Genomic DNA, 143,449 nt, shown 5'->3' with positions numbered 1-143,449 from the left:
GGCATGTGGTAGAATTGTTGAAACTCTTTCGGTTTAGGGTACCAGATAATTACCGACAATGGCTCGACGTTTAGTGAATAGAAAGGTTAGAGACTTCCGTCGTCGTGGGTTCACTAAGTGAATCATTCCAATTAGCGGTCGGATTCAAATTATTCGAATTACTACTATTCAAAGATGAGCTATCAGAAAGCAAATCTAAGTGGAACGGTCGAACTGCCTTTATCATGAGGAGATTTTGCTGGACTCCGGCTGGTCGTTGGGCTGACTAGTCGTTTGATCAAGCTGAGATACCTCGACTCTATAGGCTAAATACTCATGATTTGTTCGCCCCAATTTTTTTGATCAGCTTGGAAGTTCTAACCAAAATACCTTAGAGAGTTTAAGGGGTTCTGCCATGTAATTGGTGAGCTAGAATAATCTCACTATGCCACTTCATCTTGGACATTGGATGCCACAGCAATAAGGAGCGAAAGTTACTGGATATTCAAGATTCCAGTTTTTTTTACCATTATAAGAGAGAGTTTCTATTTCGTCCCTCAAAAAAGATTATGTCTATTCGACAAAAGCATCGAAAGATACATGGAAGACTAATTAAAAAACAACAAAATAATTTTTTTAGTAAGAAAATTTTGAGATTTAGACTCCAAAAATTAGTCATTGTTTGAGAACCGGGATTTTTTTTTAGTAGAATAAAAAAATCATTTTCAAAATATATTTTTATAAGTTTTTTAACAAAAGTATTTTCTTGCATGCATATTCGGTATATTATAGAATTACTCATTTACTTATGGATTTAATATATTAAAAATACAAAGAAAAATCCTGCGAGAGTAAAAATCATATTTTTTTTGAAAAAGGTACAGAGACTGAAGGTTTATTAGAACTTAAAATATCGAAATTTCTCATCTTTCCCCCTTATCTATAAATGAAAAGGAAGTGTTTCTTTCCTTTGTCAAACAACGGTAAAGTTACTTTGTATTACATGACCAGGGGCAAAGCACCGAAAGTCAGAAAAAGAAGAAAAAAAACCCACCCACCTACCCAAGGCTCTATAAAAAATATCTAATTACATATTTATATTGTAAAGTTCGAATTTGCATATTTGTCCCTTAATCAAATACCTTTTGCATATTTAACCCTGTCATCACTCTCCATCAAATGGTGTTATTAGACTTCCATCAAAGTGTGATTAAATTTATGAACGAGTATTTTTACCCTCACATAACCAGCTTTAAGAAATTAAAATTAATTAATTAAATTTATTCTTCTTGAAGCATGAAAACAGAATTTAAGCAATATTTATATGGTTTAACATCTAACCTATAAAAAAAAAAAAATAGGACAACAGGTTATTGCTGTAGACTAAGATGTGGCTCCCCTCCTCGCCGAGAGAGCCTGTTGGAGACCTTCTTAAACTTTGGATCTCCTTCTAGCTCCTTAGATCTTGAGATTTAGATTTTGTTGATGGTGGTTGGCTAGATGCAAGCTATGAATTATGATAAAGGGATTGAAAGATAGAATTTTTTATGGGATTGAAGCTCTCTTCTCTAGATCTCTTTCTCAAATCCTAATCCAAGGCTTAGGATTTCAAAGTGGTAGGATTTCCCTAGATATATCCAATAAAAGCTTTCAAAAAAGTCCCTAAAAAATATCTCCTGAACCTCTAACAAGGGTGAGGTGCCTATAGACAGAGAAAAGTAGGACGAAGTGTTTAGATGTGGGATTCTAGCTAGATTCTTCTAAAGTGTCAAGCAAGGGTTAGCTTCCTCTTTTAGCCATGGATTACTAACATGGATGGCCTAGATTACAGAGAGAAAGCACAAATCAAATGCTTGGCTACTTTTCAGAAAGGGAAGCGGCTAAACTAGTGAGTTGTAGACTGGGATATAAGGCTTTAAAGGTTCAACTAGCTAACTCCATAGCTCAAATTAAATAGGCTAAGGGTATGTTTGGTTACAAAGAAAATAGAAAAACTGAAACTTTTCCACGAAAATAGATAAGCTTTCTGGAAAATAGTTATATAAGGTTTTCAAAATTTATAAGTTTTCTAATGAAATAAGAAAATGGAAAACTAGATTTTCTAAGACAAATAAGTCTCCCAAGCATCATCAAGACATACCTTAAGGAACACTGATTTGGTTGAAATTTGAGAGATGGAAGAATGACTGTCGTGGTGAGAGCTAACTAATTCTAGTCCAAGTTTGATGCAGTTTGACTAAAGTCAAGATGGTCAAATAGGGCCCCAAATTAAGCCAAAAATGAAGAAAATATTAAAAAAAATGCAATTACAATTAAGAAAATAATAAAGTACAAAGCATCTTAATGAGCAAAATAAGAAGCAATTCAAGCATGAGCTAAGTGTGGTGGAAGTAGACCTGACCACGGTTCCGGAACCGTCGGTTCCGGTTCCACAAAAACCTATAACCTTAACTGGAACCGAAAATAGTCGGTTCGGTTCCAGTTGTAGAACCGCCGATTCCGGTTCTGGTTCTAGACGGTTCTGGTTCCGGTTATAAAATTTTGAAAAAAAATAGATTGTGTAATTAATTTGGAAAAAAAAATTAAATACAAATAGATTGTGTAATTAATAAAAAATGATAATTTGTACCTCATTTTATTATTTACTCATCAATAGAGGGGGGTCGGTAATTTGGATCCTAAGAATTTGGATTTGGAACATATATTTTCTTGCCTTTATTTGAGCGAGAGGAAGACATTTTTGACAATTAGATTAGGAAAAATGAAAATATAGGAAGGTTATGAAATGTGTAGAGAATTGGAATAGATTGAGTAATTGAGAGAGTGAAAAATTGAGAGAGAGATTTTGAAAGATTGAGTCATTAAGTGGTGTGGTGAAAAAATTAATTTGGAGAGATATATATAGTGTTGGGGATAATTTTTGTTTCCCAAAATGCCCCTCAAACTAGCCGTTTTTTAGTTGTAATGAGGGGTAAAATAGTCATTTCCCAAAATGCCCCTCAACCTAGCCGTTTTTTAGTTGTTAGGAGGGGTAAAATAGTCATTTTTCAGTTTGAACCGGAACCGAACTATTGGTTCCGGTTCCATCAAACCTGAAAGCTTAACCGAACCGTATTCCTCAAGGTTTCGGTTCGGTTAAGAACCGTAAGACACGGTTTCGGTTCCGGTCCGGTTCTTTCCGGTTCAGTTCCGGTCCGATTCTCCGGTTAGAACTGAACCGTGGTCAGGTCTAGGTGGAAGCACTTCTTTAATGCTTGGTTGTCTCACTTGAATCCTCAATTAATTGTTTTCAAGAGTATATGGATATATGTTTAAATTTCTCTGTTGAATATCACTTAATAGCACTCAATATTCATTTTCTTTTTTCTCCACTTTGTTTTGAAAGCATTTATACCTCATAAAGTTGTTGGAAAATAATCTCTAGTCACCGAAAGGACGAAAATAGCCGTTAGAGGAGTAAATTTCTATTCTACACTCAGAAAAACTAGCAGTTTGAATTGTTAGACACAGAGGAGTCGACTTGTGGTCTTCAGGGGTCAACTAGTGGAAAGCTCGGATTGACTCTTGTGCTGCTTGCGTCAACTCGAGAAATTGCTATTTTTCACAAATCCATAGTAGGTGCAGAAAAATGATAAATCTCGCCTCGAACCTGATCCGAGTATTTATAATTCTTCACGAATTCCTTCCCTGAGGCCAAAAAACTTTCATTTGTATACAAAAATAGCTTTACCTGACCTGATCGATCCAACTTGCCCCATCAAACTCTATTTATCTTGCCCTGTCTCAAGACTCTACCTACCCATGCCCTATCTCGAGACATGTATAGAATGGGTATGGGTAATGACCTACCCAAATGATACCCAATCTATTGCCATCCTTATGATATGATGCATCTGCTATTCTTTCTCATGCCTCATCTTTCCAACCAGCTCCATCAAACTCTATCTATCTTGCCTTGTCTCAAGACTCTACCTACCCCCGCCCTGTCCTAAGACATGTATGGAATGGGCACGAATAATGACCTACCCAAATGATATCCGATCTATTGCCATCCTTATGATATGGTGCATCTAACTATTCTTTCTTGTGTCTCATCTCTCCAACATGTATTGTACAATATATTATATTGTTACATATAGGATTTGGATCCTTTCCTCAATCAAGAATTTGGACTTGATACCGATGTCATCTATATAGTACTACACCAAAATTAATTTCAAAAATATGATACCCAATACTATATAATGAAGCTGGTGAAGCTTTGCTATTTTTTCTCGACCAAAAAGAAAGAAAGAAAGATAAAGATACCCAATGCCACTGGTCTAAGTTCGCATTCTTCATGTTAAGCAGCATTAATCAAGAATTAACTTATACTCTAATCTAAAAAATAGGATTGACATATTCAACCAAGATGTTATATAGGTTATATTAGGAGAAAACTCTTTTGATATTTATATAGGAGAAGGAATATATGAGAGAAAGCTATATGTTTTTTTCTTCTCAAGGTTAGCTCCTATGCCACACGTAAAGTCGAGTCTAGCGCCCGCGTATGTGGCCACTAGCCCACTTACCTTAAAGCTTAATTAGGACTTTAAAGGACATAATTTCTATAAAAGCAAGATAACTTGATTTTACATATCCAATGTGGAACTAAACAAAGGGGTATTTTAAAACTTTTGAAACATTCAAAAGGAAAGAGATAAAGTTCCACTTAAAATTTAAATCCTTTTTAAAACAGAAAATTTCTAAAAATTTCCAACAAAAATAAACCAAGTAGACAACATAAACCTAGGCTTTTATGTATAGGATATAAGGGAAAGAATCTAATATTTAATCATCATCATAATCCTCATCATCTATAGAGTTTTTACAAGTTGAAAAATATAAAAACCTCTCTAACTGAATTAATTTGATTGGAGGACCTCCAATGCAAAATAAAACTATTGATGGTAAAAGGATATTCTAATTATGCAAAATGCATTGAGCAAATACTCTAGCTTCAGGCAGCAGAAGAAAAAAAAAAATCTTAACGACAACTGCCAAAATCTATACAAAAATATAGAGCCATGATAAACCTTACATGATCCACTAGTGTCGTAGCTGATGCGACCTTAATAAAATCCAGTCATCTCGACTAGAAACAAACGGCTTTCACCATCATAATTTGCTAATTACAAAGGCCAAGAACAAAGAGTTTTCTGCTAGCCACAACCAAATAATCAGCAGAAGATATAGATACCAAATAGAAGAAGACTCATTACTACGATCCAACCTGCAGTCATTGTTTAATAGTTGGTACCATGCTAAAAGAATAGATTTTCCATGCTGCAGTCACTTGGGTTCAAAGAAGAAAAATACAAGTGAATTAAAAACATGCATCCGATAATATATATATGTACATGTTTCTATCTTGTCCCATATTTTCTGAACCATCATTTCCTCAAACTTGACATTGCATTTATTACACAACACCTAACATTATCTATTCATTACACCTCCATGATCTCGCAGACTCAAACCACGGTGGCCGGCTTTGACCGGCGCCGGCCGGCCAGCACCGGCGCCTCCACCACGTCCCCTCTCGTCCCGCAAATCGCCACCGCGTGCCGCATCCAGAATCCGCCCATCCTTCTAGCAACCACCTTCCTCTCTTCCGGCTCCTTCCGCCGCATGCGGTGGTCGTCGGCGGTGCTGCTCGCCGCGATGAGGCGGTCGAGCTCCCTCGTGATCCTCTCGAGCTCGTAGAGGTCGAGGAGAGAAGTTGACGTCCCTGGGCCTGGTTCCGGCGATCCCGAGACCGCGGCGAGTGCCTCGAGTTTGTAGCGGGAGGGGCGGGGGGAGCGGGCAGCGCCACCGCGCGGGATGACGAACTCGCGGCCGGCCCGGCCCTCGTTACCGGAGCCGTGCTGGTACCACGCCCGGGCCGCGGCCTTCACCAGCGCCAGCTCGTCCTCCTCCCCCGATGCCGTGCTCGCCATTCCCTTCCGCCAATCCATTGAGGGAGATGGGGAGTGAGAGAGAGTTTGTCATTCAACAGACGAGAGAAACTTTGAAGGAAGGAAGGAAGGAGGCGTAGTCGTGAAGAGAAGTGGGCATTTATTTGTAGGGCCTAATCAAGTTTAGAATTCTACGGAGGCTTGCTTCGAGGAAGTTTCATGAAGTCATATCACGTGCAGGATGCAATGGCACGATGCTTTTGGAAACTTAGCGTGTATGGAGGGGACTAATGTTGCGTTCCAAAGGAGGTGACGGAGAGGACATGATGTGGAGCCCGTCGTTGCTTGAGGGTGTCGTAGCGCTTGTCTGCGTCACGGAAGGTTGTTCTCGGAAATGAAATATTTGGTGGACCACGGCAGAATCCGTGGCTTGTCTCCTAACACAACTTTTAGGCCGTCTAAATCATCACAGCCTATGCATGCAACGGTGATTGGATTAGCGTGGAAGCCGCTGTATACACGGGTTAGTAAACATGGAATGGATTAAGATTTCAACGTTTTTTATTTGCAAGTTGCCCAAGAATTTGACAAAAACCATGAGTGTGTGGTAGATACCCATGCTTTGAGTTAAAAAGAGATCAACAAAAAAAATTCTTCATCAAAAATTAAATCACTTTAGGTAGTGTTTGGTGATTTAATTGGGATTGCCAACGCATTGTTGATTTTTATTCTAGGATAATCGGATCCTGATAATCTAAGATCACCACGTTTAGTATGCTATATTTTAGTAGTTAAAAATTTTCAGGTATTTATAAGTAACCTATCTGGTAGTCCATAAAAATCAAAGATCACTGACTACATAATACCAAAATTAGCCTTCATATATTCCATAAATATATTTATTAATTGTATAAAATATATTATAATAAAATATTAATATGTTAATTATTAATATATTCCATACAAATGTATCTATTTTTTTTATAAATTATTAATCCTAGAAAGATCTATTAATTGTTATTATAGAATTAATATGTTTATATGTACTTATAATATATTGTTTTGTAATACTTGTATTTATTTTGATTAGAAAAATAAGGTAAATAAAAGTAATATATTAAATAATTTCATTATGTATATATAAAGTGCAATAATATATTTCTACTATAATTTAAAATTATCATTGAATAATAATATGACAATAATATGATTAATAATATATTGAGGTATAATATATATCATAAATACAATATATATAATATCAATATAACATAAGATCACACATATATAATATTGATATAATATATTAATGGTATATTGATATACTTATTTCTTTTACTCGATTAAAGGGTATTTGTGTCCTCAATTTTCAGCCCAAGATCCTTGCTTTGGGGTGATCGTGGATTCTCGACGACGATATTCCATCACTAGGTTGGGTAGTGATTTGAGGAATGTGGTGATTTGGGATCACTGCTATGTAGGATCACCATGATGCAACTAAACACGAGGATCTCATCATCTCCATCCACATCACTCTTGATCTTGGGATGATCACTCCATACCAAATGCCTCTTTAGAGTTCAAACAAAAAACAAACTCGCACCCTCTCAGTTACATGTAGGTCCTAGCCCGTGTGAGTGATAGGGTGTGAAGTTGAGGGTTAAAAAATAGGGTGCCTTAGGCATTACTCAATGTATTACTACATGAATCCTTGGCATTGTCGGCACTTTTTAGGTCACTTGCAAACACTAAAATGCATCACAGAAAGATGCCTCAAAGCTTTAGAAAATGTCAAAGAAGCATCAGTAATGCAAGCATGGAAAGACAATTCCATGATGCTTTTGGTTTGGTCATTTTTTTTAGATAACAATGCTTTTAGGGTCACTAAAGGATGATGCTTTTAAAAAGTGTCACCTGGTGAAATGCCTAAACATGACTTCCTAAGATGGTTCGAAGCATCATACCTTGAAAGTTAATGACGCTTTGCTTTGTCACGCCGCAAGTTTACAGCACTTTTTTGCATCGCTAAATGAGGACGCTTATTTGCATTGTCAATTTATCTTTTGCCAACACTTTAAAGCATCGTTGTAATTAAAATATTGCAATGCTTTAAAGCATTGCCAACTTAAATATTTTTTTAAAAATAACAAAAAATAACAAAAATCTGTACATAATAACATAATTATGAAACCTCTCTCTCTCTCTCTTTCTCTCTCTCTCTCTCTCTCTCTCTCTTCTATATATATATATATATATATATATAACCAAACACATATATGACAAAAGTTGCATAATAACATATGTATCATATATAAAAATAACAAATATTTATATTATCAAATATGATTGAATGTCCATTACAACTCAAAAAACATAAAACACATAAAACTATACATATATAAAACAGCCCCAGAATTGAGAAAGCTAACTCCACAAGTACCACCGAAGAAAGATAGAGCATAGCAAAAATAAAAGAAAGCTCAAGATGACGCTTGAAGATTACGAATCGACACTTGAAAATCTCGAGTTAACACCAAAAAATGGCAAGTCGATCCCTCTGCACTGGACAACAGTAATGACTAGTTTTTCTATGAATTAGAACAGTTATTTTCATCTTACAATGACTCTATTAACTATCTAACAGCTAGAAAAGTATTCCAACTTTCTTCAAAGAATTTAAATATATGAAAACACCAAAAAAAAGAAGACCTCAAGCATTACAAAATCAAATATACTAAAGTCAAAAAGAAAGTAGAAAGAGAGAGCTATCCAAGATTAATAATCTTGATGGTAGAATGGATCGGAGATTTCTCCATTAACAAGAAGAAAAAGCTTCAACCTATTTTTGGCTCTACATGCATCCCCACCTTCTAGCTTCGCGATGTTCTCTTCATTTTGAAGCTATTAATTTAGATCTCAATGTCCTCATATATTTTTCTCATTATTACTTGTTAGGCCCTCTCAACTATTGATTCTTTTAGCTTTTAGGAGAAGCTTATTTTTTTATTACAAACGAAAATAGTGGAGAGAGAGTATGGTTTGTATGTGATTTTCCATCTGCATGAGTGGAAGAGAGAGAACGGGAGAGAGATAGAATTTTATTATCAAACTCTTCATGTCTTCTTGTTTTATTTATTGTAGAAAATGGCACAATAGCTTAAAGGAAAGATTCTTATTCAGGATGGCACTATAGCTTAAAGGAAAGATTCTTATTCAGGGCATCATGGATGCATCTATAACACCCCCGATCATTGTACATGCTGCTGTCCTCATAGTTTTAACATGGTCTGGCCAATGCAATAATTCCATGAAGACTTTTTTTAATATTCACAACTTAATGGAAAGATTCTTGATTAGAGGCATCCGGGTCGCAACAACAAGTTTGAGATTTGCTGCCTGGAGTTAGTTGCTGACATTGACCATCATAGAGCCCTCGATCACTGCAAGCCTTGCTGCAGTCATTGAAGTTTTCACATGGCCCAATGCAATAAGCAGGGTTATCATTCACAGCTCCAGCTGCAAACCATGAGAAGTTATAAGCAAGTAGTTTTTAACTATCTAAGCCATTTATGAACAATAAAAATGCATTTGCAAATTAAAAATGATCTGCTTTTTATTTCACTTTTTTTATATATTTAGACTACTCTTACTTTTTATCAAGAAACAACATAATATGAAAATTTTTGAAATATCAAAATTTTTGAATGCTTTTGTCCTTGGCCCCATGAACAACACCAGCGCTTCAATTCAAGAACAATACAAGCATTTATCATAAATCATGTCAATTCACTATAAAAATATGCATTCATTATAAACAACTAGCTGCAGATTTGACTCTATTTAAACATACATCTAGAGTGTTTGTACTAGGGGTAAGGGAAGCATTTGAAAATTTTATAACCATGCCATTAATGCAAAAAACAGAGGCATTGTTGCAATAAATCCTACGACACAAAGATGTTCACATGGACAGAAAGTAGAAACATAAAGTAGTTTCGTGGTTCAATAATGAAGACAATATTTGGAAGTTAAAATAAAAAAAGGGATAGAAATTTGGAAGTTAAAATAAAAAAAGAGAAAACTAGCGATAAGATTTTAGTATCATAGCCTCACAACCACAATGGGTGGTCACAAAGCGTTATATATTGACAATCAAAATTACTAATATTTAGCACATGTAGTTTATATTATCCATTAAAGAGAAGAAACTTTTGAATGGAGACAATAGAGAGGGACAGAGAAAGTTTCTTGAGTAATCATGGATAACTCGTGATAAATAATAATTTTCATGACTAAGTAGATAATTCTTAATTGATTCTCTTATCATCAAATATTTTGGAGAACTAGTTGATCAACAATTTGAATCATTTAATTTTTCTCAGAAAAGGCATTTGATTCATTTGATAGCTAGGAAAAAAACTAATAAATCACAAATTAGAATAATAAGAGCTGGCACAAGAAGGGGGAACAAAAATCATAGAATCCATGAGCTAGACAAGATACAAACATGATGCTATAAGGAAGATAATCAACAAAACTGGAAACAAGTGCTTTATGGCAGCAGGCATAACATTTCTGGCCCCCATTTATCAGCTGTCCTCTCTTGTTGTCTTGCTCTTTTTTATATTGTGACCAAGGACATAATAGAGACCTGAGTATATATAGCTCCAAAAATGCTTCAATATCATAGGAAAGTAAATATTCTGATTTTTTTTCGTAATACAATGGAAAATAGTAAATGCTTGGATGTGATAAGAAGTAAGTATTCAAAAGTTGGATATGGTACCAAAAATGCTTGAAGGATAAAGGGTTTAAAAAATTTCTGAATTTACTCATAATACAAAGGATATGGTACATGCTAATGATTGTAGATCTTTGAAATTTAATGCCCATGAAATGTAAATATGGTTTTAATTTATATGGGACCATATTTTTGCTTATATGTATGTGTTGTATTTTCTCCTTTCCTCTTATTTTCATTGTGATAAGCGGTAAGTCTTTAAAATTTCTTCATGATACATTGGGACATGGAACCAAAACTGTGTGGATGATATAAGAAAGTAAATCTTCTGAATTTACTCACAATACGGGGGGTATAGTACATTCTAATTGCTAGTAAATGCTTGAAATTTAATGCCCATAGAATGTAAATATGGTATTAATTTATGCAGGACCATTTTTTGATTACATGTGTTTGTTTTATTTTCTCCTTTCCTCTTAATTTCATGGGGATAAGCGGTAAGTCTTCAAAATCACTCATAATACAATGGGATATGGTACCAGAAGTGCTTGGATGATATAAGAAAGTAGATCTTCTAAATTTACTCATAATATGGGGGATATAGCACATACTAATAGTGTCACGCCCCAAACCCATCACTTGGGTTGGCCACATGACATGACCATATGAATTCTAGAGCGATGCTCTAGAGATTATCTTAGGCCTAACGTAAACAAATATCCAATAACTCAACCATTAATAACCAAAGAATTCAACTAAATAAATCCTCCATATTTAAATAGTCAAACTCATTCAACAACAAAATATTCAATTGTTCATTTGGCAACAGAAAATAGGATAATTAACTAAAAACTCTATTGCTCAAACTCTATGTCGACTTCCGAAACTAAGCATTCTCCAACTTTAGAAAAAAAGAAAAAAGATGATGTGTGTTTTAAGCCTAGTAAAAATCCTCCACGCATGCACACTAGCATGAATATGGAGAGCATCTCAGCTGATATCACAAACGCCATATTTCACACGTGTAGTATGAGGAGGGGGTCCTCCACCTGAAGATCGAGCAGCTTGAGGCTCGAGAACAAAGAGCACTGAAGCAGGCTCGAGATGCGGTGCAACTCTTCCAGGAGTCGGAAGAGTTCCGCGATTTGATGGAGGAGGAGGCTGTGAACGGATTCATCCGCGGCTTCGAGAACTTTCGGAGGCAAATGCAGTGGTTTTGCCCCCAGCTTGACCTCAAGGGCATTCGGCCAAGGATGGAAATCGGCGAAGATGAGGGCGAGCCCGAAAGCTCCGACGACGGGACCGGCAACATTCCCGTAATTCTCGAGGCTGAGCAGGAGCCTGTTGAGGCCGAGGCTGATGTGGCCGAGCAGACAGCGTGGGAGGTTCCCTCCAGGGAAGCCACTGGGGGTGCTCCCGAGATCACTGGTGAAGCCCCATCCGAGGCTCCTACGGATGGTCCTGAGACAGTTTCCGCTGAGGACCCCCACATGATTGTTGTGGATGACTCCGAGGTCGGTGCCGATGCGGCCGCTGCCCCTTAGGACTTAGCCTCCTTTTTCTTTTCTTTTTCCTTTTTCTTTTGTAAACGAGGTCGGCCTCTGCGGCCACTGTCTGGCTGGGTGAGTCGACCTCAATGTCACATTTTGTACTCTGCCCTCAGGCTTTTATTAATGGAAAAACTTTCTTTTTCATTCTTTATTGTGTGCTTCCACTTGTGCAATTGATAAGCTATTATCTTTGATTGTCTGTGTTGAGTTCCTGTTCAGCAAATTTCTCCAAGTCTTCAAGCTCGGCTAAGTCTTTAGGCTCAGCACTTAGAGAGATTATGTTAAGGCTCTAGGCCTAGACTCTAGAAGAACTCGATAAGTCCTCGAGTTCGGGCTCCGAAGAAGCCCTGTTAAGCCTTTAGGCTTAACTTCCGGGAGAAATTTTGCCAAGTCCTCGGGCTCGGCTTCCTGAAGAATCTTATTGAAACTTCGAGCTCGGGCTCGATGGCAGCACAGGCTGAGGTCGAGTCGCTGTTGGAGCTTGCATACTCCTTGACCTCGAACTTTGTCGAGGAGTGGTCAGGCGGAACTCGAGGTTGAATTCATGATCAGTGCGACCAGGTATCCCCGAGCTTAGCCGGGGCATCCTCAGGTTGAGTTCAGGGCCGTCGTCTTAAGTCGGTGTCCAAGTCGAGATAGGTCTTCGAGCTGAGTTGGAGGATCATGTGTGAGGCCGAGGGCGCTCGAGCCGATGGTTAACTCAGACGACGCATCCCGACCTTGGTCGGGGGATCACGCACAAGGTCGAGGGAGCGTGGGCTCGCAGTCAACCCTGAGATCGATCGGGGCTCGGCTTGCAGTCGATGTAGTAGCGCTCAACAGTGCTTCCCAAGGTCGAGGGGGCTTGGGCCTGCGGTCGACTCAGCGGGGCATCCCGACCTTAGTCGAGGGACCATGCACGAGGTCGAGGGAGCTCGGACTCGCTGTCGACCCCGCGAGGCTTCCCAAGGTCGAGGGAGCTTGGGCTCGCTGTCGACCCCGCGAGGCTTCCCAAGATCGAGGGAGCTTGGGCTCGCTGTCGACTCAACGGGGCATCCCGACCTTAGTCGAGGGACCATGCACGAGGTCGAGGAAGCTCGAGTTCGCTATCAACCCCGCGAGGCTTTCTGAGGTCGAGGGAGCTTGGGCTCGCTGTCGACTCAACGGGGCATCCCGACCTTAGTCGAGGGACCATGCATGAGGTCGAGGGAGCTCGGGCTTGCTGTCGACCCCGCGAGGCTTTCCGAGGTCGAGGGAGCTTGGGCTCGCTGTCAACTTAGCGGGGCATCCCGACTTTATTTGAGGTCTTTGATGGAGATCGAGATCGAGCTCAATATTAACGCGGCGAGGCATCCCAAACTTGGCTGGGGCATCCAAGCCCGGTCGGGCATCCGAGCTTGGTCGGGTATCCAGGTTCTACCCATTTTTTCTGGGGGGCATCCCACACTTTCAGGGTTTCGATGGGCAGCATTTGATCTGACGTTTGGGTTGGCGCCTCAGTTGATTGTTCCACTTGGCTCGGTGCTTCAGCCAATTGCTTTGCTTTGTGGGTTGCCATATAGCATTGCTTAGCTATCGACTGGTCCCCGCGAGCCTCTCCTATTCCTCGGTCGATGGGGAACCGCACGAGGAGTTGGTAGGTCGAGACCACAGCTCGGAGAGCGTTAAGCCCTGGTCGTCCAAGAATGGCGTTGTAGGCCGAGGGCAGGCGGACCACAAGGAAATCCGTCCTCACGGTGCTCTCTCGAGGGGCGAGCCCGATCGTGACCAATAGGTTGATCTCACCCTCTACTGGGATCGAGTCTCCGATGAATCCGACTAGCGGAGCATTCATTCTCCGGAGTTGGTCTTCCATTATCCCCATTTTTCGAAAAGCATCGTAATACAAAATATTTGCTGAGCTTCCATTATCAACCAGAACACGCTTTACATCAAATTTATTTATGACCATGGAGATGACCACAGCATCATCATGAGGAGTCTCAACTCCTTCTAAGTCCTCGTCCGAGAACGAGATTGCTTCAAAGGTGCAGGGATGCTTCAGAGGGGTTCTTCGCCCGGTTGGTTCCCCAGCCGAGCTTCCTTCAGCCGGACCCCTCTCGATAGTGTTGATGGTGCCGGCGATGGGCCTGTTATCGTTTGGGTTCTCAGGCAGTGCAGCGTTCTCTGCCGGCCTCCTTTCCTCACGTCGGTTCCGCACGAACCAGTTGAGTACTCCACGGCGTATGAGTGCTTCGATCTCGTCTTGGAGCTGGAAGCACTCCTCCATGTAGTGGCCGTGGTCCCGGTGGAAGCGGCAGTACTTCCTTAAGTAGCGCCGGGCTTCTGTCTTCTGCGTCGGGGGTGGAGGTCGGAGGTAGTCTCGTCCTTCTATCTTCATGAGGATCTCTGCCCGAGGTGCATTGAGGGAAGTGTAATTCTCGTACCTCCTCGAGGGCACCCGTGGCCGAGGTGGTGATCTCGGCCGAGGTGGCGCTCGCTGTCGAGGCGGACTCCTCAACCGAGGCAAGTTGTTATTTCGACGAGGAGACCGGCTTCTCGGACGGCCGTGCTCCTCGCAACGCCTTTTCTGCCTCTTCGAGGCCTGCTCGGTCGCACCTTGCCTGCAAGCTATAACCTCCTCAGCCTTCGCATACTTTCGAGCTCGAGCCAGCATCTCGGTGAAGTCGGCGGAAAAATTCTTCTCAATAGAGAAGAGGAACCTGTAGGATCGAACTCTAGTCTTTAGCGCTGACATAGCTATCGACTGATCGAGATCGCAAACCTCCCAGGTTGCTGCGGTGAAGGACTTTAGCTTTGAGGGACTCTCCCTCCTTTTGCTTGATGTCGAGGAGGGAGTCCGACGTTCGCCGCTGGCATCGGCTGGCCGCAAAGTTGATGGCGAACTGCTTGCCGAGCTGCTCGAAAGAGGATACAGTGCTCGGCTTTAGCCCGGAGAACTAAAGTCGAGCTATTTCTCAGAGAGTTGCTGGGAAGGCCTTGCAGAGCACAGCTTCCGAGGACCCTTGCAGTGCCATGAGGGCATGGTAGCTTTCCAAATGGTCGAGGGGGTCAGTAGTTCCATTATAGGGCTCCACTTGGGGCATCTTGAACCTTGGTGGGACCGGTTCATCCTCAATCTGGCGGGCGAAAGGTGACTTGGTGGTGAATTCAAAGTTACCCTCGCGCCTTACCCTCCGGCTGTGGAGCGCCTCAATCTAGCGCTCGAGATTCTCGACCTTCTTGTCGAGCTCCCTGCCCTGGGGGACCGCCACGGTAGTTTGCTATGGTGCGGGTTGACCCGGGGTTGACTCAGCCTCCGAAGGTTGCGGCCTTCCGTCTAGACTCCTCCCTAGCAGTTCTCTCCGGGGAGACGCTCGGGTTGAGCCTTGATAGCAGCACCGTTCTCTATTGTTGGCCCTCGAGGAGCCATGGGGATTCTGACCTTGGGGCACCGGTCCGTCTGGAGGGAGAACCGGCTGAGCCTGAACCTATGGTGGCGGCATAGGAAGAGCCTCCACACACTGCAAGCCTTAGCTACTGTGGCCAAAGCTTGAACTTGCTGTACCAAAATATTGAATTGCTTCGTTTGGACTTGGGAGACTGGGTCCGCCGGAGGTCTTGGTGGCGAATTTTGGACTGAGTGCCCAGGACTTAATGCGCGACGCCGGCAGGCGTTGGAAGCTCCTTTACTCCTTAGCTTCATGGCCGCGACTCGAGCCCTTCCTCTAGCACCAACTGTTGCTGGAAATTGGACCCGAGGGCGACCATTGGCTGAGAAGGAGGAGCTCCGGCAGGAGATGGCGGGTGGTGATACGTCGGCGGGCTGCGTCCTCCAGGGGACCTTCAAGAAATCGGTAGCCGGGGTTTCTGGCGTCGGCCCTCCAAAGCTTAAGTCAGAGGGGGCTTTTGTGGGGAAGGAGAGAGAGGTTGCATGCCAAAGTTCTCAAAGTCAGCCTCCCCATTCAAGGGGGAGATGTTCTCCTTTTATAGGAGGTACAAGGTTATCTGTGATGTGACTGGACGAATTGAATGAGTTACCGCCATGATGGAGCACGATCGTGTCAATTAATGCGCTGTCGTGGAGAGCCAGACTGAAGCCGATGTGTTGTTGTGGGTGACTAGACGTAGTTGAGTGAGTTAACTAGTTATCGTGGAGGGCTTAAGATTTTGAGCAGGCTGGAGATCCGTGGAGGGCATGCGCATTTACTGTTGAGTAAGCCGGAGATCTATGAAGACCATGCATATTAATTGTTGACAGCCGTTCAGACGGAGATCACAGGGTGGGGCCCTACAAAGCTTGGTTTCTGGTGGAGTGGAGGGGTTTGCCTTGTTCTCTGACTGGGTCTCCTTTAGGGTCAAAATTGATCGGGGTCTCCTTTAGGGTCAAAATTGATCGGGGTCGATTTGGCCGAGGTCTGCAACCTGGGTCTCCTTTAGGGTCAAAATTGATCGGGGTCTCCTTTAGGGTCAAAATTGATCGGGGTCTCCTTTAGGGTCAAAATTGATCGGGGTCGATTTGGCCGAGATCAGGGTTATCCATCACATATCTTGTTCTGTACCAGTTGGAATGGGAAAGTATGAGACTAATGTCAGCGATTCGGCTCCAATCTCAAATCCAGTTTGCATGGCTCCGGAACCTGATAATCAATTAGAGTCATCATTCCTTCCAAAATAAAAAAAATGGGGGCATCTCTGTCTCAATTTGGCACTGACTTTAGTGATCCAAAGAAATCATTGCACGTATAATTTAATATAATTTAACAAATATAAATATAATTTATGTAAAATATAAACTTAAAATATAAATATAATTTAATGAATAGTAAGGAAGTCAAATAATGATCATTGTTTTTGTTAAAATAACAATTGTTCCTTATATTCTATATAATCTTTAAGTAATTACAACTTTTTTATTGGCCACAAGATGCTCTGATCACAACATCCATGCCACCTCCCATATGCATCATATATATCCAATTGCATCCTCTTTTGAGATTCTTTTTTTTTTTTTTTGGTGGGTCCCAAGAAGATTTTCAATCCTCTTGATTTTCCTTTTTGCCTTTTTAAAACTCAACTAATGCATGCCACTTGTGGAATGTTAATGAGTAAAATATATTAGATCTACTAATACATCACATTAAACCATCAAATATTTTTTTTATTGCAAGAGACCCTTTCTATCCCCCAAATAAAATAAAAATTATGTAAGAAACATTATAAAATAGTTATATTGGTTCCAGTAGCAACAAATAATAGGCTCTTCATTCATATTGTATATATCCACAGTTTTTTATTTTTTTTAATGAATGACAATATCTGACGAGTATGGATGCATTCAATAAAATTAAAAAACAAAATATTTCGGAGTGCCAGAAACAATTTTTCATCTTTAACTCATAAGATACTATCGAATGACTTTTTTTTATAAAATATTATCAAGAGTGAGTGACTATATGAGCAGCCATCTAATTTACCATCTCATTAGCTTAATGAGAAATATGTTTGGCGTGAGATGACCCCTTCATTCCTCACGCCTTTCTTCTATTAAAAAACAAATGTACACCATCTTGAGCTCCTCCGCGTGAGGAATTTGGCCGTGGATCCAACGGTGCGGAGGAGCCTCCCATGGACGGCTGTTACGGTCTTACCAGCAGCGCTCTTCGTGACCTTAAAAAGTAATTTATATGAATAAAATGACACGAAAGACCAGCCTTTGGCACTCATCCCACTGAGAAGAAGACAAGGAGAAAGGAAAGAGAAACATAGGGTTCGCTTCGCTTCTTCCGTTCCTCGATCGACGAATCGAAACCCTAGAGAAAACCAAGGAAAAAAAAAACTTTCCTCGGCCAGAAGAAATCCTAGCTGCGGAGTAGGAGCGGTGACGGCGTCGATTTTGCTCGGTTGTTGAGCTCCTTCCACATTTTTTTCCCCCTGAATGGCGGATCCGAGCGGCGGTGGGGAGGGATCCTGGGCGGAGGCGGCCGGTGGCAATGCTGCGCCGTCGCTTGTGGCGTCGGGGACGTTCAAGGGGGAGATTAGGTCGGCGGGGGCGCCCCGGCGAAGAGCGCCGATCCGGGCGAGCTTGGATGCCGAGGAGTTCATAAATCTGCTGCATGGATCGGATCCGGTCAGGGTCGAGCTCAGTCGGCTCGAGAATGAAGTCAGAGGTGGGAATGTGGTCCGAACCGCGTGGATTTCGATTGTCTCGTCTTAGTTTCGTCGCCTCGGAGGCTCCGGAATAATTGGATATTTGATGCTTGATTTAATTTTTATTCAGATAAGGAGCGGGAATTGGGGGAGGTTCATGCGGAGATTAAGGCGCTGAAGTTGTCAGAGCGAGCCAGAGAGAGAGCGGTGGAAGAGGTAGTTCTCTTTATGACTCTCTCTATTGGTCATTCAAATGAACATATCCTTTACTTGATACTTTTTCCCTTGTTTTATCATTACCTCGTTTTTTACGGATGTTTCTTTTATTTTTTTGTTTATGCGAGTTTTATGTGAATTATGATTAGTTCAGGCCCTTTTCTCAGTTAGCATTGTCAAAGTTCCTTTTTCCTTCTTGCTATGTAGATTGTGTTCAATTTGGAAAGTTTTAAATTTTATGTTATCTTTTATAACATTTAATTTTATTGTCTAACATTTATCATGAAAATTTTCATTTGGATATGGTGGAACAAGTTGATATGCTTTCTGATCAGATTCCTCTATGGATATAGTTGAGGCAGTTCTTTACATATTTGTCTAGCTGTAAGAACTGGATATAATGCATGTTATTGTTACGTCTATGTAAATCAATGGCATTTTATTTAATCTCAACAATTCAGTAGGGAACTAGTCTCTGGAATCTCATGCTGTACTTATTGACTCCAAGAAGTAAGTATTAACTTGATACAATTTATTGAATTGGTATTGAACACTTCCTTTGGTTCATGTTTGTCTAATATTTCCCCTATTTCCCCCAAATTACCATTTTTTATGTAGTTTGCATCTCTTTTAGCAAACTTAGATTTGGTTCATTGTTATAAGCCTTGCTATAAGAAAAGTTGTAGAAAGCTGAGTTCTGCCTATTAATATTGGATGCGACTATGCTCCTTTTTTCCTGCCAGCTTACAGAGCAATTGGCAAAGGTGGAGGAGAAGCTCAAGTTAACGGAATCTCTTCTAGAAAACAAAGTACCTACAGGATATCTTATTTTCATTCCCACTATTTTTAGTTATCATGTGGAGACAGAGGTTGATGAAACACAGAATTCCACAGAATCTTGAAATCAAGAAGATAAATGATGAGAAGAAAGCATCCATGGCTGCCCAGTTTGCTGCAGAAGCTACTCTTAGAAGAGTTCATGCTGCTCAAAGGGATGATGACATACCGCCTCTTGAAGCCATTCTTGCACCTGTTGAGGCAGAATTAAAGCTTGCCCGCCAGGAGGTATTACGCACCACTGTCTTGTACCTCAAAGCATTCTATTCTCATCCCCCTGGTTATCTGAAGTTAAAATGATGCTGGAGTTCTCTATAGGAGATATCTTCTTAGAATCTTAGGTGCTCTTGGTTTTCTAGAAATATGTGGACCGTTCAAGAATTGCTTGCAAGTTCTTAAATGTTATGTTGAATACCGCTTTTCTTTTTCTCCTAACGTATATATTACTCTCTTTTTTTTTACTTCATTTTATTTGGACAACATTTCCAACCATAGTAGTGAAAGTTGACTTTCTAATAAGTGTCACCTTTGCCAAGCTGCGTAGTGAACGCTAGTACAGTGGCTTAATTGTTGTTTTTGTCTCCTTACTAGAAAATGTACACATGACCCATTTTTGTTTTATTGTTAATCGGATATAATATAAAATCTAAAACAATCTGTCTGTTAAAATAATGTCAAATGGCAAATATATGAAGACACTTTGGATTGCCCTGTTTTTGTATATGGCATTGTTCCAAAAGAGCAAACTACATATGGGGAAGGACTGCCAGAGCTTGTGCCCACACTTGTTGATATGCTCTTCGTGCATGGCCATGAAGTGATGTCAGAGTGTCTTGCCTTCTTTAGTAAATCATATGTAGCATTTAGAGGACTACTTTTAGCTAGCGATGTGACAGCTCTGATGTGCTTTTCCAGCGAACCAAAAGATGTCCTGTAATTGCCTATAATGGTTTTACTATTCCAGTCTGCGTTTTTACTGCTAATAAAAACTATATGACAGCACAATTCACTAGAGCTACTACTCTTTTGCAGATTGTGAAGATCCAGGATGACAACAGGGCATTGGATCGTCTCACCAAATCAAAGGAGGCAGCATTGCTAGAGGCAGAAAGGACTGTACAGATTGCTTTGGCAAAGGCTTCAATGGTGGATGATCTACAAAACAAGAACCAAGAGTTAATGAAACAGATTGAAATATGCCAGGTATCAGGGGAACTACATGTTATCTTCCATGTCATGAAAGGATGACTGAGCCCATTTATTATATAAAAGAAATGAATTTGGTGTTCTAGTGCCTATCTTTTTCATTTTTAGGAAGAAAACAAGATATTGGACAAATTACACCGTCAAAAGGTTGCAGAGGTCGAAAAGCTTAGCCAGACTGTTAGAGAGCTAGAAGAGGCTGTTCTTGCTGGAGGTGCAGCTGCAAATGCCGTGAGGAATTATCAGAGGAAAGTTCAGGAGATGAATGTGAGTCATTTTCCTTGTGTGCAGATTTTGGAATTTGACACAATTTTTTACATTACCATTTTAGTCCCCTGCCAGGATTCAAGAACCATTTGTAGTGCTCTTTCTTAATCACAACCTACTATTTTCTTCAATATGCATTATTTATGTAGGAAGAGAGGAAAACCCTTGACCGTGAACTTGCCCGTGCAAAAGTTACAGCAAATAGAGTTGCAGTCGTAGTAGCAAATGAATGGAAAGATGCTAATGACAAAGTCATGCCTGTTAGACAGTGGCTTGAAGAGAGAAGATTCATGCAAGTAAGCTGTAATGCTGCATTGTATCTCTCACTGATCCAATCATTTCAAATATATATCATTAGATATTTCTTTATGTGATTGTTATATCTCCTGGTTATATATTTGTACTATTTTCTTGAGGGAGGGCCTTAGTGCCACGATAAGGTTGGTCTACTGTGACTTGGGTGTCACCGGTTCGAGGCATGGAAACAACCTCTCTGCACATAGGAGCAAGGTTGTGTACATCTAAACCTCCCTAAACCTCGCAGTAGTCCTATCCTTGTGCACTGAGATGCCTTATGTTTTTAATATTTGTACTACTTTCTTGCAGCCCACCTGTGTACTTTTAGTGTGAATAAGCAAGTTATTCTACTTCAAAATGTTTTTTGCAGGGAGAAATGCAGCAGCTTCGAGATAAGCTTTCTATAGCAGAACGTACTGCAAGATCTGAAGCTCAATTAAAAGTAAAACTTGCTACCATACCTTCTGATTCTAATCAGATTTACCTAGTTAAGTTATATGGAAACAATTACATTGTTATCCTTTTGACTTCTCAGGAGAAGTTCCAGTTGCGCATCAAAGTATTAGAAGAGGGATTGAGAATGTCCTCTAGTTGTTCCAGCCACACAAATGTAGAAGGGAAGAGTGCAAGTAATGATCCTTCGCGTCGCCAGTCCCTTGCTGGAGCTGAGATTGTTTCCAAGTCAACTCCCAATGGCTTTCTGCCAAGGAGGTCACCGTCTTTTCAATTGAAATCCACTCTTTCTAGGAGCACCAGTACAGTGCTGAAACATGCAAAAGGAACATCAAAGTCATTTGATGGAGGCACTAGGTCCCTTGACCGGTGCAAAGTCCTTGCAAATGGAATAGGCCATTCACTGAATAGATCTTCCGATGGTATTAGAGACAGTGGAACAAATAACAGTTGGAAGGAGAATCCAGATGAGAAGTCTGTGGCATTAGCTAATGCTGACACAAATGATACGGTCTCTGGGTTGTTGTATGATATGTTGCAAAAGGAGGTAATCACCTTAAGGAAAGCATGCCATGAGAAAGATCAATGCCTGAAGGACAAGGATGATGCAGTTGAGGTACATACTCTTTTGGCATTTTAACTTTAAAGCATTAAGGCTTTTCAAAATCCACCTAACTTCTTGGTTCTTTTGTATTGATGTGAAGATGTTGGCAAAGAAAGTAGATACTTTGACCAAAGCAATGGAAGTGGAGGCTAAGAAAATGAGAAGGGAAGTTGCTGTCATGGAGAAAGAGGTTGCTGCTATACGGGCAGAGAAAGAGCAAGACAAGAGGGCTAAGCGGCTTGGTAGTTCCAAAGGTTCTGTAAATACATCACAGATGCTTCCTGGGAGGTATATCCAATAAGCAATTATAGTTTTTCCAGTATACTGTATTGATGTGATGCCTGTATCAAATTTTAAGATTTTGAAGCACCTTAGCTCGACCTATTTATAATGGAAAAGAGTTGGAGGCTGGCTTAATTTGGCTGCCCACCAGCCCTGAACCATTACTTTCTGTGTGCACCCTCCACAGGAGATGGAGGAGGAAAAAGAATAATGGGAAAACAGAGGAAAGAATAAGAAACAGGACACCTGTCCTCTGTACTTGCCCTTTTTGTCCGTTTCATGTGACCCATCTTGAAAAATAGGGAAAAAAACATGTGCATTACAGATGCAAGGCACTCTTTAAATGATGAAATTTTTCCCGGCTTTTATTGATGATCTTGCTGTGAGTTTTGTCATGACTGTTTTTTCATTTAATTGTCTCATCACATTGAAACTGATAATGTACAAACTTTCTGCTGTGTAACTTGCCCTGTATGTTTATTCTTGATCTAGCATTATGTATGATTGATCATTATTGCCACATGTTATACCTTTATGATTGTCATATATATGGTATGCTTAAGTTTTGACATCGAGGATCAGTCAACGATTTGACAGTAGCCTATAGTGGCAAATATTATTGTTATTGATCCAATATTTTGTATAATGATCATTATTGCCACTGTCTTCAGTCATCTTTAATCTTCTATTTGTCAACAAAATGGTTGGGGGGACATTGATGTGGTCAGGGAAGACATCAGATGTTGATGGCTACAAGCAGGAAGTTTCAGTTCGATAGGCTCATAATTGAAATCTATTTGTGTTGTTCTTAAGTTAGTAGGGGACCACAACTTAACAAGTATGGGCCCTTCTGTGGCAAATTTTAATAAGTGGGGGCCTGCCTGTTATAAGCGCATGGTGATGGGTGGTACTTTCCGGGTGTTGTCAGAGGCAACATCTCTTGCCAACTGCCCCCTCCATCTTGTTCTCTTGTCTTGCCTATGAGCCCTTATATTCTCCAAGTATGTTATCATTTGTCTTCTTCCTTATTTGGATAAAATCTACAAGTCTCTTTCTTTGGCCAATAGTTCCAATCAAGTACATGGAGGTTGTTTACTGTTTAAAAGAGGGGGAGGTTACTGCAATTTGGGATCATTTGGCAAAAAAAATATCCTATATTATTTTCATACAGAGTTAAAGTTTCTCTCATTTGATAATGTACTTTAGGAATTTCCTTGCAGGCTGTGAATTCAAACTGCCTTTCTGAATTTGAGAAAGGTCGAAATTTTGGTTTAGAATTAGATTTTGAACTTGAAAACTCAGATTTACTTGATCTTCAATCTCAAGCCGCCTTATAGTGGTGTTACATCATCCAGGAACAATACTAGGAGTATTGAATTTTCACTTCAAGATAGTGATCCACTTGGATTGGGATGAGAGGCTACAACAAGATACAGTAACATGGCGGTAATCTAGACTGCATCAATCATTGTATCATTTGTTTGGAGAAGTCAATGGATGATCAAGGTTTAATGATTTTTAGCCATATTGAAGAGAAGGGGAAAATGGTAATTCCGTCCTCATCACTTTTAGAAGAAATGAGGCCAAATTGAGTTTCCATGTCCTCCAATCATCACATGAAGAATTACAGGACTAATGTTGTTAGGAACAGGATTGAGTTGTAAATCATAGAGGGGATTAAAGTGGATTGATCATGGATATAATCATTGATCATAAGATTTTTTTTCAGATTCTTCAAAAATTTGAACATAAAAAAATGTAAAAGTTCAGAAATTAGTTAATTATAAAGTACATGCATGAAGAATAAAAAACCATTCATGTAACAAATCTAGTTTCACCATCATATACCCATATGTAAATGAGACAAGCATCATTTCTGGTTAATTTAGATATTTATATACAAGCTATCAATTCAGTTATCCTTTTAGGTAGAATATTTTTGGCAAAAAGGAACCAACTTTCAACAAATTGTTCTAAATATGAAAATTGTCTCAATCTTAATTCTGCAAATTCAAATTTTCCTTATGTGGTACTCTTTAGAAGCCAAAAGTCATAACAAGTGCTAATTTGATATGCTTGAAGTTATAAAGGATAAGTAAGTAATTCTAAAAGTCATAGTTCAATAAATTGTGTATAATGGACTTCTACGTGGTTTAATATATAAACAACATGATCGGTTGGATCTTGTGATCCAAGGCATTGCATGATGCATGATATAGCTCTAGATCTTATAATCCTAACCATTCCTCATCCAAGAATGAGATCCAAATCATTTACTGATTTGCAAAGTCGAGGAAAACAATCTACTGTTTCCTCAATTTGTGAACATCCCTTGCATGCTTCAAGCATTCCAGATTAGCTATGAGCAACTTTATGCAATGCAAACAGCTATAAATGGCAATTGGAGCATATGGACAGTCACATTAATATCAAAGGGAGAAGAAAGCAAGAATCATACTTGATAAATACTGGACAGTAAGGAGGGTGTTCTTAGTGGTGGCAAGTTTGAAAGGATTTCTTATGATCAACCATGCCTTTGAAATTTGAACGAATGAAATCAAAAAGTGAGAGGAGGGTCAAGTTGGATGTGATTGAAAAGTACACCATAAAAAAAGGTTTTCTTCAAGTTTAAGATTGCAATTAAACACTTCTCTTTTATCCGAGGTTATCTAAGTAAATCTGGAATGATATGAACTGCATAATCTTTGTTATGTTGCCTTCGAAAGATCATTATATAGATTTTTTTAAAAAAAATATAATACTATGAAGTAAAAGTGTTATTATTATTTTAAAAACATGCTGGATTCGTTGAAGGTATTTTCTTTCTAATTATAGACTTGATTTAAACCCTTGTCCTCTCTCTCTCTCTCTCTCTCTCTTTTTCTCACCTTTTTCTATCTGATTTGAAAAAAGATTTTAACTTCATAAAAATAAGAATGATAGGGCGAAAAGTAGCAGCTTTGCTTCTAGGATGCCAAAAAGAAGAGATACTTTGGACTCTTTTTATTGGAGTTATGATAGCACCGGTCTAAGACGTGGTTGTGTCAGCTAAATAAGAATACAATGCTATAGATGTCCTATTGATGCTTTACTTGCCAGTCAAATCAACCAAGTTGAGAAGGTAATTGAAAAATCAGATGCTGTATATTCAGCTTCTGATGGCTTTTGAAAGGAGATCTCTAAAGATCTAGAAGTAAGGATGATGATGGGAACAGGTTGGGTCAAACAAGCCTCAAGTCATACCTGACACATTTATGACCGAGTTGAAAATCATGTCTAACCCAATTATCTTATATGGACCCACCAACCATGTTATCCAATTATGGCTTCAACTATCAGTTTATATACACTAACAAATTGAACAAGAAGAGAATCAGAAAGAAGGATCTGGGATTCTGCATCTAAATAAATTGAGAGAGAATAAGGTAAAACGGAGAATAAAACATGTTACATCCTGAACACGTTATTTCTATGACTTTTATTTTCAGTGTCTTTTGTTTCTTTCTTGTAAAAATATAATGTACAGCCTTCTTACTCGCTACCAAGTCTTGGGTAGTGCATAGCACATTGCAATATCACCACTATCCTTGGGGGCAGGTTTGTGTTTGAGGGTCTGAGCAACCCATATTCACCTACAGGATCTTGGTGCCAAACCTGAACTCAACCCATTTACAATTGGGGTAGTCGCATTGAACCAAATTCAAGCTGATTGTAAAAGACTCTTCACCCAAATTCCTTTTGTTTTAGGCAGGTTCAGGCAGGTTTGTGGGTCTGGGTTAGAAATTGCCAATTCATATCCCACAAGCCGTTGCTGTGTTTTTTGGGTGATGAGGATCAAATCCAGCTAATCAAAAGATATTTCCTTATTTAGTTGGAATCATTTATGTGCGCCATGCAATGACTATCCTGGAACTGGTGATTAGCAGTCATAAGTAAAAAATTCACAGTCAAATGGTCTAATCTTATGGCACTTAAATGCTTGTTTCTTTATGTTGGAAACCCATGTTTATCATCTACCCGTTTAGTGTAGACTTGAAGAAAAGTCTAACCTTTTTTTTGTCCATTCATACTCTGATCTATAAACAGAATTTTACTTTATTGTAAATCAGATCTTCAGATATATTTCTGATTATTCTTCCTTTTTATGCTGTCTACTTCTCAATGCTTGGATTTTAGATAGTTGGGTAGAGAACTTTGATCCATTTAGTTGGTTAATTTTGACTTAGAAGGATTGAAGAGATTGCTAGTTGCGTGAGTCGGACTACTCATCTTTTCGTAAATCATATGCTTCTTTTGCTAAGAACAATTGACAATAATGGAAACCAAATGATTCTTTATCCCATTTTATTTCTTTATTGGGATCGGCTAGTTGTTGTATGCCCTTCTCAAAGAGCTTAGGTGAGAAGGTGTTGTAGATAAAGTTCTGATGGAACTGTTATCTAATATGTTTCTTTTTCCAATCAGTGTGGTTGGCTGATAATCTGATATCATGAGGAATATGGGGTTCCAACTGTTTTATGAGCACTCTCAACTCAGAAAAAGAGAGAGAAAACAACAGTTTCTGACCATCCTTTAGGATAAAAACGAGAAAGGCTGGAGATAACCTTTTTTGATAGACCTCTTTGTTTGACCACTCAGAGAAAAAGGGTGGACAAAATAGCAGATAGTGTGTATTTCAAAAAGGGAGGAATAGATACAATAATTTTTTACGTACAATTTTTTTCCTCTTTCTTGTTTGTAGTTGTCTAGAGGCATTTTTATAAGCTTGCTTAGGATCAAGGATTTGCACTTGTGATAGTGGATTTAATTGCTTCTATCATTTCAATCTACAGTTTGCGATTTATTACAGAAAAGTAGATCTAAGATCTTGTCAATGAGGATCAACTAACACAAACATAATATGTTTATTGTTGAGGAGATGTGCATCGAGTTCATCTATATGATGACGGACACAAGACATGAATAGAGGATCAGCAAAACAACAAGAAATGCTTGCATTAGCTCAAAATGGGAAAAGACAGCATCTAGGGCTTGAAGTAAGAATTCTATTAAAAATGATCCAACATAGAATTCTATTAAAAATGATCCAACGTCTTGATTAAATGCGAAGGAAGATTTGTACCAAGCACTAAGATTGAACAAACATTGGAAATTTCATTCATGAAGACAGTTTGATAAAGTCTGCTTTTAGCTTTTGAAGAGCCATTGATATAAAAATCCATGGGAGAGTCTTCATCAAATCTAGAAGTAGCATCTAGTTAGTGTATGCTGTGATTCTGATCTAGTTAGGATGAAAATCAGCTGAAATAAAATCATGACTTATGAAGAGAAGTTCATCTCAGGATGACTTTACAATGGCTGACCACCTTTATAGTTGTTGAACCCTTCAAGTCTAACCTCAATTTATGGCTACATGGGAAGGAGATTTATATTCGTGGAAGGAAACAAGGGATGATAATCTCTTCTGTAATTGGTCAGGACTGATATTAATTTATTTTGATGTTGGGTTCTCTCCATTAGATATTTCCAAGTTCAGTTTGATTAGGTGATGAGCCCCGCATGAGCCTTGTCTCATCAAATGTAATGCCATCAAACAAGCTGTTTGTTCGTTAGCAGCTCAATTTTTGTTCGAAACTCAGCATCAACTCGCTTGACTAATAAATGATCTGAGCTTGAGCTAGGATTTTAAGCTCAAAATATAAACAAGCTAGACATGAGCTGTCATATTTGGCTTAATTAAGTGCCACCATATATAAATGAAGAGCAAATAAGTATTATGAATTTTAATTTATTTTTATCAATAAAATATTTATATCTGTATTTTATGTATGACATGAATAGCTAGGCATATAATGGAATTTTATTGGCTGTTAGATAACGACTGAAACATTTATTAAGTTCAGCCATCAGGTGGAGATCTGGTGTCTGGGATATAAGGACCTTGGATCATAAACAAAGATCCAACACTAATCCTCGCCCTCCTGAAGTTTCAAACAAGGCCTCCCTCTTTGTTTTGCTTCGCCATCCCATTTACCCCATTCTCCTCCCTTATTAGTTTGTATTCACATCTTCACCCTTATAACATTCATAACTGGTTGTTGCAACTACCGCAATCTCCAAAATTTTCATTACTGCTGCAGTGTTCATATGTAAAGGCAACCCCTTGCTGTTCAATGTTTGCCACCATCCTCCCTCTCTCCCCTCCAGCATGCTATCACTCCCTTTTGCCATAATCTCTGAACCCTTCCCCTCCCCTTCTCAGGCCCTTTTATTAGTGCCTTTAGGTTGATGTAGTTCTCTGTGTTATCCAGTGCTTTACGTCCTCTTCGTATATGCATTTCAGATCAAGTAGAATATTGGAGTCACTTTTGTTCCTAACCTTTATCCCCATCTTGTCAAACTAATGTTATCAATTATTTTATCATGTCTCCTTGTTCTTCTTGCAGTTAAACCATTTATATTTCAACTTGCAAATCACAGAAAGTGTCGTGCTGCTGCAGTCAAAAGAAATCAATTGACAAAAAGAAGTCTTATAAAGTCCTAAATTCTGTAATGCTGTATATAGTAAAATAATTAGCAGATATTCTTCTCAAATCCTGATGACGACTTTCAATGGATACAATCCAAGATATCAAAATCAATTTCACCTTTTAAATTAGTTGCTATTTATACCCTTATAGATTTCTAAAAGAAATTTGTTATTTCGTGTACAGGAATGTGACACGTGGTGGGATGATGCGGAACCTTCAATGACAATGAACTCAAATTGAAAACAGCTCAGGATACTCGAAGAGATCCATTTCTCTCTGTTTCTTCTTTCTTGTTTCCTTTTACTTTGTTCTTCCTTCATTGATTTGACAGTCAAAATCAGCACAGATCACCCTGCGATCATCCAATTTGAGGATGTAAAAATCAGAGAGTCAGTCTGCATCTGATTTGACTTCTTGTAATTTAGTGGAAGTGATGCTGAAAGTTGGCTAACCTTATGGCAGTCTCTTTGATAGGGCGATGCTTATTGGGTTGTTGTATAGGTTGAAGGGCCTTCATTTTTTCCCTATCTATTTGTAATTTTAAGTGTGCTGGTTTCATTTTCTCACCCCAGTTGTGAATATTATCGTAATTCAGATGAGGATGCATGATATTCACTCTTGTCAGGTTCACGTTGATTTCAGCTTACACCTTTTGCTCCTTCGCTTTTATGTTCATTCAGAACTAGAAGCAGATCCAAGAAGAGTTCATTTAGGTTCTGAAAAGGCAGTGATGTTTCACTAAGATAATTATTGTTGATGTGGATGCAGTTTCTTGTCATTATGCTTGGAAATGCATTGATCACTCAATACAGGGTAATTTGGAAACCATACCATGACATGATCTTTATGGCTATCACCTGCATTCCTCAGATATCTCAACGGCTGATTTATCTCCTGTGCCGTTCATAGCTGCAGAGGCCATAGTTCCTGCCATGCAGAGATTTTGGAGATTCCAAAATCCATTTAAAAAGGCGAACTCTATCTTGTGATTATGAGATTTTGTAGACTTCTCAAGATCCACTTCCTTTTATTCTTCCATATAAGTTTCTTTGCATCTTTTCATTCACCAGATAACTGTCATATAGCGAATGCTCCTACAATTTATTCCAAATCCTTTCATTCTTTCGGACTATGCTCGCAGACTGCATTCAGATAATTGCCAATCAGATAGCTGTTTTCTAATGTGCCGTTTGTAGTGCATTTGACTGATTTTTTTTTGCTCTACCTGATGTAGCACAAGTGCAGGGAAAAAGGAGAAGGTGGAAGAACAAGGAAGGAAGAAGAGGTTATAGAGATGCAGAAAGAAGAGAAGGGGAGGATGAAGAAGTAGAAGAACAAGAAGGAGGTTAGGATTTTTTCATTCTATCATCAATTCTCTCATACATGAGGGGGGTGATTTTTATATAGACCTTACATCTTGATCAAATCAAGTAATCAATTGATCAAATCAATCAATTGACACTAATTAAATTTGGACCCTTACATCAATTAATTCCTTACCAAATTTGGTCTTGATCCAATTACATAAATTTAATTGATTAGTCTAATAATAAAACAACTGACCAAATTGACTTAATTAAGACAAAAGTAAATAATATAATAAAAGAAAATGATTCGGACTCAAATGGATTCAATCCGAGTCTGACTCAATTCAGGGGCTTAGGATCATCTAGATGAAAGGCTCTGATATTTCTATCACTATCCTTTTCCGATCTCCTATCATTTTTTTTTCATGAAACCCTATGGGGGTGTTGGACGTGAGACGGATGGCCGGTGTTGTAGCATAAAATCCTTGTCCCCGTTCTATTGTTTTTTCCCTTTTTTTTATTTTTTTCACTCTCATTTATTGCGCTTCCAAAAGGTACTCATTTCAGTAGCGCCATGGATGCTAGACAAAGTCCCAAATTGGAAGTACTTGAGAAATTGGTTAATAGATCGAAATAATCAGGTTCCGAACTGAGAAATGGTACATGCCCGAAAAAATTGTTCATCTGTGCTACTTTTTCTACTGATGCACTGCAGAGAACTCTCCAATTATTTAAAGCTCCCGTTCAGTGATTACTGCAGTTTTCATACGGGATTTGACCTCAGCCAAGCTATTCATTTGCTTCAAAGGGTTTTGCAAGAAAAAATCCACTTGGTTTTTGTCTTTCCCGGAAGCAACATGTTTTCGTCTTTGTCGGACAATTATAACCCCTTCATATGATCATTACAAAAATATTTAGTTTTATTATGCATGCAATTAGTAACAATATGTACGCTTATATGAAAAATGCGTGCATTTATTTGGGAGAAAAAAACATTTATTTGGTGGAACAATAAAATCGAAATCAAAGCATTTTCTGGGAAAAAAAAAAAGAGAGAAAAAGGCTGCACTGCAGGTGCCTGACTGTCATAAAGGTCTGAACAAGCAATGGAGAGTGGGGTTGGACTGCAATATTCAAATAAAAGGGATCCCTTTTTTTTCCTACAAAAATAAAAATAAAATAAAATTTTCAGAGAAAAGTCCACTCATATCCATCGCCCATGATCCATGTAAGGCACTCAGCATGATGCATGATGAAATATTGGCTCTTAATATTTCAGCCAATATAAAACAATATCTGTTCATGTTTCTACAGAAAATATTATACTATATAAATTGGTCCCCCAAATGAATCCCATAATCATGATCACCTAAGCAGCTCCTGTTTCACTCATTGGGATATATTAATGGTGATATCCCTAGCATCACTCGGCTAAGAGCGTTAATATTAAGGTGAACTAATCTATTGATCGAAAAGTCTTTGATTAGACACTGATTTGCCACAAACTTAAGCAATCTACACCTGAACTTTGGCAATTTCTTTTTGATCCAGTCATTCATGATTTCTGGACAAGGTTTGCTCTGAATAGCTTTTGATTCAATGGTGAGTTTCATGGCTATGTTTAGGTCATCATGAAGGGTATTTTATCATCTACAGATGCCTTTATAGCAGTGGGTAATGTAGTACCTTGAAGTGTATAGAATAATTAATCAGAGTTCAAATGGTTCTTCCATGCAATTATGGTGGAGCATAGAGCAATTAGTCTAGAGTGACGATTTAATCTGCAAAAATTTTCTAGCCCTTCTTCAATTAAATCATCACAGCATAGAACATTTTGACCAATACATGGCAAAATATCATCCCTCCATAATAAATTAAAAGAAAAAGTAACTTATCCAAGGTCTACTCTAAATTGGCTATGCTGCCTACTATTTGATTACCTTAACATTTAATGCAAAAGATTCTTGCTCTCCCTTTTCTAGCTTTTTCAGAATTCAATAAAGTTGAGCACGAAGCATTTTAATCTCCTAAGTCAACATTCCTAGATGCCATTATAATTATTAATTTTTATCTAAAACTTTTCCACCACCATGAATTCAACAACTAAACTCATATCTTCAAAAATGACCCAAAAAAACCATTTGCTGCATGCTGTAAGATATTCAAGTTAGCATAGAAATGCAAACTCCTAAGTCATAAGCAAGTCCAAACTCAGTCATCGTATGAAAGTTTTCATCCTAGTAGAGATCATATTGATTTGTAATAATATTAGACTACTAATAAGATATATAATTGATATTTTCACTTTTAATACATTAGCTCATGTAAATCTATATTTCTTAATGTATCAGCAGATAAAATATAAAAATATTGGCTATAATTTTATAATGAGTCTTTTCATGATATCAACTTATTTAATATTAAGTATTTGATTTAAATATTTTGTTTACATACCCTTTAAAATCAAATATTTTTTGTATTAAACCTTTCAAATTTTTCTAATTTTTGCAAGGATACCTGTCGTATTAGAATTTTGACTGATGGTGTTAATAAATAATTATGTTAAATGTAAAATAACTTTATTACCCTTTTACACTAATACTCTTAAAAATTTTACGCAAAAATATAGCTCTTTACAACATAGCTTAAATATTAAATATATTCAAATATATTAATATAAAAGGGTAATACTATCCTTTTATACTTAAAATGGTTTCTTTTTGACACCTTTAGTCAAAAATACAATGAAAGATATCACTATAAACACAAAATAATTTAAAGGATATTACGTAAATAGCGATTTTTGAAGGATAAATATGCAATCAACTGCATTTACAAGAATAAAATGTAAAAAATTATTTAATTAATAGTTAATTATAGTTAATTATTTATTATATTAGCCGAGATTTCTATATTTTTGTTCCTAAAATCTTGACCTTTGATCTTGCAACATTTTATCATCTCTTTTTATAGTAAATTATTGTGGTCTCTCCTTTAACTATATATTTCCATCTTGGCCATGTTTAACCAAGACATCTCTGCATAATAGGCATCACCTGGATTGTTGACATATTCAACCAAAAAAAAAGAAAAGGGAAGACATGCAAGTAGCTTTCTTCCCATTCTATCTCAAGTATTTAATAATTTTATATAAAAAAATATTTATATCCAAATCAGATGAATACTTATAAAAAACTAGTTATCTTAATACCACCATCCCCCAAGCACCCCCCCCCCCCCCGCGCCTTTACCACCTCCCAATAAATGGCAAAACTCTCAAAAGATGGTAAACGATCATCCCGCCAACCATATGGACCCCACCTATTAGACCCTGCACCATTGAGGGTGCAAAACTGAGTGTACCGGCACACGAGTGTCGCTAAGTATCCATATTAGAAAATTAGGAAGTCTGAAAAAAATTCAGACAAAAAGGTCAAGAGATCAGCCCATATCCTCTCCGCCAACCCGATTAGAGCCGTGTCTAAAGGCGCACGCGCAACCTCTCTCTCTCTCTCTCTCTCCGAGATATCTTCTTCTTATTGTAAGGAAAAAGTGGCCTCCAAAAAGGCAGCTTAATTGGGGGGCCATCTCGCCTTCTCCACTGCAGCCATCTCTCTCTCGTGTTCTCTTTTGCCTTCCTCTGGACTCGTCTCTGGTCCTTGGTCTCTTCTTCCTCCCCTTCTCTCTCTGTACGGCTTCATGCCCCACCGGTTCTGACCGCGAAAGAGAGTTCGGAATGCTTCAGAGCTCTCCGGAGTGGTTCTAGTTGATTTCGCCACGGATCTAGCTTCAATTCGATGTAGAAGGTGCGCAGTCCTAGTTCTCCGGTGGAAAGATAGGTTCTCGCGGCGGTTGGAGCGATCTGGAGTGCTGGATCTGGTGGAGTTCCAAGAAGAGATGGATCTGGTGGATTTGGTTTTGGTTGGTAAGAGGAGGGGGGAGTTGAGGTGGTAGGTTTGGTGTGTCTGAAGGGAGATTTGAAGTGATGGCTACTGTTCAGAAGTTGCCGGGTTCGAGTTCGAGCACGGCGAGCAGCTACGGTTCCTGCAGGGTGGATGATGAGCAGTTCCCTGCGGGGATGAGGGTTCTTGTGGTTGATGATGATGTGACTTGCTTGAGGATTTTGGAACACATGCTACAGAGGTGCCGGTACAATGGTGAGTATGTTCCTTGCCCTGTACTTTAGTGAGATCAGTTTTTAAGTTTTCGCTTAGAATGGCGGGAAGTGATGGCTTCTGCATGTTTTTGATGCATGGCGGATGTTATGAACTATCATAATTTAATGCAATAGACTGATTATCCTGCTGAAAAAAAATATGGCTTGATGACCTGATGTGATATTCTGATGATAATGTGCAGGCCATATGGATTAAATCTACCTCAAAGTGTTGAAATAAAATACATTAAACCATGAAGTAAAGCTAGAACTTTGAACACTACTTGCTGATGTTATTAGCTTGTTGCTACCAGTGTCTTTCACTTTTTGTACTCGGAGGACATTTGGTCACCCCACAATGCACAAGTCTGTCCATTTTTTCCCTAGGGATACACAAAGTCGAGGGTAAGTCCCAGAGACATGATCGTTTAAAATTGAGAATCATATCTGACAAACCCTTTGACCATTCCTTGTCATCTATCGAGTGTATTGGCCATCTTTCAAGAAACAAAAGGATCTGTTTAACTTTTCTCTAGGCATTTATAAACCAAGCAAAGATTAGTTGGGATCCACAATTTTGGTAGCATAACTCATGTAAGCTTAGGTAATTGTTAAAAATATCCATCAATCATCACATTGTACTATACTAAACTGAAATGGTTAAAGTCATGGGCAAAAAAGTTTAGAACGATGGAGGAGAATACTTATTATTCCTGATGGGGAAAATATTGGATACCTCGACTTCAGACCAGACCGACTTTGACCTTGGTATAACCGAGGTGTACAACGTCGGCCTCAGCTGAGGAGCCAACCAACTGATGAGAGCAACTTCGTCTCCAATCGACGAGTCAATCAACACGTGCTGACAAGGACGGACAGTTCTGTCAATCGGCTGTCGTGACAGCGACTGGCCGTTGTGGCAGCTCTGTAATTGATGCGCAGCGAGGACCGTATGCCGCCCACGCAGAGCGACATCTATGCTATAGATGTACACTTGACCACTAGTGCACGTCACATCATTCTAGGTAAACGACAAAACAGGCTACCCTATATGAAGAGGCAGTCCGGGAGACCTCAGGGATGACTTACATTATTATTCACAGAGAACTATACTCTGCTGAACTTTCTTCCTTCTATACTATTGTCCCTCTATTCTAACTTAGGCATCGGAGGGTCCCCTTCGGAAACTCTTCGGCAAGCGGACTTCTTGCAGGCCATCCCCGGAGAAAGCTAGTTCTAGCACACCTCGGCCACTTCATCCAACTAGGTTCCTGCCGACTTCGAGGTAATTTTGAGTTGCGCTCCAACCTCGGTCCGGATTTAGCAGCAACAATTTTATTTAAAAGTAGATTGTGATGCATAAGAGCTTGTAAATGGACAAACTAAAAATATAATTCTCTCACGCAGAAGAATGCTTAAAAGTTTAGAAGTTGATAGCCCTAGGGAGTGGAGAAGAGAAAAAAAAAATCATCTGGTTGATGAAAAGCTTGAGATGTTGACGTAAAAGTGTAATTCCATTCCCACTGAGTATGCAGATTTACATAGAACTTCCTCCAGAGATAGAATGAGCCAGAAAATGTTTAATTTGTACTTCATGAAGATCTAGAGATGATGAATTCTAACATTGGAAGATAATAGTTTGATGTGAAACCAAACAAGAAACCCAAGGTCTTAAAGCACTAGGCATGAACCACCTACAGCTTTTTTTAGACTTCATATTAGATTTTAAGGCTTGCTAAGGTGATAACTAGAGTTTACCTGGTTAGGCGGACCTAGGTAAGTGCTTGTAGCTTCTCATAATAGGCCATTAAAGTTTTCAGCCCCAGTGAACTCAGTCATAAGATTCTTAGATTTCCATGATTAGACCTTTTAGTATGCTGAATTCAGTGTATTTGCCTTATAGCACTCCAACTACTAGAAGGGGGCCTGTAGAATTTCCAAGTTCAATGAATTTGTTCACAAGCCTTTTATTCTCAAACAATGAGGCTGCTGAATTTTTTAGTATGAAGAATTTGTTCTGAAGCGTCTCAGTCTCCTACAAAGTGGTCTTTTGTATGTCTACATTGAGTGAATTTGGTTACTAGTTTCATATTCTACAATTGATGAACTTAAACATGTACATATTTGTTTCATTCCTCGGGCTTCTAAAGATCCTATATATGATGAACAAGGTTGAGTGCACTTACAACTCTCATACACTTGCAGTTAACAAGTAACCATAAGCTTAAACCTGAAGTCAGAAAGTCCTTGTTCTGTGGCTCAAACCCAATCATAAGCCACATGACCATGTTCATGCCCTATATATTATCAAACAGAAAAACATGTTCTCCAAGATATTAAGTATGAAATGAACTCAATCATTGGTGGGTAATATGTGACAGACAATAAAGGGACTACTAATGCCTAAACACTTAATGGCCTCCTTAACATTAATTAGCTCTTCGCTCCACATGTGGGTTAGAACCCGTTGCAAAGCTCGATTGGATTAATATTTACTGATAAAATAGCACATTCATTGAGGGCCTGCAGTACTTAATCTGGACTTCCTATACATTTTCCGACTTCTCTCCTTTATTGTACAAGTAATTTGAGGCACACTAAGCCAATGATAACCTGCTTAGCCTAACTTTGAAACTCATGTTAGATCATTTGGGGCTTATTCCTGAAAATCACATGCCCAATATATGAATTAGCCTAATGAGATTTTTTTGAGTTAACCAAAATTTGGTCATGCAAAATATTTCTTGTTAATCAATATTGACTGACTCACTTGTAATTTCATTAGTTGAATAGTCATAGTCTTTGCAAATAAGTCCTAAAATGTGCGCTGGTTGCTCTCCAGTCTTAGAAAGAAAATCTCTAAGCCCGTCAAAGATCCAAATTAATTCTACCAAGGGCTTTCATTCTCTTTCTCTGTTAGTCATTTTCCCCTCCTTTCTTCTGTCAATAGCTTCTCTTTCTCACCTTATCTTATATCCTACCCTTGTAATTTGTGCCCATTGCTATTGTACAATAGAAAGGGAACATTTTTGAATCAGATTAAAACCTTTTTTGTGCTAGAACCAGTAAAGAGGTCCATTTCCTTCTTTGAGGTTACATCAAGTGGCATTACAACCTTGTTGTCCCACTTCAAGAATGGTGAGTTGGACCTTATGCTGATGCAAAGTTGTGAGCCCTTGTAAGGGTGGCTCGGTGCACGAGGCTCCTGCCATTGTAGGATCTAAGGCGGGTCAGATGTATGCAACATTGCCTACATGTGGAGAGACTAATTCCGTGTTTTAAACCCATGACCTCCAGGGCACAATGGAGCAACCTTACCGTTGTGCTGAGTCTCACCTTCAACTATGAGCCCGTCATGAGAATGAATAAATATGGTAATGGCAATGGATGTCAAGGGAAGGTACAAGCTATTGGAGTTGTGTAATATGACCAAAAATTCAACTCTTGTTCATCCTTCGACGTCTACAGAAACCTCCAAGCCAAACATGGAGGATAAGTGTCTACTACAAATTAAAGGAGATAAAATCAAATTCTTCTCCTCCAAAAATTAGTGTAGTTGTTAGAGCATATGGTTAAAGGAACTAAGGAGTTTGAAAAAGCATCAAGTGATGAACAGAAGGTGCACATACTTTTGTGAGAGAACATCAATTTGTGACGGAAAGCAGATATTATTGTAATCTTCAATAGGAGAATCTTGAAACATTGTCCACAAATTAGTAATTCAGAAAGCCACATTTGAAGTAAGAGGTGTCAAAACTTGGTCTCTTTTCTGGATGGACAATGCAAAGATGAAGTGCTTTGTGATTTCAATTTGATGATGGAGGATTTAATTGTGCATTTGTGCTGTTTCATATCCATGATACATTGTGCCTGCAAACTTTTGGCATGATATATGTTGCATACCTATGCACCATCTGTGCCAAATTGTTTCATTATTTAGAAGAATATATACTAACACATGTCTGCTGAAATGCTTTTTGATATGGACTATGCATGGTGATAATTTGTCTTATCCTTGTAACCATCTTGAGCAATCTTGTTTCTATTCTAGATGGTTTTGAAACTACTCCACAATAATACCGTTATATATATATATATATATATATATATATATATATATATATATTCCATACATCAACATTATTATGCCAAATATATATTATGGTGTTGTTAATATGTGCCTATAATCAAATGTCCACTTAGTTGTTTTTTGTCAGTTTTAAGATTTTTGTTTTGTATTGAGCACAAATAATTGTTTGATGTTATTGAATATGACCCCACACTTTGGAACTATGAAATGCACATAATAAATAATAATCCAAAGAGCTATTAAAGATGATTTATGTGTCTAGTTCCGCCGACTAGTTAAAGACTAACTGTACATGTTTAACATATTTTTGTACACCATTGAGCAAATAAATTAGTTTAGGTTGAAAGAGAATTGATTAAAATAGTGTAGCTTAGTGCATTAGTTGCAAATTTCTTGGGGAAATTGAGGTCCACCAACTTGTTTGACTACCATTCTACATCTAGTCCTTGTTGACTTAGAACTTTATTCCAGGTCCTGGATTTTACATTAGTAGCTCTAAGCATTTGGTGAAACAAGTAGTTCACCAGAACCAGAGTCCATAACCTATCTATTCAGTAAAATATGTACCTTACAATATAGATTGGTAAAATTTGGTACCTATATCCTACTTAATGGCCCTTTTTTGAGCTACTCGTTTATTAATTATGCTTATTAGTAAGCATAAATAATGCTTTCCAATGTGTTGCTGCTGGATGCTATTTAAATGATTTCAGTCCAATAGTGAATCCTTCTATAATTTGCTAAGATTGCATAATGCTGGATTACTAGTGCATGGTTTAAAAACATAACCTTGTTTGTAGAAAGGGACCATGAATAAGTTATCTATTACTCTCCTTGGAAGCTAATTCATTTTATGCACAAAATACCTGCATATTTTTGTGCCTACATTGATCTATAAAGTACAATCTCATCATTGCTTCCACTTTGCACAAGGTTGCAATACAAGATTGTTTTAGGGGTTTTTTGCATGTATGCCCTCTAAAATATACAAAATTGTATGGATACCCTCGTAAAATTGCTATTTGCATGTATACCCTCATAAAATACTTATTTTGTATGTATACCCTTCTTTATATATATATATATATATATATATGCACCCATACCATCTAACGCCGCTAAAAAATAAATGATTTAAATTTGAAATGACTGAAATACCCTTATAGTAGATGCGTAAAAAAAATGTTATAAGGATACATATGTAAATAGCAACTTTGCAAAGGTGTTCATGCAATTACACATATTTAGGAGGGTATACATTTAAAAAAATCCATAAAAATGATCAAAATTCAGTAAAGATAATTCTGTTATTCTTAATAAAAAAAGATGACGAAAAAAGATTAATATTATCATGTCACATGATCTCATGTTAATATCAACTCTTATAGAATGAATCATATTGCTTTTACGAAATTCTTGCCTAAAAAAAAACAACTCAATAGTTACAAATCACTAAAAAATATTATAATAGTCTAAACATCTATAATGAATTTAAATTTGATATGCTTTAATCTTTTAAAAATAATGAAGAATATATAGGTGTCATAGATTTAATAATGATAATTATATCAAAATCAAATGGAGAATAGGATTACTAAAATGGTCACCTAATATTCCAACTTGACCGAGTCATGATCTTATAAAGAAAATTGACAATGTAGCTCAATCTTTTTTTGAGCTGTGGATCCAACTGAATCATAAGAAACTTAGCAAGTTCTAACCGAGTTTTGATCTTTATTTTAATAATTTTTTGAATGTATACGCTTCTAAATATGAGAAATTGCATGAATACCCTTGTAAAGTTGCTATTTGCGTATATACCATTATAACTTTTTTCTGCATATCTACTCATAAGGGTATATCAGTCATTTTAGTTTTAAGCTATTTATTTTTAACGACATTAGATGGTACGGGTATATATGCAAAAAAGAAAAAAAAGAAGGATATACAAGTAAATAGTAATTTTACGAGGCTATTCATACAATTTCATATATTTAGGAGGGTATATATGTAAAAATTTCTTTTTTTAGACAATGGCATTCCAATCTTATGTCAATTGCCTGTTGGTGATTTAACTTATTTTCTGAATTTATAATCAACTAATTTGATCATTTCTTAATTTCTTATGCAAGTCTATAGCTGCCTAGCATAGTGATGATAATTTTCAATGTCTTGCAGTTACAACTTGCTGTCAGGCTACAAAAGCTTTATCCCTTCTTAGAGAAAGGAAAGGTGGTTATGATGTGGTGATAAGTGATGTTCATATGCCTGACATGGATGGATATAAGCTACTTGAACTTGTTGGACTTGAAATGGATCTTCCTGTTATTAGTGAGTAATATTCTGTTTACTATTTTTTTGTAGTTTCTTTTCAATTAGGATATAACCTGCTAGATTTTCAATTTGCAGTGATGTCCGCTGATGGGAGAACTAGTGCTGTGATGAGAGGGATAAAGCATGGGGCATGTGATTATTTGATTAAGCCTGTACGCATAGAAGAGTTAAAGAACATATGGCAGCATGTTATTAGAAAGAAATGGAACGAAAATAGAGATCTTGAACATTCAGGTACCATGGAGGAATCTGATCGTTTTAGACGTGCTGTTGATGATACTGAGTATGCTTCATCAGTGAATGATGGAACAGATGGTACTTGGAAATCTCAGAAAAAGAAAAGAGATGCTAAAGAAGATGAAGATGATGGTGAACTGGACAACGAGGATCCTTCTGCATCAAAGAAGCCACGTGTGGTATGGTCAGTGGAGCTCCATCAGCAATTTGTCAGTGCTGTGAATCAACTTGGCATTGACAGTATGAACATTGATCACCATGGTTTTTTCTTTAGTTTACGATATAATTTAAATCATAAGACATCTTGCTGGAGTCTGAAAACCATCTTGTACATATATATAATCCATGCATGTGCAAACACACATATGTAACTGAACTTGGTTCTGTGATTATACATTGAAACGCATGCTTGCAAATATGTACTTCATGCATTATTGATGGATTTTTCTCAACTGTGCACAGAGGCTGTCCCTAAGAGAATTCTAGAATTGATGAATGTTCCTGGCCTGACTAGGGAAAATGTTGCAAGCCATTTGCAGGTCTGACTCTAACTTCAAATAAATTTTTTTTGGAAGTAGATGATTTTAATTGTCATAGGGAAGTTATTTCAAGCTTTGGTAAGTAAAACTAAAGGGTTTATGCTTATTGCATTTTTTTCCTGTTTACAATTTGGACTGTATAATGTTTCAATTCTGTCAGGTATCTCATTGACCTAGAGTTCTTTTTCCCTTTTTTTTAAAAACTCTGGTGTCTCAAATACTCATTTGTTCCCATCTGTCATGGCACAAATGAAGTTAGAATATTGTGATCACTGATCGGATTCTACAAAATCATGATATATATCGCTAAACAGGTTTGCCAAGAATGCTAGTTGGAAACGTACATCAGGTGATTAAGGGTATTACCTGTATTGTTCAGTAGGTTTTGGTATAAACTACTAATTCATTGCTTGCAAAAAAATATTCTAGAAGTTTTATTCTTATGCTTAGCTTTACCTGAAATGATTCTTGACCAATGTATCCTTTTATTGATCTGTAGTTCCATATTTTGGCAAAGTATCTGACTCCATTTAAAGTTTAATTTGGTAACTTGAGCCTAGAAACTAGCCTATAGACAGGGTTAACAATACCATAACGTGACTAGTACTGACTCTTTGACTAGTAAAATTGGTCTGTTAATGGGATCCCATAGGTCAACTTCCTTTAAACTTCATCTAGTTCCACAAGACAGATCTTATTTCATTTAAGTTGCTCTAGCTTTTTATATAATTTTAGTCGGATTGTCAAATACAATGTCGTTGTGAACATATAAATAATGTATAATATTGATAAAATCAAGATTTATAATCTTGCCACTGGATCCTGTATCATTAACTTATCAATATGGGATGGGTTGGTATGGTGTACTATTAGAGTTGGCACAGTAGTTGTACCATGTCTCGTTACAGCTCCATACCAAGCCCGTATACTGTAAATAATGTCAATGTGACAATTTAAGAATATTGGGTACTATAATGTAGCAACCATGAAATATGTTCAACAAATTGTGCCTTTCAAAGTAAATAATGTCTATTTGACAATTTAAAAATCCTAAGATTTTTATAAACCTATTGTCACATGAAGAAGAAAAACAGATTATACAGTAGTGATAATATGAGTGATGCACTATTGTACTTTGGTAACATTAAAAGATGATATAGTTACTTTTAATATACAATTTCATATTTGGCCAAAAATAAATTAAGCACGTGATTTGATGAATCTAGTAGCAAAAGCCAGTAGAATTATGATTACAAACATGGGATGTTTCTTGTGCATATGTGAGTTAAGAACAATGGCAACAGCTAAAAGTGGAAAATTATTATTTTAATAGCATAATGCTTGTGAAAAGGGACACAGGAAAAATAAAAAATATCTAATAGCTGTTATATCTCATAAAAAACTCGTTCATAACAAGAGAATGTTGTTCTGAAGCCTGAGTGATCACAGAATTTAAAGTACTCATCAATTATGAAGTAACTGCCAATGAAGCAAGAAATATCCTTCCAAGAGGGAGAATCATTGCTTGGAAGCTCGAAATGGAAAGCTTTCCTTAGCAGCACCTAGTACGCACCTAGTGGATCAAGTAACTTTGGCTATATGTTTTCAAAGGTATCAATTTGGTCAGTTCTATGTTGATTTTGTGCTTTTCATGCAAGCTTGGGTTAAGACTTGTATGAAAGAGGAAATCAAACAGAAAGTTTAAAGAAGCTAATTAATGATTTGCAATTTGATGTTCAACTTTCTGTTATAGTTTCCTTTTGCATCATTGAATAATTTTTCTGAATTTTAAGATATTTTTTGCTAAAACAGTTGTAGTATATTAGTTGATTCATCATGCCAATATTTGACTTTTCTTCTCCCATCCCATTTGTAAAAAACGTTGAGCAAATTCGTGCCATTAATTTCAAGGAGGACATTCTCCTTGCTAGGGGCCATTCTGATGCAGTCTTATGGTGGAATTTGATTGAAACATCAAGTTAGCCATAGTTGAAGGTACAGCTTTCAAAGTTAGTTTCTATGCCTTTAAATGTGTGATATTGCTTTCTAAGTGGTTGCCCTATGTGATTTGTCTGGAAGAGTTAAGTAGCAGACATGCTAATGAGGGGAACAGCCTGAGAGCAGATTCTCCAAAGGTGTCTATTAACTTAGTTCTATAGTGGGATAGAAAGAGGCAAGCTTTTTGTGATGGGAACTCATTTATCTTTGAAGCATGAATCATAGGCCTAACAACAAACATCATAACATGAGATAGAAGGAAGCAAGCTTTTTGTGAAGGGAACTCATTTATCTTTGAAGCATGAATTATGAGCGTAATGACAAAAATCATAACATAAGCTACTGTTTAAAACATATTCACATGAACATCAGATTACTTAATCATAAAACCCTCACTAGCCATTTGTTCATTTCATGGGTAATTCTCAAAAGATGACTTAGATGCTTTTACTTCATTATAAACTGCAAATACCAATATGGCATAGAATGCCTGTTCATACTCAATGATTTATATTTTCTGTTATTACTCTACTGAGCTTTATTCATTACAAAGATGCACCTCGTGCTTATAGGGTAAAGAAAAGATATTTATGCTATTCTTGAAAAATATGAACAAAATTTTCACCAGCAATTTGGTAAAAACGTGCAGAAATTCAGACTATACTTGAAGAGGTTAAGTGGGGTTGCTCAAAACCAGAGTGTGCTTCCTAATTCATTCTGTGGATCTGTAGAACCAAATGCCAAATTGGGCTCATTGGGCAGATTTGATTTCCAAGCTTTGGCTGCTTCAGGTCAAATTCCACCACAAACTCTAGCTGCTTTGCATGTCGAGCTCTTAGGCCGACCTTCAGGCAGCTTAGTGTTGCCAGCAGTTGATCAGCCAGTTCTTCTACATGCCTCGATGCGAGCACATAAGTGCATTCCTGTTGAACAAGGAGTGGCATTTGGTCAACCTCTATTGAAATGCCAATCCAGTACACAGAAGCAGCTCCCTCAGTCCAACATTGTTGTTGAAGACATGTCTTCTGGTTTTTCAGCTTGGTCTAGTAATCAATTCAGTGCAACAGGTACTGCTGGCAATCTTGGGGCAGTGAACAAAAGTCAGAGTGGTAACTTGCTGGTGCAGATGTTACAACAGCAACACCCATACCCTGTGCTGCCAGAATCTAATCATGCAATTAATGTACAACCTTCTTGTCTTATAGCTCCCTCGCAGTCATCAAATGGTTTCCAGATAGGGAACAGTCATGTTCCGATAAATCCGAACTCTACAGTGGATACTGCTCTGTCATCCACAAGCTTTCAGGTCAGGAGCAATGCTCTTCCTGTTAATCAAAATTCTAACTATACTAACAGCAGCACAGTCATGGATTACAACCTGATATCTTCTCAGTCACATAATGTACCATTGGATATGGAACAAGTCTCAAATGGAGACTTGAAGAATGTTGGTGTGCTAAATGGGTACTCAGTTCCAGGATCAGTTTCACCATCGGTGTCATCCTGCTCAATTCGTACAGAAAGCTGCACTGGTTGGCAGGTGCAGAACTCAATAGTAAATGTTGCTCCAGCAAGTAGATTGCCCACTCACTTGCCTAGCTTGTGCATTCAAGGATCTGACTCAAAAACGAGTGCATTGCCGGACCAAGGACGAGGGAGGAATCTTGGATTTGTGGGTAAGGGTACATGCATCCCCAGCCGGTTTGCTGTGGATGACAATGAATCTCCAACTAATGACCCGAGTCATTGGAATACGTGCATTGGTAATGAAAGGGTCAGAGTGAAGCAAGAGACTGTTTTGGATTTTGGAGATGGTTCTGGAGTCGAGAATTCTAAGTTACCACATTTCTCTTCGAATGATCTCATGGGTGTTCTGTCCAAGTAGGTAATTAAGTCCCACAAATCTGCTTTATTTCTTATTTTAAATAGGAAAACAAAATCATGCAGATTGTGTTTGCATTATTGGCTTATCCTTCTTATCAATACCTCAGATTTTTGTGTGATTAATAGATAAGGATTTTTCTATGTGTTCAAGATAAATTAAAGATTCATTGCTCATTAGTCTGTTGCAAAATTAGAAAGAGTTGATCTCTGGTAAATGACATATTGTGCTTATGTCTTGAAGGCATAGTATCAAATATGATTATTAGGCTAGCTATGCTACTCCATCAGGTCTTTTGCTTGCTAATAGCTTATTTCAGATATGGAGTTAATTTGTGCGCCAGGCACAAGCGACATAGGACTGCATTCCTGTGCATAAATCTTAGATCTTGAGGCTTGACTGATGACAGTTGAGCTCATAACGTGCCATGTGTCTTGTTGCCTGATCCTGTCGCTAGGCAAGTGCTGTTCTGTGCTTGATAAATATCATGTTTTGATTAAGATCAATTACTTTATAACAATATCAAAAAAAATTGCCTAAATAAGGAGAGAACTTATTAGGGAGAGAGAGCGGAAGGGGGGACTTACCTTGTCGGTGGCGGCCAACGTTGAAAGAGAGAGAGGCTCGAAGGAGCTAGGGTACGGTTGGAGCTTCGAGGGAAGTCATCGGAGTGGGGAAGGTTGGGGAGACTTTTATAGGCCGAACTGACCTGAATGGCCAAATCGTCCTAGGTTAGCATCGATTCATTTTGGTACTGGCCGAACCGCTTGGTTTGGGTCGGTTTAGTGTTCCCTGATTGCGGTTTAGTGTTCCCTGATTGCATGTGACAAATTCCTATAAATATTTTTTAAACAAATATGAATATAACTAATGTTTGATTCATATCCATATTATTCTTAGATAAATATAGATATACATACAGTTATACATTACTTACAGACATATATACGAGAATATGGATACATATGTAAACATGTATCTGCATTCATTAATATTAAGTAATAATGAACATTAAAAATTGTTAAACCTGTCCTTTCTCTTGGTTCACATGTCTTCATCATTCTTAAAGAAAGAGAGAAAAAGAAAATTGGTCTAGAAGAGAAAACAAAAGAGAAATCAATTTCAATAATTGAACATCACTTTAATATCCAATTTGGAATTGGACTTGAAGCTTCAGACTGGACTTCACTTAGATAAAAAAGGCCTAAAGTGGAGAGGTCTTGGAGACGGACGTCTTGGACATGAACCCATTGGTAATCTTGTTTTTGAATTTGTTTTAATCAAAGTTCGAAATATTGAGAATCCATTCCATATCGACCAAGGATGGTTAAGGCACACACCATATTGAGGATTGTACTAGCAAAGGGTATCAATGGGTGCCATACACCCTTGGTACAACCCTTTTTGGCTCCAAACTTTGGTTCTAAATTTTTTTAGTAATATTTTCTTATCTGACTTTATGTTTTTAATTGTATAAATTGGGAATATGAAGTTTCTAGCTTAAAAATGGTTTTAAACTGGTCAATCTAATGGGAAAACCCTTGCAGCAACCTGTCCCATCTTCCCCTTATTTCAACGTTCAAATAATTAAAAACAAGGGAAAAGCACACTTTAGCCCACTTCCGAAGTGGCACCTTGATATCGCTCAATTTGGGAGTGGTTTTAGATAGGTTTGGGAAAAACCATCAATCCATCCCTGAAGTGCTTGATCCACACATCATTAGAGTGGGTTGGGGGTAGTTTGTATCATTTTTGCTTGAACCAAGCCTCCTTGTATCATACCAAGCCTTCCTGTATTGAGCCAGAACCCCATGTATCCAAGAGGTCTCTATGGTACTCATTAATGGGTATGCACCGAACTGTTTGGGATGTCAAACCGGGGTATTAATTTAAATAAGTTGTTTGAATTACAATAGGGCTAATTTGTCTGATTTGACTTATTCTTGACTAAAAGTCAGTGCATGGCAAATATTTTATATGGATTGATTTCGGTCCATCAAAAGAACCAAGATTATGGACAATGTTTCATTTTGGCCTGAAACCCTGGTCCGTGAGGCATTAGATGGTTTGTTGCATCAGCTGGAATTTCTCGACAAGTAATCTCCTTCAAGAAGCAAGAATAATGGTGATGAGGTTGGCTGAAATCCTGATGCTGTGGGTGGATGTGGAGAGTGTGCAGGGGAGAAGAACTTTTATGAAGAAGACTGAAAAGGATGGTAGAGAGGTCAAGAAAAGAGTTGACAACAAAAGACAATATATTTAAATTGCCATATAAACTCAATAATGATTCTCAAAATCTTACATGATCTAATGACTTCTCTTGGAAGTTAGTAGTTTAGAAAGATCCTTGATAATGCTAACCCTAGGCTACTTTTGTTCTAGACTGCACATTTATTGAGAGGTATCTGTTATGACTAAAATACTATTAGGCTATAAAGCATGGAAATAGAAGAATGATATGAATATGGCATCGTCTGAATATGGTGATATGGCAGATTCTAAGAAAATGGGATATTATATGATTATATAGGTATATATATTTGTATATAATATATCCATATATGTTTGTGTATGTTTGATTGTGTATGAGATGGACTATGCTTATCTCAATAAAGAGAATCTACTCTCAATATTGGAGCGTCCAAATCGAAGATTCACACTATTGGGAACAATCTATACCATTAAAAATGCCTACAAACTAAAAATTATACATACATATATATATATATTATATATATACATTATATATATATACATATATATATATATATACATATATATATATATATACATATATATATATATACATATATATATATATATACATATATATATATATACATATATATATATACATATATATATACATATATATATATATATACATATATATATATATATATATCAAGGTCGGAGAAACTGGTACTGGGCACCGTACTGGTTCTCTGTTGGGATGACTTGGTATGGGCCATGCCGGGCTAGTACCGAGAGAGGGCACGACACTGGGAGAGAGGAAGAGAGAGAGAGAGAAAGCAGGGGAGGGAGGCCGGCGGAGGCCGCGGCAGGCGATGCCGCTGTTGTTCCTCTTTTTCGAACGAAACAGGGGTCTGGCCGTGGCTAAAATATTTTGCGATTTTTAAATGAAGTTAGCAAGAGATTTACCAACTTTTCTTAAAAATCGCAATTTTTTTTAATTTTGGAATTCTTAAGTGAAATCAATAAGCGATTTGCCGACTTCACTTAAAACTTTCAAAATTTTTTAGCCGCGGCCTGACCTTGTTTCGTTCGAAACAGAAGAACCGGCCGTGGCCTTGGCTGCTGCGGCCCCTCGCAGCCCTCCACCAGTGTTCGCCACCTCTCCTTCTCCCTCCCTCCCTTGGTTGCTCTCTCTTTCCTTCTTCTTCGGCTCCAACAAGCGTATCGTTTTTACAATCGGAACTGTATCAGTGAGCCACTGGGACGGCTCGGAATGGGTGGAACCGCCTGGTTCGGGATGGTTCCGCCGACCTTATATATGTATGTATATATACGTATGTACATACATACATATATACTAGCAATAGGACATGTGCAATGCATGTTTGTTAGAAGAAAGGAGGGAGGGAGGGGGAGAGAGAGAGAGAGTGATCGAGTTCAATATGTTTAGGAGTTGAATTTGATAGCCAATTTGTTTGAGGGTCGAATTAAAAAGAGAGATAGAGCCCAATTTATTTGAGAGTTAAAAAAGGTTATTAGGAAAGGTGAAGAAAGTATCTGTGGTAGTTGATGTTGAGAAAGTCAATTAGGTAAGTAACATATTCTTAAGATACATAAGAAGGGTATTCTTGGTAGAAAATTTGACAGTCATAATCTAGAGAGAATAATCCTTGATTTCGAAACTCGTATATATGTGTGCGTGCATGCACGTCTGTCTGTGTATGTGTACTTATGTATACATATATGCTACATACATACATATGTATTAATATGTATGTATATGTACATGTAAGTATGTATATGTGTGTGTATGTCTCCATTAAAAAGGTCAACATTCATTTAGAAAAATCTCTCCGTTGTACACCTCATTATCTAGGAAGTACTTTGAGTATTAGGGAAGTATTCAGATCCTTTTTTTAATATTATTAAAGTAAAAAGGATACTGAAGTACTAACACATATGCCTAGACATCCTTGACTAGTATTGGTATATGATCAAATACAAATACAGAATCCAATTTGAAGTATCCACGCCTCCTAGCTATTAGGTTAAATGCTTGCAGAAAATGGAATAATTCATCACTAAATTACGACTGTATATTCCAACCAATGTTTGTTCCCTAAAAGTGTTAGGATTTGGCCAGGGCCCAAGGACTATGAAATATCACTCATATGTCTTGAAGTGTTCTTTCTAATGAGTATAAATTGGCTGCAATGTAAAAAAGAAGCAAGGAGTTACAGCATCCATTAGCTTGCTGGTTTCTTGTTGACCACAGCAAATCCTGCCTGTTGGATATGATTGATCTTAGAATCTATACTACATCAAATGTTTTCTACAGATATATCACTAAGAGCACTAAGTGGATTCTTGAGATTGAGAAGAAAGGCATGCATTAATTCCCAGAACAACCCTAGAAATACAATTAGGTCCATTTCCATGTGTCAATGGGCAATAGTTGGAGTTTGGAACAAATTGGTGATATTAAATTCGAAATGAGGGAAAGGAATTTGGTGACCCTAATAAAGAGGGCTAATGCTTGCGCTTAAAATAAAGGTGAATATGGAATTCATAAAGTTGGTAAAGAATCCCTGAAATAACTGGTGGTCCTCTTGGAAAGACATGTAAGTCCATTTGAAACTTGCTGCAATACCTGGTATTATAATATGGAACTACAAGCTTTGAAAGAGAAGTTGACGCTTAAGCATTTGACTATGTATTGATTTGAGAGCCATATTTGCCTAGCCATTCAGAAGTTAGCAACATTAGGATGGCAAGGGAGACACTGATTTTGATAACTAGGAGGAGATTTTGTGATCAATCAATTCTACATGCAAGCTTACAATGCTCAGAACAGTTCTGAATGACTTGAAAGTTAGCTTGAAGTTCTATAAGGTACGATATTTTTGCCAAATTTAGCAGGATGAACCCACACATCAAGACCCATACAAAATCACCATATAAACTTCTGCTTATGTAGAAAATCAAAGGGAGAAGGAAGATGGTTTGAATTGTCAAGAAACCACTAGAACTCAAAATCTTAAGTGGATAGGGAAAAGGTCAGCAATGTAAATCATGCCTAACTCCCCATCCCCACCTTAACATGCAGCCCTCACCATGAATGTTGGGGCATAATTGAGTCAAGACAGAGAAAGATGGGCATAACAGACAACCAGGGAGAATTACATAAATAACCAAACTCAAGGGAATTCAAATCCATGACTTCCAGCAAAACCTGACCTCTGCCACCATTTTAATGAACGATTAGTTCCCAAAAGCTTAAACTGATAGGAAAAGGATCAACAATGTTTATAAGTCTTGACCGAAACAAAGAAAAAGAAAGTTCAAGGAGGCACATATTATCCCCTCGATTCCACCCAGAAAAAGGACTAGTAACTGACCAATTATATTATTGCTGCAAATTCTAGATATCCAGAGGAGGGAAATATGGAGATCAGGTAGAGAGGCATTTTGAAAGGAACCAAAGTAAATCATCTCGATTGTGGTCGAAAATGGTGGCATTAATTGATGGCAGATCCCACTGAAGATATGTAACTAATTGTCATAAGTTAAGGCTATGTCCAAGTTTTCCTAATTGTCGGTATAACTCCTATGCTGGTTTAGCTGGAGGAAATGTCATAACTATCCTTTGCTTGCAGTATTCACATGGGACCCGATTGCCTAATTTACTGCATGACTCCACTTGGGAGGCTACGAAGAAACCCCCAGGTGCTAATTTTATCAGGCTAACATTTTTAATGATGACTGCTGTTCTATATCTGAAACTGATAATCTTTAAGCAGGTTTATTCTGGCAGGGGTTTCGGTGTTACTCCATATTGTATTCCATATGTACTATAGCACATATTTGCTTGCATCATTTAAGGGCGTGTGTTATACTGATTCATGCTGATGTGTGTTATGTCATATCAGTCATTGTATCATATGATACATGGTTATAAAGGCCAACACGGGATGGCATCTGGATGAACTTCACATAGATGCAGTTGATGCTACCCAAGTTGAATATTTAATTCTTCTTTCTCTTGTCCTGTTGTTCATGTTTTCGATACCTATGTCTAGCACTCGTCTATTAGAAACCACAATGCAGCTTTAGTATATCCTAGTGATGGATTTGTTTAAAGTGGTCTCTCTATCCCATGAAAAGCCAGTAATGTAACCTTAATGCACAAGAGAAATGTTTCCACCAAGTCATTTAGCATCTCTGGTATCTTTTAGTGGTGCCATGTTTTTGTATTATTGGCACCATATTGTATGGTATGCATGCTTTATTGGTCCCTAACTGGCATGGGATAATATAAAATATTTTCTTAGTTCTCCAAAACCAAGCAGTATGCTGGAAGGACTCCTGTAGGGCCAGGACAATTTTTGGTGCATGTCTAATGCACAATTGATTTTACAGAAGATATCTTTGAAGTTGGTGCAACAGCCTAGGAAAGAGATTGGAATCTCTATCATGTAACTGAAGAGCAACTGCTCGAAACTTTCAAGTTTGCACATATGCATTACTAATGGTGCAGCACGATAAACATTTATGATAGGATGTAATGATCTGTTAAAACGTGAAATCATTGATGTATCAGGATGTTTACTGTATGTAGTACAGAGTCTAAAATATGGTATAATCCAAGCCATCCTGAAGTTTTCTACCAAGATCTGCTTAAATCTGTGTGCATAACATTTAAGCATGCAATTTTTGGTATAGTAGTCTGAGCATGATCATTTGCCACTTTATTGTGGTGAATGTGTATCCAACAATGTCGCCAATTATGTAATCTGAAGATCGTCGAGTAAAATGTTTTGAGCCATGCAAACAGACAAGCTTTTCTTGCTTCTGGGTGTTGAATTGATTGGTATTTTGCATGGCATGTGCTGCCCTTGGTTCTTAACTCGAAAGGATGTATTCATTTTTGGACATGTATATGCATGTTCCTGTGATTTTGAGCAAGGTTACCATGCTAGAATAATCTGACTGGATTGCTTTCTTTGCAGGGATGGGTTGGCAGGATGCTACCTGAAATCCTGAAGTCCTGAAGCTGCTTCATTATCCTCATCAACATTGAGGGTGCCCATCAAATTATATTATCTGTATATGAGTAATTATACGCTTTTATCCTAATGTTGTCTCTGAGATTGAATATAGCAATCTCTGCTACTTAATGCTCATAGGGAGGTAAATGCTCTATATGCTCCTGTGCTTCTTCCCAGGTCGTTGACAAGGAGATGGGCGTAAAGGAAAGTAATTTCTCTATTGTATGGTAGTTTTTAATGGCATTGTAGAATTCAGGTCACGTCTCTATAAATCGTTTAGATTGTTAGTTTGGTAGAATAATTTATGCCTGTATGGTATGCAAACTGATCCATTTCTATAGTGGAAATGAAGCGCAAACAAGCTGGACGACTTGCTGCTGTATAGTATGCGATCTGATCTATACCAGAAATCATAATTAGTTTGGTGGAAACATCGATCATCAAGCGATGCAAGCAGTTGATAACTTGTCTTAAAGCAGGAGAAATATCAGATTCCTGCAAGAATTAGTAAGATTGTTCGGTATGTTCCACTAAATTAGCTGACTCTGATTGCAGGTTGATTGTATCTAGGTTATCTTACCAGTGCTTGCTATTCTGTTTCTGCTTTTGCTATTCTGCTATCTTACCAATGCTTGCTGATTCCGCAAGACCGTAAAGACCGAAATTTCAGGTGGTCTTAAAAATAGTTTTGTATGAGTGCCTGTGAGGGTGGTTTGTTTTGTACTGCTCATTTTCTTATTTCTCTGAGTTCTTTTCTCTTACAAGCTCCCCCTTGCTCTTGCCCTCTCTCCATTCTGTCATCTTGCCCTTGACTATATCCAAAAACTCGTCCGTACTCAATATGGCCATGCCTCTAATGGTTCCATCCTTCATTACCTAGCTTCAATATTATCTACTCAACAAAGATGATGGAGAAGTGCTATCTGACTATGCTTGTCGTTGATGTCTTGTTCTTTGGGGGGCGATTGTAGCCCTTGTGGCAAAGACAAAGGAGAATAAGGAGGGCTTGATGTTATCCTCTAGGTTTGGGCGGGTGGGGGTTGCAAGAGAAGGGACTGGGGATGGGTCAAGCACTTGGAGGGAGTACTGAAGCAGTAACAATTGCTGAAGCTAGAGAGGCAATGGATGAAATTCACTAATAGGTTGGTGTGAAGGCTAGACCGAGAGGACTAGGGATCTAGTCACGCTAGGTCAGGATGAGTATGTAGAAAAAGAAAGGTTTAACCTTAGGGGGCTGTAGGAGTGATAGGTCAAGGATATGTGGGAGTAGAAGACAACCTAGTTTGCAGAATTTCTAGGATAAACTAAGCATGACCATAACAAGATTTCTTATCACAATGGATGCGAATTGAGATGTTTTAGAATTTCCAGGAGAATATTTTTTTTATATATATTTTTACAATAATTTTGAAAGCAAGAAAATAAATAAAATAAATACTAAAAATAAATTAACTATAAGGCTTGAATCCAAACAATACCTAGAAAGCTAGAGATAATGGAGAACTAGAAAGGCTAAATCTGGACTAGTAAGATTTATCCACCAGAGTTGCATTGATCTTCTCTTGAGGCCTTGTGATAATGAAGAGTACAGGTTTGACCTTTTAACATAATTTTTGTTGCATCTAAGCCATGTTTGATCATCTCTTGAGGCCCTGTTTCACCTCATCGATGATGTTTGATCTTGTTTATCCATCCATTACCTTGTCTCCAGCAAGGTTCGATGATGGCCCCAGGGAAGGTGGCGGACGACGGTAGAAACCCAAAGAACAAGAAGAAAGAAACTTTCAGGTGTGGCTATAGGAGAGGGTGGCGGGGGTTGTTAAATAGATGGCGGAGGCTAGATTTTCTGGCTTCCATCGAAGACTGGAGAGGAGGAAGAGTCCTCCTCCTGCGCCGATTTCTCTGAAATTAGGCTTATGGACCTTATTTTCGTATCAGGGTCAGGCCGAAATTCTAGGCTGGTCAATTGAAACTAGGCCCAGCTCAGATTTTAGGTTGGTCTATGAGCCAGGCCATATAGGAAGCTTTAAGAAGCATTAACAAGATGCCTCACACCTCACACCTCAAATCCACTCAATCCAATCCAAAAAGAAACTCCAGACTCCACACTTCTAGCTATCGAGATGAGTGCATAGCACATGCCTCATGCTGGGGTCTAATCTGAATCGGTAGTCAGAAAACTATAGCTTTTCTCAAACCTTCAAATGCAACTGCTTGAAAAGAAAATTTTACTACTGGTGGGTCCCCAGACCAAGTACACTTTTGTCTCCCATGAGGTAGCAGCTCCAACGATGATCCAATCAATCTCAATTGCTTGGCTAGCAAGTCTGGGTTTTCAGTGGAACACTTGGAAAGACTCAAGGGAATCTTGGTACGGAGTTTAAAGACAAAGGCACAATTCCAGTGGGTCCAAAATTAAGAACAAATTTGTTTCTCACTTGATGGCAGCATTGCAGTGCACCAATCAAGTTCCATTGCTTCGTGAGCAAGGTGGCTTGGAACTTTAGTGCGGAACTTAGGGAGGACCCGGGGGGGAATCCTGGTACGGAGTCCACGGAGATAAAGCACGCCGGGACTGATCTCACCCTGCTCTCCTAAAATTTGATGTGCATTGCACGAGCGCTCTTGTTGCACGCTCGAATACAATTTCGCTGAGGTCAGATGTAGTTTACGAAGAGACCTTGAGATTTGTATAAAAAAAAAAAGAGACCTTGAGATTATCCCCTCGAGAAAAAATAAAAAAAGGCTTTGAGATTATTGCATGGCTATCTAGATCAGTACTACATGATAGGTGGATAAATAGGTCTGTTTGAGATCACACCAAAATAGAAATTATATTCAAAAAGTGTTCTATGAAACAAATAACTGGATATGTATGATCTCCAACGATACATTATTATCAAAACTGAAAATATAAAATATTTATTGTTTATAGAGTGTAAATATAATGATATTGCCTGTAAATATATTGTTTATAGAGTGTGCCTATATACATTATATCTGATAATTGCTTATATGTTCTAGTTAACTAAATCAGTAAAGTTTTGATCTTACTTTTTGTACATCTAGATGATTAACTTGCCTATACTTTTTAAAATGCTAGAAAAAAGTTTTTCTTAGCAGATGTTCTTTTCTTTTGTATTTAGAATTTTTCTTAGCAGATGATTAACTTGCCTGTAAACTAAAGTAGCATTAGAATTTGTTATCCACTTCTACAATGCATGCAAAAATCAATTAGCAGATGTTCTTTTCTTTTGTATTTAGAATTTTCTTTTAACATATAAGATTTGATGAAATGAATCAAGGCTTGCAAGTTAAAGCAAAAATTTATCTCTATGTGGTGCTTTAATTTATTGCCAACACCAAAAAAAAAAAGAGAAAAAAATGACCAACATGTTTAAAGATGGTCAAACTTGATATCAATATGCTCAACAGAGTTAGAATTATATATTATGCAGCTATCAATTTATTAAATTGAAACTAAGGATTCAGATGCCGCTCTATGCTGAATGTGTTATACTATGCTAGGTCGGTGCTTGCACGGCACATTCATCTGTGCTATGATACTTTGTGCATCGCAACCTATCGTGATCTTGTTTTTTTATTAATTTATTTTTATTGAAGAACTTTAAAGAGCTAGAATACTGGTTTCTTTTATAATTCCACAAAAATTACTGCCTCAGTGCCCTTTAGTTGTTTTTCTATGCATAATTCCTATATAAAAATCTTTATGAAAGCTAGCCACTTAAATTGTATGGCTATCAGGAATCCTTTTGGCACTCAATGATTTCTTAGATTCCTGATCCGCCTCAAATATATCCAAAAAAGATATCATATTAAGCTGTCAAGCTTATGATACTTCAAAATAATCACATCTCTTATGAGTTATGACTGCGTCTTCCATTTTGTATGTTGGAAGCAAACTTCTTATTTTTTGCAAGATTGATAGATTGTCTCCATAAGAGATGCCTCATCAAAGCTGACCTCCTCCTTGCTCTCACTCTGCTTCCTTGCCCGAACCTGCGAACCACCGATGCCTGCCTCATCCTCACGGTCTTCACTGCCATACATTGGGAGTCATGGTGCAAGATTGACTTCTTCATAGAAGTGGTCTTCCAACCTAGAGAGGTGTAAGATAACAGGGGAAATTTCTCTCTTATTTCTTGGTGTCTGTCTTTTTCTGATGTTTGATGGCTTTATAGCTTGATTGCGGGACTCTCGAAGATGCACTGATAACTCATTGCCAGCCAAACAAAAACAAGAATGTTCGGTCTTGGATACCTATTTCAAGAAGCATGAAGAAAAGACTCACGGCTGAATGTTAGATATGGATTTAGAGTCAATAGAAAGCAGAGCATTTGAGAAACTAGTCATGGACTCGTAATCTACTAATACTTGAGCAATGATTCCTAGCTCATTTAGAATCCCTTGTACCATAAAACTGAGGATAAGACTGTGAATTATTGTAACAAGAATTTTGTATCATAAAACTCTTTCTAGATCAATAAAATATACTAGCCTTGAATGCTTCTTGGCTCAGTCTTCAAGCTAGTTTTCGGGTCTTATTTTTGTCAAACTAGCTTTAATGCATACCAGCTTTCTTTAAAGAGGGATTTTGCGAATAATTTAATGATATGATTATCTTTGTTTAATTTGTTATCAAGAAATGTTCTAATTTGATTTCTCAAAAATATTAAGGACATATATTACCATATAAGAATTTGACATGTTCAAGAAAGTTTTTGGGTATTGACGATATTTTGATACGTCACTGTATGAAACATTCACCCAACATGCTGGTCCCATGTTAGACTTTATTACGTTGGACAAGCATAGATTAGAATCTACGTTGGCATGGCACGTTTATTATAGTATAAACAAAACAAATTACGAAGACTCTTCGTTGACTCCCAACCACTGTGAATGAATACTATGTCGAAACACCACTTCACGAGACAGCCATCACAACTCTCTCATTGGTTGGACACCGGAGTCGAAGCCATTGCTTCGAAGTGAAGCATAGAATCAGGAATCCCCTCACCACCAGTTGCCATTCACCGCGGCACTATCGACTTGGCTTGAGCGATGGAACCGTGTGGGCCCGCCGCTCGCTTCATTGGGGGCTGCGGTTTTCGGAAACATAAGCGAGCTTTAAAACCCTCAAGTCATTGATCTCTCTCTCCCCCGCTTCCCTCCGCGCCCAAGGCTGAATCTTTCTTTTCGGGAAGTGGTGGTGGTTAGAATCGTTATTTCTTTAGATAAAGAAGAGATTTTTAATTACAGTAGTTCGTTTAGAGAGCAATCTTTGTTAAATTCTGATGGGTTGATTCTTTCTCTCTCTCTAATCTGTGCAGCAGCGACGGGAAAGACCTAGGAGCACTGGAAATCAAGCAATTCACAGTAAACATTTTCTTTGTGATTCTTTTTTTGAATGAGTTCTGATTCATGCTTCATTTTTCTTTGTTTATTTGTTTTGGTAAACGCTTGAGATGATATGACGAAGTTAACATGGAAGGTGTTTGCTTGAAATTAAGGGCTATCAGGGATTCATGAACTAGCTTGATATTTGATGGCTGCCATAGTTCTTGTGCTTTTACTTTATTTGTTTATTTTTGTTAGAAAAAAGTGGGATGTCCGAAGAATTATGTTTTATTCTTTAATCTTTTTTTTTTCTCAGCTTAGATCAGTGTGGATATTTGAAATGATGTCTCATTTTGTAGTCTTAATATGCTTCTATATCTTCTTTCACGTAGCTTAAAAGATATATTGCTAACGGATTAAGTAGTCTTGGAATTCTTGTTTGAATCTACATGTGCTTCTATAGTAATCATTAAGTTGGTTATAGTGATAATATGATGCTGCGCGTTATTATAAAATTTGTGAAGCTAGGTAAAGGATTAGGCAATTGTCACGTAATGCCTGACCTTAGCCCCTTAGAGTATCATGCTTGATGACTTTTTTTTTTAATTTTTTTAATGTGTTGGTGGCCTTTAGCTTCTTTTGTTTTCCTTGTTATTTCAACAGAAGTATTATAATCAAGTCTGAAAATCTTCAAGGGGTTTTAAATGGATATCAGTGAAAATCATTGCAGATTGATTCTCCTAGATCACTTATTTGTGATTCTTTAGTATGTCATAGTTAGAAAATAAGGGAAGTCTCTATTTGCGTAAAATGATGTCTTGGTTATAGCTGCTAGAATGTTTGGAATATTTGTTAAGTTATATCTATGGCACATCTGACAGTTAGCTGATCTTTCCATAGTTTTCCGTGTTTTCTCCATTTTGTTAGTTTCAGAAACTCTTATTTAGTCTGAGTAACATTAGCCTATATTCAACGAGAAAAATATTTCGTAGCTTGAATATAGAAATTTCCTCGAACTTGAAAATGAACATTTCTTCTATATTCAACTTTTTTTGCCTAACATCCCTCTTTTAGATATAACTTAGAATTTTCAGCAATAGTACTCTTTCATCCACATTTAAGTACTGATCAGACAAGTTATGATGGAAATTAAAGCATAACCATGTGAGCCTTTTCTTGGAGGTTCAAGTACTTACCGTTGTTGTGATGCCAACCCTTTTTACCTAGTAAACTATATTCCAGCAATTTAAATGTTAACATAAGGTTCTCTTATGTCTACAGTAGTTCTGAATTCAAGGGGTATTGTTGCATGTCATACTACTTCAAGAATGGGAAGCAAGACAATTAATATCCATGGATTCCCTACAACTGCAACTGCCCCAAGTGTAAAAGAATTTCTGGAGGTGCATACAGGCAAGGGAACCATATATGCACTTAAGTTTAGACTTCCCAAATATGTTACAGCAAAATCAAGAGCATATGCAATAGTTCAGTTTATAGCGAACAAACATGCTGAGTCTATAGCATGTAAGCGCCTTGTGTGGGTTGATGGTTTTGTGTTGAAGGTTCGACATATGGAACGTGACATTGTCCCTAAGCCGAGGACCTCTTTATTTGTTCTTGAAAATACGACAGTGCATTTTGGCTCCCCAGTTTCACAAAACAAGTTCTCTGTCCTCTGGTCTCCAAAGGATGTCAGAGTTAATTTTGGTTTCAGTATGAGAAAAATATACTTTTTCCTAGTGCAGGGAAGCCATTCGTATAAATTTGAACTTGCTTATGAGAGCATATGGGAAATACAGCTGCACCACTCATCTACTAAATATTTGCAGTTTCTCTTGATTCAGGTTTGCTTCTGTGAACCATTTTTACATTTTTTAACTCTTTTTACCTTATTTTACTTAATAGTGGAGATGCTTCAGAACTAAGTTATAATAGTGCTAATGCCATGGATAAATACATATATACATTCTTACATGGATGGATAATATGTTTATATCATTATTGCCTGAGCTCTAACCTTACCATCTCTGTATATTTGTTAGCTGCTTGTAATTTGTGGCTCTTTCATCGGTAAAACTGCGATACATTTTTGAAGTTTTGTAATGATAAATCATGAATGTTTTTCCTATTTCAGTCTATAAAGCAAAATAAGAATGCCATCATGGGAGCTTTTCTTCCCTTTATTAATCTTAAGAATTAGAACTTTCATTTGCGTATTATACATGCTTCCATGCATGTGTTCGTATCTTTATGTACTTGTGTGCATGCATGTGGATGGATTGTTAATGCATGCATATGTGTGTATTTACATATATATGTCAACTATCTGCTATCCCCCAAAAGTTTAAGCTGTTAGGGAAGGGGTCGACAATGTATATCTGGCTTTAATACGTACATACAACATATAAACACATATCCATACATACAAATCGGCTTATGGATGAAAATATGTACAAACACCGCGTATATGCATATTGGCCATGTGCATAATTATGTTTTGGATAGGAGATGTTTACAAACACCATTGATTGCCTAAATACCATTTTTTGATTAAATTAAGGAAAAGGGAGTGTGCCCAAAAAGGCGACCATGTAGGCTAATGCTGACACATTTGGTGCCTGATTAAATTTCAAGGATACCTTTTTTACCCTTAAGTGCTTGGTAGTCTAGGAAGTGTATTAAGGTAATCTAGGTAGTCTATTGCCCAGTTCCTTTCCTGCCATATCCTGGTTTTTGTAAGCTGGACTACTGAATCAACTGCTAAATCAAGTTCAACAGCTACACCTATTGACTCCTACCTTTTTCCCTTCTGTTTTTTCCTCCTTTTTGATGTGACAGTAATCAAGGATTAAGACTTCTCTTCTGCAACCGGATTAATGCACATCTACACCATGGCGTTGATCAATTAGAATATAAGTTCCCCAACCGCCATGAGAATTGACATCTACGCCACCACCTCTAACCCGGCAAAAAACCCCTCAATCTTGCTATAAGGTCTGCTTTTTCAACTTTTTCCATTGCTTAGGCATCCTTAACGCTCTTACTGCCCTCATTAATGCCTCCATTCACAGCCTTCTTACTATGTTGATCTAACAACACCTTGTTGTCCACAATGACCCCAATAATGCTATCATTGGAGGTGGAGAATGGGATAGTTGGAGGTGTCCTGGAATCCAAAGTAGAAAGGTGGATGTCAAAGCTTCTGTTGATATGCGTCCACTAGGGATGTATGAAAAAGGAGCATGGGTCTAGGTGCTGATTTTGATTGGTTGCAGGGGGCTGGGCAGTGTTGGCTATGGGAGGTAAGTTGTATAGGGTTGAGATGGATAAGCTGGGGCATGGGGAGAGTGGGTGGCCCAAAGTGGGGGAGAGAGGAGGATGGAGGAATGAGGAATGGAGGGCCTGAGCTTAGGAGACATGGGAAAAAAAAGGGGCGACATTTTGGATCTTAGTATTAGTTTTGTGATATTCCTCTAGCATCCAGGGGTAAAGCCATGGTATGTTGTATTGGCCTGAACCGGGTGGTACGGGGCATACCGTACTGATTCGGTATCGGTACGCATTACGGGTGGCGTACCAATACTTGGTACACCAAAAAAATTCTGCACTGTACCATACCGATATGGTACCAGTGTGGCACCGATATCGGGTTCGATATCGAGACGGCGAACCTTGGGCAAAACATTATTAAACTTGGCCTATGGATTGTGTTTCAGCATTTTGTGTAGCTAAAAGATGTCCAGTAATTGCTTCCAAATCTCTCAAAATTAGCCCTTGCTTCATAGCATATATGAGCATGCCTGCATGCGCTAAACCTTTTAGCAAAGGTGCCTTACCTGTTTCTTATCTCCCTCTCCCTCTCACACACACATACACTTCCTAAGTGCTTTGTAACTTTATTTCTTTTGTGGTTCATGTTCTTCTTTATCTGCTCCTTTATTTTTTTTCTTCAATTATCTTTTCTTTTAGTTAGCAATTGTACAGCTGTTCTAGTTATACTGGTGTTTATTTCTCTAATTAGTACTCAGAATATAATGTGGTTGGCTATGAATCCTTCTTTGTCTTTCTTATATTATCCATGTTTGTTTTCATGGAAACCAATGATCTAATCAGAAATCCAGCATCAGAAATAGTAGGCCTCTGATGCAGATATTTTGCCTTTTAGCCTTGTAGAGTACTTTATGCCCCAAGCGTGATGCCTCTTTTGTCTTTCTTTTTCTATCTAATTGTTAATGTGGTTACTGAACTACAGGTGGTAGCTGCTCCCAAGGTTTATGAACTGTCCCTTCGTAATTCAGGTCTTCTGCATGAAGATCCAGAATACAATTACTTTAAAGACCTTCCAGATGATCAGTGGGTCAGGACGACAGATTTCTCCCCATTATGTAGCATTGGACAATCTTCTGCTTTGTGTTTGCAGCTGTCGTATGACTGTGATCTTCCAAATATACGTGACTACTTTCCCTTTTATAAGGAATTTGAAGGTCGTTTTGACTTGGAGAGAGGCTCTTCCTACTCTCGCAGCTTGGATCTAGTCCCCATTGTGGAACCTCGCCCAAGGATTGAGGTTCCATATAAAATTCTCTTCAAGATTAATCATATGGTTCAGAATGGGACACTCTTTGGGCCCACCCTTGATGGAAAATTTTTTGGGCTGGTCAGTCCTCAGTTTATCCGTATCGATTATATAGAATGCGCCATAGAAGAGATGTATCATTCAAAAAGCTCCTTCTTTGATCCAGCAAATTGGCTCACTAAAAAGTACTTGAAACTTAAAAGATCCCTCCGCCTTCCAAAATCACCTAGCATATCTTTGGATGCTGGCTTGGTTTATGTTTACAGGGTGCAAGTGACCCCTTCCAAAGTATACTTTTATGGACCCGAGGTTAATGTGTCCAATCGTGTGGTGCGCCATTTTTCTGAAGATATAGAAAATTTCGTTCGAGTTTCTTTTGTTGACGAGGATTGGGAAAAGATGCATTCAACAGATTTGTCATCCCGATCTGGTTCTGCAGGAAATGAAATGCATACTGCCCTTTACAGGAGAATACTGTCAGTACTGAGAAATGGCATAACTATTGGTGATAAGAAGTTTGAATTTCTTGCTTTCTCATCTAGTCAGTTACGGGAAAATTCTGCATGGATGTTTGCTTCGAATGAAAGATTAACTGCAGCTGCTATCAGAAAGTGGATGGGCGATTTCCATGAGATAAGAAATGTGGCTAAATATGCTGCTAGGCTTGGTCAGTCTTTTAGTTCTTCTACTGAAACTTTAACTGTTGACAAGCATGACGTTGATGATATTCCTGATGTAAGATATGGAAAATATGTTTTCTCTGATGGTATTGGGAAAATATCTGCTGAATTTGCAAAGAGAGTGGCCATAAAGTGTGGCTTAAAAAGTTCAACTCCATCAGCCTTCCAAATTAGATATGGTGGTTATAAAGGTGTTGTTGCTGTTGATCCAACCTCATCGAAGAAGCTATCCTTGCGAGAAAGCATGCGCAAATATAAATCAGATAACACGAAACTGGATGTCCTTGCATACAGCAAGCATCAGCCATGTTTCCTCAACCGTCAGTTGATCACTCTTCTTTCAACATTGGGAGTTAGGGATTGGATTTTTGAAATGAAGCAAGAAGAAGCTGTAAATCAATTGGATAAGATTTTAACTGATCCAGTAAGGGCACAGGAAGCAATCGAGCTTATGCCCTCAGGAGAAACAACCAGTGTTCTTAAAGAATTGCTATTGTGTGGTTATAAGCCTGACTCTGAACCTTTCCTTTCAATGGTGCTCCAAACGTTTAGGGCATCAAGGTTGTTGGAACTGAAAACGAAGTCAAGAATATTTATTCCAAAAGGAAGAGCAATGATGGGGTGCTTGGATGAAACTAAAATCTTGGAATATGGGGAGGTATTTGTTCAAGTTTCTTGTACTGGAAGAATGCAGTTCCACAATAATGGTCTCTTTGTGTATGGTGGAAGTGAATCAGACCATCATACTGCTGTGCTGAAGGGGAAAGTCGTCGTTGCTAAAAACCCCTGCCTCCACCCTGGTGACATCCGTGTTTTATCTGCTGTTGATGTTCCAGATCTGCACCATATGGTTGACTGTGTTGTTTTTCCACAGAAGGGGAAAAGGTACACTATGCTTAGAATTTGCATTTGGAGTTTGCTTTCAATCTATTAGCTAGTCTAATCCAGAAAACCCTCTTCTATATCTAATTTGCTTCAAACTTTTCCTCTGCTGGTTTGTGCTAAAGTTTTCTACCTTGAACTGCACATGAGTGTATGATAGTATCAATAATACGTACAGATTTGTTGTGATGAGATTACATATCTTTACTAGTTTTTTATTCTAAATCTTCTTTTTATGCACCAAAAATGATCCTTTCACAATTTCCTAATCGATGTATTGAGGAAAGAAAGCATTACAACTATATTGCACTCAAAGAAACCAACCATACTTGATGGTAAGTTATACTGTCGGTGATAATGATAGCATAAAAAAAAAGGGGAATCATTCACGTATATTATGTGTGTAATAATAAATGTTTTTGCTAGTTGGAACTTGTGGCAACCAGGATGAAAATGCTGCAAGATTTTATTCACGGAAGATATTTATTCAAATTCTTGCACTACCCATCGACAAACTTACAGTTAGAATTCAAAGAGATGTATAGTGGGTTATGTTACTAGAATATGAAGTAGCGCTGGTTGATGAAAGGAGGATAAAATAAAATGTTAAATGCAATGGAGGAATGCTTGGAGATTAGAAACCAAAAATATTAACAAAAAACGCCTCAATTATAATGGAAATGAAAAGTCAAAAATAAGAACCTGGTCAAAATTGCTGGCAGTTAAATTTCCTCGAAATTAATGGTAGGTAGATAACAATTTTAGACTTGCTTTGTTGTCTTGAAGCTGTCATGCAAAAGAGAGAGATGAAGACATATCTAGTGAAACTAACAAATTGGAGAGGCTCAATGAAATTGAAGTGGAGCCGGAAGCAAATGGCTTTATAATAGCATGGTCTCACTCACCTGTGTGCAACAGGTAGGGTGGACAAAATGACCTTGAAGACATTAGTAATACTAGACTCTAGCTGGAGAAGATATTGCCACTTCGCTAGAAGAGTGCCATACCAAACAAAAGCATAATGGCACAGAAAATCAGTGGAACAAGCATATAGTGAGGGTGCACCAATTAGGAAATATGAACATTTGTAGTTCTAGGAACCTGAGTTCCAAGTAGTCTTAGAATTGGCATAGACTTCAAAGTATACGGTTTGATACATGACAAAGTTGTGTCAGAGTTAAACTATGGATAGCTTGTTTCAAAGTGATTTAAAGGGATGACGATATGATTCTATTTGCCCAATCTTTAAGTCTTTTTGTGAGTTTTCTCTGGTGTAATGTCAGGTTATTTATTTATGTAATGCTGGTGAATCCTTTTCTAGTGCGAAGTATGATTTTTCAGGGGTTGGTGTGGTGGCCTCCTCCAATGTGTGAATCTCTCTATCTTTCAGTAAGTCTTGATTTCTATCATGAAGTGCTTGAAACAATTAGTGCTTTATCTAGTTACAGGAAATTTGACGAACTAGTGTTGGATAATTACAATACGGAAGTAAATATATTAGTAAGGAACATAGCCTCATAAATACATATATTCTTGCATGTGTATGGAGACATGTATATACATAAATAGATACATAAAAACTCGCAAACAAAAGCAATTTGGCAATACTCCTTGCACATGTCCTTATAATACTCGACATCCTGGTTTTCAGAAATCCATTGATATAATTGCATATAATTTATACAATATAATCATGTACAATTTACAGCTCTAAAATGTGCATTTGCTGTGTATTTTGTACCACATTGACATTTCTGAGAAGTGGACTTGAAGCAGTTAAGAACATGAGGATCCTTGAATGTTGCTTTTGATTAATTACTAGCGTATTGGTTATGATTTAATCATATTTCTTCTAATAGGCTCATGCTGATCTTGTTTCATGGTTTGAATAATTATCTGTATTTATATGTATGTGTAAAGTTATAACCCATTTGGGGTGACCCATGTGTAATATCATTGTTATCAGCTGCTCCCTACTATAGTCTGGATAATAAACTATTTGTGTATTATTTTCTTCTTTCTTCATTTATTTGTAATTCGTATTCATTTATTTGATCCAAATATTTCAGAGCATGCAGCCAGTCACATTATAGAGTTCTAGCCTCATCCTTATTATTAAGTCTTCTACGTTGAAATCTTTAGTTTCATATAATTAATAGTTTCCTGTTGATAATATGAACCTTGCAGGTTTTGATTTATTATTAAACAACTAGTGCCAAAGGACGGTCTCGAAGATACATAAGGGGATCTTTACATGACTTTGATCTTAAAGCTACTTTCATCAACAGTGCATTATCACTAAAAGTATAGGTTACTTAGATTTTCATATTAGATGATGTTGACAAAATTTATCTTCCCAGATTGAGGGTTTTCATTTATTGATTATTTAGATATTCTGTTATGCATGTACATGCTTCCATTTTCTTCTTTTGCAACTCTTGCTAATTTAATATCTCATAGAACTTACAGATTTGTGACCTGGGTGTCACCGGTTAGAAGTTAGAAGCACGGAATCAGCCTCGCCTCTCATGGGGGGAAGATTGTGTACCCTAGACCCCACAATGGTGGGAGCTTCATGCATGGGGCTGCCCTCTTATAGAACTTTCAGATTTCACAGTTGATAGTTTATATGCACAATATATACTTAATGCATGCTATTTGGATCCTTCTGATTAACTGGCACATGCAAAAGGTTTTTCTGAGTACAAATAATCATAGCATTTCTTGATTTTGTTTGCTGTTATTTTCAGGCCCCACCCAAATGAGTGTTCAGGGAGTGACTTGGATGGGGATATATACTTTGTGAGTTGGGATGCTGATCTCATTCCTCCTCGTGAAGTCACACCTATGGATTACACTTCAGCACCAAGTGAGATCTTAGATCATGATGTGACAATTGAGGTAATACTTTCTAGTCGTAAACATTCTTGCAAATATTCAACTTTCTTTGTACCAAAAAAGTATTGCAACTTTCTAATAGTTCTCCATTTTATCATTTGATCTTTTGTTTTCTTAGTGTCTCTTGAATTATATCTAAAACTGTTTATGCAGGGGAATAAAAAGAGCATGTATTCAATATATATGGAAATAGCTGAACTACCAAATAACTAATCCAAGATTGTGGTTTTTCCCAGCTTAATTGTATGGAATACTTCTAATATTTGTTTCCCTTCCTTGGGAATACTTCTAATACTTTCCTGCTCACCTCTTTCCTTTCAATGTAGTGGAGTCCTTATTCTAGGTAGCTTCTTGTATAAACCATCAAATGCTGTTAATTGCAGTACCGCCTGATTTTTGGACTTCTAATGTAGATTAACATACTTAGGCACTCTTCAACAAAGAGGAAAAAAGGAAAGATCGACTGATGTTGCCTGCATGCACTAAGTACCCCATGAAGCAGTTCCATATTCCATCTTGCTTGGAAGCTTACAAGAAAAAAAAGATAATCTCAGATTAATCCAAGGGACTTTCCCTTTTGCCTTTATTTCTTGTCATCAAATGAATAGTGTTGGCAGATATATGCATTTACTTTATATATTAAAACGGTGAACCTAAATGGTACATATTATTTCTGTTGCATCAGCTATTTGATTATTCACCAATCTTCTGACTATATGTCTTTCTTATCTCGTGATGATAAAGCACTTCTTGCCTCTTTAACATTTATTTTCAAGATGTAAACAAGGTGAAATTCCATATCATGTTAATATGAAATGCTTTATGTCAGTTAAAGTTAAATTAGTCAACATCCGGGGCAATTTACCTGCCTTTTCTAGTCTTTGTTTTTTCTTTATTTTTTGAGAACAATGGTGGGAGGCTGGGAGCACTACCAGTCCAGAACTACCATGTTGATCACTTGGGAAAATACCTCAACACCAGAAAATGGAATCTTCTCCCAGTGGAAGAGGGATTCAGCATCTACAGTATTGCTTTTTCTTGTTCTCCAACGGTCATCTTTCTGGACATATATGTAGCATCAATATGGAGACATCTCCAGTATTTTTGCTGGCCATGCATAATTAGGGAGAAAAAACAGTTGATTCCTATGCAAATATTTTGAAACTTGTTATCATAGAATACATTATTGCTAATAATGTGTATGCTGATGTGATATAGGAAGTGATGGAGTACTTCACCGATTATATAGTCAATGACAGCCTCGGAATTATCGCAAACGCCCACACAGTCTTTGCGGATAAGGAGCCACGCAAAGCTGAGAGTGAGTCCTGCATAGAGCTTGCAAGACTCTTTTCTATTGCTGTTGACTTCCCAAAGACAGGAGTGCCTGCTGAAATCCCTACTCATTTACATGTCAAAGAGTATCCTGACTTCATGGAAAAACTTGACAAAGTTACCTATGAGTCGAAGGGAGTAATAGGAAAGCTCTTCAGAGCAATCAAAGACCACACATCCCATTTGGGCCAGATAAAGGCATTTACAAAGGAGATGGCTATGAAATCGTATGACCCTGACATGGAAGTTGATGGCTTCAAGGAGTACCTTGATGAAGCTTTTTGGTTCAAGGGGGAATATGATTTTAAGTTGGGGAACCTGTTGGAACATTATGGAATAAAAACTGAGGCTGAGATCCTTAGTGGGAGTATAATGAAGATGTCAAAGACCTTCACTAAGTACAAGGATGGTGAGGCAATTGGATTGGCACTTAGGTCATTGAGGAAAGAAGCTAGAGCATGGTTCGATGAGAAGCGCATCGATTGTGAGGATGAAGATGATGTCTACGCTAAGGCATCTGCTTGGTATCATGTGACGTACCACCCAGACTACTGGGGTTGCTATAATGAAGGCTTGAACAGGCCTCATTTCCTGAGCTTTCCATGGTGTGTCTATGACAAGTTGACACTTATCAAGAAAAAGAAGATAAGCATGCGGAAGTATGAAACTGAGTTATTCTCACTACATCATCAAGTCAAGAGGAGCCTGCGAATGAGCTGAGAAATCATGAACGTGATTTCGTGGTTTCGGCTGGAAAGAAAGCTTTCTGCATAGAGCGCTGTTGCACTGAATAACAACTGAATGTTAGCTGTTTCATTTTTGTGATATTTGACATGCTTTGTGGTGGTCTATTTCAATCTATTACAAATATGTATATATTAGTTGCACCATATATATGAATTGGCTTTTGCTCCCAAAAATATATTTGTGAATTTTCTTCTTCAGCAAATATGGCTGTTGGTTAAGACCATTCATCTTTACTCTTTCCTGGAGAAATGAATGGACGCTTTTCTTATTTGCAGCTTCCTTTTCTATTCTTACAACACTTTGTATGAAAGAATTTCTTTGCTTTTAACATCCCCTTTTCTGCATTGAAGGAATCACAGCGAACAGGACATCTGTTGGTTTCAGCATATGCTTACCTGAAAGTTTAAGAATTACTCAGCTTGGGGAAAAAACGTTCGAAATTCAGAGAGTGCAGAAAATTTTCCAAAAGATCATCAAGAATCTGGGGAATAAATAAGTACATAAACAAAGGTATGTCATGTTTTTGATAGATCAATTATTGGTTCATTCAAATTTTAACAGGCTAGAATACTGGTGCAGCAATGACAATGCGCATGTCAGCGATATATAACGTTATAATCTGTAATCCATAATCTTCTTGATAAATCATGAATAATCACCGGTAGTGAATCTCTTTTCCATGGATAACTAGGCATTGCAACTATCGATAATGATCCATAGTCTATAATCTTGTTCATGAATCATGAATTATTCACCCATAGTGGACCTATTGGACTGAGTAGCTTGGTTGCTCGGGAATATTTCAAGGACAACTTCTGCAATTATTGTGGTACTTGGAACATTTTGTTATTATGCCCTCTTCAAGATTGGATGGCATCTTCCTAATGGATGAACTTCATGATATGGTTGTTATTTTGCTAATTCTTTGTGGTAGCAGGCAGGCAGTTCTCACGCACTTGAAAGCCTTATTACTTTGGAGACAGGGCTCCCAGACGAAGGAGAAAAGGCACAGTTACCCTCCCTCAGAAGCACACCACGATCATCAGCTCTTACCAATCAGCAGGTTTGTTCTCCTCCTTGAAGATATGAAAAACAGAGATTTATGAGGAGGAAAGCAAGTTAAAGCATGTCCCTCGTATAGTTGAGCACTCTGAGAGTTGAGTTTATAGTGTATGTATTGACAAAAGGGACAGTTGAATTTCTATATGTGACCTGTATTTACCATGGAAAATACTTCCCTACATCCAAGACTACTGGTGAGAACAATTTCTTCTTCCTTTTTCTCTTGAAAATGAGAGAGGCTGACCTGATGGAAATTGATGGAGATACTTCAGATGCAGCAATATTGATTACTTACACCCAAGAATAACCATTTACAGTGTCACACCATAGACCTGCCACCTGAATTGATGCGTGACATGACCACATATTTCATAGAGTATAATTCTAGAAAACATGCGAGGCCTACTGGATGAATAAAAATTATTATAAATAACTCACTATTTCTAGAATACAATAATTAGCTCCAATATAGTTAAATAATGAGAACAACACCAATACAATTTTTGAACATCTAGTAGTACGAGAAATATTTATTTCCTTCCAACTCTCTCTAGTGAACCCCAATTTCAGTCGAGTGCTAAATGTCCCGTGGATCTAAAAAGAGAGTTAAAATACTTGCATGAGCTAAATAGCTTAGTAAGAGTGTTCACTGCATACAAATATAATGTAACACCCAGCCTAGGTAATAAGAAATTGGATCAAGTCCACTTGACTAGCCCATATATAAAAGTTGGAGTAGAAGATGGAAAAAAAAATGATATAGCCTTATTCGATGTAGAATAGGAGATGAAAAAAGGATAGAAGCATGTTTGACTTGGAGTAGGAGACGGACTCTTCCTCCATCCCGATTTTTTATGAGAGCTAGAAAGCCTAACCTTCAGTGGCTATTTAAAGATCCCCAAACTCCCTTTTATTTCCCTACTGACAGGTTTTGTTGGTCGCCACCGTTTAACCACCACGGGTTTCTTTCTCTTTCTCCTATAGGCATCCAATGGTCTTGGTTTATAGTGCTCACCGGAGATTTCAATCGAGAGCTCGTCGGAGTTTTAGGTTCTCAAAACGAACTCTCTCCTTCTCCTCTTCTCTCTTCCCTTTTCTCTCTCCTCTTCTCTCTTTCACTCTTTTTCACCATTCTTCCTTTATCTAGAAATCCTACGGACCTATGGAAGTCTAGACGTCTTGATGGGCCTATATAACCTTTGACTTTAGGAGGCATACCTGGTCTTCTAGATCTGCGTTATGTGGCCCTAGGAGGGTTCTAGGTTGGTGTTATGCAAATTTAGAAGAAGATTTGGGCTAACCTTATTATGATCATCTACCATAATCTATGGACGGTTATGATTATTCTAATGATGAGATCTGACCCTGTAGGTGAGCAATCATCGAGGCAAGAAGGTGTTGAGAAAAATACTTTAGCCCCGAGTTCGTAGGTTAAGGAGTGGATCGGTATTCGCTGTACTTAAGTCTAAGAATTTCAAGACATTAATCACCTATATATAAACTATTTTGTGCATTTGTGATTTTTCTTTGTATGGTATGGTATATGATGGTTGTGTATTATATCTTTATCTGTTAAGTATATGTCGATTTTTATAGACTTATGTATCATATATTTTGGACTTCGATGCATGTGTACATCAAATTTTGTTAAAGTGTATGATCTGGAGTTATATTTACATAATGAGCATGTAATTGAATTGTGAGTTGTTATATTCTAGACGAGCAACATTGTTGATGCCCGCCCTAGACCGAAATATGGTACTGTTGATGTCCCGCCACGGGCTAGAAACGTAGTTGTGGTAGTCCAAAGCTGAGAACCTATATACCATTAGATTCAATAGATGCTAATTTGAGATATTTATTTGATGCGATTTATTGTACTAAAAGATGTGTGTTTGCTATGCACGTTTTATGGTTATGGTATTTTGTGGCAAGAAATTTATATAAGTAATAATTATTTGATAATCTCTTATTGATTGTTATTATTATAAAGGTGTGGGTGTGTGGAAATTCTTACTAGGCTATAAAGCTCACACTACTTCTTTTCTTTTTCTTCTAAAATTGCAGAATGCTTAATCTTGGATGGGTCAGGCATGGAGTTTAAGTGATGGCAGTCTTTAGTTAGTTTATTTTTTGCTGCCTAACAAACAGTCGAATATCTTTTAATTGAACCAGATCGATTATTTGAATATGGTGGATTTAGTTAGTTGGATTATTTGGCTATTAGCTATAGAGCTATTGGATATTTATTTATCTTATGCCTTGTATGATCTCTAAGGCATCGCTCTACGATTCATATGGCCGTGTCACGTAGCCGACCCAAGTGATGTGTTCGGGGTGTGACATACTAGCAATTGAATGATACATAACGATGAGCATACTATTAAAATAATATTGAGGAAAACATAGTAGTCATGATATGTATATTCCAAAATTAATTAGTATTCAAAATTTGGATCTACCAACCACTAGACGTAATATATTAATTATATGCCATTAATAGCAATTTATTAGTATTTTTACTAGCATCCAAGTAGCAAGGCATGTGCTAGTGGTTTTTTTAGAATTGCACAATTAAAATTTCTAATTACCTCATGGTTCGCACTAGCTATGGCCATGCTCCAGCTCTGGCAAATTATAGTGCTACATTCCTTCCCATTGCGAGGCCATCAATGCTATTACGTTTCTATATATAGCGAGGTAATCTATAGTATCACATTTCTGCACATTTTTATGTAGATTTTTTTTTTCAAAATATGCAACAGACTAATTGGGTCGGAACTTAGGTCAGTCATGAATAGAGCCAACCCATTTGCGACCCTAATATTGGCTTTAGGCTGTTTATGTAGATTAATCCAATTCCTTGCCATCTCTTCCTATTCTTCTCCATCGATGGGCAATTTCATCCGCTAACTCCGGCAGACCGGCGGACTCATGATACCGGCCTTTTGTCTCTAGTATCTGTCTTCCCTGAGACCTGGTTCGAATCCTAGCAGCCACAAATTTCTCCTTGCTTGAACAGCACAAACGTATCCTTTATCCACCCAGTCTTCTCTCTCCAGCCTCTAGAAATTCCATGTTTCCACCCACAAACTTGGAGCATCGACCAACGACCTCCAGGTGCTCCCCCCTCTTGCACCGTGCTCTCTCAGCGAAGAAACTGATTTCCCTCCTCGTCCTTTGAGTATCTTATTCTTTACAGAGTGTGATGAGGACACCAATGCATCATGGACATCAAAGGACAGGAGGATGCTCTTAAGATTTCTTTAGATCTTTATGCGAACATCTTAGCTGGGTTGTTTTCCATGTTTCACATATTTCTTCCTGAAATCTGTGTTTGCCGTAGTTTTTCGAATTCTGGATTTTCTAGGAAACACTGGTTTTGAATTTTTGATAGATAAATCTGTTTTTTCTTTAGAAGACTGTCTGGTTAAATTCCTCTTTTATTAGAATTGTTGCTCTCTATTATTGGGTTGATGCAAAAAAAAAAAATAGCAGCACAGTAGGCATGACTTTCTTTCCTTTCTTATTTCAGAAGTAGAAAATAAAAATTTTATATTTATTTTCCAAAAGTATAAACATGTTTGGTGCAGCCAACTTTTTTTTTTTAAAAACAAACAAGTTGATGGTGATGGAGATGGTGGGGACAATGATACAGTAGTATAGTAGTGGTAGCGATGATGGTGGTGGCGATGATGATGATGATAGTGGTGACAACAATAGTAGTAGTTATAAGGACACTAATGATAGTGATGGCGGTACGATGGAAGTAGCGATGACAGAAATAATGGCAGCTATGTTGGTGGTTGAGATACTGGCTATGTGCTTGAGATAATAACAATAGTGGTAATAGTAGTGGTGAGAGTGGTAGTGATGGCGCTAGTGACCGTAATGGAGGCAGAGTTAGTGGCAACGGTAAATGCAAGAGCTTTTTATTTTTAAAATTAATAAAAATAATACAAACTTCTTACTTTTATTTTTCTAAAAATAATGAAAGTAATTTTTAAAAATAAAAAAATAATAGCAGTAATGATAACAACAACAATGATAACGGCGGAGGTTATGACGATAATGGAGGTAGAGTTAGCAGCAATGGTAAATGCATGAGTTTCTTATTTTTAAAACTACTAAAAATAATAAAAACTTCTTACTTTTATTTTTTAAAAATAATAAAAGTAATTTTTAAAAATAAAAAAAATAATAGCACCAAGCAAATACTTTTCTTCCCGTATTTATAATTTTGTTTATAAAAATAAAAAATAAAAGTCATGTCAAACATTATTATTTTATACGTTGAAAGTTGTTTCCGCATTAGTGGAAGTTGATTATAAATTCATGATACTGTAAGGACTTTTATTCACAAGTCCTGTCATTTAATAGTTAAAATATATATTATTCAATAATTTTATATATTATTATTCTATTTGGTCGTCAAATTTTTTTAATTTTATTATATAAGTATTACTAAATTATTTAACTATATATATAGATTATAATTATTAATTAATATATTTATTATATCATGATGCTGATGTGGCCTAATTTTAATTCGACTATTATGAGCCGACATGTGGTTTAGTAGGATGCCAATTTCAGCAAAATTTTTATTCTCAAACTGATCATCAGATCATGGCTTCTGGGCATCAGATACCATGTTGTAATTTAGGTTCACCTGTTAGTTTAATTGCTGATCCATTACCTTTTCCAATTTGATAGACAACATTGCATTTAAAATATTGCTTAACAAAAACATTTTAACCTTGCACGGGCCCAAACCAGATCCAGCTGCAACCCCAAATGAGAGGTTGTGCCGGTGCGATTGGTTGCTCGAAGTAGCCGACGGTCACAAGTTCTCTTTTTCTTTTTTTTGGTGATGGAAGCCAATGGTTCACACCAAACATATTACACAACAGCAAAGTTCAAAGATCCCCAGATGGCCGAGATAGATTCGGCCAGCATTGAAGGCTTCACATTGTTGGCGTTCCGAGTTTTATTAGATCTTCTCCTTTTCTATCCAACCCAGTTCACCTAACGTGCACGATGGCCGTGTTAACCCCACTAGGCGAATCAAGTATCAGACTCCGCACACCACACAGGAAATCAATCCATTCATCTCTCGCCAGAACCATATTGGGTGGGCCCCCTCATGTACTGCTAGATGAATACTCGCGTCATCTCCGCGTGAAGTCTTGTATCGCTCTCGAGGACCATTACATTTGCATACAAATTTCTCGTCGTTGTTTAACTTGGGGACATGTGAACGGTTCTGATCAATCTACGCGGTAGTACGAATGGTGGATACGTTATATGCAGAGAAATTATTATGCGTTTCTACGTATAGTATATATATTTCTTCACGGGTGACCGCCGCACTCCTCTCCCTATTCCTCTCTCCCTCCCGTCGTTTCCGGTGTTTTTTCCACCGACTTTCATCTCCTTGGAGGGCGGTGCCGTTTTCCTCGACCGCCGGCGCTTCTCCCGACGCCGGCGGCGGCCGCCGTTTGTCGTCCTTCGTCGTTCTCCGGTGACCCTCAGCTGGTGAGCTGATCTGATTAGAGCTCTGATTTAGGCTCTGGTTAGAATTTAAAAGATGTGATCTTGCTGTCATTGGACTCCCTTTTCCCCTATTCTTGGATGATTTCTTTATCGTTGAGGTTTATGTTGTTGGGTTTTTCCTTAATCTTAATTCTGAGCAGGTGTGGTTTAGGTGCAGTAGTAGTGATCTAGGATGAAAGGGTTGTGGCTTTTGGTTGTTTCTGGTTCTAGGGTGATTCAGTTGGATTCTTTTTTAATAGAAAAGCTAGGTTAGGTTGAAATTATGGTTTGAAATGCAGGCTTTGTGCGTTCTTTTCTGCCCCTATTTAGGGATTTGGAGAATTTAACTGTTACTATTTTTGTCTGAAATAAAGTTAGGTTTGTTATTGTTGCTATTAATGAATATAGCTTTGGATGTTTACTTAAAGGGGTGTTGTTGAAACTGCTGGGTTAATATTTGCGAAGGATTTGATTTAGGGGTCTGCTGATGGAGTGCTAAGGTAAAATACTATTTGCGAAATTCTGCCTCGTGTGTATAGAAATTTATGTTATGTATTCGAATCTGCTTGCCTTGTTTTCTTTTTCAATTTCTTTGTTGGGTTGCTATTTGATGGAGAGAGATTGGTGTATTAGCGGTGATGATGCTAGATCATGAGACATTGGTATGATTTGCATTGGCGGCAGTGCTTGATCTATTTATTGACTGTTGCCTTCCTTTCGAATGGTCCTCAGGCTTTCTTTCTCCATTACTAGTTCTCCTATTCATTATTTTTTGGGTCCATCTTATTCTGAACCATAATTTCAGCTCGAATATACCATATTTTCCTTGTTTTAAGTTTATACTTTTTTGGTTTTGCATTGCTTCAATAAGAGATTTATATAAGTTCATCTGATTTCAAGTTGTGTTTAGTTTACATTGTGGATCTTCGTTCAATCCTCTTCTCTCCCTCCTCTTTTCCTCCCGCACCCTCCCTTTTATTTGGGGTTATTACATTTATTCCTTTCCACTATATGATATATAAATTTCTCCATGTTGTGGCTTTTGGAGCATTTTCTTTCTTCCTTTGGCCCTCTTAGTGATCTACATACACTTTGCTTGATCATCTATCAATATGCTTCTAAATCATTTAGGCTTACTCCATCATGAAATTTTAAAATTCTGGAACACTTCCTGCTTTTTGCCATCTTCACCCATGAAGCAACTTATTTTCTTGTTCAACCTTTAGATTTTCTGTTTGTGTTGGCATTATTTTTCCTTTTTCCTTTTTTAATCTAGTATTTCAGCCTATTTTCTATGGCATCACTGCTTCAGTATTCTTGGTTGTCGCTAAGTTTGCTCCATTATCTTTCGTGCAAATTCAAGGATGTGACCTGCATGGCCAAAATGGTGGCTTGATTTGAACTATTTGGCTTTTCTTCTGTCCAACAGTTCAAGAAAAGTAGACATCATATTATCATAAGATTTTATTATGCATTGGAATATTGACTAATGCCTCTATTTTCCCTCACTTTGTAATCATTTGAGGCTTTCTGCTGATACATAGTTACCTGTGCAAACTTTCTAGGTAGTGGAATGCGCATAGTCAGCAAAATTTCATTGCAACTTCTAGTATAACTCATCATTCTAAAAGTGCTACACTATTATTTCTGTCAGCAGGCATAAAATGAAGGCAATGAAAGCAGCTGGTTCTTCATGGAGAACCAGTGTTTAGGGTTTAGCAAATTATAGAAATTCAATTTAAGCCTTTTCCCTAAGTCTTTGCCACTTTGGTGTAACTTCATTAAAATCCTCTGCCCATGTTGAGTTTTCTACTTTTGAGTTTGTCACAAGAGGCACGTTTGGATGAATGATTCTTCGCCGGTACCTTATAGATTCAATACTTGTTTCTTCTTGATCTAGAGCAGCTTCCTTGATTGGCCTTCACTAGTCTGTCTATTCTAAATTCCCAGCCCTCCTCGAGTAATCTTGCAAAGGAACTTCCAAATAATTATGCCTATTCTCAGAAGCCCTTTCATGTTGTTGCCATCCTTGAGTTAATCTTGTAAGCTCCTCGTTTTTGTTGTTGAACTTACAGGATTGAGTAACTATAGCAAATGCAACTGCTACTCTAGTTATTCTTCAGAAAACATAGTGATACTCCTGTGGCTATGTTTTTGTTTTCTCTTTTTCATATGTCTGTCCTATTAGATGTTGGACTTAGGACTACTTATCATACTATCTTAGGAGTTTCTTTCCTAGTCTTGATTCTGTATATTTTCTTATGGATGTGGCCTTTTTCTGATTATGTTATTCTACTAGATGTTCTGCATTTCTTTGCATGTCCCACAACTTCTTAATAGCTTCAATTTCTGTTAGTCATCTTACTGCATCTAGTTTCACTATCTCATTCTATTATACTTGTTCTCTGTAGGATCTTCTAAGATCAAAAGAATCAAGACTGATCATAGATACAATGGAGCATGCCAGAGTCTTTGTTTTTAACTAATATGTGATTTACAAGTTATAACATGCTTAGATTGGTAAAGAGCAGGTTATTGTGATCAAGTTTTCAAGAACTATGAGTCAAAGTGCAAAAATTCATTTTCTTTGTACTTATAAACAAGGCATTCAGTCTTGGAATTGGGTCTCTGGCATTACCTTATTGGTACAGGTCAATATGGTATGCCCTGTATTGGCACAAGTATGCTGGTGGAGTCGGCACAGCAACTGTGCCATGTGTCAATACGGGGATGTGTTGAGCCCCTGTACCGTATGGCACCATACTGGGTTGGCATGTAAAACCTTGCTTCTGAATATGCATATAGGAAGATACAGAGGGGATCAGTTGGTCCAAGAATGGACAACTAATCATGCTATCAGGATTTAGTATAACAATTTCTATACCTTGTGGTTATAATTATATTTTTGAGGTATTGATTTATGTTCATCTATTTTGTACTTATCTACATTGGAAAAAGTGGTGCTTAGTTCTCAGAACCTGCAATAATGGGAGTAATATAGAAATGATTGGATTATATATGTAGAAATGATTGGATTCTATACGTGAGTTCTGTTTTAATAAGGTTAAAAGAAGAAGAATATACAGTGAAAGAAAGAAAATGATGATATAAGCCCTTTAAGATGGCTCACAAGCTCATCAAAATGGATGGAATAGTGGAGGAGAAAAAGGGGGAAAAAATGAAAATGCTGCCATCTAAGAAGATGTCACTGTCCTGTTCCATAATCTTTCATATTTCGCAAGGTTTAGTGTTACAAATCAGGTAGGCCTTAATATCTGGTCATTCATTTTTTTTTGCTGTTATCCTGCTTTTTTAATTTTCCCTGTGCCTTGTCAATAGGTATTTCTATTCTTAATTCTAGGCCTCTCTATCTCAACAAAAGATCTGGTGCAATCCACTGTGAGAAGTTGGAGGGTGGTTGAAGTGTGGGGACTTGGAATTGTAAGATTGTGCCTGTAGCCGTGATATATAGTATAAATTCATGGGAAACATGTTGTCCATATGGGTTCTTTTTCTTGTTAGCCTACCACTGAGCTCACCTTGGTGTTTTGTCTCGCTTTCTTTTCTAGATTCATTTTATTTGCTCAGTGGCTTCTTAGGAGTGTGCATGTATTCTGCTTTCCAATTTCACTTGTCTACACCTTAATCTTGCTCTTTTCGTCACAAAGAATAGTTAATAAAAAAAGTGTACTTTGATGCCCCCCCCCCCCTCCTCCCTCCGTCTCTCTCTTTACTTCTGAGCTTTCTGTTTTTACAGTTGAATTCATTTGATGCATACAAGTTCCACTATTCTACTAAATTTAATTTATTATAATTCAAGTTGGTTTATTTATGATTGTGTTAATAGTGCTCGATGCTCTTGCAGAGATAAAATTGGATCAATCCATGCACAATACTGTTGAGGTACAAAAATCTCATAAAGAATCAGGTTAGTTTCTAGGTTATCTTTGAAGGGATGAAAGTGGGGAATTTACATAAATTGAGAGGTAATAAACTCTCTCTCAGTCTTATTGCTCTCCTCTGCACAAGTCTTATTTTTTGGGCATGGGACAAAACCCCAATCCTCACTACTTTCCTTCCACCTCCCGAGCAGCTTGATATACTTGCTCCAGGTATCACTTTCCATGCCATATCTTTCTCCCTTTTAACTTGTTTTTGTTTAGTTGGCATTCATTTGTGTTCCCCTTTCAAATTTTGTGTTGGGACTTCTTTTGTAGCAACAGTGGTTCCTGCACAAACTTCAGTAACTCCCTTAGAAAATACAAATGAGCAGCCATTTGCAAAGGAAGAGTTGTCAGCTGTAGACCGACATGGAAATGCATTACCTGATGAACCAGGGGGGGAAGTTGTTGATGTTTCACCAACAGATTCTTCTATGAGGAGTTCATTGGAGAAGGAAGATAAGGGTAAAGAATCAGAAAAGGTTCCTGCAGAGAATAAAGGTGATTATTTCTCCATTTTTTTAGCAATTGATCTTTTGGATATGTAATTATAATGCTAATTTACTTGCTAGGATTGTATAATGATTCTTCACTATCCATCAAAACTATTCTTATGTATCCTGATTTTTTAATCAATTATATTTTGCTGATACTGATCCTCACCACAGGTTCCAATTTATTCATAAATACAGTTGGGCTGAGTATCTTGTTCATGTGCAATTATAATAAATGGATATACACATGCATCTATACATTATTTATGCATATGAATATGTGCATATGTACATAGTATTTAAATCAGAAAGACATGCAAACATATTTCTCTCTGTGTATGGATGCATGAGAGTTACTTAAAATTATTTGTTTCTGTAAAGTTTGGTTCTTCTTCAGAATTATGAGCATCCAATAAGCACCTGAGAGGCTTTCTTTTTACTTTATGTGTGTGCATAGAGTGTAATTATGCAAAGGGAAAGTGGGTTGCAGACAAAAGACGACCATTATATTCTGGTTTTGGTTGCAAGCAGTGGCTTTCACAAATGTGGGCATGCCGGTTGATGCGACGAACTGATTTCTCCTATGAGAGTTTTCACTGGCAGCCACAAGGTTGTGATATGCCAGAGTTCAAAGGTTCTGAATTCTTGAGAAGGTGCGTTTTATCTAATAACTCTATTTGTTTTCTAAAAAAAGTTCTTTTGCATTTGTTTAAGCCAAATGGGTGGATTATTTGCTAGCAGTAAGGGGATTCTTTTGTATGGTCATTGGGAAAGATTTTATGTGATTAAAATTGGTGTTTATTTTCCAGGATGCAACATAAAACAATTGCTCTAGTAGGGGATTCATTGGGAAGACAGCAGTTCCAATCCCTCATGTGTATGGTCACTGGTGGTAAATATAGCCCGGAAGTGATAGATGTTGGAAAGGAGTATGGCCTTGTTAAAGCCCGTGGTGCCACACGACCTGATGGTTGGGCATATCGATTCCCAAGCACCAACACCACCATTCTATACTACTGGTCTGCTAGTTTATGTGAGTTGGAGCCTTTGAACAGATCCAGTCCAGCTACCCCTTATGCTATGCATCTTGACCGCCCTGCAACATTTTTAAAGCAGCATCTTCACAGATTTGATGTGCTGGTACTCAACACTGGGCACCATTGGAATAGAGGCAAGTTTAGAGCAAACAGATGGGAAATGTATGTTAGTGGAAAACCCATCACAGATAGAAAGCTTGCACAGATATGGACAGCCAAAAATCTTGCTGTCTCGAGTGTTATCAAGTGGCTTGATACACAGCTTCCACAACATCCACAATTGAAAGCTTTTTTTAGGACCATATCTCCTAGGCATTTTGTCAATGGAGATTGGAATACCGGGGGAAGCTGTGATAGTACCATCCCATTGGCTGGTGGGAGAGAGGTTCTGCAGGATGGTTCTAGTGATACTGATGCTGAGGGTGCAGTAAGGGGAACAAGGGTGAAACTCTTGGATATTACTGCTTTGTCACGATTGAGAGATGAGGGGCATATATCCAGATATAGCATTAAAGCCTCCACAGGTGTGCATGATTGCTTGCATTGGTGTCTTCCAGGTATACCCGATACATGGAATGAAATACTTTATGCACAACTGTAGGTCATCATTCAGGAGGTTCATGCATTGACAGCCACTCTTTATGCTGGGTACCCTAAAAATTTGCTACATGGGGTACTCTTAATGAACGTTCTACAAAGAAATACATCAAAGAAGTTCCTCTGAAGAAGTACTCTATTTATTGCGACACTTTTCCACACTGACGTCGAGTTTGCTCTATACTTCTTGGTCATCTATTATCTTATAATTGCATACTAGAAATTCTTGATTGAAGGTCTGCTCTCAAAAATATTAATATATTCTGGCGGCTCAACTTTCCTAGAGGAAATTACATTTGTGGACAACAAAAGCATTGTATTTCTAAGAGTGATGTAGAAAGCACTTTAGTAGTGATGTGTATTTTAATTATATGAGTTCATTTTTGCTGAGACCTCACAAAAGAAATGAGTCATGCGAATTGAAGGCCTTGTTGGCTGAGAGCTCTGTATTGTGCTAGTTAGGCATATTGACTTTGGCATAACAAAAATTTGCCAGGCTGTATTTTCACTGCATCATTAGAAATTGTATTAGATTGCTTGTATTGCTGTCAACAGCTTGATGTGAGTTATTTGCAGACTTTCTGTATACTTCGAAGAAATTTAATGAAGGTACAATTTAGCAACTTGTCTTAGGAAGCATCCATTTTGTTTCTTTTGATACATGCAGGAAATGCATAAATTTATTCATCTCTATTTGGCAAGATCATGTTGACGAGATACTAACATTTTGTTATGTTAGAGGTTTAAATCTTTAGTGTATATTGGAGTTTGTGGTGAACTTCAGAACAATATTATGATGTTACATTTGTTGTGTGAGGTACTATCATGTCAAAAGCTCTGAAATTATCCAAATCAGATTCTTATATTATTTTTATTTTAAACATTTGTCTTTCTGTTTAGGTTTGTAACATCTACTTATTGCGACAAATCTGAACTTCATGTTTCGCTAGGTCAGAGAACAATGGTTGTTAGTTGATCATTTCTGAGCCATGGACAGTCATATTACAGACACCTATGGACTATTAAATCCATGCACATGAGCAGCATCAGTCTAGCATCCATGTACATGGGCACAACATCAGAACAGCATGAAAGAAATCGGGACTTTGCTTCTCTCTCCCTCCCTCTCCCTCTTTCTCCCTCCCTCCTTACCTCCCTGATGAGCATTCCCTCGGTTCAAATTTTTCAGAACATCCTTTTAGGCTACATCAACAGTTCAGGTACATTATTTGGAGAGCTTTGAAGCAGAAGAGCAACCATCTTCTTCCTCAGCTGACATGCGTGGGGAGGACGCCATGAAATGGGGAGCAATGATGAGCAAACCCTGTCTTGATCAGTGAATGGGGTTACTTGATAGGTGCTCATCAGAACTCACTAGGAAGGATGGATCTTCAAGACAATGGTTATTGAACAATGAATTCAAGCACTCATCTATGAATTTTCTTTCCTTCCTTTGTTTTCTTGAAAATATGGCGACTTCCTCGCGCCATCAGGTTATCAGAAGATCTCGTAAGGAAGGATCTTAAAAACAGTTTGTTAAAGAATAAATCAAGCACTCATCACTTGGGTTTGAACCAGAGACATCTCACCCAGAGGGATGGATGTCGATGCTATTTCACTTTCACTTTGTTACAGAGAATGACATGAATAGAGTTCTCTTACAGGATCATGTGTCTCGCTTGATAAACATTGGCTTTAAATTATTGGAGGCAAGATTTTTTGTCGCAACGGGGGTGCAATGAAACATCCTACAATTTGGATACATCTTCTTGGTCTCTGTATTGTTTCTGTTGCAAGAGCTACACCCTGACTAAAAACGTTGTATTAGAAGAAGATTGAATCATATTTTTGTTTAGATCTTGTCAATCCTGACTTTAAAAGAAGATTGAATCATATTTTTGTTTAGATCTTGTCAATCCTTGGTCTCTTTCACTACAACAAAAATAGGATTTTTCGATTCTCATTTGCCAACGCAAAAAAGAAGCGTGGGTAATTTGGTGACCGAGCCAAAATTTGTCGACGCTTTTTAGCAGTGTCGGCAGGAATTAAACCAAAACGACACTAGTACGAGCATCATCGAAATCCAAGATGACGCTAATAAGTATCGTTGGAAGCCAAAACCCTCGCCTATCATCACGCTTTGGCCTTTGACGATGCTTATAAGCATCATTGGAAGCCAAACTACCACCTACACTGTTTAGAGCATGCTCTGGCTTCTAGAGCAGCCTCTTAGGGATGAAACTAAAACGGCACTTATTAGCATTGTTTATAGCAAATTGTAAAACGATGCTTAGAGATGTCGTCAGAGGCCAAGGAGGGAAAGGAGTAGACGACGCTTAAACGCGTCGTCGGAATCCTCCCCCATTTAACACTAACTTCCCCCTTAAACTCATTGAAGAGGGCTTAAACTCCACGTAAGACGACGCTTATAAGCATCGTCGGAAGCCAATGGTCTAAGGGACCTAAGACGACGCTCAAATGTGTTGTCGGAGGCCAAGTCCGCCTATAAAACGCCCAGACCAAGCAATGGGAACCCTAGTGCGGGTTAAAGAGAGAGAGGGAGAGAGGAGGAGGGAGTGCATACGGTCGGCGGCCCCACGCTCTGTAGAACATCAGAGGGATCGATGTGGGGGAGCAGATCTGCCGCTCGGACCAGATCTGCCACTCTGAAGAACCCTGCTTGGCATGGGGGACCAGATCCGCTGCTCTGAAGAACCCTACTTGGCATATGTCTCCACCGCCGCCCAGACCAGATCCACCATCGAGTTCTCTGACGACATCACCACGAGCACCGGCTCCACGCTCTGTTGATCTCCGGCCTCTAAGGAAGCTTCAGGTGGTTCTCCGGTAGCTGAGGTTGGGGTTGGGGTTGGGGATGCTTCCTGTCAATTTATTTCTATTGTAATTTGTAATTTGTAAATATGCTTTCTGTGTTATTCTTATTGTAAAATATAATTTAATAGAAGAAAAAGAAACATCCTATAAATTAGACATATAATGTAATATGCTTTCTAGTGTAATTTATTAAAGAAACATCATATAAATTGGACATTTGTTGTTCTTCTTGTGTTATTCCTTTTCTATTTTTTTTAAAAAACTTTCTGGGATTATCTATCTTGTGCTATTAGAAGAAGAAGAATCAGAAGGAACCAGTAATGGAGAAGAAAATCAAAAATTAGGGTTTTTTCCTTTAAATTAAGTTTGTTAAATTTATTTTCGGCAGAGGCTAGAATGTCTGTTAATCTTTCTCTCCAGTTGGTGGATCCAGGCTTTTTTTTTTGGCCCCCCAAAAAATTAATTAGCCTTTTAAAATAATATTTTTAAAAAAGAATAACTCTAACAATGCTAAGCATTGTTAGAATTAGTATTGTCAATGCTTAAAAGTGTCAGCAATAAATGCGACAAAACTACCACTATTGCCGATGTTTTTCAAAAGTGTCGGCAAATAAAATTTTCATGCTAATATTGCTGACACTTTTGCGATAATTTAAGAAGCGTTGGCAATAAAAATACTGACGCTTATAAGCTTCGGTATATGTATTAAAAAGCATCAGGATTTGAATCAACTCATATTTTTGTTTAGATCTTGTCTCTTGGAAACTATTCCAGGTAGAAAGAACAAAGCTTTTTGGCAACCTTTTGTCGACGAAAACGTCACTATTTTCTTTTATTGTTAAGTGTTTGATGATGTGCTTTTGAGTTTCAATTACCGGACTTGATTGATTTGATTCTCTAATGATAAGGAATGTACTAGCAAATTGCTCCCACAACACATTTGTATTCAGATTCAAATGATTCGTTGACTTCCCAAGAATTCAAATTCCAACATTGGACTCTAATCTAAGTTATGCAGGAATACAAAATCAAAACCAAATTCAAATTGCAAATGATTATATAAGCTGTAAGAATGCCATGTAAAATGAGTAATCAGGGAACATATAAATATTATAAAATGACTCCATAGTAAATTGTGGAGATCAATATATTCTACTAAAAGATTGTTTTCTTTCATGGTATCAGGAGCTTGCCAAAGACCAATATCTCTTTTCATTTCTCCCACCCTCCTCCAATCACTATTTTTTTGTGCAACAATGATATCCAACTTCTCATCTTCTTCCCTCTCCGCTGCGGACTCATCAAAATCTTCTTATTTCAGCCACTTTACCAATATCAAACTTGATCATCACAATTATGCTCTCTGGCGAGTCCAGTTCTTCCCGTTTTCGAGGCTCACAATCTCTTAGGATAGGTGCGGTATAGCTAACTAAGCTTACTCATCAAGGGCCGAACGATAGAGCTGCTCTTGTTGCTAATGGGGAAAGATTGGGCGCTGAGGAAGGGAAAGGTCCTACCTGATCCTCGGCCGCCGTCAGCCAAAGAGAAGTGTATTGATGACACTCTACTATGTCCCTCTCAATATTTCTCCTCCTCCATAGAACCTATCTCTTGAACCTTAAGTAGTCCAGCCTACATCCAGTAGCAAAACCATGATCAAATCTTTCTCAGTTGGCTTCTATTTTCTCTCACTGAGTCCATGTTTAATCAAGTGGTAGGTCTTGAAATCTCAGTTACTATTGGGTCTACACTCAATCATACGCATGTCTCTCACTCTAAAAACAACATTATAAAAAGCCTTTGGAGGAATATGTTCATAAAGTAAAAAACCTCGTTGCACATTTAGCTGTTGCACATCATGTTCCAAAGTTAAAAATGGTTCTCTATATCCTCAGTGGTCTTGGTTTGCAAGATGAGTTCTTTGTGTACACACCCCAAGATATCCTGTCTTGACTCTTTGCATTTCAAAAGACTGAACCCTAGGCCCTAGGTTGGCCCTAGGACAATCCTGTGTCAAGCCTAGAGTCAAAGTCTACCCAAATCATGCCAAATATGATTTCCAACCCTGGTTGTTTCTTCTAAATTTTAGATTAGATGATGAATATTTTTCTAATTTCTATTCTTTGAATAAATCCCAAGAACCCTATCATCCTCACCCTTGATTGCAGCAGGGTGGGGTCAATAGGTTTTTGACTTGAATAAGTAGGGCTAAGGCTATGTAGGTGCTCACCCTTGGGACTTGAGTCCATGGTGAATAAGGGCCTAGGGAACCTATGATTGCCTCAGGGTTGGCCTTCTTCCTTGGCAGCACTCCTAGTCTTACTCTTTCTCTGGTTTATTCCATAGCCTTGTTTGCTCTCATTTCATTTAGATCTCCACTTCTACTGGTAGAAAAAAAAGTAGATGGCGATTCCGTTATCTTTCTGATCCATCATTTGCTATACCACACGGGAAAATATCAACATTTTGTTAGTTTTGTTAATCGCTCCAACAATGATACAAGTAATGCACCTTAATCCAACAATGGAAAGCTCTCCAAGTTTAAGCAAATGTTGCTAATTGCTCCAACAATGATACAAGTAATGCACCTTAATCCAACAATGGACGCAACTCTAGTGGTCGAGGTTGTAGTCATGGCCGAGGCAGCTGAGGTGAATATGGATTACTTCCTATTCCTTATCCACCTTGCTCTACATCATTTAGCAAGCCAATGTTTCAGGTATTCAACACATCTGGTCATCCTTTGAATAGTGCATATCCAACAAAGAGCTCTCCCCTTTACCAAACTTTGGTGGAACATCCACTATGTTTGATTATTTTTTTTTGGAAGAAAGCTAGAGTCTTGACTAAGGCTGCAAATAGGTCGGGTTGACCCGTGACCCATCCTGACCGATCTACTTAGATCCGACCCAACTCATTTTGGAGAATCCATGGGGCCGGGTCGGATTCTAAAATTGGACTCGTTCCATTTTTCGGATCGAGTCTGGATTTACTGGATTCAAATCCGACCCGATCCAACCCAATTGAAACTTCGGTAATTTTGAATTTTCAATCCTACGACTTGCCCCGACCCAACTCGACTGGACCTGAATCTGTAAAACTTTTTTTTTCTGTTCCCTTTTGGGGTGCAATGATTTAGTTCATAAAGAAGTTGTTAGTAAAAAGATCTACGATGGATAGCAATGAAAATATAGCTGAAGTTTTAAGTACACTTCTTATGCAAATCTGACTTTAAATTTGGTCTGCAAGCGGCTAGCTTTGGAGGAACCAAGATCGATCCGACGGCTTGGGGGGACAAGAAATGCCACTGGGAATCCCGTTTCCTGGCCCAGGTGTGGATTCCTTCGTAGGAATGAAACCATACTTGCTCTTGGAATTGTCACGTAACTCTATCATGCTTTGTGTTTGGCTAGATTTTATCATGTTAATCTAATTGTTTAGGACTTCAATTAATTTTTAGCCAACTGGTGTTTTGTCCATGGAGTTATAACAACCATTCTCATCTTTCTGAGGATGTGTTCTGTTAGTGCTGCACTCTTTTATAAACTGATCAACTTAAATTAGATTGGTGAGATCCCAGTCAGATTGGTGATCGAGATTTGAGAACATGTCATGCAGGTTTCGGATCTTGGTCTAGATCATAAATTGTATCAGTGGTTTAACTTGAGCTCGTGAAATACTGCTCGCTGTGGGTGCAGATGTGCTCACTGTAAGATGTGGAATTATTAGTCAATGACAGGTTTTAATGTTCTTACATCTCTCAGATTAGTTTGCTGGCGGACATAATGATATACTAGCAGTTTTCTTTGTTTTCTCATGGAAATTTTTCAGTTTGGATTCCCTATTTTTATTGCTTGTATACTCACTATCATTAAACAATCAATCTATCATCAATCGATTAAGTATTTCAGATAAGAACAGGAGCCAAAGTTAGCAGAAGCGTGAAGAGTTCAGGGGCTTAGATGGTCTGATGCTGCTAGGCCATTACTGGGATACACACAGAGATGGCTCCATATTAGTTGACACTTGACAAGAAACATAACAAACATGATTACAAAGCCAGAAATTCATCAACTATTAAAAATTCAGCGAGGCAACAAAGCTTAAATTCGTACTCGCAAGTTGATACTCTATGTAGCTGCAGTGTGCAAAATTGCTGAAAGTCCAGTGGGCCCGAACCGGACCCGACCCAAACTTGAATCGGATCCGAATTTTTTTGGATTGGGTCCGGGTTATACATGGACCCGACCCGATCCGAATAACCCGTGGGGTCAAAAATAATGGCCATGGACCCGAACCGACTCAATTTTCTATTAGGTTGGGTCTAGGTCGACAATTGGGAACCGAATAAGGAACCGAGTTGGATCGAGGTCACTCATGACCGGTCCAATCCGACCCACTTGCACCTCTAGTCTCGACCACTCAATTTATTAATGGGTCAAAATGTACAAGAGAAGGAAAAGATGGGAATATACATAAAGAGAAATACATAGAGAGGTAAATGGAAGAAGAAAGTAGAGAAGAAAAGTCACAAGCAGTTACCAAAAAAAGAGAGAGAGTAAAGATTAAGGAGAAGAAAGGTGGTAGGAAAGATCACACTGTGCTATAAAGGCAATGAAGTCTTCCACTTTACTACTTTCAAGTAAATTTCTCCTCTTTGTCTTGAATTTGAATTTTCCGCTTCACTGAGTCCAAAATAGCTTTCCTCTAGCTGAAAAGATTAGTTCAGAAGGTTAATTAGTGGTGGAAGTAAAGAATTGATGTACTTGCTTGAGTTTAGCCCTGTTTTAACAACTTCGGGTTGGTCTTTGTGATTGTAGAGAAGGAACAATTCATTTAAAAGCGAAGATCCTTTGAAAGCAACAAAATCAGTAGAGGAGGATTTTTCAAGGAAGATCCTTGAATTCCTTTTCTTCCAATAGCTCCAATATATAGCAGCATGCAACATGAAAACAGCCAGTTGCAGCTCTTTAGAAAAATAGCTATTTTCTCCAAATTATGCAGAGATCAACAAGTTTTATTTTTTTATTTTTTTTGGCTACAATGGATAACTCAGAGAAGTCTAGTATGAATATACTCAAAAAAGTCAAAAGGTAATAAGTTTCGGAGCGCTCTAGGCAGCTCCCTCTCACCAATCTAGAGAACTCCCCTAGAGTGATTTGTCGCAAACGAGATCAACTAGGTTTTCAAGTGGAGGAATCCTTAAAGCAGAGCAGAAGGCATCGCATATTTGAGAGGTAAAAGGACAGGAAATAAAAAAAATGTTCCACATATTCCCTGTGACAGTTGCAAAGGAGACAACCACCTACATACTTGTCCAGTTTTCTTTGCAAAAGGTCTCAGTATTTAACTTATACATGAGAGTAAGCCAAAGGAAACATTGAACTTCTGACGGAGCATCAATGTTCCAAAGGGAGGTTGCAAGATTTTATTTAACCAATCTAGAGTTGAGAAAGCGATACAATGAGCCACAGCAGTAGTTACCTGAACTTTCTAGTTCTCAAATCAGATCATCTGAAGAAGAATTTAGCTGGAAATCAGCAAGAAGAGAAGAGCTTGAAGAAACTTGCCATAGAACCAGATTTGCACCTGCAGAAGGAGCATAAATAGGGGAAAACAGCTTTGAGTGGCGCCTCAGTGAGCCAACATTCCTTTCAAAATTGCACATTGGAACCATTACCAACAATGAAAGATGATCTATTGAAAATTAACCAATCTAATTTATGGGGTGCCTCACCTATTGCTCGTGTTAATAATAAATGGTATTATATTAGCTTTATTTTGATGATCACAGGAGATATAAATTTGGAGTAGTCTCCATTCTCAAAAGATTTAAAACTCATGTCAAAAATTTGTTAAGGAATAAGATTAAAATGTTGCAATCAGATGGTGTTCCTAAATTTCACAAATCTCCTTATTAGAATCTATTCGGCCAAGTGCCCAATTACAAAAGCCTTACAAATACTTGGTTGCACTTGTTTTCCAGGGCCAAGACCTTATCAGGAAAACAAGTTGGGATCTCATGGCATAAAATATGCTTCCATGTTCATCATTTCCTCAAATATGGTGACTTGTCTTCAACATAGAATTTAGAAATCCGAAATTTTCTCATATGAAGGACGGGAGACTAACTAATCTATTGAAGCAATGTCATGTGGCTGTTGTTGATGACGAAAGGGAGCCTCCGTGCTTCTCTCAAGCTTCTAAGCACCCTTGTGGAGTTATACGTGGATGAGTTCAATGATCTTCTCCATAACGCTAAATGTTCCTTAGTTCCTAATAATTCCAATATGAATTTGGTTGGTGTAAATGGGTGTTCTCAATCAAAAGACAGGTAATATGTCTATTGGCTGACACAAAGCAATCCTTTCATAAAGGTTATAATCATAAATAACCCGGGCTTAGACTATGATGAGAGCATGGCAAAATGTGGCCGATCAGCAATCCTTTCACACAAATATTTTTACTGAAAGCTAGTTCTACCACACTGACGTAGTAAATCTTCCAGCTTGATATTATTTGATCTCATACGTCATGTTCCAATGATTGTCAAGGTTTATAGATGCTACCTATCGAAATAAGACAACATTATGTTTATATATAGCTCTCTAGAACCTTAAGGCTTTGTTTGGTTATCAAGAAAGTGAAAGAAAAGGTTTGTTAGAAAAGAGTCTTCTTTTCTGTTGTTTGGTGGTACAAATGAAATCCAAAAAGAGAATATCAAATAGAAAATTTTGGGTTAAAACTTTCTCTAAAAAGTCTAAGATTTTCTTGCTACAAGATACTAGCTTTTAGAGAAATCAAAATATAGGCAAATGGCTGCAGATAACTCAATAGTATCTTCACCACTTTCTCGCCAACTTTCTTTGCAATTTTTTACTTTAACCTAATTATGAGAAAATACCCTATTTTCTGTTCTGTTCTTTTCTTTTCTTTATTTTTCTCCTACTAATTTATCTTTTTTTTTCTTTCATTTTTCCGGCAATCAAATAGTGCCTAAAGCTCTCCAAAGTTCAAAATATGAAATTTGCTTTCTTTGAACTTGAATGGCTTTACAATGCTCCATTGCCAAATATCTTTATTCTCTATGAGATGAAGGGTGATACACATGAGAGCTTTTAGGCAATAATCAACGTATTACGTATCCACTTTGACATTATTTGTCCAAAATTTAAAATGGTTGCTCAATATATTATAGTCTACATGGTATTGGTTTATATTATAGACTAAGTGAAGAATGGACAACATTACCTAGGATAGAGGCAAAATAGCACTTCATCCTCCTTGATTATGTTGTTCTCTATCAAGCTTTAATTTTTTTTTTTAACAAAATCATTAAAATGGATAACTTTGTTTCTCCAATTTTCATACAGCATTTTCCTTAAATTTCTCCGATATAATGTCGCACTTCAAGTATTCACAGACAAAAAGAATGAGAGAAGAAGTGTGATATCCTCCAAGTAGTCTTAAAGCCTGTACAATTACATATTCTCAAGGTTAGGAAACAGAAGTTAGCAGTGAGAACTTGACATGCAGCCCTATCCTTCCTTTCTCCACATCCAGCTTTGCACCAGTGACCAACCAATACCCAGGGGTGTCCTGTGGTCCCTTGCACACATGAGATGTGTCCACAAACCTCAAACGTTTTTGGGCCCCCATAGGCGCTGGTGGGCCTGAGGGGAACACACCAGAGTCCACAATGACAACTGGGCCTGGCTGCCCCTCCTTTTCTACTCCAACGAATGGTGTACTGATCGATGAGAAGAAGCCTGATTTCTGAGAGAAGCCCAATGGGCCCTGCTCCCACCTGGACTGGCCCACAATGCAACCAGGCACTTCAGAGTATAGGAGCCTCAGGTGCAGCACACTCGTCGACTCATGGGCCTTCACATGGAGCTGAGCTCCAGTCACAATGAATGAAGTTTCTCCACCATTCGTCGACCACTGAGGATCGTACTTCACTGGCACGGTGCACACGTGCGAGAACATCTTCCATTGGACTGCCTCATAGTATCTTTCATCTGCGATCTCCTCCGATCCCCGCCACAATGGTGCTTTATTTGACTGGGCTTCCATGAAAGTGGGGGTGTTTGATAAATGTTGAAGGTGGATGGCTAGCCTAATAACAACACGTAAATAGTCCAATTAGTTCTTGACCATAATTACATGCACACTCAAATGAAACAATAAACAATTAAAGCAAATTGAGCTAACCGATCATTTTTCTTGCCCTCAAGGTGGAGTCTCATGCCGGTGATAGGTTTTCTTTCGACGATGACCTGAAATTGTGGGTGTAAAGAGGTCGTATGGTGACGAGAGGTTAATGGTGATTGTTAAATAAATATTTAAGAATTAAGGTGGTGCTACCTGAGTAGTGTTGATATAGAGCTTGGGACCCATTAGATTGAACTGTAAAGAAGGAGTTGGAGTAGATCTAATTGAGCTAGGACCAAGAGGGTGGTCACTGTGCATAGGAGCCCACAACTTCTGAGATTGGAAGTCCAAGAAGTATTGCAAGTCAGCTATAGGAGGTTTATCTGCATATGAAGACATAAAATAAGGTTACATGACTTTCATATTAAAATATTGTCTGAACGTAGTCATGCACCGAAAGAAACATTGGCTCAAAAGATAATATTAGATTAAGATAGCTTCCTAAATATTTCCACATCAATACCTCTTTTTTCTTTCATTTTGGGCAGCCAGACCTAACTTGTTTAACCTCTATTTCAACCAGGATGATGTTGGGTATCCCTCCTTACAAGGAGATGAAGCCGTCTCAGTGTTGGTTTAGATGGAATGAATGAGACCGGTAATCAAATTTGATATCTTATAATGTAGAAGAAAAAGGGACAGATATGGCTGCTAACATAATTCCTTCAGGTCCTCTAGGTTTGGGAGAGACTGTCTAATGTAGAAAAGACCTTGTCGAGGACATCATTGCAGCCCATGACTTTGGGAAGATTTATGTTTCTTCAAGTAAAGAAGAAAATGATGTCCTCTGGGTTTTGTGTTTCGTTAGATCGAGGACTCTCTGATTTATCTTCTCTATTTTGTTTTCCTTTTCAGTTATAGCTTCGTTTATGTACCCTTTGCTTTGCTCTACTTCTTTGTAAATAATATCTGTTTGCATCAATAAAATTGTGGGGAAGATTCTCATTTCCTCCATTTTCCAACAAAAACAAAAGAGAGCTATGTCTAAAAGGAGTAAGTCCCTTCTTTGATTGAAATTGATATTTGTTTGGTGAGAAGACCTCTTATGTGCGAAAGACATGAGAAAGTCTGTTGATGTTTGGTATCTCTTATATAGAATTATGGAGCATTATGATCCAAGAAGGGTAATCTCTAGTATTACTTATAGAAGAATGTAAACATAAGTTAAAATTTTTTAGGGTAGGTTTGACTGGACTAGCATCCGTGGTTTTTTTTGGAAGAAATTTTCACCTAAAAATTCTTGGTCTCTTGTTGTTTTGCTATGCTATGATGGTGCCATTTTTGTTTTTTATTCTTGTTCCTACTATTCTCATATAGAAGGGAGGAGATTATTTCTACCATTTTAGCTCCATGTCTTATGTGAATTAATTGTAAACTTATGTGCACTGATGTTGCTCTCCACTACTTTTGCATATGGTAGTTTCAAACTCTTTTGATCTAAATAGCTGAATAGATGAACCAAAGCTACATAGATCAACATTTCAGAGCATTCATATAACCAAGCCTCAAAATGTCAAACATATAATAATCCATGACAAATCCCTAAGACCTCCTCCAAATTATTTTGAACAAATGAGGGGTTTATTGTAGAATCTACAAGATCGTGAGGCTAGGATTCCTCAGTCCTAGTTCTTCCAAAAGAGAAAAGGTAAAAATGAAAATTAGAAGACCATTCGACAAAAAAGAAAGATGTTTGTTGGTTACAAAAGAGTAATCTTCCATTATTTTCATTGACTGTATCGAAATCATCAGGAGATTGGAAATGCATCAAGAGAGATGAAGCTTTATTTTTTCTTAATCTAAGATATATCAAATTTCTACAAAGAGAAGATAACTTACATCGAAGGTAGAGGTTAATGGCGTGGGATAGGAAGCCAGCACCACGAACACCCTTTAGGAGGGAGGTAATGGGGACAAAGGTGAAGTTGATCACATCGGGCATTGAAGGGACTGTTAGGAGCCATTCACAATGGCTGCTCATGGATGTATCTCCTCCCCTCTTCAAGCATATGACTGTTATGCCCTGCATAAACCAAATTAAACATTATTTTTTTTGCAAATGGTTAAGGTAAAACTAAAGAAGTTATAATCTCAAGAAATTTATTGCCGGCAGGCATTACTTGTATAGCATATTATTGAGTAACCTTACTACGTACATCTTTGCATGAGACTGGATTAATGCCTTCAACAAGCCTAGGTTGTGAGCCAAACACATTGAAAGCCTCCGGAACCTGTTAATAAGCCCATTAATAAGTCTCATAAAAGCTTCTATGTGAGTGTTCATCGGGGAGAGGGAGAGTGACAAAGTCAAGGTGACCTTGAGCTTATGCTCTTTGGATTTAGAGCGGAGAGAAGGCAGGGTACAAATCCCAGTGAAGAGTTGATCTCCAAGTTTATCCAAGTGTAGCTTGAGTTCAGATGGAGCTAGATTAGAAGACCCGTCTTGCTTCAGATAAACCACATCCTGGCCTCCGACACTTAGCCCCACTATTATATGTGTCCCGTAGTTTTCAATGAATCTGCTTTAAAGACAAAGAGCAAATAGCTGATTAGTAACCAATGGCCCTATCAGAATTCAACCTTGTTTTCTTTATTTTCAGGCTTTCTTTTTAATATTTTTCTAACCCTTCTGAGTTTGGTTCCTTGAACAAAACTTTGAAGTCAAAGCTTGCTAGTTGGAGAGCCAACTTGGCAGTTGCTGTACTTAATTATTATTTGGTGTTAAAGATCATGGACTAGGGCAGCTTACAAGTTTAGTGGGCACACAAATAATCCATCAGGCTTCAATATGTTGAGAGAGTTTCAACTCTAATCTGATGACCAAGGGAAGAGAATAAAGAAAACAAAAACTAATACGTATTTTTCCGTGAAAACCTATTCATTTATGTCTATCTTTGATATTGTTGTTACAATTTTTATTGACTCTCCCAAGCTAATTGTTTTCACACTCAATAACATTGATAACATCTTTTCTTATAAGAAGAAGGAATTTTTTTATATGCAATCTTATAAAAATATCCAATTACATATTTATCCTACAAAGTTGCGATTTACATATATTTATCTCTAGATCCATTTTTTGGCATATTTACCCCTATCAGATATATATTAGACAGTGCTGTTAAACTACAACTAAAATTGATTGAATTTAGAAAATGATATTTTACCATCATAGAACAAGGTCCAAAATTTTGAAGTTAAAATCATGTTGAAGAGCTGAGACAAACAAAGCAGAAACCTCCTAAATACCAACACGGTACCCAATAATTGTTTAAATTAGTGATTTATTTTCTAGATACCGAATGAATTGAATTCTCTCTATTAGCTTATTATATTCGAATAGTTCACTTTCCTCTTTGATAAACAAACAAATTAGATATATACATCATTTCATTCTTTTGGGTAGCTTATTCTATTGTTCAAAAGCAGTGCAGAATGTAGATCTATGTCATTTAAAAGGCAATAGTAAATTAAAAGTTTATCAATAGTTTGCATATTCTTTTCCCTTTGATAGGAATGTATAAGATAAATATATTTCATTTTATTTGCTTGGTGATTTCAACCCTTCACTACCTAAATAAATAAAGATATAAATTTATTTCAGAGTAATTAAAATATGTTAATTTAAATCATTTTAAATAGCAGATTTTCAAACTATTCAAAGAAATAAAGTGAAGTAAATTTATTTTTAAATTTTATGTCAAATAGATATGAATATGCATAGATAAAAAAAAGTTGTTTAATTACTAATCGTTAAATAACATGATCCACATTTTATACTACATTTCAATAGTAAAACTAATGCAAAGTAACCGTAAATCATCTAATTTTCAGAAAAAATAATAAAGATTTAAGATACGGTGTACAAAAATGGTGGACATTTTTCTTTTTTTTATGAAAGAGAAAAAATTGACTACTCAAATACCATAAGCTAGCTGATATAATTCAAGTCACTAAGGATAGGTAAAATGAATCATCAATTTATGATCTCAACATATATTGTACCAGTGGGTAGGAGGTTTATGTTTTAGGTAGTGGTCAATGGCTCCATTCAACTCTTAATATTATTTTCAATTAAATTTTGAAGCTAGATATATGAGGGTAAAAAATCATTTCACTTTAACAATAATTTAACAATGCTATCTAATGGTCTCTAAAAAAGAGTGATGACAAGAATAAATATGAAAAAAGAATTGGACTTAGGGGATATATATGAAAATTACAACTTTGTAAGGGTAAATATTTTTATAGTGATATAAATGATTTTTTTAAATAAAAAAACATATCAAGATATATGAATCAGCACCATAAGTCACTAAATTTGCTAACTTCAATTCTTTTCTCTTATTTGCTCCTAAACCTGATGATTTTTCTACATTCATTTTTTATTTCTAAATGTTTGGATTTTTTCCTTTAGTAAAGTTACTTACCATGCATTCAACTTGTAAGCATGCATATATTTCATTAGTCGAAAAATATGATCCAAGGCCTACCTTGGTTGACTTAATTATCATATTAGCTCCAAATGGAGAAAGAGAGAGAAAAAAGCAGCCAACCAAGGAAAAAAATGAAAGGAAATAACAATTGTTTAATTAGTATACCTTGAGAGAGCAGCTGGGTCCCAAGAAGAAGGAACATCTTTGAGGACATGATGGGAGAGGATGAGAGGTTGGCGGACAATACGAAGGTCAAAGAGAGAGATGAAGTAGCCATCCATGGCCAAGCATTTGGTCCTTGAGGCATCTCGAGCCCATGAGCTGCTGTTGAATTCGAACACACAGTTGAACAAGCCTGAGGGGATCTTTCCAGCCAACGAGCTCCTCTGGTTGAACAGCTCCGACATCTGTATGTGAATCCAAGCTATAAATGCTGTCACCTTTGGTTTGATTAATGCCAGCTAAAGTCATTATTTCAAACAATATTCTAATTAAATTTCTCTGGTCTGCACCAAATCGAAGAAATGGTCAAGGTCCTGAAGGCAGGTCTAGCCAATCTCGATCTGTTATTTCTTTTACAACACTCCTTTGAGCCCGTCAACCAATTTGAATAAAGAAATTGGCCAGCTCTGTCATTTGATTTTCAATTGAGTAGGTTCGGATTCAATTATTGTAGAAAAATATGTATAACAGATTATTTTTAGTTTATAAATATTTGTTGACAAATGATCCTTGGAAAGCTTATAAATATGAACCGAGGCCTTCCCCAATGGTAATACTTCTTTACTCATACTAGTAAGCTCTTTGTTTTTTCTTTTTTTTTGAAAACAGTGGGTAAAAGACATCACCATTGGATTCTAGTACTACTAAATCATAGCTAAATAGCACTGGCTATCCCCTATTGACGTTTTTACAAATGGCTAAAGCTTCTTGCCAGGGCTGGCCAAATGGAAAAGACTCACATCCTTTAATAAACATGAGTAAAGACCCATAGTAACAGTACTCCATCTAGTTATGTAACAACAAATCTATGAACAGCCTCCTTGACTACGGCCTACTCTCCTTGCTTCTCCCCTCGTCTTGGCTGCTACATGGGAACGGGTGGCCGTTCTGAATAGAAATATATGGAAGTCAACCTGATGACTTTTTTTTGGTAAATAACCTGATGATTTGAGAACCAGATGGATGACATCTGTTCTCATTCAGCATACCATGTTCACATGAGGAACAAAAAGGAAAGAAAAAAAAATAGAATCTATAGTAAAAACTTTCTTCTGCGATACTTGTAACAAGAATTTCTACGTAATAGAAGCTTAAACTACGGTCTTCTCTCTTGCTTTTTTGCAATATTTTTTTTTCTTTCAATAAAATTTGGAGAAAGTTGCTCACTCCCTCCATTTTATATATATAAAAAGCTGAAACTTGGGGTGGATCAGTGCGTTAATTTCTCCGACGTGAGTCATGGTCGCCGTCAGTGAGGGACATTAATTCATTGTTGGTGTCGCCACCATTCTATCTGCTGGGAATTATTCCACATGGCTCCTACATTTGGACTTTTAATTCCTCCTGTCCTATTTTTCGGCCGTTAAAATCTACTTGGATTTTATTAAGAAAACTTGGACAGCCTGGAGGAAAAGTCCAGTCAAATGGGGAAACTTGAGTTATGGTCTTGAAGATGGCTGAGGTAGGGGAGCTTGCTGTCAAAGAGAAAAGGACTGCATCTTTCGCTAGAAAAGAGGATTGTGCAATAATCGCTTTGAAATATGTGCAGACCGATGGCAAAAGAGTTTGGAATACTTGCAATCTAATGGTCAACTAAGAAATCTCTTTCAGTTGGTTTGGTCCAAATTGGATTTCTCGAAGATGGCTGAGGTAGGAGAGGTTGCCGGTAATAGGAAAGGATTATATGTTTGGCGCGAAAGAAGAATTCACCTTCCTTCGCTTGAATCCATCATTGGATTGTGTAATAATTACTTCTAGATTTGTGCAGACCGATGGCAAAGAGATTCGAAATGCTTTGAAAGTTTTGTAAGATGCGATCCAATAGTCGACACCACAAAAGAAGATTAATCATTCTTTCGCACGAGGGATACAATCTGAACACACTGCGAAGTGCGTCACGTAGGCATACAATCTGATTTTATTCACCTCTATTACTTCTTCCACTTATAACTTGTATTTTGGGTCGAAAGCTATTGGGTATATTTTTTGTCCTCTTTTGCTAGTAAGTGAAATTTGTTGCGGAGTTACATGGCACCATGATGTCTTTGAAAAAAACAAAACAAAAGATGGCACCATAATGGAGCATGCATAGTTGTAGTTGCATCTCATGAACAATTCAAACAAATGTGTTACATCATGGTATATGGCTGTTCTGGTTTTAAGAATCGCAGCGATTGGCTTGGTATTTAAACATCGAAAAGTTAATTTGAAAAGGAATAAGTTAATTCGATCTTATCCTATTTCGTTGATGCATGTTACTGTGAAAAAAATGTGAGTAAAACAAAAGATGGGTGTGAGCAATTTGAAGAACAAAATGACTGGACCTTTGTGCCAAATACCCATAACATGATGAAGAAACGTAGGTATAGCTCTAATTTTCCAAATCCATCCGACAAAAAGAGAACATGGTAATATTTCACTTTAAAAAAAAATCTAAACAAATAAACAGGCAGAATGTTTTCTATCCAAGATAGGAGTGTTGTTTCTTGGCATTCATAAAATGCCAGAGAGCAAGGCATTAGTTATGACATTAAACCAAACCACAGGATCCAAATCCAACAAACAAAAGAAATTTTTGGCATTCCAGCAAGATATCTATCTATCTATCTATCTATCTATCTATCTATCTGTATCTATATATATCAATCTGGTCAACGAGAAAAGCTAATAGCTAATAGTGATCAATAGTCAAATTAATCAATCAGAGGAAGGTGATGACCCAATACCTGGTTGAACTGAAGCACATCAGACTGGTATCTGATTCGATCCCCCTTATCACACTTTATATCAACTGGCACATCTTCAAAGGCTCCAAACCCGGGTACCAGGAGCTCTCCCCTCTCCTCGTTGATCACAACCAGCCTCTCCTTCCCCTTGCAGTACTTCGGCCGGAAGTCGCATGTCACATCGAAGCCTTTCCCCAAACACCTCAGGGCCCTTTCCACAACCCCACTCATCTCCTCCCCTCTTCTCTATCTCTGTATCTTTTTGCACCAACTTCCGTCCCCTTGCATTGGCTTATGTATATGTTGAAGGTGAGAAGGAGAGGAGGAGAAGGGGGAAGAGTTCTATGTTAGAGGATGTCAAAGGAGGAGGATTTTTGTCCCTTTTTTTTTTCTTTGGCCCCCCTTAGCCCCCTTCAACGGCTTGGTTATTTGGAATTGCGAGAGCTTATGGCTCTATATATAATATACGCGTGATGAAGGATATTGTAGTGAGAAGGGAAGAAAATATGATGGGAAGGGGGAAGATTCCACTTCCGCTCGTTCTCGCGTTAAGTTTGACTGCTATTTTTTATTTAACTACTTGTTTTTTTTTTTTTATCTTTCCCCTCCATCTAGCGCTCTATGCAACATGGTACATTTAAATGACCGATTTGGCCTCCTGGATCAGCCATTGTGAAAGGAGTATGTTTGTCATTTAGGTTGGCGTATGATGGAAGGCAGTATTATTAAGGGAATCAAATGACTGGAGCACGCCAGGATCACGTATTTATTGGAGTCCTTATCCTAGTTCTTATCTCAACCTTTTGAAACAGAAATGGAATGTGGGCATCAATTTTCTATTGATTTTAAATAGTGATGTATTTGGTGCGACTAAGAGGGTGTCTGGTATGGGTAGTCCACTCAGGATCGAAGGTGATCTGGGTGAAAGTAATAAGATCACTGTGTTTGGTTGCACTGCAGTGATCCTATATGGTAGTGATCTCATATCATTTCCACTTTTCAAAGATGAGTATCCAAGATTATCCTACGTGGTGATCTTGGAATAAAATTTTAGGACAATCTTGCCTCTTGATCTTGCGGTTGAGTAATCCTGACTGGAGCACGCCAGGATCACGTATTATGTGAGAGACTTCAGAAAATTGTTGTCCTGAAGAAAAAAAAGCATCCGTGAGGAAGTGTCGTCCTAGATCGGCCATTGTGAAAGGAGCATGTTTGTCATGTAGGGTGGCGTATTTATTGGAGTTCTTATCCTAACAAATAAGAGTCCTTATTTCAACCTTTTAGAATAGAACTGAAATGTCGGCATCAATTTTCTATTGATTTTAAATTGTGATGATTTGGTGGGACCAAGAGGGTGTCTAGTATGGGTAATCCACTCAGGATCGAAGGTGATCTGGGTGAAAGTAATGAGATCACCATGTTTGGCTGCACCCTAGTAATTCTATGTGGCAGTGATCTTATATCATTCCTACTTTTCAAAGATGGATATCTAAGATTATTCTATGTGGTGATTTTGTGACAAAGTTTTAGGACAATCTTGCCCCTTGATCTTGTGGTTGAGTACTGGCCAAATCCCCGTGCATTGTACATGAGAGACTTTAGAAAATTGTTGTCTTAAAAAAGGCATCCGTAATGAAGCTCCATCCATGAGGGACTTGAATTGGATTCCTATCTAGTTTCTTTACTCTTTTCTTTTTTTGGCCACAGTGACTTTTTGATTTCATAAGGTATTGATTCTTTTATTTTTTGATTTCTTGATATTTTGATATTTTAATTTCTTATGTTTGATCAAGTCCGTCTTATTTTCCTAAACATTTGTATCCATGCAAAATATAATGTTTTTTTTTGTCGGGTAGATCTGTACATATATCCGAGATGCATAGATTTTTTTTTATAAATCTCTCCTGTAGATCTATCTATTTTCTAAAATATTTGATCAGAATTCTTCGAAAACAAATTTCTTAGAATTGCATCTATGCATTGAATGTTGGCATGAAGCATATTACGCAAAGAATAGCTTCATGGAAAAGGAAGAGCAATATGCCTTAGTTCAATCTAAGCACATATCATATCTCGTTTCCTTTGGACAATAGGCCAATATATCCCTATTGCCTCGTGTATATAATCACTTGTATCTAAGCTTCATTTAATAATAAAAGCTGGGTGGCATCATGCCTCCCTTATCATGTGTGTGTGTGTGTGTGTATGCTTGTTATTACCATACAATTTGCTGAAAATCATGAGTGTATTAAGAATGAAGAGCTATATTCCTAAATGATGGCCCTCCTGTGGGTGGAATAGTTGGTGATAGGTATAAAATTGCAGCAGAGATTTTGAAGTTGGTTGTCATGGCAGCATTAAATTTATATGCAGAAAAAATAATAAAATAATAAAAATATGTTGCAAATGGCTGATGCTGCGTGAATGTAACTATGATTCAATTAATTTTCTAAACTTGATGTTAAGAATAGTATTTTTGATCCATCCACTCCCACCTCATATGGGTTAAGCTTAGTTTTCCTTTGTATCTATCGGTGTAGTGCCAAAACACCTGATATTGGGATCAATGGAGATGTTGTCATTTACACTTCATTATATCTAAGATATATCATATCTAGAATTAGAACATAGTCTAATTTTCTGGAGGTTGTGACCACAAAAAGTAGAGTCTGTGACAAAATAATAGGACCACTATAAGAACTAGTGTATTTGCTTTTACTTTTAATTCATGAGAATTGAGAATACATAAAAAATCCTTCTAGTATATATCAAGAAAATTTTTGGAATTATTTGGCTAATAATTTTGGATTCCTATGGCATATCAAACAAGTTACTCATGGATATTTAGAAATCTTTAATCACTGGACTATGACACACCAGACATGGGGATCTTAGATCACTAGAGATTAGAGTACCCGAGGTTGAGGACCATCGGGGATCTTAGATCACCATTATCATTCCATTTAGGTCACCAAACAATCCTTAAGTTATACCATCAGCATTTTGCATGTGGCAACACAAGATGGGAGGACTGATGCAATTCATATATTGGCCGTTTGACATTAGGGGAGGCCCAATTGAACCATGAGCAGCCGTGCTCGTGACTTCTTGGCAAACATTATATATATATATATATATATATATATATATATATATATATATATATATATATATATATATATATATATATATATATATATATATATATATATATATATATATATATAGAGAGAGAGAGAGAGAGAGAGAGAGAGAGAGAGAGAGAGAGAGAGAGAGAGAGATTATTATGCGCTTGGGTGTACCAAGAAATAAATGCATTGTTCTTGAAAATCAATGATACGTCATCTAAATTCGAAATTCTGAATAAGATTTATAATACAAGAAAGATTTGGAAACCAAAATTCCTATATTTTGATGGCTCCAATTTAATTATTATTTAGGTATTAAAATGAATGGTATCGCTTACACTAACATAGTAAAACACATTATGGGGCACATAACTTGAAAATCGATTTTATGAGTCATGATCTACTACCTTAAAATATATTTAGATTTAAGTTCTCCAGGTTTCTCTGGTTAGATCATATCATAAAACACCGTATAATACTAATAAAACAGTCCATTTTGACATAAATTAACCTACTTGATAATTAGGTTAGATCGAATCACCAAAATACATAAGTTTTAGTTTCTAAGCATATTTTGTGGTGTAAATTATATTTGGATGGTCCATCATTGATTCAAAGGAGTATCGATTTCTAGTATACCCGAGTACATATATAATCGCACCCCTCTACATATATCATCTTATATTAATCATAGAAATATTTTACCAGTAGATGCCAAATGTTAAAGGTGTCACCGGTATAATCTAAGAGAATCACATCCCCTAGTAAGTGAAGCTAGCGATTGCATTGGGGTCATCGTGACAGTATGATCACGTACCAACTGGGAATGGTCATTTACTTGGTCCTAGTTGGTAGTTTCCACTGGATCACCTTTTGCTGCCTGGCCTTTTCTCCTTTTCAGACCATGTAGTTCTGGGTCGAGCGTTGGACAAGTCAAGGAGGGGGGAGAGAAGAGAAGTTTCGACCATATTCCAGTTTGTGTCCAAATCTATGAGCACTCAATGCCATGGAGACCCATTCCGGAAGTCAAACAGTTTGCCTTTATTGTACCACGGGTCCTGAGGGGTGATATGAAAAGGACTGGGGACGCAAGAGTATCTGTTGGGACTTGTAATTTTTTCGAGGTTTATTGATACAAATGAATACTGTAGGTTTGTGTCAATGAGAAATCCAACTACTTTAATGGAATGAAAAATTATGGTCACAAATGGAGAGAGAAGAAACCCTGGCTGCATGATCCACTCATTCCTATGACGAGAACACCTGGTGATCAGACTAAAGGCTTCTTTTATGATAGATTCAATTCTTATCATATTCATTTTGGTCCAAAGAAAAGAAATTAAAATTAGTGTTCTTTTAGCATCCACAATCTAGTTTGAGCATTATACGTATTTCTGCTCTTTTGAAAGGAACAAGATAGACTGGAGAATTGTCTAGCGTTGCAATTATTTTTTTCCTTCCTTTATGTTTTTCAAAATGAATAATATGGACTTGCTTAGCTCGCCGGAAGAGAAATAGAAAAAGTTAGGTCAATGAAAAAAATAGAGAAATGCCTTATATTTGGTAGGAGTTTTTAAAGAAGAGAGATAAAAAATAGCTTTTTTATAGAAATAATATTTTCATGTTTTATAGGAAAGAAAAACTTTTATGCAATATGGAAAAGTCTAATTCTCGCTGGTTGAAAATTAGGACATTTTTTTTTTTCTAAAGTACCCTTAAGCTTTTAAATAGAATAAGGTAAAGTCTTTTTCTTTATTGAGAGCATAATATATATATTTTACACAATTTTTTTTGAAAAATAGATACTCAACCAAATATGAGCTACTTGAAATGTCACATTTCCATACTCAAGCAAACATGCAAAACCTACGTTTTCAGGTATCATTTATCTAGGCATCACCTTCTCAAAAAAAAATTTGCAGTGAAGAAAATTTCTTTCCACTAACCAAACGAGTCTTATAAGACAATCATTCTTTTCTCACATTGAAGATTGATCCGATAACTTTGCACTAAACTTTCTAGATTGCTAGTCACGATTCTACTTGGAAAAACTATTTATAGTGATATTCTAAAGTGAAGAAGATGAAAAAAGAAAATTACTGAAACCATCTGCCTATGCAGTATTCAAGGTTTCAATTACTTTGCTGTTTAGTAACAGTACTAATAAATAGAATGCTAATAAATTAAAATAAAAATGTGAAAAGATCAAGTTCTTGATTACTCATGACAATTATTGGCTATTACAAATTTAATGCTATAAATATTTATGCTTTCATATCACTATTATATTTACAGAAAAAATTTAAGCAAAGAACTATTATTGGAATCCTCAATCAATAATAAACATGTACAACAATCATTCCTACATGCCTATAGTCAAAGAGGAATACTTATTCAGTTCTTGATTGGAATTAATTGCGAAAAACCACCCAATTTTAATTAGGATGGTACTTTCTGTTGCTATCCAAGTAATCTTTTCCTGTAAGCATGAGACTTGGTCTACTGGAGAAAAAGAGTGACAAAAATATATGTGGCGGAGGAAGCCATGGCGGACTCTCCCAGTTTGCTCGCCAAAGAAGGTGACAAAACGAAGGTGTGGTGTGAATGAGGCGAGGGAAAGTGTGAATGAGGTTGAGCGAGAGCCTATGGTGACCATTCACACGCATGGAACTGTGGAAGGGAACGCAAGGACGGCCCAAGTCTTCCGAAGTTTCCAAGGCTTTTTCCAGAGTTGCTCAGCCCCAGTACTACTGATCTAGCCATCGGTTTCACAAGGTTGCACATCATAATTAATATAACAAACAGGATGGTCAGCTATCGGCTTCACACGATTTTACGTCATAATTAAAATAACAAATAGGATGGTGAAAGCCACAAGAGTTTGGTTTTCAAGGAGTTTGGTTCATATAAGAGGGAATTAATTAGTGAAAAAAAACAAATAAAAGAAGGAGAAAGGAAATTGCTTCTCATGGTTTTTCAGGAATCGTCAACGGGAAAGGTGACATTTTGACTTCACTTTCCAAGAAAATTCTCGGCAAAATGTTGTATGTTGCCACGGCTGAAATATGAGGGGAGATCTGGGATTATCTTGCATGATAAAAAAAAAAAAAGTGAGAAAATTGAAGGAAACCGGATTTTCTGACATTTAGACCAAATTCGGAAATAGCAATAAAGCCATTTTTAGGCCTATCCATAATATGAATTAGAGTCTAATTACTTCAGTTTATCTAGAATAGAACGTAAAAATATTTTTTGACTTGAATGGAATTTGAAGTTGTGTCGTATAAGTAAACATTAGTTTTCTTATCATTCAATGAACATCTTGTATTATATGTATGTATGTGTGTATATATGTATGTATGTGTGTATATATGTGTGTATGTATGTATGTATGTATCTATCTATATATATATATGTATGTATCTCTATATATATATATATGTATGTATGTATGTATATGTATGTATGTATGTGTGTGTACATACATACATACATACATACATACATATATATATATATATATATATATATATGTGTGTGTGTGTGTGTGTGTGTATATATATATATATGTATGTATGTATGTATATGCATACACACACACTATATATATATATATATACTTGCTTGTGTGCCAAGCATGCGTTATGAGCCAGAAAACCGCACTATTATGTGGGTGAAAATTCATGGGCAACTGATATACGTTATTTAAGTGACGTGTGGTCCATGGCAAACCTTCACCTACAGGGACTGTACATTTTAGTCCGTAAATAATTAACAAATTTTTAGGTTCTAGCCCGTAAATAAAACAAATAAGACAAAATCAAGCCGAATGAACCGATCTCCTCCAAGTCGAAACTTATGGGAAAGTCCCAAATTTAACTGCATCCTCTACAAGGCAATTTTCAAAATTGTCAGCACGAGCAAAATTATTAGAAAATCCTCATGCAACACAGCACAACCAATGAGTTAATCCACCAAGTTCCCTATTGGACACCAATCAGCCTGAAGCTCCAAGTGTTTCCAACCAACCATAACCATGCCAACCATTACCATGAATACAGGGTTAATAATTTATAATTATAGCAAACCCTAGAACAAGACACAATAGCTCGATATTACTATACCGATAATTTCAGTACAGGATTCGATTGGACATTCTGACACTCGATTGCCTGCCTTTTATACTGCATATCGATTTGGTACTAGTACGGTACGGTTGGCATGCACTTATACTAATATCTACTCATGCTGGAGCAAAAATTTAAAAAAAAAGAAGAAAAAAACCTATAAATCATCTTTTCTTTTCCAAAAAGAAAGAAGGATAAAGACTATTATTCATCTTTTTGTTCATCAAGTTTTTATTTCCACCAGTTGGGTGAAATTGTACGTGGGATTCCCCCATAAAGATGAGATGATTCCCAACAACTCTACATCAGTTGGACACCATGCTTTCAGTCTCTTTAACAAAGCCATCACCTGTCCAATCTTTGTCTGACTGCAAACCCTTCTTAACAGCCTTCCTCTGTCTGATTGCCTCTTGTTGCCGCTGCACTAAATCGGTATGCGTCGTAAAATACTGAAGGGAGACACTGAAATGAAGAGATGATTGTTAGCAATTCAAATTAGAGAAGAATTTCGATACACAAAACTTGATGGTTAATGCACTCTGGAAGGGTGAGGAAGAAAAGCTTGGAAACTTAATATCTAAAAATTACACAATGACAATATCAGTACCTTCAGAACGTCATCATGCTTACTGTAATGTTTAATGTTTCTGAAAGAAATAGAGGAAGCAAAATCATACCCTCGAAAATCTTCTATTGAAGTGAAGTTGTGTTTTCTCATGAAATTCTTCAGATCAGTACATAGTTTCTTCACGAGGCCATAACCATGCATCATTACACCTGTGCATACCTGTAGTGGGAAAAAGCAGAACAGAAACAAAGCTATCAATATGCATAACATACAAATCACAACAGAATAAGGATAAATAAATAGTGAAGAAATTGAACAGAGAGTTGGAAAAAACACTGATGTGAAAAGATTGTCAAATGATAAGTATGGATGCTACATTTGTGCATGTGTTTAGGGAGAGAGAGGAAAGTAAGATAGTATGCATTGACAAGTCCATGGCACAGATTTAGATGATCTTGTCCACTCTATCATAAATAAGAAATGAAGTTTCCATATTATTTTTTTTATGCTGAAACTAGTATCATATGCTTCCACAAGGAAAATTTCGGTTCTCAGTATTCCAAACTTATGGTTACCAACCTCATATATGTAAACTGGTTTGATAAAGGTTTATCTAACAAGTAAAATCCTCATTGGTACTAATCCTGCTGATTTACAGGTCACGCAAAAAGGAAAAAACAACACAATCTTCAGGATAAATGAACTACTAGAGTTATTTCATAAAGGTAATTCAAAAATCAAGAAAATAACTATAATACTATAATTCTGAATTCAAGAGGGAATATGGCTCTATTTATGCTGACAGAAAACATTGGTCTTTTCACAGCTCATTTAGATCTTTTAGCATGTATTAATGTAAAAGCCAAATGAAGTCCCTTCCAATTACTGTGATAAAAGGTAACAGGAAAAAATACCAGTTCTTTTCTGGAAAAAACGATAGTTAAAATCAACAAGGAATGCAAACAGAACAACTTTATGGAAACTTACCTGAACAGTATTTGCACCGAGAAGAATAAACTCTGCAGCATCACCACCCGTCTCAACCCCTCCAATTCCAGAAAGTGAATAGTCTTTGTCGCCTAATTCTTCTTTCATCATTTTTGCAATCTGCATCACTTTTCCAAGTGCAATAGGATGGACTGCCCTTGCAGAATATCCACCCGGTGTGGAGTACCTAGACATAAAAAAATAAGAGAAAAAAGAACAGAATAATTCATTGTTTTTGCAATGTAGGTAATAGTTGTTCTGTTAAAGAAGTAATCACTGACCCTTCAACACAGGGTTCGGGGTGTAAAGTGTTGAGATCAATCCCCATCACACTCATGATTGTGTTTATTGCGGACACCCCCTCACATCCTGATTTCAGAGCCACCCGAGCAGGCTAAAGAGCATAAATTTGCAAATACATGTAAATAATGGGGATAAAAAGCGGAAGGTGTACATCTTTGACTTACAATGACATAAAAAAGCATGAATCATGAAATTACAGACAGCAAGGAAGAAATAGCTTGTTCTAAGGGGAATTTGCCATTGCAACTTTCAGATATACAGCACTCAGAATTCTAACACCATATCATGACCTTATAGAATAGAAGCTAATGACTTGGCTTAAGATTCAAAATGATCATAACAAAGCTGAATTAGTTGGAACTTTCAGACACAGCACCCTAAGAGAATTCTAACAGTATATCATGATTTTGCATTATAAGAACTAATGACTTGGGTTAAGATTGAAATGATCACCAAGTTGATTTAATTGAGCCATGTTATGACCTAAATAATGTACTCTTTTTCAACTAATATGATGATTTAGCAGCAACAACTCTAGGTTTTTCAATTTTCCACCTCTTCAAATCAGAAAACTAGATGTTGTAGCAAAATGCTAGAAGCGACAATTTGAATCAAGGTTCGCCGTCTTGGTATCGGACCCCGTACTGATATCATCTTATTACAATGTCCGTACGTGGTATGGGTATGAGATAGCGAGGCATACTGAATATCGGTATGATACAAAACAGCGAACCGGTTTAGTATTAGTACGATACGGTATGCCCGGCACAGCGAACCTTGATGATGTTAATGATCAAGTCAAATTTCATCCTCTAATTTTATCTCCTCAAAAAATTTGAATTATTATTTCTTTTTCATGTTATAATAACATATTAGTTGAGGAAACAGAAGCTTCATGGAGAATTTGATTTTGAAATTTCTAAAGACAAATTCTTCTAGAGTATGGAACCCATATAATAGAAGCACCTCTTACCGCGCACAGGTAATGGAAGACAAGTCAAGCAAAACCCCCCAAATAGACTTCCTAATGCAAATGTCCAAACAAATACTTTTGTGATGCAGGATGCATGAAAGGAACGTGTGCCTTGGAATAATATGTGATCATAAGACATGATACTTGAATAGAAATTTATAAGGTGCCATAAGACCAATTTCAGTATATAAAACAAAATATTGAGCAGTGAGGAGGGCCCTTGAGCATAAGATGAGAAAATCTGAAGTTTGAGATAGATCTCACACTGACTCGGGAAATGTAAAGTTTGAAGTAAGTAGTTTGAAAAAGGTTGGTAGTCCAGTAAAAGAGAAAGAAAAAGAAGATTGAACCATTTGAAACTGAACAGACACCTTCACTATTGATCAGGGGGGTATTACCTTGGATTTGAACAAAAAACATTTGTGAGTTAGGGTGCATATTTTCAAACTCTAATTGAATAAATAAAGCATATTTTCACCTTAATTATGTCCTTGGAAGCAATAGCATAATTTGCAATTAGGCAACCATATAGGCAACAGATCTTACTATCATGAAGTGCCATCATCTAATCTGTCTCCATGTGTACTAAGTGAAAGGCAATAAGGTGAACATACGAAGCCCATGGAATATAATGGAGCATGTTGCCAAGAAGTCGAAAGGCATATTTGAATGTAGATCAGTTGGTGCTAGATGTCTCCATGAGTAACTCATCCTTTTCTGGCACATGTTGTTGCTCAGTGGACTAAAAAATTGTAAAACAGTTTCTTAATTATTTGCATAATAATTATCACCTATTAAGTATGGAGATAGCTTGTCTGAAGAAAACTTGGCAGGCTAAATGATGGGCTGATATGGTTGATTTTCATTTTTTGTGTTTTTAGCTCCTCGAGCTCAGATCAATGCCATTTAAGTTTCAAAAACCAAGATTCAAGCTTGAAACTGTTGCATTCAGTGTTCGATTCCCAAAAATGATGATATTAAGGTAATTCATGTGTTAGATCTACAAGCTTATTGTGCATCCATTGTAAATCATACATGAAAATTTCGGATATTTTAGTAGGTCTTTCGAGTTGAATATGAAAGATATGCCCTTTTTATCAGTTTATTTACTTCCTAAATTTTATTTGAAGCAATGCATCATAAGAATGTAGCTATTGTCATAATCATGCATGAGCATGAAGAAAACTAAACTAAAGTATATACAAGACAAAACAAGTATCTTCCTACAGGTTATTTGATCAAATTGCTCTTTTATGTAATTTAAAATTTTGAATAAAAACAAATAAGAACTACAATTTCTTATTTTATCCATTGAAATAGTTTTTGTATAATTTTATAGTACTTTTAGATATAACAAAGTAAAAAGAAGATAAAAAAGCTGATATTGATCAATTATTACATTTTTAATAGAACATTAGACATGCTTATGTATGGCACATTGCGAAAGTAGACATTGATTTTTTATTGTTTTTTGTTCATTTACTTAACATTTAAGATAGTGAAAAGATAAAAAAAAAAAAACTAAATAAAGGCATTTTTATTAAAATATTTAATACACTATTGTTCATTGCATATCATAAGGATGTTACCACGCTTTTGTACCAACTCTCTTAATTTATTTATGAACAATATTATGCAACAATTATAGCCAAAAAATAATTAGATTTTTATTATTATTAATGATATACTACTATCAGGATATCATTAATTATAAGGGATATTAAGCTATCCTGTAGGATCTTTTTTGCTTTTCTTGAAGGTGCTTCTAGTTTCAACCTAAAACTAGCCATAATTGTATGTAAAAGTTGGTCAAAACAGTGCATGTGTAGTTAAAATATCATTTTTTAGCTTGTTTTAATTATTATTAGATTTTAATGGTTTCTCATATTCTTTTGTGTTTTTTTTTGGATGAAGACTGAAACTCAGGTCACATTGTCAGCATTCTCTAAATCAAAACACAGGTTTCCAGCATATCCAATCGAGTTTTGTTCAAATTTTTTCCTGTTGAATCCGTAAATATGTTATTACTATGGTATCTATTGAATCGAGGTATGTTATACCATACCGAATTAGATAGTACGGGACGCATTGTACGGTATCGGTTCAGTACTGGTATGCGGTCTGGAGAACATACTGATACTTGGTATGCCGAACCGGCCTCATACTGAATGCACCAACACAGTAACAGGGTGGCACGGTATGGGGCTTAGTACCAAGACGGCGTATCTTGTGTCGAGTTATTGGACAATTTTAAAGTAACTTTTCATATTTACATATTCTTACAACTTGGCTTCTTCAAGTCATTGTACTCCTCACCAGGGTCAGCCAAAAAAACCACTGTTACGAGACCAGAGGAGAGGGGGCTCGAAAGCCCTCTCTCTCTCCCCCTCCCTTCCTCCCTCTCCCCCCTGCTTCTCTCTCAATCTCTTCCTCTCTTCTCTTCTCCCTCTGCTCCTCTTTTACCAATTTCTCGAACCGAGGAGTGGAACCATGTCAGTCTACCCTCGGTATGGCTTGATACGCCCCGAACTAGACAGTTCGAGACGATATTGCCTTCCATGCTCCTCACTGGTGTATTTTTCACAATGAATCAAAACTATATTATTACCATGAACATACAGATGTAGGCCATGCTAAGTCAAGATATGCACATAACAATTAAAATGGTTTGTACTGAAATAATCTGAAAATAGCCACAATGCATCACTCTTGGCTCACTAAACCATCCTTCACAAGAAAAAGCTTTATAACTCCTTTTTTTAAATTATAAAGTACATAGATATAGATATACATATATACAATATATCAATGTATGTATGCATGTACTTATGTATGTATGAGAAGCTTTATAACTCCTTTTCTCAATACTATAAATATAGACACGATGATATATAATCATACTTCAGAAAAAGAAGCTAACTCTGTTCAATACTATAAATGCACAGAGACATGCATGAATGTATGTTTGTGTAATGTATGTATGTGTTTTAAAAAAATTCTAGATCATGCCACAGAGATAAACAATTTAATACAGGAACTAAAAGCTGCTATTTTTTTGGAGTATTACATCAAGATATTGTTTCTTGCATAGCATAAATATAAAGTTATCGATCATGAAGGAACATAGCACAGTAAATACACCCTGTAGACTTTCCCTTATTTACTGCCAAAAATAAACTGTGCATGGACATATTAATACAAGACCAAAGCACCATGGTTATTGATATAAGTGACATTACTGACCTGAGCAATATCTGTTATGTTAGGAGTCATCTTTGCCCAAACAGGTACAGTGGCTTTCTCATTTATCCATCCACATACCTCTTCCAAAAGTGCACAATCTTGCCCCACTGCAGCACCCATCTTTCGCTCTGGCATGCCATGAGGACATGAGAAGTTGATCTCGAGGGCATCCTAATATTTAAATTCATTATACACTTATGTTAGCTCTTGACTGAAATTTAAAAAAAATGGATCTTGACAACTGGTTAGAAAAGAGAAAATGAAACAGAAAATACCACTCCAGTTGCCTCAACTTGCTCAATAAGTTCTTGCCAAGCAGCTTTGTTGTATTCCTCCATAATTGAAGCAATGAGTATTCTGTCTGGATACTCTTCTTTAAGTTGCTTAAACTCATTTAACATAGTTTCAAGTGGCCGGTCACTGATAAGTTCAATATTCTCCCACCCAATAATTGGCCCCTTGACTGAACCATTTGATCCTGCTCGAAGCCGAGCATAACGAGGAGTCACATTCACAACTTTAGCAGCATCCAGAGACACCTAGCATGCATAGATCCAGACTTAAAACTTTAAATAAAACAACTGAGAAATACAGATTCATTTCATTTTATAAAAATAGAACTATTAGTATTAATATATATTGTAGTATGTCAGCAACATTACAAAATGGGACCAAAGATTTGCAGCAAGTATCAGTCAAGTAAAAACTACAACTAACGTTCAGAATATGTAGATGGAAGAAGTTCGGCAACTAATATGGTTTATGTGAAAGTAGTCTACCAAATGGGATATTTTGTTGCTTTATGAATGAAGGAAGAACATAGAGAGAAATGAAATAATCACCTAAAAATGAATGAAAATTTAACTAAGTTATGAACAATAGCACACTGAGTCAATGTTACAACCAAACTTCAGTTAAAGTTTGCTTATTAACATCCAAAAGAGTGAAAGACCACAAACATCACATGATTGTAAACCATCCATCCATTTGATCATAGATAATTTATAATGAATTGTGAATAAGATCAGTTATTTTGATTAAACAGAAGCAAGATTTCAAGATATCAATTGTATCCAAAACAAATGTTGCATTTTACACCTTTTCGCCTGATATGAATCATATTGTCACCTTACTCGCATGATTGAAACTTACATATTCTATCAGGTCATGCATTGACCTGTATCTAGCAAGTGGTCTTTAGACTTGCTAAGTAATACAGGAGTGCTGCACCAACATACATATCAAATTTAGTTTGTCCGTTTGATTCTAGTTATTGCATTTTTAAAATGTATATTTTGTCAGAGTTGTCTTTCCTAATGTAAATTGGTAAGTCAGCATGTGGTTTAGAGCAGCCTATGAGTGCATCTGTAATTTCAGTGTTTTCCCAACATTAGAGTATATTTTTAAAAGCCGAAGATTACATTATCATTATTATATAACAAAACTAAATAGTTAAAAAAGTAAAAAAAAAAAGGAAATTTTTACATAAATTTGATGTTGACATACTAATGTATCATCAATACAACAGCAAGGGATAATTTCCAAAACCTAACAGCTGGTACTAGCATCCTCTGTTGACACTAATTGACACACTTACAATATGAACAACCAAGACTTTGATGTAAACCATTCGACATCTAACCAATATCTTGAACTTATACGTTGACAAACTGCAATAAATATCATAAGTTAGGAAAAATCTACAAAACATGAATGTACATCATAGTAAAGTGAAATATATTTTAGATAAACATAGGATTTCATGAAAAGGATATCATCAAGTATGGCATAAAGTTGCTAGAATTAAGGGCTTTCGAACTAGGTTGATAGTAATATTAGCAAGAACAAGATGTACCAAATAAATAATTATGTATTTGCCTAGCATCACAAAGAATCCATTACATCCTACATACAAGTCCATTCGGTTTCCTTTCACATTTTAGTATCTATAACATCAAAATTTGAATATATTTTTTTCACTCTTCAACATTTCAAAGTCTACTCTTTCGAAAAGGTTACAGACGCTTATATCCTTGAATCATAATATCTAATCAAATTTTCAGATAGAATCCACGAAGATGAAGCTAACTGTCTGTCATATATTACCGCAGATTCAAGAAAGGTAACTCTTTATTCTTTGATAGAAATTAAAGAAAATTATGGAAAGCAGACTATTATAAAAAAAAGTTGGAATTTGATACAGAATCCAAAAAGAAAAAGCTAAGATAAATCAACTTTAAGCCGAAAAGGTTCCTTCAGACCATAAATCGGAGAAAGGAATGCCCTTTGGACTTGTTTAATCCAAAAACAAAATCATTAGAGGAAACAAAATAAAAAGAATTGAAAGCAAGAATAAAGTCAATATACGGTTTTCTTAAGCGAACAAAAAGACTTTTACAAGTCCATGTGAAGAAAAAAAGAGAAAACAGAGGAACAAGAAGCAGATCTTCAGACAGTATCCCAAACGGATCTAAGAAAATAAAAAAGACAGAGCTTCCCTACAATCCAACACCAAGAGTCAAACCATATCACTATTTTTTTTGTTCAAAAAAAGCATTTTTTCTCCAACAGAAAAGGCCAGCCAAGAACTAGATCATGGCAGAGTCGTGGATTCTATCCATACGGTTTTGGAGATGACGGCACCCCATCCCTCATCGAAAGCCCGCTTCATAACGGTGTAGTTGGTCCCCGGCGGCCCCGACGCGATCACGAAGGGGTTGGGCATCTCCAGCCCGTTCACCCGGACACTGAGGTCCGGCTCCGGAGCCCCCTCCTCTCCGGCAGCCGTCGACGCCGCCACCCTCAGCCCCACCCTCCGCAGCCGGAGATCCGCCCGCACGGGCCTCCTCAACTCCAAAAGCGGGCTCCTCGCGACCGAACTCCTCAGAGCCAACGATTCCATAGTTACGGCCTTCCCTCTCACTCTGTTTCTCTGCTCTTCTGGAAAACTAGCGAATGGAGCATTATTTAGCTGATGGAAGGCTTGGGGCAAAGGGGAGAGATGGATGGGCTTCGTATCGCGATGAGTTGGCAGAGAATACTGCACGTGGGAAGAATCTTATTTTATATTATTTCCTATTTTATCTTATTTAATAGAAGCCGGGGGCTCTTTTTAGCCATCCTTTTCATTAAAATATTTATATTACATTCCTTAATGTTGGCTAAATTCGACCTCAGATCCTCTGAAACAAATGCTCTTGTAAGTTCTCTTCATCTTGCATGTTTGGCAATTACCAACGTATGTAGCATCCTAATATCATGTCCTCCTTTTGAATATATATATATATATATATATATATACCCAGATGCATGAAGAGTGCACCATGCTAATTAGATTTTTTATTTCTATAGATACTATTCATTGTGAAGATCGTGTGGAACTATCACCATCATCTCGAATTGTTTCTATAGTGCACCGCTGATGTGGTGAATCTGGTGTAGGATATTATAGTATCTTGAGATAGGCTACGCTGTTAAAAGATGTACCACTGAGGATTCGTATCTAGTAAATTTGGTGGATCTACAATGGCATTCAGATTTGCTCCTCTTTTCTAGTTGGTTTAAACTTCTAAGGTAGATTGAGAAGGGACGAAGAGGAGGAGGATTGCTTTTGCTTTTTGGGTAGCTGGATTATTTTGAAAAAGTTGCACAATCTTGTGATAATAGGAGATAGCGCTACATTGAGAAGGAGGATGAAGATATGGTAATTGGTGTGTTGGATTGGTTTTTTCCTCCTAGAGAAAGTTTGGGTTGGGTTTTGTTGCTGGAAATTGGACTCGGGGGCGATCGTCGGTCGAGGAGGGGGAGCGGCGGTGGACACAGGAGAGTGGAGGTCCGTCGGCGGGCGGCGTCCTCCGTCGGGGTGCCTGCAGAAAAGCCGGTGGCCGGGTTTTCCGGCGCCGGCCCTCCGATGCTTAAGTCAGAAGGGGGCTATCTGTGTTCAAAGGAGAAAGAGGAGAACGATATTTTTTGAGTTTTTTGCTCCCCCCCTTTTGAGAAGCAAGGGTTTCCTTTTATAGGAGGGTCAGTTTACCTGTGATGTGACGGGGCGAGGCCGTCGTACGGCTCGGCATGTTGCTTGGACTGACAAACGATCGGGTGAATCATTGCATTGGTGTCGGAGGTGAGGCCGAGATCAGAGACTTATCACAGTTGATTGGACTCCGCTGAGCTGATTTGCCATGGAGAGCTGTAGGTCCGTAGATAATAGGAGCCATGCGTATTAATTGTTGAGTAAGCCGGAGGTGCGCATTAATAGTTGAGTAGGCCGGAGAGTCGCATTAATTGTTGAGTAAATTGGGGGTTTGCAGAGGTCATGCGCAATAAATGCTGGGGCAGTGGCAGGATATGGCCCTCGGCCGGACTTTGGAGGGGTTCGGCCGTAGTAGGTGGTCGACAAGGACAGACCTTTGGGGTCGGAAATTCTCTAGGTCGGACGTTTCGAGGTCGGACGTTCTGAGGTCGGAAATTCAGAGGTCGGACGCCGACCTCAGTCGTCCAAGCTCGGTGGCTATGCGGCCTTTTGGAGGTGGGGTTACTATATTGCTGGGGGGAAAACTGTATTCCCCCAACACTACCCCCGACTTCCGAGTTCGAGCGGCTTGCCAGCTCGGACGTGGGAAGTAGAGGTTGTCATTATGGCTATTGAGGCCGAAGGGGGTCATGTTTGCACCCTTACGTACCTCGAAACTTTTAAAACAGAGTCTGCGCCTTTTGGCTCTTCGAGGTCGCTCCACATGGCGAACTTATACCGGGGTCTGCGTCCTTACACATCCCGAAGCAGCTACAACGGGGACAGCACCCTTTGGATCTCCGAGATCGCTTTGTGCGGTGAACTCATGATGAGGGTCCTTGGGCCCAATGGGGCGGCGCCTCGATCCCGTGGTCGAGGCGTCCCTTTTGAATAGGTACGCCGCTTCGCGCCTTAAAACGGACACACGGCATGATCCGAGGTCGGATGTTTCTGATCTTGTATTGGCAGGATAGTGATCTGGGGAGGCTGAGGCTACATCGGCGCTCCACGTGTCCCTGAGGCTTATTAAATGGAGGGAGCGGGGGTGACGTCCGCTCGTCTTTCAAGGTGGTCCGGTTTTGCGGACCCATAATGAGGTCGTGAGATCCGATGGGACGGCGCTTCGATTTTGTACCCGACTTATTGATCTGGAGTGAATGCGGTGCTTCGGCTTCCGAGGCCGACACGTGGTGCAATCCAGACGGGGGGTGGGAACCGAACCCGCCGATCTGGGCCGTCAGGGGGGTCTATATAAACCCCATGAATCTGCCCTAAGGGTTCCACTTGGTTGCCTTTCATTTTGCCGTTTCCTCCTTCATCCTACCTTTCGACCAAATCCTGTCGGCGGTGCCCGGAGCGATTTCCGACGACTTTTCCGTAGGTTTCCACCCTGTATTAGCTAGAGTTCCCCTTCTTCCTCCTCTTTACTCCCTTTACCTTTAGTTTATTTCATTTCTCTGTAAAAATGGGTCTCGGTCCAGAGGAAGTAGGGTCGAGTTTGTCGGGGGAGGAGTTGGAATTAATCCGCTTCCGGTTCTTCTTCCAGCCCAGGTTTCGTCTCGAAACCGCGGGGCCGGAGGATAGGGTGACCCGGCCGCCCCCAGGTCGGATCGCGATCCATCGCGAGACGCTCTGGGCCGGTCTGCGGTTCCCTGTTCACGAGTTCGTGAACAACTTGCTGGTAGAGTATCAACTCGTTCTAGCACAGCTTGCTCCGAACTCGTGGAGGACTATAATCGGATTCTTGTCCTTGTGTCTTGCGCACGGGATCCCGATCTCGGTGAGTATTTTCCGCCGTTGTTTTTTATTAAAGAAAAACCCGGCGGATGCGGAGTGGCTATACTTCGCCTTTTGGGGCGGTATGTCACTCTTTCAGGGTGCCCCTTCCACTATTCATGATTGGAAGATAAAATTTTTCTTTTTTGCGTCCGAGGCGCCGTGGGGGTTCAACCCGAGGTGGGGGCACCCTCGGTTGAAGGCCCTCAACAGGCTCTCCGAGCCCTCGGGGAGGGAGCTGAGGGTCTTAGACTCCCTACGGGCCCTCGGGAAGGGGTTCAACCTAACCGAGCTCCTACGGGAGGAGGCCTTGGCGAGCGTGGGCTTGAGTTCTGCGCGCCCCGAGGGTAAGAGTAGTCGCATCGCTTTGTTTTTATCTGTTTTCTCTTTTTACTAACATTGGTCTGACACTTAAGAAAATTTTTGGTTTCAGACATCCCCCATATGCCGACCAGCAGCACGTCCCTCTTCTCTCGACTGAAGAGGCGGGAGGCCGAGGCCGGGGGGCTATTCCCCAGCCTCGGAAGAAGTCCAGGTCGGCCGCCACTTCTACCTCGGCCGCGACGGGAGGCCCAGAGGCGGGGGTCTCTGGGACCGTTCGAGGGCGTGCATCAGCTGCCGACGATGCGGGCTCGGCGGCCCCATCTTGTCCGGCTCCTGTCGCCCAACGGGGAGGGCCGACAGTGATCCGGCTGCAGCGTTCGGGGCCCGAGCCGAGCAGGGGCCCCGAGGTCCCCAGCTCGGATGAGCCGAGCTCCTCAAGAGGCCAAAGGGGGGAAACAGCCGAGCCAGGGTCCCCGCTTCTCGAGGGGAGCTCGGCCTTCCACGATGCCGACATCGCGCGCGCGGTGTTTCGGCATGCCATACTTCCAGCGGACCGAGCCGAGTTCCGAAGCTCGTCGCTGGAAGAGATCGTCGACAGTACTTACCGCAATACTGTCCGGGTGAGCCATTATCTCAATTTTCCTTTGGCTACTAGCATGTATACATATTGCCTGTTTTTTACTTATAATCGCTTCCTCTTTTTCCTCTTGCAGCATATTCATGAAGTCGACGCCCTGGTGTTTATTGCCCAAGGGTGTCAGGAGGAGACTCGGCGACTCAGCCGGTAGTTGGAGCCGGCCAAGAAGAGGGTCGCCGAGCTAGAGGCCGAGCTGGCCGAGGCCGAAGCGCGGAGGGAAGCGACGGAGGCTGGGCGGCTGGCCGTCGTCGAAGAGCTCGAGGAGGAAAGGGCCGCTCATTCTCTCACCAAGTCGGCCCTGCACGCTTCAGAGGCGCGTCTGGCGGAGGCTCAGTCCGAGGTTGCAGGCCTCAAATACGAGGGCGGGGTCTTGCGCCTGAAGGTCGAGCAGCTTGAGGCCCGGAAGAGGAGGGCGCTCGAGCGAGCCGAGCATGCCGTGGACTTCTTCAAGGACTCGGATGAATTCCGCGACATGCTAGAGGAGAAAACCGTGGATGGATTCCTCCGCGGCTTCGAGAACTTCTGGAGGCAGATGGCTCGGTTCTGCCCCTAGCTCGATCTCTCCACGATTCGTCCGAGGATGAGGTTGGGCTGCGACTCCGACAACGACGTTCCTGATGCCCTCGCGCCCGAGGAGGAGTCTACCGAGGCTGAGGCGGACACAGCCGCGCTGGCGGTGACGGAGGCTCCCCCTCGCGGAATTACCGAGGACGCTCCTGAGGTGCCCGCCGAGGTCCCCGCCGCAGACCCCGAGCCCGTGTCCGCCGAAGGCCCCCAGGTCATCGCCATAGATGACCCCGAGGGCGACGCCGACGCTGCTGCCGCCTCTTAGGACGTAGACTTTTTTCTTCCCTTTACTGTAAATGAGGTCGGCCTTCAAAATTGTTGATCGGCCGATCTCTAATTTTGTACTTAGCCTTCCGGCGCTTTATTAATGAAAAAATTTCCTTTCGTGATTCTGCGCCTATTCTTTCCTTTTACTTTCTTCAGTTGTGAGTGAGGCCGGTACTTCAACTTATTATTTTACCGATCCTCGACTTTGTATCCTAGCCTTTGGGCGGCTCATCAATGAATACACGTTTCTCAGCTGTATTTTGCTTTTCTTTCCCTTAACTTGTTTTCCAACAAATTTCACCAAGTCTTGGAGCTCGGATTTGAGCGTCCGACAAGTTTTGGAGCCCGGATCTAGAGCTCGCAAAGGTTGCCGGGTTTGGTTTTCGGATTCTTGAGGCACCAAGCTCGGGCCCCGGACCCCGAGAGGGGCTTTGTCAGACTCGCATAGGTCGCTATCAGGGGGCCTAGCCGAGCTTTCGGGCTCGGCTCTCAGACCGTAGGTCAATAAAAAGGTTAGCTATCGCCCTCGGACCCCGCCGAGGCTTCAGCGAGCGGGGCCGGAATCTGTAGAGGATACCTCGACCTTCTCGAGCTCGATCAGTATGCCCGCGGTCGAGGTCATCTTCATAGGTCAACATTGGGGTTTCTGCGTATGAGGGCCGAATTGGGCCCTGGTGCCTGTGGGTTCACATAAGTTGTCGAGGAGGTTATCGGTAGACAGAGCATGCATGAGGTCAGTAGACTAAACCGACTTGCAGGAGCAATGCGACCTTGGCCAGAATAAGGTCCCGATTTTAATCGGGATGTGGCTGGCAATATGTAGATAAATATAACAAGGCAAACATCAAGTAGGGTGTACCTTTTGTATTTCCAAAATTGCGCTCCTCGTAGCGGAGTGGGCGGCCTTATTTCCTTGCCGACTTTCGGAGTAATTCTTTGACTTTTGGAGAACTCGGGCTTTTCATGGGCCCGATGGCGCCCGCCGAGGTTGAAGGGGTTGGGAATGCTCCATTAATCTGCGATTCTTTCCGAGGTCGAGGGAGTTTGGGACTCTACGGTCGACCCTCGGGGCATCCCGACCTTGGTCGAGGATCGTACTTCAGGTCGATGGGTCTAGGAACGCTCTATCGACCTGCGACGCTTTCCGAGGTCGAGGAAGTTTGGGACTCTACGGTCGACCCTCAGGGCATCCCGACCTTAGTCGAGGAACCGTGCGTCAGGTCGATGGGTCTGGGAACGCTCTATCGACCTGCGACGCTTTCCGAGGTCGAGGGAGTTTGGGACTCTACGGTCGACCCTCGGGGCATCCCGACCTTAGTCGAGGAACCGTGCGTCAGGTCGATGGGTCTGGGAACGCTCTATCGACCTGCGACGCTTCCCGAGGTCGAGGGAGTTTGGGACTCTACGGTCGACCCTCGGGGCATCCCGACCTTAGTCGAGAAATCGTACGTCAGGTCGATGGGTCTGGGAACGCTCTATCAACCTGCGACGCTTTCCGAGGTCGAGGGAGTTTGGGACTCTACGGTCGACCCTCGGGGCATCCCGACCTTAGTCGAGGAACCATGCATCAGGTCGATGGGTCTGGGAACGCTCTATCGACCTGCGACGCTTTCCGAGGTCGAGGAAGTTTGGGACTCTACGGTCGACCCTCGGGGCATCCCGACCTTAGTCGAGGAACCGTGCGTCAGGTTGATGGGTCTGGGAACGCTCTATCGACCTGCGACGCTTTCCGAGGTCGAGGAAGTTTGGGACTCTACGGTCGACCCTCGGGGCATCCCGACCTTAGAGGGGAATCTTGCGTCAAGTCGATACTTTATCGTCCTGCGATACTTTCCGAGGTCGTAGGAGTTTGGGACTCTATGGTCAGGCCTCGAGGCATCCCGATCTTAATCGAGGAATCTGAGGATCACAAATGACCCGACGTTAGAAGGAATAATCATAATTATTGGAATGGACGAATCATTTGTAAAAAGGAGATTGAGTCCATGTTCCTGATTGTCTTGAACCCCTAGGGGTTTCATTGGTAGTACATTCATAGATTCTCGGAGTTCCAGCTTCGCGGAATTGGAGTCCCTTCGAGGGATTTCAACTTGTATGCTCCGGGTCGTTGTACTCTGGCGATTTGATATGGCCCTTCCCAATTTGGGGCGAGCTTTCCCTGATCAGTTGGCTGAGGAGCCTCGGCTCTCCTGAGGACGAGGTCCCCTACTTTGAAGAGCTTGGGCTTGGCTCTGGAGTTGTAGTATTGGGCCGTTTTCTGTTGGTATCTTGCCATACGGACCCGGGCGACCTCTCGTGTCTCTTCAATGAGATCCAGATTACCCCTGAGTCGGAAAGAGTTGGAGTCGGGGTCGTAGTGCTCCACCCTTGACGAAGGGAGGCCGATTTCCAGCAGGATGACAGCCTCCGTGCCATATGATAGGTTGAAGGGGGTCTCTCCTGTGGGCAATCGGAACGTAGTCCGATATACCCAGAAGACGTTATACAAGTCCTCGACTTACTGTCCTTTGGATCGATCAAGCCTAGCCTTGAGTCCCCACAAAATGGTACGGTTAGTTACCTCCGTTTTTCCGTTTGTCTGGGGATGGGCGACCGAGGTGAAGCGGTGATCGATGCCGAGCTCGGAGCAAAATTCTCTGAAGTGGACGTTGTCGAATTGTCGGCCATTGTCAGATATAAGAATTCAGAAAAGTCCGAATCTGCAGATTATGGACTTCCACACGAAGTCCCGCATCTTTTGCTCGGTGATCCGGGCTACAGGTTCAGCTTCAACCCATTTGGTGAAGTAGTCGATGGAGACGACCAGAAATTTTCTTTGTCCGGTGGCCAGAGGAAAGGGCCCCAGAATGTCGATCCCCCACTGGGCAAACGGCCAGGGGGCGATGATTGAAGTTAGCAGGGCCGAAGGTCGGCGTTGGATGTTGGCGTTCCGTTGGCACCGGTCGCATTTCCGAACGAAGTCCGTCGCATCCTTCTGGAGCGTGGGCCAGTAATATCCTTGCCGCAGGATCTTATGGGCTAACGCCCGACCTCCCAGATGGTTTCCGCAAATTCCTTCATGGACTTCTCGGAGGGCGTAGTCCGCCTTAGAGGGGCGGAGACATCTGAGAAGAGGGGAAGTGAATGATCGACGATAGAGCTTGTTTTCATATAGGACATACCGAAAAGTTTGGCGCTTGATCCGGCGAGCCTTTGTCTCATCATGGGGGAGGGTTCCGTCCTGGAGATAGCGGACGAACCCGTCGATCCAGCTCGGCTCGAAGTCGATGCACATGGTGGGTTCGGGTTCCTCCGTGCTGGGTGTCTGAAGATACTCGAGCATTATCTCCTTGGAAAGCTCGCTCATGCGGGAGGTCACCAGTTTGGACAACTGGTCTGCCCTGAGATTCTCCGCTCTGGGAATGTACTGGATGCTGAAAGATCCCAAGGCAGACGTGAGCTCCCGCACTTTTTGGAGATATTTTTGCATTGATGGCTCTCTTGCTTCAAAGTCTCCCTGGATCTGGCTCACTATCAGCTGGAAATTGTTGAAGGCCTTCAGGTCTACCACTTTCAGTTCCTTCGCCAATTTGAGCCCAGCAATGGAGCCTCATATTCTGCCTCGTTGTTTGAGGTCGGAAATTCGAGGCGCAAGGCTTGTTCGGCCACCACTCCGTCCGGGCTGGTGAGGATGAGTCTAGCTTCGCTACCCCCCGAAGTTGAGGACCCATCTGAATATAGGACCCATGGTAGCCCCGAGGTTCCCTTCATAGGTGCAGACGGTAGCTCGGGGTCGTCTGGCAAGGTGCACTCCGCGAGGAAGTCGGCGAGTATTTGAGCTTTAATGGCCGGCCTGGGCCGATACTCGAGGTCGAACTCTCCGAGCTCGACCGCCCATTTGGCGATCCTTCCCGCACGATCTGACCTTTGCAATATTTGCTTCATAGGCTGGTCGGTCAGTATAACTATTGTATATGCTTGAAAATAAGGCCGGAGTCTTCGAGCCGAGATGATAAGGGCAAAAATTATCTTCTCAAGCTTAGAATATCGGGTCTCAGCATCCCTGAGGACCCGGCTGATGTAGTAGACCGGCTTTTGAAGCTTGTCCTCTTTCCGGACCAGGACCGAGCTTACTGCAACCGGGGAGACGGCCAGGTATAAGTAAAGAACTTCGTCCCGCTGAGGCTTGGTGAGTAGCGGGGGAGAGGCCAGAAGGCGCCTGAGCTCTTCGAAGGCCTACTGGCATTCTTCTGACCACAGGAAGTCCTTTGGCCGCTTAAGGATCTTGAAGAAGGGGAGGCAGCGCTCAGCCGATCGGGAGACAAATCTCCCCAAGGCGGCAACCCGTCCGGTAAGCCGCTGCACCTCTTTGACTGTCTTCGGGGGCGTCATTTCTTGCAAAGCTCGGATCTTCTCGGGGTTGGCTTCAATTCCGCGCTGGATCACTATGAAACCCAGGAATTTGCCCGAGGTAACTCCGAACGCGCACTTTGCTGGGTTGAGCTTCATTCGGTATCTCCTGAGCTTGGAGAACGTCTCGTTGAGGTCAGCTACATGGTGCTCCGCCGCTCGGCTCTTCACCAACATGTCATCCACATAAACTTCCATATTTCGGCCGATCTGGTCCTCAAAAATTTGGCTGACCAGCCTCTGATAGGTGGCTCCAGCGTTTTTCAGACCGAAAGGCATCACCTTATAGCAATAGGTGCCCTTGTCGGTGATGAAGGCCGTCTTCTCCTCGTCTTCTGGCGCCATTCGGATCTGATTATATCCTGAGAAGGCGTCCATGAAGGTCAGCAATTGATGTCCTGAGGTGGAATCGACGAGCTGGTCAATACTCGGAAGGGGGAAACTGTCTTTCGGGCAGGCCTTGTTCAGGTCGGTGTAGTCCACGCACATGCGCCATTTCCCATTGGCCTTCCTCACGAGGACTATGTTGGCGAGCCAGTCTGGGTAGGAGACCTCTCGGATGAAGCCAGCTTCAAGGAGTTTATCTACTTCCTCGGCCGCAGCTCGTTGTCGTTCCGGGGCGGATCCTCTCTTTTTCTGCTTCACAGGTCTGCTGGTCGGCTTTACCTGGAGTCGATGGACCATGACCTCAGGGTCAATTTCTGGCACGTCGGCGGGTGACCAGGCGAAGACATCAGCATTATCCCGCAGGAAGCTGATGAGGTGATCCCTCTCGCGGACGCCAAGGCCGGAGCCGACCTGCACAGTTAGCTCGAAAAAATTTTCTCATAGAGGAACTTGAATGAGAAGCTCACCGGGCTCTACTTGCTTCTTCCAGAGGTCGTCCCTTGCGTCTAGGGTTTCTATGGGTAGCGAGGGGCCCGTTGCCTGAGTCAGCGCCTCAGTTGGTTGCTTCACTCTGTGAGCCGCCATGTAGCACTGCTTGGCGACCAGCTGATCCCCGCGGACCTCGCCTACTCCTTGGCCGGTGGGGAATCGCATGAGTAGATGGCGGGTTGAGACCACAGCTCGGAGGGCATTTAGCCCCGGTCGCCCAAAAATGGCGTTGTAGGCTGAGGATAGACGGACCATAAGGAAATCCGTCCTCACAGTGCTTTCCTGGGGAGCGAGGCCGACCGTGACAAGGAAGCTGACCTCACCCCCGACTGGGACCGAGTCTCCGGTGAACCCGACTAGTGGGGTATCAATTTTTCGGAGATGTCTTTCTGGCAACCCCATTTTTTCGTAGGCGTGGTAGTACAAAATGTTGGCTGAACTTCCATTGTCAACTAGGACACGTTTTACATCAAACTTATTTACAATCATGGAGATGACCACAGCGTCATCGTGAGGGGTCTCAACCCCTTCCAAGTCCTCGTCCGAGAATGAAATGACTTCAGCAGTACGCGGGCGCTTCGGAGAGACTCCTCGGGCTGACCTCCCTGCCGAGGCTCCTCCAATTACATTGATGGTGCCGGCGATAGGCCTGTTGTCGTCCAGATCTTCGGGCGGTGTGGCGTTTTCCGCTGGCCTCCTTTCCTCACGTCGGTTCCTTACGAACCGATTTGAGTACTCCGCGGCGGATAAGCGCCTCTATCTCGTCTCGGAGCTGAAAGCAATCCTCCGTGTCGTGCTCGCGATCTCGGTGGAAGCGGCAGTACTTCCTGGGATTGCGGGGAACTCCTGTATCCCGCATAGGAGGCGGAGGTCGGAAAAAATTCCGACCTTCGATTTCCATCAAAATCTCGGCCCGGGGAGCATTGACAGGTGTGTAATTCTCGTACCTCCCTGGGTACGTCCGAGGCCGTGGTGGGGACCTTGGTCGAGGTGGGGTCCTCCGTTGCGGTTGTCCCCGCTGCCGAGTCGGGCTCCTCAGTCGGAGGAGGTTCTTCTTTCGACAGGGGGATCGGCTTCTTTGTCGGCCGCGCTCCTCGCGGCGTTTCTTCTGCTTCCTTGAGGCGGGCTCGACCGCTCCCCGCCTGGAGGCGATTGCCTCCTCGACCTTTGCATACTTCCGAGCTTGGGCCATCATCTCGGTTAAGTCGGCGGGGAAGCTCTTCTCGATAGAGAAGAGGAATCGATAAGAGCAAACCCCAATCTTTAGAGCCGACATGGCTATTGACTGGTCCAGCTCGCGAACTTCCCACGTGGCGGCGGTAAACCGATCTAGATACTCCTTGAGGGATTCCCCCTCCTTCTGCTTGACATCCAGGAGGGAATCCGACGTCCGCCGTTGGCGTCGGCTGGCAGCAAAATTAGTGGCAAACTGCCTGCCGAGTTGCTCGAAGGAAGATACCGTGTTCGGCTTTAGCCCAGAGAATCAAAGCCGAGCCGTCCCTCGGAGAGTCGCCGGGAAGGCCTTACAAAGTACAGCCTCCGAGGATCCTTGTAGGGCCATGAGAGCTTGGTAACTCTCCAAGTGGTCGAGGGGGTCGGTAATTCCGTTGTAGGGCTCCACTTGAGGCATCTTAAACCTCGCGGAGACCGGCTCATCCTCGATCTGGCGGGAGAAGGGTGACTTGGTGGTGAATTCAAAATCCCCCTCTTGTCTTGCCCTCTTGCTATGGAGCGCTTCGATCTGGCGCTCCAAATGTTCGAGTTTCCTGTCGAGCTCCCCAACCCGTGGAATCGCCACCGTGGTTTGCTCTGGCTCACGGTGGTCAGGGGCTGATTCGGCTTCAGAGGGTTGGGGTCTTCTGTTGAGACCTTCCCCCGGTAGCTCTCTCTGGGGGAGGCCCGCCCTTCGTTGTTGGCTCTGGAGGAGCCGTGAAGATTCTGGCTTGGGAGAATCGGGCCATTGAGAGGAAACTCCGGCAAGACCTGGGCCTGCGGGGGAAGCGTTGGTAAGGCCTCCTCGCGCCGCAGGCCTTGAACGGCAGCGGCCAGGGCCTGAACTTGCTACACGAGAGCATTGAATTGCTCCGGCCGGACCCGGGGATCCGGGTCAGCCGGAGTAGGCGAATTCTGGACGGAGTGTCCAGGACTCTGTGGGGACGCCGGGAGATATTGGAGGCTTCCTTACTTCTCAACTTCATGATCGGGACTCGGGCCCTTCCTCTAGCGCCAACTGTTGCTGAAAATTGGACCCGGGGGCGATCGTCGGTCGAGGAGGGGGAGTGGCGGTGGACACAGGAGAGTGGAGGTCCGTCGGCGGGCGGCGTCCTCCGTCGGGGTGCCTGCAGAAAAGCCGGTGGCCGGGTTTTCCGGTGCCGGCCCTCCAATGCTTAAGTCAGAAGAGGGCTATCTGTGTTCAAAGGAGAAAGAGGAGAACGGTATTTTTTGAGTTTTTTGCTCCCTCCCTTTTGAGAAGCAAGGGTTCCCTTTTATAGGGGGGTCGGTTTATCTGTGATGTGACGGGGCGAGGCCGTCGTACGGCTCGGCATGTTGCTTGGACTGACAAACGATCGGGTGAATCATTGCATTGGTGTCGGAGGTGAGGCCGAGATCAGAGACTTATCACAGTTGATTGGACTCCGTTGAGCTGATTTGCCATGGAGAGCCGTAGGTCCGTAGATAATAGGAGCCATGCGTATTAATTGTTGAGTAAGCCGGAGGTGCGCATTAATAGTTGAGTAGGCCGGAGAGTCGCATTAATTGTTGAGTAAACTGGGGGTTTGCAGAGGTCATGCACAATAAATGCTGGGGCAGTGGCAGGATATGGCCCTCGGCCGGACTTTGGAGGGGTTCGGCCGTAGTAGGTGGTCGACAAGGACAGACCTTTGGGGTCGGAAATTCTCTAGGTCGGACATTTCAAGGTCGGACGTTCAGAGGTTGGATGCCGACCTCAGTCGTCCAAGCTCGGTGGCTATGCGGCCTTTTGGAGGTGGGGTTACTATATTGCTGGGGAAAAACTGTATTCCCCCAACAGGTTTGATTAAGAAAGCTATCTAACTGCATATGCCAAGAATAATTGAAGAGACTGAGTTATTATCAAGTTAATCAAGCCTCTTGATGATTGTATTGGGAAATTAAATTCAAAAGTCTTCCATCACTGCTCATTACCACTTTACACTCATTGCTCTCATGTATTTAATCTTGTTCACTTTATCTGGACCATCTTACGAGTCATGTATTTGCACATGATTGTTCTTATGCTAGTATAATAGAACAAGAAGGGTGAGCTGAATCCTAGAGATAAGATCCAGTTTTCTTGTTACTTGAATTATACGAATAAACAATAGCTAACAAATATTTATGGAATATGAGCTTTTATTTGGTCTAGGGGTACAACCTAGGTTGGGCGTAATTTTATTTAGGTCAAGCTTGGCTACAATGCCCTTAAGCAATTTCAAATAGGATTGTATTAAAGCAAAACCCAACTGGAACCTGAATGTAATCCAGTCTAAACTTCATCCAACCCAATATATAAATAAGTAAATAAATACTTATATTTATATTTATATTTTAGATTTATGTTTCATGTAGGTCATTTTATGCTCATTATAATTATATCTTTAGCCTTCTACAACTACGCATATCATAGAAATTGATTAATGGTTAAGGTCATGATCGAATAAATAATCTAACAAAAATAATTTTTTTTAAATTATCTTAAAATTCCTATTCAACTTGTTCTAATCCAATTAACAGAACCCAATCCAACCCAAGCTGAACTTGAGAATGGGCTGGTTTGAATTTGAAGAAATTTGATGAATGAAGAAGAGGATGAAAGGGAACTCAGAAAAAACAGAAGAAACTGAAGAGAAATCTTAAACTTTTCTTCTGAATCAAAAGTTGCGCATGCATGCTGTGATCCTACACTATATATATAAGAGTACATTAACTGAATAACAGAAACTCCAACTAATTAACAGAAAGCAATTGAAACAACTGAAATCAGTTCAATTTCAGTTAAGTAATAGAGTTCAGCATGTGCAGAGCTAAACTTCGATTTATAACACTCTCCCTCAAGATGGAGGGTGCATATTATGAACACCCATTTTGCAATCAAGCTATGAAATCTAGCAGCTCCAAGCGCTTTCGTCAGCAAATCAGCGAGTTTCATAGTGCCGGACACATGTAGAGTTCGAATTATCCCTGACTGGAGTTTATCTTTCACAATATGACAATCGATTTCAATGTGTTTCGTCCTTTCATGAAACACTGGATTAGCAGCAATGTGTCTCGCTACTTGATTGTCACAAAACAACAATGCTGGATTTGTATGTTGTACTTCCAAATCTTTAAGAAGGTTTATCAGCCATGTAAGCTCACAACATGTGGAAGCCATGGAACGATACTCTGCTTCTGCAGAGTACCTTGAAACAGTGTGCTGCTTCTTCGATTTCTACGAGATAAGTGATTCTCCAAGGAAGATACAAAATTTTGTGACTGATCTGCGTGTATCCGAGCAAGTTGCCGAGTCTGCATCACTGAATGCCTTCAAATGAAGCTTAGAATTTGAAGGAAAGAACAACCCCTATCTTGGTGTGGCTTTTAAGTATCTCAACACATGATAAGCAACATCCAAGTACGGTTGTTTTGGTGAGTCTAGGAATTGACTCGATACTTGCACAGAGAAGTTCAAATCTGGCCTTGTTATGGTGAGATATAAACCTTCCTATCAATCTTCTATAAACCATAAGTTCTTCAATGGGTTCTCCTTCAAATCTGCTAAGCTTCAAGTTTTGTACCATGGGGCATTTTGCAAGTTTTGAACCAAGGTATCCAGCATCCTCTAAAACCTCTAGAGCATACTTTCATTGACAAACAGATATCCCTTTTGAGCTTCTGGCTATCTCAAGTCCAAGGAAAAACTTTAAGCTTGAACAGTGCATTGAGGATTTGCTTGAGGTGATTTATATATGAAGGATTATTGCCTGCAACTATTATGTCATCCACATATACAAGTATGGCAGTGTATGATAGTGTAATCAGCCTTAGATTGAGTGAAACCATGAAAGATGATGAATGAAGATAGTTTTTCAAACCACTGTCTTAAGGCTTGCTACAATCCATATATGGACTTGTTCAGACGACAAACCATTTTCTTACCTTTCTCCCCCAGCTGCTCATAACCAGGAGGTAGAGTCATGTATACCTCTTCATATAAATCACCATGTAAGAATGCATTGTTGACATCAAGTTGATACAAGTGCCAGTTTTTAATGGTTGCAATTGCTAAGAGTGTCTTGACTACAACCAACTTAGCAACCAGAGAGAATATATCATGATAATCCAAACCAGCCTGTTGAGTATACCATTTAGTAACTAGTCTTGCCTTCTTCTCTTTTCAATTCCGTCTACTTTGAATTTTCGCTTGTAGATCCATTTGCAGTCCACTGGTTCTTTTTCCTCAGGTAATAAAGTAACAGTCCAAGTGTGGTTGTCAACGAGGGCCTTTAACTCAGCATCCATGGTAGCACACCACTCAGGTGACTTAGAGACTTCAGCATAAGTTTTTGGATCAGTTGAAGATGAAATAGACAAAGCAAAGGCACGGTGAGAAGGAGAAAATCTTTCATAATTCAGAAAGGCTGAGATGTCATAAGGCTTGTGTGATTTTGCACAGGGTGTTGACTGTTGAATGAGTGGTTGAGAGTGAGGAGTAGAGGATGCTAAGCTGCAATGATACTCCTGAAGATAAGTAGGAGGACGTTTGAGCCTAGAAGACCTTAATTCTAAGAGATAGATTAGGAGAAGGAAAGACTGGTGGCACAGAGTTAGGAGGGGATGGAGGATGAGGAATGAAAGGAAGTGTGCCATCGAGCGTGCCACTAGGCGTGCCACTGGGCATGCCGGTTGAATCAGGGGTGCTGCTAGTGTCATGTGTGGAGGGGGTATTTGCAGCATTGAGATTGTTCAAATATAAGTAATCACTAGTCATAATGGAAGATGGATAGAAGATAGTATCACAAGACTGAGATGAAGGACTTAATGTAGGAGAAGTGATATATTGAAAAGAAAAAGTGAACTTATGAAAAACAACATCCCAGGAAATGAACACATTCTTGGATTGAATGTCATAAAGCTTGTAAGCTTTCATACCTTGAGGATATCTAATGAAAATACATTGTCTGGCTCTATGATCAAATTTTGACCTATATCTTTTTAGGATAGAAGAATAACACAAGCAACCAAATACTTTTAAGTGAGTGTAAGAAGGTTTTGCAGAAAATAGGACTTCATAAGGGGATCAGTCAGAAAGTTTTGGAGTTGGTATTCTGTTGATGAGATAGACTGCTGTTAGAACACAGTCTCCCCAGAAAATTAAAGGAAAATTGGCTTGAAACCTTAATGCTCTAGCAACATTGAGTATATGTTGATGCTTTTTTTTCACTACCCCATTTTGTTGAAGAGTATCAACACAACTAAGTTGGTAAATAATTTTCTTTAATGCATAGAAATTTGCCATGTTGAACTCTTAACCATTATCTGATCTAATAATTCTTACCTTGGCAGAAAATTGAACTTCAACTAAAGCACAAAAGGACCGAAAGATATCACGAGTTTGTGATTTGGAGTGCATAAGTTAAACCTAAGTGGCTATACTGTAATCATCTATGATGCTAAGAAAGTATTTAAAGCCATCAAGTGAAGGTGTGGAAAAAGGTCCTCATATGTCACAGTGAATTAACTCAAAAACAGAATTTGAAATGTGAGCAGTGTGAGGAAAGCTTAATGTTTGTTGTTTAGCAAGAGCGCTAATGCCACAATGATTGTTCATATTTGTTTAACAAACTAAGTATAGAAAAAGATAAATGTCCTAGTGTACGGTACCGAAGATCAAAGTCATAACAGTTATCAATCAAATATGTAAAGGAACACAATGAAGAATTTGCAGCACCAACAGCAGCTTAGTTATCATCTAGTTGAAGATGATAGAGACCATCTTCAAGCTTTTCCACTCCAATCGTCATCCAATTCAATAAGCCCTATATGAAGCAGAATTTTGACAAAAAAATCAGGCAATAGTGATGTGTATTTATAAGCTTGCTGGCTGAAATGAGATTGAAAGAAAACTTGGGACACAAAGAACATTAGTCAGAGTAAGGAACTTCAAAATTCTGACTGTTCACATGCGTCACAGGAACTCGTTCACTAGTGGGAAGTTTAATAGTGGCATTAACATTGGCTGTGATGGTAGAAAGATGAGAAATAGAGCATACTATATGGTCCGTAGCTCCTATATCTATGATCCAAGGAACATGAGCTTGGTTTTGAGCAAGAACACTCAACGGACAAGCAAGATTACCTAAAAAACTAGGGGCAGATGGCGATCGAGCACTGCTGGCTGGCAATTGCAGATTTCCGACTTAGTTCACTTAGGGCTGTGGCACACTCTGTGTATTAGCATTTGACCCATTAGACTGCAACTTTAACAAGCGAAATCATATAAAACCATGAGACTGCGACTTAGTTGTAACACCGAAAGCATTCTTTGACATTAATCCGAGGTGATAGTGAGCTTAGAGAAATCATATAAAAAATCTAGTGTTGTAGTGCTAGAGACTTGATTCACTACAGAGGCCCCTCCTTTGCCTTTTGTAAAGTTGAAACTGGGTAGAATACCGTAAAGCCTATAGCACTTATCTTTCATTTGACCTAATTTCTCACAATGACTGCATGTAGGCCTATCTTTCTTACGAATTTGGCCTACATTGTTTTGCCTTTGAATGGGTTTTGAATTGAATGAAGATTGGTTGTAAACTGACTGGCCATAGGCAGACTTATTAGCAAAAGCAGCAACCTCAGGACCTTGAATCATGGTAGTTACCTTACTCTATCTTTCTTCTTAAAGTACAAGAGCAAATACCTCGTTAACGGGTGGCATAGGATCCATGAGTAGGATATGTCCACGAACATTTGAGTAGGAATCATCTAGTCCCGTCAAGAATTGAATAACTTGTTCTTCAGATTGGTACTCGTTCTGCTGCCGAGGTTTGAAGTTAGCCAATTCTTTCCAAAGTCCCTTCAAACAAGTGAAGTAAGAAAATATAAAGCTATGATTCTGAAAGAGATAAAATAGTCTTTTGTAATTGATAAATTCTTGGACCATTGCTTTGGCTAAATCTTTCTTTCAAATCAAGCAAAATCTCTCTCGCAGTCTCCATATAGATCGTGCTGGTACTCATCTCTTTTAGGATGGAATTCAAGATCCATGCAGAGACTACCATGTTGCATCTTCTCCAAGCCGCATGGTGTGGATCATTCAGTGGGGGTTGAGGGATGCTTCCATCAATGAACCCTTTCCTTGTTCTTAACACTCAAAGTCAAGATCATTGATCTGCTCCAGGTTAAATAAGTTTCTTCATTCAAGATCAAAAAAATGAGTTGCAAACCTGTGCTATCACTATGATGCAGGAAATAGGGGATCGTTGGATCTTCGACCACACTCTGAACCGGTGAAGAGACTGATTTGGCACTGGTATTAGCAGAGGCAGCTATGGGAGGAAGCATTTAATGCTCTGATACCATGAAGAAATCTGATGAATGAAGAAGAGGATGAAAGAGAACTCAGAAAAAACAGAGAAAACTAAAGAGAAAGCTTTAAACTTTTCTTCTGAGTCAAAAGTTGCCTATGCAAGCTGTGACTAGAATTAGAGCCCAGCCTAAATTTTGACTAGAATTACCTTTGTGGGCCATGATGCTCTTCATGTAGGCCTAGATCAAGGTCAAAAACCCTCAGCTTTGAAGCTCTAAAAGCGCACGCACTATGTTACTTAAAGAAAGCAGACATCCTATATCACCCTTGGATAGCTCATCTCTACTGTTGGGCAAGTGAATGAATCTAGCATATTGGAATTGAAAGGATTGAAAATGGATACAAGCTAATCAATTACAGGCAATCGATATATCCCGCACTTGCCAACATTCAATTTGGTCCAGACATTTTGGGGGGTCCATGCACCAAGTAGAGGAGTGTGACTACTAAGGAAAACCCCAATTCACAAAATAGTAAACTTATTAATTTACTCTATTCTTATGAAAAGTAAAATAAATTATTAGACAACAATGAAAGTGAAATCTGTTCTACAGGACCATTTCATTCTTGGCCCCAATTCAGTATAAGCAAGTCCAAGCTAATGGTATGTTCACATGATAAATTACTCAAATATGACTTAATTTCCATCACCCATTTGGCCACCATTATGGGTTGCATATTTTACTCTTAAACAACCTCATGTTTGTGAAGAAGATATATTAGAGGATAGCTTGCATACAAATATAGACACAAGGAAACCTGGCTATACATAACTTCATCCACACCTCCTCTTATATTTTGTCATGGTCGCACGCGAGTGAAGGCAGACTAAGAAGCCTCTCTTGTTTATGAAGATTAAAACCTTGTTATTACAATTTCGAGAAGGCTGATGCATCCAAGAATTGTCTGGCTACCATCACTGTGATAGATTACATCTCTCAGTCCTGAAAGCCAACGATGAGTGGCAGTTTATCAAGAATAATGGCCTCTACGACCCATACCACCTCTCCTTTATCCTGCCTACTTTCCACTAGTAAATATGGAGAGCATCATATGGTTGTGGCCAACTAAGGTAACCAATGACCTACTTCCCCACCATCCTCGCCCATCAATCCAAAACCATTTTCTAGATCAAAGATCAAAGTAAAAATGCAATTGCTTCATGTGACTTCGAAGATTTTTCATTTTATCCATTATTCCTGCCCTGACCACTTCTGTTTCCAGTTTATCTGCCATTCTTTTCTTTCTGAAGGTTTATGTTGGTTTTTCTATTCAGATCCCTTTCCTCAAAGAGTGACATGCTATGTCTCTGCCTACATGTCCACTTCTTTTCTCCAGCATATTCTATATTCCACACATGTGATTCATTCAGTCATAGCATGTCACGCCCCGAGCCCGAGGCGCGGCAGACGCTGCACGCCCGCACGGCGGGCCGCGCAGTCGTGCAAGGCAACGGATTACATCAAAGCAAATAGAGATGTTCAAACTTATTTGAGGGTAAATCACAGATGCTTAAAATTGACATAAATAATTAAAGTCATTCAAAAGCAGTCTTACAAAGTTTCAAAATAGCATATGCCAACATAATTCAAATGTCCAAACTAAACTAACTAAAATGCCAATAACTGAAAAATCATCGGAAAATCTAATGCACTCCCCAATCCCGTGCGATCAAGCCTCTGGATCTGAAAAGTAGAGAAAACAGAATAATGAGCTACACTAGCCGAGTAAGCAATAAAATACCCCAGAGTGGGGTCAGAGCATATCAGATCAAAAATACAGGATAATGTCTGAAATAAATCACAAATAATATCATTTTTCTCTTTTCAAAACTTATTATCATTTTTCCAAAAATCTGATACCAGAATTTCAACATAATAGGCTACGACCATGTAACCCAGTGGCATGGGTTGCACAAAGTGCCAGAAACCACTATTATTAGTCACCGGTGGCCACGGTGTCCAGAAACAACTATTCTAATCACCGGCGGTGCGGTGTCGAAACCGGTTCCTCACAGATTACAAGTCGACAGGTCCAACGTATAATCCCCATTGGCGGGGCCAGAACATAACAGATCATAGCCATGCTGAGAATGCATATATATAGAAAGTAGATTTCATAAATTATCCAATCATATTTTGCGGATTTCAAAGCATACAACATAATTTTCAAATAACATTTAATATGTCTGACCCATTTTACAGAATACAAAACATTTATCAGAATTTAATCTATTTATCAAATAATTTGGAAATTCCACTTGAAGTATTAAATTACTTACCTCTTCTCGCTTAATTCCTACTTCAGGTAGGCGGATCAGGTTCACCTGTTAACATTTAATTAATTTCTTTGTTAATTTTAGAGCTAAGCAAAAATCAAAAATAATACTATTGGGTTTCGGGTTCGGGTTCGGGTTCGAAACGGGTTTCGGGTTTGGACTGGGTTTCGGATTTGGATTGGGCCCACAAAAGGGTACGACCCAAATAGGGCCCAAACTAGGCTGAACTGGGCCCAAATTGGGCCCACAAAAGATCATGGCCCATCTGGGCCCAACACTATTGAACTGGGCCCAAGTTGGGCCCCTAGTGAACCAGGCCCAAGTTGGCCCAGTTCGGCCCACGATGGGCCTTCATCTTCCCCAAACTCCCCATGGACAGGGGAGTTGGATAGCAAGAGAAGGAAGAGGGGAGAGGGGAAAGGGCTGGCTGGGTGGTCGGCCTAGGTGGCCAAAGGGCACCTCTCAGTCGACGGCCAGCCGGCCGCAGTGGCGGCCGGCGGCCGTAGCAGTGGCCGGGGTCGAGAGTCAACCGAGAATGGTCTCGGCTCATGGGGCCAAAACAGAGGGAGCAAAGCAGCTATTTGGCATGGAATCAAGGCAAAAGGGGGCTTACCGGCGGTGGCAGAGGCAGTGGGAGGAAGATCTCGGCCGCCAGTGCTCGATCCGGTGGTCAAGCGGCGGTGGCGGCGGTGCTTTCTGAGAAGGAAGGAGATCTCGAAACAGGAGAGGCACGGGTGGTGATGGTGGTGGATCCGGCGGCACGCCAGCTACTTGGGAGGCAAGGGCAGAGGAAGGAGAGGGAGGAGAGGGGGGAGGAGAGGAAGGAGAGGGATCTCGGTGGTGGTCCAAGGGGAAGGAAAGATGGGGTTTTATCGCCCCATCGTAATAGCCCTCCGCCGCAAAAATCGCGGCGGTCGAGCGAGATCTGCGGCCGTGCGGATGGACTGAGGGGGGCGCCGCGAGATACCCGCGGCGCCCTTGCCCTGTTTGTCCCCCGAAGGAGCCGGAGAGGATCGCAATCGCGATCCTCTGTTCCGGCTCCTCCTGGATTGAATCTGGGCTGAAGTCGGCGAGGGCTGCCGACTTCAGCCCCGTATATCACATTCTCCCCCCCTAAAAAAGATTTTGTCCTCAAAATTTAACATACCTTAGCTTGCAAAAAGGTCCGGATATTTTTCCTTCATGTCGTCCTCCAGCTCCCACGTAGCCTCTCGTTCTGAGTGATTACTCCACTGAATCTTAACATAAGGAATCGTGCGCCTCCTCAACACTTGTTCTTTTCTATCAACCACACGTACAGGCTGCTCAGGATATGTCAAATCTTCTCTAAGCTGCAAGGGAGCCACTTCTACCACATGGCTCATATCTGGAATATACTTTCTTAGCATGGAAACATGAAAAACATTGTGAACTCCAGACAGTGAAGGTGGAAGTGGCAATTTGTATGCCACAGCTCCTACTCTTTCCAGAATCTCAAAGGGGCCCACATAGCATGGACTGAGTTTTCCGCGTATTCCAAATCGCATCACCCCTTTAGTAGGAGACACTTTCAGAAACACATGATTTCCGACCTGAAATTCCAATTCCCTTCTTCTATTATCTGTATAACTTTTCTGTCTTCTCTGAGCTATCCGGAGGCGTTCCCTGATCAGCTGGATCTTCTCTATTGTTTATTGCACAATCTCGGGGCCCATAATTTTTCTTTCATCAACATCATTCCAACAGATAGGTGATCTACACTTTCTTCCATATGGAGCCTCATAAGGTGCCATTTGAATACTTGCCTGGTAACTGTTATTACATGCAAACTCAACCAAAGGCAAGTGACGGTCCCAAGAACCTTTCATATCCATTACACAAGCTCTTAGCATATCTTCCAAGGTCTGAATGGTTCTTTCTGATTAGCCATCAGTCTGAGGGTGGAAAGCTGTGCTGAAGCTCAGAGTGGTCCCCAAGGCTTTATGCAAACTACCCCAAAAGTGAGATACAAACCGCGAGTCCCTATCGGAAACAACGGATACGGGTACTCCATGCAACCTCACTATTTGTTCAATGTAGAGCTCTGCAAACTTTTCCAAGGTCATTCCTACTTTGAATGCCAAAAAGTTGCCGACTTTGTCAATCTGTCCACAATCACCCATATAGCATCATAACCTTTAGGAGTGCGAGGCAGCCCGGAGACGAAGTCCATAGTGATGTGTTCCCACTTCCATTCAGAAAGTGGTAGGGGCTGCAACAACCCTGCCGGTCTTTGATGCTCTGCTTTAACTTGCTGACATATCAAACACCGAGCCACAAATTGTGCAATTTCTCTCTTCATATTATTCCACCAAAATGTACCTTTCAAATCCTTATACATCTTAGTACCCCCAGGATGCACTGTATATCCAGTATTATGAGCTTCCCTCATAATTTCATTCTTTAAATCAGAGTTATTTGGAATACAAATTCTGTTCCTGTATCTCAATGAGCCATCCTCATGAAGTCTGAATTCTGATTAAGAACCTGATTCAATATCACTTCTAAGCTTTTGCAACTGAGGGTCATCTGCTTGAGCAATCCTGATCCTCTCTATCAAGGTAGGTTGGACACGTAGGTTTGTCAAAAGTGCATCAGGATCATCAACATACCTCGATTTCTGCTCTTCTTAGATCTTCCAAAATTCTCCTCTGAGAAGTGAGTAAGGCAGCAATACTACCAGTAGATTTTCTGCTCAGTGCATCTGCTGCCACATTAGCTTTTCCTGGATGGTAATGAAAAGACAAATCATAATCCTTCAGTAACTCTAACCATCTTCTCTGTCTCATGTTTAGTTCCTTCTGGGTAAAAATGTATTTCAAACTTTTGTGATCAGTGTACGCCTTACAAGATTCACCATATAAATAATGTCTCCAAATTTTTAATACAAACACAACAGCAGCAAGTTCAAGATCATGAATGGGGTAGTTCTCCTCATATGACTTTAATTGTCGGAAAGCATAAGCAATCACCTTATCATTCTGCATCAGCACACAACCCAATCCTTTCTTTGAGGCATCACTGTAGATGGTATAACCTTCACCACTAGAAGGAAGGGTAAGGATGGGAGCTGACACCAAACGTTGTTTAAGCTCCTGGAAGCTTTGTTCACATTTATCTGACCACTCAAACTTAACTCCTTTACGAGTTAGTCGAGTTAAAGGTGCAGCAATAGAGGAAAAAACCTCAACAAATCATCTGTAATATCCTGCTAGACCCAAGAAACTGCGAATCTCAGTAACACTGTTGGGCCTGCTCCAGTTGACCACTGCCTCGATCTTCTTTGGATCCACATAGATATCCTCTTTAGATATTACATGCCCTAGGAACATTACACTGTCCAGCCAAAATTCACTTTTCTTCAACTTACCATACAACTGCTCTTGCCTTAGGGTCTCCAGTACTAACCTCAAATGCTGCTCGTGTTCCACCTGACTCGTAGAATAGATCAAGATGTCATCAATAAAGACCACTACAAATTTATCCAGAAAGGGTCTGAACACCCTGTTCATCAGATCCATAAAAGCTGCAGGGGCATTTGTCAGTCCAAAAGGCATGACCAAAAATTCATAGTGCCCATACCGAGTGCGAAAAGCAGTTTTTGGCACATCTTCAGCTCTTATCTTTAATTGATGGTATCCAGAATGAAGATCAATTTTGGAAAATACCTGAGCACCCTTTAACTGATCAAATAGGTCATCTATTCTTGGTAGAGGATACTTATTCTTTACCGTTACCCTATTTATTTCTCGGTAATCAATAGATAATCTCATGCTACCATCCTTCTTCTTTACAAATAAGACTGGAGCTCCCCAAGGTGAAATACTAGGTCTGATGAAACCCTTATCAAGAAGATCCTGCAACTGCTCCTTTAATTCTTTCATTTCAGCTGGAGCCATTCTATAGGGGGTCTTGGAGATTGGTGTGGTACTGGAAATCAAATCAATGGCAAATTCAATTTCTCTATCTGGTGGCAAGCCAGAAAGATCTTTCGGAAAGACATCGGGGTATTCATTTACTACTGGAATATCTTCAAATCTTTGATCTGATAGTCTAGTGTCAACCACTATGGCAATATATGTCATACTCCCCTTCCTAAGTAGTCGCTCAATTTGCATAGCGGAGACAATTCGAGGGGAGGTATATGCACCACTGCCTATAAAGCTGAATTCAGTATCTCCTCGGGTCCGGAAGTCTACCCGTTTTTCATGGCAGTTAATGGTGGCAAAATGTGATGCTAACCAGTCCATACCGAGGATTATGTCAAAGTCATGCATATCTATAACTATTAAGTCAGCAGGCAAGTCTCTACCTACTATCTGAACTGGACAAGTCTTGCAGACCTGATTACCAATCATCTCACTCCCTGCAGGAGTGCTAACATGCAGATCATACTCTAATTGCACACAAGGCAGGTCATGTTTTTGCACAAATGTAGATGACACAAAGAAATGCGTAGCACCAGAATCAAATAGTGTATGAGCATAAACAGAAGCAACTGACAATGTACCTGACACCACCGTGTTGGATGCCTGAGCATCCTGCTGAGTCAGTGCATAAATACGACCCTGTGTGCGCAGTCTCCCCCCTTTCTGCTGCTTAGGAGAAGAGGGTTGAGCTGACTGAGCCGGAGCAGGAGAAGCTTGCACTTGCTGGTTTCTTGTAGTTTGAGGCCTCTGAACTGATCGAAGGTCCTGTTGAGGACACTCAGCTACCTTATGACCCTGCTGGCCGCATCTGATACAAGCACCAGATAATCGTCTACAGTGTTCAGTCTTATGCATACCACCACATGCATCACACTTATGCTTCTCTTGCTGAATAGTCTTTCCATCAGATCCTTGCTTCCCTGATTGCCAAGATTGGTTATGTGATTTTGCAGTCTTGCTAGAATTCTGTCCACTGCGAGCATCATAATCTCTGCTTCTCTTCTTTTGTTTCTTATCTTTGGCATCATAGGTTTCTTTCCAGACAATTTCCAGATTCTTAGCCCTGTCTACCAGATCATCATAGTTTGTCGAGTGTATTGCGGCCAAACTCCGACGTAAGTGAGGCTTCAATCCTTCTTCAAATCTCCTCATCTGGGACTCTGCATCCATGACGAGGGTGGGAGCAAACCGAGATAGCCTGTCAAACTCTGCCTCATACTCATCCACAGTCATAGTTCCTTGATTCAGATTGAGAAATTCCCTCTCTAGCTCCCTCAGGCGACTGGAGGGAAAATACTTGGAGTAGAATGCTGTGCGGAATCTCTGCCAGGTAAGCGCCTCCTGCTCGGGTGCCAATGTGCGCTCCACAGACATCCACCAATGATGAGCTCGATCCTGAAGCATATAGGTGGCAAATCTGACCTTCTCTTCATCGGTGCACTCCATTGCCCTGAAGGCTTTCTCCATTTCATTTATCCAGGTTTCGGCCTCTTGAGGACTAGTGGTGCCTTTAAAAGCCGAAGGTGCCATTCTCTTGAATTCTGCTATACTCCTTCTTTGCTCAGGAGGAGCAACATCCTGCTGGACTGGTTGCTGAGGTTGTTGCCTCTGTTGGCGTACTAACCCGACGACCTCCTCGATCAGTTCGAGCACCCGAGTTTGATTTCCGGCTGCAGCTTCTGGAGTTGATTGACCCTAGGGCCCTGAGTTATGCGGTGCCTCGCCCGCTTGGTTAGTGGGGGCTCTTCCCCGAGGGCGCCCAACCATCCGATTCAAGCTACGGACACGGCGAGGCGGCATTCTGATTCAGTGAAAATATAGAAATGTTATAAATCTATCAAAATAGAATAATACATAATAGTTAACAAAACAAATGAACATTATCCCCTTAGCAGGTTTCTACCCATCTCTCAACCTTTCTGACGGATCCTAGGAATCCTAAAACTTAGGCTCAAAAATGACTGTTTCAAACACAATCCCTATGAATCTGAAACGTGGCTCTGATACCACCAAATCTATCACGCCCCGAGCCCGAGGTGCGGCAGACGCTGCACGCCCGCACGGCGGGCCGCGCAGGCGTGCAAGGCAA

The 143,449-nt window shown here is 39.3% G+C and overlaps 8 protein-coding genes and 2 long non-coding RNA genes across 18 annotated transcripts; 5 read left to right on the top strand and 5 right to left on the bottom strand.

Moving 5' to 3' along the window:
- Window positions 1-5,342: 5,342 nt before the first annotated feature.
- LOC120111744 (uncharacterized) lies at window positions 5,343-6,055 on the bottom strand. Its single transcript, XM_039129630.3, has one exon. The coding sequence runs from the start codon at window positions 5,973-5,975 to the stop codon at window positions 5,493-5,495; it is 483 nt and encodes a 160-aa protein (XP_038985558.3). The 5' UTR covers window positions 5,976-6,055; the 3' UTR covers window positions 5,343-5,492.
- Window positions 6,056-17,759: 11,704 nt separating this feature from the next.
- On the top strand, window positions 17,760-29,622 carry LOC103723734 (microtubule-associated protein 70-2-like). Its single transcript, XM_008814751.5, has 11 exons — window positions 17,760-18,334; window positions 18,445-18,530; window positions 19,274-19,339; window positions 19,425-19,595; window positions 20,400-20,570; window positions 20,682-20,837; window positions 20,987-21,133; window positions 21,505-21,576; window positions 21,670-22,203; window positions 22,292-22,479; window positions 29,187-29,622. Exons 1-11 carry the CDS (start codon window positions 18,103-18,105, stop codon window positions 29,224-29,226), a joined length of 1,863 nt encoding a protein of 620 aa, XP_008812973.3. The 5' UTR covers window positions 17,760-18,102; the 3' UTR covers window positions 29,227-29,622.
- A 4,142-nt stretch (window positions 29,623-33,764) lies between these two features.
- On the top strand, window positions 33,765-53,091 carry LOC103723735 (two-component response regulator ORR21-like). 2 transcript variants are annotated; one of them, XM_008814753.5, is made up of 6 exons: window positions 33,765-34,467; window positions 40,735-40,887; window positions 40,966-41,367; window positions 41,590-41,666; window positions 44,314-45,549; window positions 52,752-53,091. In XM_008814753.5, exons 1-5 carry the CDS (start codon window positions 34,296-34,298, stop codon window positions 45,547-45,549), a joined length of 2,040 nt encoding a protein of 679 aa, XP_008812975.3. In that variant the 5' UTR covers window positions 33,765-34,295; the 3' UTR covers window positions 52,752-53,091. The 2 variants fall into 2 exon arrangements, with proteins under 2 accessions (XP_008812975.3, XP_008812974.3); XM_008814752.5 differs by having other exon boundaries at window positions 33,770-34,467; window positions 44,314-45,545.
- Window positions 53,092-57,695: 4,604 nt separating this feature from the next.
- Window positions 57,696-69,445, top strand: RDR1 (RNA-dependent RNA polymerase 1). 3 transcript variants are annotated; one of them, XM_039129390.2, is made up of 6 exons: window positions 57,696-58,026; window positions 58,145-58,190; window positions 59,433-59,998; window positions 62,407-64,295; window positions 67,043-67,193; window positions 68,409-69,445. In XM_039129390.2, exons 3-6 carry the CDS (start codon window positions 59,480-59,482, stop codon window positions 69,243-69,245), a joined length of 3,396 nt encoding a protein of 1,131 aa, XP_038985318.1. In that variant the 5' UTR covers window positions 57,696-58,026; window positions 58,145-58,190; window positions 59,433-59,479; the 3' UTR covers window positions 69,246-69,445. The 3 variants fall into 3 exon arrangements, with proteins under 3 accessions (XP_038985318.1, XP_038985319.1, XP_088577622.1); XM_039129391.2 differs by having other exon boundaries at window positions 57,743-58,026; window positions 58,148-58,190; XM_088721496.2 differs by lacking the exon at window positions 57,696-58,026 and having other exon boundaries at window positions 58,138-58,190.
- A 757-nt stretch (window positions 69,446-70,202) lies between these two features.
- LOC148703335 (uncharacterized) lies at window positions 70,203-72,523 on the top strand. Its single transcript, XR_015986933.1, has 2 exons — window positions 70,203-70,335; window positions 72,402-72,523. It is a non-coding gene; the product is annotated as an uncharacterized LOC148703335 (long non-coding RNA).
- A 3,182-nt stretch (window positions 72,524-75,705) lies between these two features.
- LOC103723738 (protein trichome birefringence-like 14) lies at window positions 75,706-82,561 on the top strand. 4 transcript variants are annotated; one of them, XM_088721495.2, is made up of 6 exons: window positions 75,746-75,872; window positions 76,298-76,369; window positions 79,735-79,981; window positions 80,093-80,311; window positions 80,762-80,957; window positions 81,114-82,561. In XM_088721495.2, the coding sequence occupies exons 3-6, from the start codon at window positions 79,825-79,827 to the stop codon at window positions 81,940-81,942; spliced, it is 1,401 nt and encodes a 466-aa protein (XP_088577621.1). In that variant the 5' UTR covers window positions 75,746-75,872; window positions 76,298-76,369; window positions 79,735-79,824; the 3' UTR covers window positions 81,943-82,561. The 4 variants fall into 4 exon arrangements, with proteins under 4 accessions (XP_008812979.3, XP_008812980.3, XP_088577621.1 ...); XM_088721494.2 differs by having other exon boundaries at window positions 75,748-75,872; window positions 80,087-80,311; XM_008814757.4 differs by lacking the exon at window positions 76,298-76,369 and having other exon boundaries at window positions 75,706-75,872; window positions 80,087-80,311.
- Window positions 82,562-92,206: 9,645 nt separating this feature from the next.
- Window positions 92,207-100,829, bottom strand: LOC103723739 (MAC/Perforin domain-containing protein). Of its 2 annotated transcripts, none has more exons than XM_008814760.6 (8): window positions 100,372-100,829; window positions 97,589-97,830; window positions 95,305-95,506; window positions 95,144-95,218; window positions 94,827-95,010; window positions 93,141-93,310; window positions 92,988-93,052; window positions 92,207-92,892 (listed from the first exon to the last, which is right to left on the bottom strand). In XM_008814760.6, exons 1-8 carry the CDS (start codon window positions 100,600-100,602, stop codon window positions 92,271-92,273), a joined length of 1,791 nt encoding a protein of 596 aa, XP_008812982.3. In that variant the 5' UTR covers window positions 100,603-100,829; the 3' UTR covers window positions 92,207-92,270. The 2 variants fall into 2 exon arrangements, with proteins under 2 accessions (XP_008812982.3, XP_088577618.1); XM_088721492.1 differs by having other exon boundaries at window positions 97,589-97,847; window positions 100,372-100,510.
- A 6,966-nt stretch (window positions 100,830-107,795) lies between these two features.
- LOC103723740 (dihydropyrimidine dehydrogenase (NADP(+)), chloroplastic-like) lies at window positions 107,796-116,727 on the bottom strand. Its single transcript, XM_008814762.4, has 7 exons — window positions 116,324-116,727; window positions 113,976-114,239; window positions 113,701-113,871; window positions 109,463-109,575; window positions 109,182-109,368; window positions 108,304-108,413; window positions 107,796-108,088 (listed from the first exon to the last, which is right to left on the bottom strand). The coding sequence occupies exons 1-7, from the start codon at window positions 116,600-116,602 to the stop codon at window positions 107,932-107,934; spliced, it is 1,281 nt and encodes a 426-aa protein (XP_008812984.1). The 5' UTR covers window positions 116,603-116,727; the 3' UTR covers window positions 107,796-107,931.
- A 16,573-nt stretch (window positions 116,728-133,300) lies between these two features.
- Window positions 133,301-135,176, bottom strand: LOC148703334 (uncharacterized). Of its 2 annotated transcripts, XR_016413120.1 has the most exons (3): window positions 134,993-135,176; window positions 134,467-134,909; window positions 133,301-133,585 (listed from the first exon to the last, which is right to left on the bottom strand). It is a non-coding gene; the product is annotated as an uncharacterized LOC148703334 (long non-coding RNA). The 2 variants fall into 2 exon arrangements; XR_015986932.1 differs by having other exon boundaries at window positions 134,467-135,176.
- A 4,138-nt stretch (window positions 135,177-139,314) lies between these two features.
- On the bottom strand, window positions 139,315-142,734 carry LOC120110696 (uncharacterized). The gene is made up of 6 exons (XM_089931125.1): window positions 142,550-142,734; window positions 141,964-142,423; window positions 141,363-141,825; window positions 140,658-140,957; window positions 140,044-140,570; window positions 139,315-139,536 (listed from the first exon to the last, which is right to left on the bottom strand). The coding sequence occupies exons 1-6, from the start codon at window positions 142,732-142,734 to the stop codon at window positions 139,315-139,317; spliced, it is 2,157 nt and encodes a 718-aa protein (XP_089787251.1).
- Window positions 142,735-143,449: the final 715 nt, after the last annotated feature.

The sequence above is a fragment of the Phoenix dactylifera genome, chromosome 5 (assembly GCF_051530095.1).
Source record: "Phoenix dactylifera cultivar Ajwa chromosome 5, Ajwa_hap1_PhDact_Kaust_v1.1, whole genome shotgun sequence".
Lineage (NCBI taxonomy): Eukaryota > Viridiplantae > Streptophyta > Magnoliopsida > Arecales > Arecaceae > Phoenix > Phoenix dactylifera.
The sequence above is the reverse complement of the archived record's forward strand: the minus strand, read 5'-3'. Positions and strand labels throughout refer to the sequence as shown.

Coding starts and splice junctions, on each gene's coding strand:
- LOC120111744 (XM_039129630.3), bottom strand. CDS start 5,975: ATGGATTGGCGGAAGGGAATGGCGAGCACGGCATCGGGGGAGGAGGAC.
- LOC103723734 (XM_008814751.5), top strand. CDS start 18,103: ATGGCGGATCCGAGCGGCGGTGGGGAGGGATCCTGGGCGGAGGCGGCC. Junction 19,340..19,424: donor AATCTCTTCTAGAAAACAAA/GTACCTACAGGA, acceptor AGAATTCCACAG/AATCTTGAAATCAAGAAGAT. Junction 21,577..21,669: donor GATCTGAAGCTCAATTAAAA/GTAAAACTTGCT, acceptor TTGACTTCTCAG/GAGAAGTTCCAGTTGCGCAT.
- LOC103723735 (XM_008814752.5), top strand. CDS start 34,296: ATGGCTACTGTTCAGAAGTTGCCGGGTTCGAGTTCGAGCACGGCGAGC. Junction 34,468..40,734: donor ACAGAGGTGCCGGTACAATG/GTGAGTATGTTC, acceptor AATGTCTTGCAG/TTACAACTTGCTGTCAGGCT. Junction 41,667..44,313: donor ATGTTGCAAGCCATTTGCAG/GTCTGACTCTAA, acceptor AAAAACGTGCAG/AAATTCAGACTATACTTGAA.
- RDR1 (XM_039129390.2), top strand. CDS start 59,480: ATGGGAAGCAAGACAATTAATATCCATGGATTCCCTACAACTGCAACT. Junction 59,999..62,406: donor TGCAGTTTCTCTTGATTCAG/GTTTGCTTCTGT, acceptor ACTGAACTACAG/GTGGTAGCTGCTCCCAAGGT. Junction 64,296..67,042: donor TTTCCACAGAAGGGGAAAAG/GTACACTATGCT, acceptor TGTTATTTTCAG/GCCCCACCCAAATGAGTGTT.
- LOC103723738 (XM_008814757.4), top strand. CDS start 79,825: ATGAAAGTGGGGAATTTACATAAATTGAGAGGTAATAAACTCTCTCTC. Junction 79,982..80,086: donor GCTTGATATACTTGCTCCAG/GTATCACTTTCC, acceptor CTTCTTTTGTAG/CAACAGTGGTTCCTGCACAA. Junction 80,958..81,113: donor GGTTCTGAATTCTTGAGAAG/GTGCGTTTTATC, acceptor TTTATTTTCCAG/GATGCAACATAAAACAATTG.
- LOC103723739 (XM_008814760.6), bottom strand. CDS start 100,602: ATGAGTGGGGTTGTGGAAAGGGCCCTGAGGTGTTTGGGGAAAGGCTTC. Junction 97,831..100,371: donor ATGTGCTTCAGTTCAACCAG/GTATTGGGTCAT, acceptor ATTCACATACAG/ATGTCGGAGCTGTTCAACCA. Junction 92,893..92,987: donor GAGGGCAAGAAAAATGATCG/GTTAGCTCAATT, acceptor TGTTGTTATTAG/GCTAGCCATCCACCTTCAAC.
- LOC103723740 (XM_008814762.4), bottom strand. CDS start 116,602: ATGGAATCGTTGGCTCTGAGGAGTTCGGTCGCGAGGAGCCCGCTTTTG. Junction 109,576..113,700: donor ACATAACAGATATTGCTCAG/GTCAGTAATGTC, acceptor TATGCTCTTTAG/CCTGCTCGGGTGGCTCTGAA. Junction 109,369..109,462: donor CCCGAACCCTGTGTTGAAGG/GTCAGTGATTAC, acceptor TTTTATGTCTAG/GTACTCCACACCGGGTGGAT.
- LOC120110696 (XM_089931125.1), bottom strand. CDS start 142,734: ATGTCTGTGGAGCGCACATTGGCACCCGAGCAGGAGGCGCTTACCTGG. Junction 141,826..141,963: donor TGACTCAGCAGGATGCTCAG/GCATCCAACACG, acceptor GTGCAATTAGAG/TATGATCTGCATGTTAGCAC. Junction 140,958..141,362: donor TGCCATTGATTTGATTTCCA/GTACCACACCAA, acceptor ATGCCCCTGCAG/CTTTTATGGATCTGATGAAC.